Source organism: Nesoenas mayeri, assembly GCF_963082525.1.
Source record: "Nesoenas mayeri genome assembly, chromosome: 8".
Lineage (NCBI taxonomy): Eukaryota > Metazoa > Chordata > Aves > Columbiformes > Columbidae > Nesoenas > Nesoenas mayeri.
Genome location: NC_137554.1, coordinates 16,701,613 through 16,845,791, shown reverse-complemented (window position 1 = coordinate 16,845,791; position 144,179 = coordinate 16,701,613). Strand labels below are relative to the sequence as shown.

Genomic DNA, 144,179 nt, shown 5'->3' with positions numbered 1-144,179 from the left:
AATATCCAGAGTCCTCTGAAATCTTATAAGAGCCTTTTCACTGGTTTAACTGTCTTTCTCATGGTTAATAGCCTTTGTATCGGGGAAATACTTACTATCCACTAATACTTATCCTCTCTGTTCTTTTGTGTTTCAAACCCCCAGGCTACCATATGTCCAATAAAGAGGATATTAAAAAAAATATAGAATAAATTCATCCCTTAAAAATGTGTGCCTGTTATTTACTTGGCAAATATTTTAGGTTTTTCCAAAGACATTTTAGAGCCAGAGATGGTTTGTCTCATGTGTCATTTAAAAGAAAAAAAAAGCAACAAACAAACAAACAAACAACCCCACAAAACAACAAACAACAGCAAAACAAAAAAACTCAACAACAAAAACAAAAAACACCTTTTTTTTTCCCCCTTGCAAACTGTACATTTTGCCTACAACCAATTCTTTAGACAGGAAATAGTTGGAATTTTAGGTAGTTAAGGCATGAAAAATCCTCACACGGGTTTGTGTTATATCTATCTTCTGATCTGTATCTATCTAGAAGACAGATACAATATTCTGATTCAGAACCAGCTCCCTGATATCTTATGTGAGCAGCAAGTACACTTAAAAAGAGACAGAGTAACCCCCCTCTTTAAAGCATGACTATGCTGCCTATAAAAATATTATTGTGATGTTCCTACACCAAATTGTGTTAGGAGACAGATGAACATTAAGCCTTCCTTTATAAAGTAGATAATACAGCAGTTTTATCTGAAATTTCTTAAAAAAAAATAAAATAAAAGGACATTGCAGTTCTTTTTTGTGAACTTCAAAATGGTACAGGGAGTAAGGAGCTACATAATGCTGGGAAGCTGAGGGACAGAAGGGCTCAGCATGTTCTCCACTGAACTTCCCCATGAACTTACAGCACACTTGATAACAAAAAACATGTCGTCTGCGTCTTTCTAACCAGTAGATGCTGCTATCTCTACTTCTCCAAACATTGGATTTATGTTTTCAGTTATATGTAGAATAACTAACGTACTGGTGCCAGACAGACACTTTATATCACCAAACTCCCACAAGCAAATTTGTTTTACACAGCAGCTGAATGAAAAACATCCTGTAGAGAGTGCAAACGCAAGGGAATGAAAAGAGAAAACAGCACTAGCAATATGATTTAAATTAATTAAGTGAACATTAATACCTCTAAGACACTTCATTATTGCTTCATACGTTTAGTGGGAAAAGTTGTAATTCACATGTACAATATTTTTAACATCATCTGTTAATTGGATATCTATGGTTACTCCATTTAATTAATACTGTAAACAAAAGACTCATTTGAAAACGTATGCTGCAATAATTAAAATGCTGTTATGCTGACAATGCCTTTCTTTGAGGAACTTGTAACATCTGTATTAACTGTGATAAGCATTGATTATCTGGAGTGATATAAATATTTGGGGAGCTAATAACAATCAGGTAGGATTTCAGTGCATGCTATAGACAGCAGAGATAAATCACAGGAAACCTAGATCAAAGTTGGTTTGTGAATAAGTTTGTTTTTGTACTTAATGACTCAATATAAAACACACACAGAGAAAACCCTTCAGAGATTTAAAGCACACGGAAATGCCATAAAGAAACATCCCATCCTGTGCAGCATTTCTGTACATCTGTAGAATCTCCCTATGCATTGAGTAGGATGTCAGCACACAAAGAGGGGAATGAATTCAATCCATCAAGTTCTTACCATGCACATTTAGCAACATTAGACATTTCTCTGAATTACTAAAACTTTTTTTAAAGTAGAAAAAAGTATGTAATTCTCATCCTTTCCCTTTGAGGAGGTTAATTTAGTGATGCAACAGGTCAACTGCTATTTAGTTCCCATTCAGACTATATCAACTGCATCTTGGTTCTGAGTCAGATATTTATTTATTCTTTCATTAAATTACCATAAACTGCTGTAAGAGTTTACATCACCTGTTGTGGTCCTTTCTAGGTTCATTTTATCTTCACACTCTGATGGCCCACTACATAAATCTCCATTTTCTTGGTCCTGCATTTAGCCTCCCAAAGGCTCTCTGGATTCCTGGAGGTGATGCAGGCTCAAGAGGGTCCTGGTTAAAAAAGCAAAGTGACCTTGAGTTCAGTGGAGCTGAAAGAGCATGACTCAAAGCAGGTTCTGCCCTGTATGTTCATTAATGATGATTTTATTGCTACTGTTTCTTCCTCTGTGCATAAGAAAAAAATACATTCCTATGAGTAAGTGAAAGCACCAAAACAGTTTTTTAGGCAAGGAGCGATGGATCCTGATTGCCACTCCTGTTGAAGCCAAGTGTTGGCAACAGAGCTGGAGCCTGCTGCATTGGTGGGATTCTGGCCTCAGTGATAAAATGGGAGCTTTTTGCTGACAATTATGGGACCAAATTTTTACCCTGAATGACTGAATCCAAACATGTGCCTGATTTCAAGTGGCTGAGAAGCCCTTTTGAGTACCCATCCCCATAGGACTTCCCACATACTTGTGACCAAGAAAGAAGCCCAGTTCATGTAAACCTTTCCCCATGAGTCGGGGTTGAGTAAACGAAGATTTTCCGTATTTTCTGCAATCATTCCATTGTTAATACACAACATGCAACATTTGTTTCTTATTAAGTTGTATTTTCATTTCTTTGCTCTTGTAATTCAGGTCTTTCTGACGCTTTTTTTTTTAAGCATTGCATTAACATGCCATCCTATAACCTCTGTACAGCTTTCTCTGTGATTGTTGTAACAATTTGTACTACTCCAAAGCACAAGGATTAATTGCGTCTCTAGTTATTATCTTGTCCTTGTTTCTTTCAGACTAGTGGCCTCTGATTTTTTTTTTCAAAACAGCTAGAAGGCTAAAAAGACATCATCTTCACAGTAGCATAAAGTAATGTTCTGTAGACATAACAATGGCTCTTTATTGCACCTAGCAGAAACTACTTTAATTACCTTCATATTACTGGTGTTATTCAAAAACATTCATTTACAGTTGAGAGTGTCCATGGACATTTACTGAAAGTCTTGACAACACACAGCATTTTGTCCTAGTTTGCAGTAAAGTGTATAATAGCCTTTGTCTATTCAAAAATAGATTGATTTACACAAAGGAAGCTTCAGATATTCATATAGTTTTGATTATCTTAATGTTATGATTACTTTTATTAGTTTAAATTGAATAAAAATTTACCAGTGTAACTCAGTAGTGCAATAGCAGTGTCACCATGAACATAATGCTACATCTAAATCTACGGTATGGGGACGGGGGTAGTGCATTTTTGCTCAAAATACTTGAAAAAGCACACAGTTATATATTATACCATGACGGCCACATAGTGTATTTTGCTTGAAAGCCAAAAGGATTTTTTTTATTTTCTGCAGGTCTGCTAGCTACAGTGGGGCTACAGCAGCATGGGAATACACATCAGATGGGAGGACAGGAAGCCCAGGAATATGTTTCAAATGACTGGTTTCTTTTTTCTTTTCTCCCCTCTGTCTCTCTCAAGTGCTTCTGAAACAATAATATTAATAGACTTGCACAGGGTACAAGACAAACTGAAAAGATGATCAATTATTTGTTGCAGAATGCTACACAGAGATAGAGCTGAGCTGGGACCTTACTGGAGGTGATGCTGGGAGGAAAGAAAGCATCCTGGTTAGTACAGTCTCTGGTCAATTAAAAGACATCAGCTGAGAAGACAGAAAGCAGTAGTAAAATGTGGAAAGCTGATACATTCTGATTTTTTGTGTAATTCACAGTAGAAATACAAAATTAATTTCTGTAATGATATTAGTGCAGTTAATTACTATATCCTCTACTAAGTTAGTTCTTTGGCATATTGTATTTTGTAGGAGGCTTGTATTTGTTGTTCTATTACCATAAATAGTGCAGGATTGGCTAATTCTACATTTTAATTATGATAAACATATTTTAAATATATCTTTGTTTCCACATATCATTTAGCTTCCCACTACAAAACAAGGTTGTTCTCACTTTTAAGATTTCACATCTATATAATGAATCTTCACAACAATGTGGAAAGTAATTCCCCATACATTATAGGGAGATGGAAATTCATATGTAAGTAGATATTAGCCTTTCATTTCTGTCTCATGCAGTTAAAGGGTGCATTGAAAGCTTCACAGGTTTTTCAATATGTTGGATAACTCTTATGTGCTACTGTTATGGTAATAACTGCTGTAATCTGAGACTATGCTTTTGTAAGTACTGAAGACATGTGAATGCATTTGTTTCTAAACGAGAGAGTCTGTTACAAACACACACTGAATAGGAAGAGGAGGTAGAGGGACTAGGGGACTGGAAGAAAACATGCATAACAGCTTACCTGAATGACCTTGATATATAATCTTCTCTTTAACTGTATATAGAGCTTTGGCCATTCATTCTGTTTTAGTTCTTGCTGATAATGCTACCTAAAAGAAAAAAGTTTGGGCAGAAATAACTAAATTTTGTCTGAAATAAAAAACAATTAAAAAGTGACTTAACAGTTACATTATAAAATCTCATGTGTCTCCTCAGCAAAGGAAAGAATTTGTACACAACTATGAATTTTTTATGTTTCTATCAAACATTGATAATAAAGGTTTTAATATTTATTATTACCCTTGGCCAAACTCAGAGAGTTCCCCCTCCAGTAGGATACACTCACAGAGGTACACATTGCCTTTGGGTACCGCTGATTGGGACAGTAAGCACATTATGGATTTCCCTTTGGAATATAGCACTGATATTCAGCTCTTCTTAATCTTCTTAATATTCAGTTTTACACATTCCTCTGTAACCAGCTTTATCCTGAATTCTAATGATTTCTGGCTTTACACTGGGAGCTGTGTCTTTTAACAATCAATGTTATTAAAATGACCCTTGATAGCAAATGATGCCACAATGGGGATTTTCAAAGCTATGTACAAAAATGCAGTTCATTACCACTTTAATGTGGAAGTTTAATATCAGAACTTCTCTCTGCCTTGTTCAAAGCAATTTCTCTAGCTTTGAACAGCTACTTGGCAGACCACAGTGAGTACTGCAAGATTTCAGGTCTCTCTCCATGCTAGCCCAACAACTTAGAGCAAAAGAGGACATATGGCACTGGGGAATGGAGAGCTGGTAGACTTGTGGTCACCAGTCTGAACACAGCCCAGGAGAAGACTGATTAAAGGGCTCCATGATGCAAGGTGCTCTGTATTGGTTAGATTTTTTTTATTTTTTTTTTTTAAGGCATTGTTATAACTACATGGGAGTTATTTAATGATCTTTTAACTAGTTTTATTGCCTACTGCATAAAAGAACCAGCTAACTGCTGGCAAAGATAAAATATGTTAGGAAATCAGTTTCACCTCACTTGCCCTTCTTTTGAACAAGTGAATCTCTCCCAAGTTTCTATCATACAGCAAATATGCCCAATACTATAGCCAGTAGACGATACATCACCTTGTCACCAGCATTTGAAGAGAGCACTGGTTTCTAGAAGAAGCCTGGCTGGGACTCGGAGAAGGCACCAGGCTGCAGTGCCAGCACTGCATGCATCCCACTGACCAAAAGTGTGAGAGGCAGGTCTATGGTTCACCTGCTTCTCACTAAGGAAGGGAAAACATGTTGGTTTGAGGGTTTTCTTTAATTTATTTTTAAAGCTGAAATCAAATTGCAGAAAGAAAAAGGTGTTTTGAGATAGGAAGAGGAAATAAACAAAATGAAAGTGCACAAGGGAAGTTTTCATATGTCTGTCTGTGTTGGTTTTGGCAGGCATAAAGTTAATTTTCTTCACCATAGCTGGTACAGGACTGTGTTTCAGACTTGTGCTGGAAACAGGATTGATAGCACAGGGATGTTTTAGTTACTGCTGAGCAGCACTTACACAGAGTCAAGGCCTTTTCTGCTCCTCACACCACCGCACCAGTGAGCAGGCTGGGGGTGCACAAGAAGCTGGGAGGGAACACAGCTGGGACAGCTGACCCCAACTGACCAAAGGGATGTTCCAGACCTTATGATGTCCTGCTCAGTATGTAAAGCTGGGGAAGAAGGAAGGGAGGACATTTGGAGGGATGGTGTTTGTATCCTGAAGTAACCATGACATGTGATGGAGCCCTTCTGCCCTGGAGACAGCTGAAGATCTGCCTGCCCATGGGAAATGGTGCATTAATCCCTCAGTTTGCTTTGTTTGTGCTTTTGCTTTACCTATTAAACTACCTTTATCTCAACCCTATGAGTTTTCTCACTCTTATTCTTCTGATTCTCTCCCCTATCCTGCCGTGGGGAGAATAAGTGAGTGGCTGTTTGAGGCTTAATTGCCAGCTGGAGTTAAACCATGACACTGTCAAACTACTTTTTTTTTTGGTGGATTTTTTTAAAAGAGAAAAAAGTTGTAATGGGAAAGATTAGCAGCTGCTGTGCAGGTAACTATTATTTAGAAGCCTGATACCAATCAAAACACTGTTCAGAATGAGCAGGAGCAGAAAGGGTACTTCACAATATAAAATGGAGTAGCGTAAATATAAACCTCTGAAAATCAAATAAGGAAACCCTGAAACTCCTTACCCTCCCTTCAGTTTCAGCTCTAATTTGTTCCATCCTGAAGCAGAGTTCAAATATTTGAAAAGTATAATATAAAACAGAAATCTCAGGCATCCCGTATTCAACAGCAGTTTCCTTTTCTCCTAAATGTCATGAAAGGAAAGCCTAAGAAATCAAAAGATTGTTTCAAAAACAAAGGAAAAGAATTCTCATACCAGAAGAACATGGTGCCTGCTCAGTGTGAAAAACATTTCCCCTTTGACTTGTTTCCATTATTGAGAGTAAATAACCAAATTAATCCTGGTGGTAGATTTAAAGCAAGGCAATGCTTCAACTGAGGCAAAAAAAAAAAGGCAACACTTCACTCAAAAAGAGGACAAATATCACAATACTTAACAGGACTAAACAATCCCCAAGTAGAATTTGTGAGCTTGCAGTAGCATTTAGGTAGAAACACATGTAACTGGGTGACGGCGGGAATATCCTTAACATGGAATTGTATCACAAAGGCATGCTTTGAAAGAAACGTGTGCTCTACAAATAAATCTTCCAGCATGAAGCAGTAAGAAAGGTTTTCCTATGCAATTTAATTATACTTCTCCTTTTGTGCTTATGCATCTGGATGCTGCTAGCAATGTTGTGACCTTCTGCAGGTTTTTTGTCTCTTTGTCTCAATGACCAGGCAGGACACTGCTCTGGAGATGGACAAGGTTTCTGTGGCAGAGGAGAGGACTTATCACCATCTCATTATGTCAGAAAGACAGGGCACAACAGGAGGCAAAATGATGATGTCGTATTTAAAGTAACTTGATGGTGTTGCACTGTCCTAAAGTAAAATAATTACATCATAGATCAATGTCATTATATTCTACCCCACCTCTCAAGCAGGTTTCCACTCTGCAAACAGCCAGCTCATTTAAGCAAACGCACAGGTTTGATCATCATGTGTTCCCACCTTTGCCTGTGCCCATGTTTCTGAATGCTCAGCCTCAGGGGCCCAGAGTCTGCTTTGAAGAAAAGCAGCATGTGCACTCCCAGGAGGGGGCTAGAAGTTCTCTGGACATGAACTAGAAGATGAGGGGCTAACCTGCCTAGGGCAGCAGCACCCTGAGCTTCTCAGCTTCTCCCAGCCCCTGTGGTGATGACTGAAGTTGGACGAGTTTTTAGGACATTTGTCTTTTAGCAGATGTTCAACACATCACAAAATGGAAGTCTTGGTCTCATCAGTTAAAGGGCTACATCCCAAAAGATGGATTTGAGGTCATGTCCTGAAGAATGAGAAGGGCCTGTAAGCCATTTTAAAATTAAATTCACTGTAGTGGCTTAGCGATCTGTAAAGCAAGTCTGGAGAACATTAATAATTTCCCATAACACTCAAAACAGCATAACATCATGGATGTAGAACTCATTTATACCAGTGTGACATTTCTCAGTCACTCAGCTCTTCACCTAAGAATATCTGCAGTTTAAGAACTCCCTACCAACTTTTTCTCTAATTATAGTTTTACTTAAACAGGGATGAGTTTTCCTTCAGATACACATTCTGGAAAAATATGTGACAATTAAGCTAAAATGTCATTGTTGAATAAAACCTGATATTCCTGATCATTTGGAGCTCTCTGTAGAGAGTGAGCATTGCTCAGTATAAAAGACAGTATTCTCACATTTCTTTAGGCTCACCTGGAATTATCCCTCATCATTCCTTTTGCAATCCCTCCCTGAAAAGGAAAAAATGACTGGCAAGTGTCTTAAATATTAGGATGCTTACCAATCCAGGGCTTCATTAATCAAATTCAAGCTTCAGTATATCCTCTAGACATTAGCTCCCTGGTTGAAGAAATTGATATCATTTTTAATGTTCAGAAAATTATAAAGAGGGGTGTGTTTACTGCCACTTCATATGACTGCAGTGTGGTTGATTTACAGCCATTATCAAAATTGAAAAATATCTGTCATTGCCTCATTGATCAGTATTGAAATCCATGGAAATAAGACAGAATGTGGACATCAGCATTTATTATCCTATAAAAACAGGTTTGTTCATCTGTTCATTCTTAGGGAAAATGTCAGGGCACATAAGATTGTGCTCTAGTAGGGACTACTAATGAAAAATATTCAGTAATCAGCAATGACTTATGGAGCGGAAAAAACTGAGTGAACTTCACATCTCTAAACCGGTAAGGAAGAGCTCGTCATATATATTGATTGTCCTTTTCAAAAAAAAAAAAAAAAAAAAAAAAATCTAACCTCATTTATGCAGTTTAATCTAGAAAGTATGTGGAATCTAGAAAGTGTGTGTAAAATACAAAAAGATATGAAAAAGTTATCTTCTTGGAAATCTGGATGCAAACCCACAATTCAGCAGTTAATAACATTGATGAAATAATTTTGTGTAAAGAATAACATAAAGATCATGAAAAAAAAAAAAAAAAATCTACATTTCATCTAAGATTACTTAAAGGTTTACTTGAGGCCATATTGCATTTCTTGTTGTCCTGATTAACAAATCATCACTGCACAAGGCAACACAGGTGGTCAGTCCCCTTAGGCTCACATCAAAGGGGCCACCATGAAGCTTTAGATGTTATACAAAAGCAATCTGAAACTTGTCTCTCACTGTTTGTCCCAGCTATTGTATTGCACAGGGTCATCTTTAAAGGACTGTCTAGTTTACAAAAACACCTCTTGCAAAAGATGGTTTTTAAAAACTGTTTCATAACTTTTGACTATTTCCTGAATGGTCTATTTTCACATATATACTCACATCATGAATTATGCCATTCTAAAACTCTACTTTTACCTGAAGCAATGTTTGCTGACCCTAGACACAAGGAGAAATGGGGCTTTGCTAAGTGATAGCTGTATGTCTGTAACCATCTCTGTAACAGACATCAGCCACTGTGTTTATAGAAAATTTTTAAAAATAGCAACAATGAGAAAAGTTTAAAAAAATGGATTTCAGAACAGGCCACATAGCTCTTACAAGAAATTCCAGAATATATTACTGTAAGCAGAAAAAGAAAGAAAAAAAAAAAAAATCAGTTGCATTCTTTGGATAAGGGAAGTTTTATTTAACTTATTTTTGAGTTTTATTCTGGAATTTAAAAATATGTCAGTGTTTTTTACAAGAGGTGTTCTCAGGAACACTACACATGAAATAATGTTTCAGTGTACATCCTACACTCATGAAGGTTTTTTCTGTGTGTGTGTTTTTGGTTTTTTTTCTGTTAGCACTTTGAAGACTCTACAACATTGCTCCTTAGTATATGTGAGTTGCTTGAAAAGATCAAAGTCTTATGAAGTCTCCAGTTATTCCGTCAGTACCAACAGGATGTTTATAAACCATGATTCATTTTGGGTATACCAAGAAGAGAACACAGACTCACAGTTCTCAGTAATAAACAAAGCCAACAACACTTTTTAGCTATGGAAAACTGATTAAAGAGTTATGGCCAAGCTGTCATAGGAAGGAAAACCCAACAGGGCTTCCCACTTTCAACAGACAGGCAGGAAGCTGACAGCAGAACACTTTCTGAGTTTCTAACTTTATTCTATGCGTGATAAAATGGTCTGATAAACTCTCTAGAGAGAATTTACTAAAACCCATAGCTATTCATACAGCACTGAGGAATTTTTTCAGCAAATAAGCGTTCATGAAATGTGGGTTTCAGCAAAAACTTATTCAATATTTCCAAAGTTACAAAAAGTTTAATCTTAAAATAACTGAGGGGTAAAACACTAAAACTGAAAAGGCAGCAGTTCCTGTCTGGACAGTAGAAGCCCAAAGGTGAGGACATATCTCCGCAGCAAGCAGTGGGTTTGAACTCCTCTGCTGCTCAAGGTGCCCTCGATCCACATCTCCCGTCTACTCAGAATGTATTTAAGACAGGAAGCTAAAGGAAAGCCTCACCGTCTCTTGAAACGTGCAAAACATTGAAATGTTTAGTGGTCCTACAGTTCACATTATCTCTTGGGAAGTAAACTCCAACTGAGCTGAGACATTTTAGATAAGGGGAGAATCTGACCACTGGTTTTAATTTCCTGATGACATGCTAACGTTACAAATTGTAGACTTTAAGATCGATGGTTAAACATCAGTGCAATGCAGCCCAACACACATCCTTTCATTTTCAGGTCACTTAAACTTACTAGGGTTCTGTATGTGTGTGTATATTTATTTATTTCTTTATAGGAAAATGTTTGGTGAGGGAATATTGACAATGAAATAAACAAACAAAATCTTTCCTTATGAAATATCAAAATGAAATTTCCCAGTTTCCAAGTTTGTTTCTCAGGGACTGGGTATGGGAGAAGGTTTGCACCTCTGGGAGAAGGGCACTGTAACGCTAGTACAAAGCCTACTAATAAAGTCATTGATTTCTGACAAAATTCTGCCCTGTGTAAGCATGAACAGCTTACAAATATGCTTTCCCTGTAGCTTTAAGAATGGACATCTATAAGTTACACAACAGATGTGGCACATTCCTGCAGAAATACCCCATGTATAAATGTGAACTGCAGCTTCTCACTCCCTAACTAATATTACATCACCCCTACACTGCAAAATACAGTAAATATATAAGTAGGGTTGTGGAAAATATATGTAATTTATATTATTGAGCTTGTGTTTTGTAGTAAAAAAATAATTTCATACTGCACATTGCAAGATTTTATAATTTCAGTACTCTGAAATCTCTTATTTGATCACAGAGCTGCTTCTTTATGAAAAGTCCATCTACTTCCATTCAAATCAATAGACTTTTTAAATATATTGCTGCTAGGGAAGTGACCACCTCTAGACAGAAAATGACTAATTTAAGAATCATGTTAGAATCAAGGGTAAATCAAGGTAGAGCAGTAAAACAGCCTGAAAGGATTTTACTCAAGCAAATGTCTGTGTGTGGTCAATGCTTACAAATGAAACAGCAGAAAAGTTCTTACATTTACTGTATTTCCTGGAGCACTTAAATTGACCTCTTAGGAGGGTAAACATTGTGTCTATCCAGTTGACTATGTAGTCAATAACAACTGGAGCAAAGGGGTTTTTTCCAACCTAGGAAAGTAACCCCTCAGTGAGACTAATTAATTTACCTGAAAACATCCAGGATATTGATCTGAGATTTGAAAACACTGTTGATGTACAGTAGTCAGCTACATATGAATGGGAACCATCTTTAAGGAAACTTTAAAGAAGTGGGGCAAATAGCACTTTACAGTCTTTCACTGTTATGCAGAGGTAGTTCAACTAAAAGTGAAGAATCTAAGAATTTTTTCAAACAATTTCAGCTTTACGATTCCTCAGAAAAAAACAGGTTTTTCTACAAAGCTTAATTAAATTGATTTTAAAGACACTTACTGAAGATTTTATTATATAGTTAGGAAACATAAAAGCTTCTGAACTATCTTGTTTCTCACTCTGATCAGCACAGTGTGTCAGTGTTAAGTGCAGAAGTTCAGTGTGTTATATCCTAGAGGTACAATGGCCCTATACTGAATGAAAATGCTTAAAGCATCAGTGTGTGACAGTTCCAACAGCCAAAGTCGTCTTTGCTAATTAAGTCTTTCCAAACACTCGAGTTATGTTCTGCCCTTAGACACATAAGCAACAAGCATCTGTTTAAATCACTAGTGATAAAACATTTCTTGCCACATCAAAAAGTATTGATGTCATTAAGACACAGAATTCAGCTTTTTGCAGAGGATATGATTAATCCTGGGAGCAAACTCCTTAAGGAAGAGACTGTGAAGCATCTGCAAACACACTGATGTCTCTCCACATTAGTGTAGTTGCTGAGTTTAGTGTAGGATTTGGGATGAGGTTCAGCCCCAGGGCCTGTGCAACAGGGACATCAGGCTGGGGCAGCCCAGCACCCCTTTGGGCATAAGCTCAGTGGATTTGTGCATCACCCTCAGCTCCCTGGCCTGGGACAGAACTAGGTCCTCATCCAACATTGCAGCTGCTCTAGAATTCTTCATTGGAAGCTGCAGGGCTTCCGGCCAACATGGGATCTTTGCATGTAAAATCTGCCCCATGACATAGACAGTCCCAAATCTCCATGAAAGATTTTTCAAGGCAAAAATCACAACAGCCACACGAAGGTAAATAATGGAGAGAATTCAAAGATGACATGGCAACTGGAAGCCAGACAGACATGGACTTTGTCCTTGTGATGGTGGCTGGGCAGAGGGAGTCAGCCAGGAAAGAGAGAGATAAAGAGCACTGGGTTTGCACTTGCTGACACTGGTAGTACTTTGCAGTGGATGTGAAATCATATGCACTTCTAAGGACATGACAGTTCACTTTTTTCAAGCAATAAAACATCCAAACAGAATTAATTTCGAGAATATGGTTAAGGAAGCCCTTTTGTCAAATGCAGCCTGAATGCGTTTGTATGTGTGTTGGAATTTCTTGTTAAATTATAGGGATTTTTAATGGAAATGCTGACAAAACCTAAACCATTGCAGTGTGGAGAAATGAATAACAATATACATATTCTTCTTGCTAATAAAGTTTTATAGCCCTGAAATTCAGTGTAGAAATAGTGTATCGATCCTAGAGAGAATTTTTGAAAGAAAGGCTTCATGGTGCTTTCCTCATTCCATGATGCGAAAAACAAATTGTTCCAGGATTTGAATTTATTAGCAGGCTTTTAAAGATACCTTTATATTTTTTTTTCCCTAAGATTTTTTTTTTGTTCTTTCTGCTTATGACAGTATTAAATACATAAGCACAATTTCAAAAGGATTTAATATCTTTTTCTGACTTGAGAAGGAACAAAATATCCAATTTTTTATTCATTTAACTAGAATCATCGCTTACATCTCAAGTTCATCTTTTTCTTTGATTTTACACCACATTTCCCAAAAGGTTTCCCCATTAATATTAACAGATTTATGAATCTCATTACTCTGATTTATGTCTTTTCAATATATTTAAGGCTATGTCAATATTAAGTTATTTGTCCCTTGTGAGCACCTTCTACAGAGTTTGGATTAGAAATATTTTTAAACATACACTGAGAAGAAGCACTTCAGGCCCAGAGGTAACTGGCTTATATAACTAAACTGCTTCTCCAATTGTTTTCTTGAATTAATCTGCTTAAACAACAACAACAAAATATTCTCCAGTAATGGGACAAAAACTTTTAAGATAATCAAACCATTGTGAGAGAATATCATAACCATTTATTTTAAGGATATGCATGATGCTGTAAAGACACCACACTAAAGGACATATTGTGTTCATCACACCCACAGAGTTTGAAGTCGCTCTCCAGCTTTCAGAAGGCCATGATGGCCTCGCCTGAACCCTGACACTGGGCTGGTCAGCTCGACCCCACATGGCCCCACAGCTATCCTGCTACCAGTTTAATTCCCAGTCTTGAAGAAATACAAGTAACCTGCACAGGCTGGAGGAGACAGCTAAACCTGCAGCGCAATGCTTCCCCCTCTATGTATTCAGGCATGAGAACGCAATTTTGTAAATTTGATTTATTTATTTTTTTTAAATAGGCCTCGTTCTCATAATAAATTTCAGATACACATTCCAGTAGAGCAAGTTAGAACTTGGCCTGTCTTTATGAATATTGGTCAGAACTTGTTTACATAAAACAAGTGCTGTACATTGATACATTATTGATTTTCATATAGTCATATTGCAAAGTTAGCGTGAATTCCCAGATAAACTTTCTTAAATGGGTCCTAATGACTAGGCTACACAAGGAAACAAAAAAGCTTATTTCTCAGGCAAAGGGTCCATGGTATATGAACGGAACAGTTTATTTTTCTTTGCAGAAGATCTGCATAACACTGGAATTGATTGCTTTGCTAATTACTGTGCTTGCCTCTTCTCTGTCACTGTGTCAATAATAAAGACAGAGTTGGTGTTGAAGCACTTCGATATATTTGACATTTTTAACAAAATCTGGATCTACAATTTTATTCTTGTAAACCTTTCTATGTATGTACTGAAAATGATCAGAAAATATGTTCAAAGTAACTCCTATGTACAGTGCCAATCAATGCTTGGGAAAGAAAATCCCTCCATGGACACATGCTAGTGAGTCTAACAGTAAGTGATTAATGCAAATTGTTTATTAGAGCAATGCATGGACATCATTTCATCTCTTGTTAGGTGAGTTGCAGCTTTGTACTTCTGCTTTCCACTCTGAACTCCCCCTGACTGGCCTCTCCAATTCCCGGGGATTAGCAAAGAGAATGTCTTCCAGAAGTACCTGTTTATTCTTGGATGTTGAAATAAAGACAGTACAAAAATTTGTCCCAGTACTGATTTTTTCTTAACGGTTTTTTTTTAGCTTTTTGTGATAGAAAATACGAATTCATCTGTTCCTCTGGCTCCATCATCATACACCAGACTTGCAGATTTTAATCACAGAGGAGATCTGTTTTCTACTGTCTGGACTCCAAACATGTCAAGAGAAAATAGTTCCTTTGCCTGCACTTGACATTTATTCTGATAAACTTAGAGACATTTCCAAAATTAATTATAAAACAAAATTATGAGAATCCATGAATTATAAATTCCGTATTGCTATTAGGCAGAGCTAGAAAAGACCTTACCCATTCCTTGAATGAAAAATTTATTTTTTAAATAGAGTATAAAGATATCTTATTAGAATATTTAAAGAAAAAAAAAAAAAAAACACAGAACAACAAACAAACATCAGTCAGGAAAAGTACCTGCTAATTTTTGAAAGTTCAAATAGAAACCAATTGCACCAGGAAGTTTCTAGGGAAGATCACAAGTAGACTTTTTAACTCCATGAAAGCTGGATTTCCATTGCTTTAAGAGATGTGAGATGGACTGGTCTGTGTGGGTTTTTCCCTCTCTTTCTAGGTTGTGTATCTCTAAGACAAATATCAACAGGCCACAGAGCTCCCTTTTTAAAATAAATTTACCAAGTTCTAATCTAAAATATATATATTTTCTGTACCTTCTAATTATCGATAAAGGCTTGAGAATATATTTTTCATATACATTCTTCTAAATACACCTTTTCTATATTTGGAAGCAATAAGCATTGAGCTCCTTTAAGAGGAAGTATCTTTTTCACAATAAAAATTTTATTGTGAAAAAATTTGGCCACAACTAGCATTTCCTATCATTCTGTGGTAATGGTGACACATTTGCTTTATTTAAAGGAAATACATTGGGCAATACAGCAAGATCTACAAAAAGACGCAAACAGCAGTACACCTTACAATGCACACACATATAATAAGCAATACCAATCATAACACATCTGCCACTGTTCTGTTTGACAGTTGTTGGCTGTGGAGCCTAAGCTTTCAAATGACCCCACATGCACAGATCCTGGGACAGAGATATTTAGTTGTCAGGGGACTAACTGGAATGAAGGAATAAAGTATAGGTTAGCACTGCCTTCCCCCACCCCCTCATCCCCCTCCTTAAATCATGTGGGCTACAATCCAGCTTCCAGTTTGCATCCTGTATTTTCAAAAGACATCATCTGTCTAGAGAGATCCTTCAATCACTTCTCAGGGTAAAACCAATCTTACCCTTTGCTGTGAACACTTCTACTGGGTAGAACTCACCTCTCCTGAATTTAACTCCTCTCCTTTCTCATGATATTAGAAAATGACTCAAGTTACTTAATAGGATGATCCCTGCCAGTCTCTTTAGAACCACTCTCTTCTTCACTGCTTATATTTTTAATGCACAGTTTCTGAAACATAAAAGCTAGAAGAAAGCATGATGAACATCTAGTCTGCCTTTCCCCACACACAGCCCATAACATAACATAACATAACATCCAGCAACTCCCACACCTTGTTGAACTACAGTAACGGCTCTCTTTCTGTGTTAATGTATAGTTTTTCTAAAGATCCAATGGGGAAAAATTCCTCTCTGCATCAATTGTATTATTAATGTCAGTTTGAAAGTGGCACTTTATAGAGATACTGTAGCAAGCTGAAATAAATTTAGTTCACTAAATTGTGGAGATTTCTCTCAGAATGAGCAGAACTATAACCTGGTGCCCAGATTTAGCTGAAGTGTTGCTCCTGAGGGCCAGGTGGGAGTCTCTGCTACCAAGACCTTGGTGCAGACTGAAGGAAGCAGTGCGTGTGACTCCTCACCTCTGCAGCACCCCAGGGAGGTGGAGGAAAAGGACAAGTCCCAAGACTGGGCTGTGGCAGCACCAAGCCCGTGCATGGGCTACCACCACACAGAGAAAAGAAGTGGCAGTGGTGGTTTGAGCTTCCTGAGACAAAGCTGCTCCTTAAGACATTCTCTGGCAGTGCCCAGGTTTTAGCACAGTTTGTGGTGCAAGGAAGGGGGACCAAGCAGAGGAACCTCAGCCCCATAAATGCTATACTGCAAACTGCTGCATTTCTTCAGCCTTGCACCCCCAGCTCTAGCGCTGCTGCAGCAAGGGAGAGGACAGTCCTGCCAGTGAGCCCAAACCAGCATGCTGATGGCTGCAGGAAAAATAAATAAAATTAAAAGGCAGTAACCATGAAGGAAGCACAGACTTCCAAAGTCTACCTGATCTGTGGAAAACTAATTACATCTACTGAAAGAACTTGTAAGATTCCTTCATAAAGGTTATGGTGATTGAAATTCTGCTTTCAGGCAATGTAGAAAATTGTTCAGCATGGTTTAAAACAGTGCTCTGGATAAGCATCAAACTCTGCCTTGAATAATCTCTCATCAAAAGCTTTAGTCCAACAGCAAGATGGAAACATTCAGTCACTGAAACTCAGTCTTAACTCAGTCTATTATCTGAACATGAGCATTTCCATTGGAAAAAGGGGCACTGCTCTGCTGCTCCAGAAACCGAAGACTGAATTTTATGTTACATAGGCTGAACCCAGGCTACAAAAAGAGATCTATTAAGTCATATACATGATCCATGAAGAATCATTATAAAAAGCCAGACTGACTGAGTGGTCACTCTCATATCTGTAGCTTTATTACTCATTTTTCATTTCCTCTCCAAAACATTTATTAGATTATTTGTACATGGAAATGGTGGCATGGAATACCAACAAATGGAAATTAGTTTGGAGAACTAGAGAAAAATTTGGAATTATATGAAAACAGACTGCTAAAATCTGAATTCACTTCAGCAATCTAAGATATCAGGCATTTCACCCAATCTATCAGCCAAACTATTTCAGTAGTCACTAGAGAGACAGAAATCCTGTGTCTCAGTGATTCAGACCACCTATCTTAGTGAATAACTGAGTTATCACAGCTAATTTACTAAAGGTGCCTCGCTTTCTCCCTTGACAATAAAGAGGGAGTGCAGCTGCCAACAACAGACCACATGCCCAACTTGAGACTGCTCAAGTTAGGCAAAAACTAACCTGTCTTTTAACCTACTAAATTATCTGTAGGGTAAGCAATAAGAGGTTCACCAGAGCTGAAGTTCCCTGCTACAGGGAAAGCCAACACCATTTTTTAGATTTGTTGCCATTTTGATCTTAACAAGGGTGTGAAGTAGTTGTACTTAGCCTGACAAGCATTAAATAGCAGCACAGACAGTTTAGAACATGCAAAATTTGTCATTAACAGCAGCGAACACATCTTAACAAGTAACTCATAACGGTTGCAGTTTCAACCATAGTAGCAAATATCTAGTAAAACAAAATGAATCCCACCAAAAAGTTTGCCTCACAGTCAGCCAGAGTAACTCATGCTACTGTTTCTATCTCATCTTCTCCCTTGCTGTGCTGGAGAGTAATATTTACATTTTCATAAGTCCAGTGGCAAAAAAAAAAAAAAAGGAAAAAAAAAGGAAAAAGTTTGTTTTCAACTTTCTGGTATCAGCAGGGAAACAAAGCCACGATAAAAAGGACAAACAGGAACCCCACACCTGACAACAATAAAGAATCTTGCTTTCAAACATCACACAATTGGCTGACACTATTTTTTTTTTTTATGGGCTAGCAGCTGCGTGACTCATTTATGTATGTTTTGCCTGCCCTAGCACTAAGTGGACTGATGTAAATAGGAAGTGATGAGGAAAATCAATTCAGGGCAAACACATTTTTTTCAAGGCTGTAACAGGAAGAGATAGGAAGCCCAGGAAGATACTTGATAGATATTCAACTCTGTAGAAAAGAGGAAGCAGCATGTTGAAGCACTAAGCTGGTTATTTTGAGTTGTTGAACGGAAACGGGATACAGTGCAGAAAGGATGCAGATAGGATGCATTTTGTTGCATAGCAACCCAGGGAATAGAAGCTCCTGCATATAACTGGAGACCATCTGCTAGTACGAGAGGGAGAGAAAAAACACATGTTTAAAAGGGAAAAGGAAAAAAAAGAGTGCAACACTGAAGAAGGAAGTTTAACTACACTATATGAGTCCTGGCCAAGTCACCCCTGGTAAAAGTTTAAGGGATAGAAGAACGTAAGTAGAAGTCATTGTGTGCACCAAATTTTAATGTCAGCATTTTCCACAATGTTGTAGTATACTACCTATCTTCAGAGCACCACCCGGTCATCAGCTCGCATGGGAATATTATTCAGTATAACAACTTTGACTCTCCGCACGCCACAGATATTTTGCTCACGTGAATAAATGTGATGTATAAATATTTATATATTCAAATAAAAAAACTCTAGATTGATTTCTTTGGTTTGCTGAGTCAAATTTGATTTAGGATTTCCTCTGATGCATTAAATTGGATAAAAATTTTATAACAAATGATTTATTAAGAAAAGGAATTAAAAACCAGAAACACATTCTGAAGAAGAGATCTCTGTTACTAGATGAGGTTACAAAGGAACATGGAGCAGGACAGAAAAGTGAGGTTCCATTGCAGGTGCATGCTAGTCACCAAAATGCCTTGGTGCACATGCTTAAGAAAGTAACAGTCTCCATGTACTTGGGTAGTCTGGAACACCTCAGTGTCCAGACTTTGCTGCTATATTATGCTCCTCTTTGCACAGACCACAGGCAGAAGGGCTGGTCTCTGCCTTTGTGTGCAGCTGTGGCCATGGGCAATACAACTCTCACTTCTCCCATCATTGTCTCTCATATGAGTTCATGGTACACCCTCACATGCAGCTCTCTGATATGCCAGGAGAAGGTGAAATACAAGTAGCTCTCCTTGTTTCTCTCATTCCAATTTCCATTTTTCTAATATTTTATTATAAAGACATCTCAGATGAGCTCACTGTCATTTTCAGAGTCATACAGTGTGTAATTGTTGAAGAGAAAACTGTTCTAACCTTCATATTAAATTTATGGCCATGTACTGTGCTGCACTGAATAGCTTCTAGTAACATTATAGCATTCCTTGGATCGTGTTTTTACTTATCTAGTAATCATTCATACTGGACTAGCAGTGGTCATTCATGAAACATGGGCTCTCTCCTGCCTCTCACACACCACCCCGACCTACTAGAGACTTCCTCCTGTTCTTCAGCTGAGGCAGATTTCCCTGTCCTAAAGGAAAATACCCCCCCTTCTTGCTGCCAGGCAACTGTAAAGCACAAGAGGTCTAGGCAGGAACCTAACCCCACAGAGAAGAGATGGCAGAGGACCTTATGTGGCACTAGGCTGGTGTCAGGCATTACAGATGGGGAGCATTGCCTCTATTTCCCACCTCACCCTTGGCCTGACTTTCTAACCCATGAGCTCTCTCAAGCAGGGGTGATTTCCCCCTACGGTTTTGTCGAGCAGCCCATACTTTGTATGTTCCTTAATACCTGTATGTCAGATCTACTTATATCAAGGCATATGAGATTATGCTTCAGCATATGTCCTGGTTTAAATACTGCTGCTCATGCCACCAGCGGAGTTCATCCCTGAGGCTGCACAAGCTGATTATTGTATGCAGGTGGCAGCATAAGCATCTACTTTTAACAGACATCAGCACATATAAAAATTGTAAAACAAAATGATCAAGTAACAGCAACTATGAGAAGTCAGAACAAAAGCAAGTCCTCATTAAACTTGGCATAAAAACTCACACTGATTTAACTTAAAAAATTCTCTATCCATTGCATAAGCATCAGAAAACATAAAACATTTTTAAATGGGTTTATCAGTTTATTTTAGGTAAGAAAATCCTGAAAGAGTCCCAGAGCTGCTTGACATGAAGGACATACAAGCTCTCATCAGATTATTAGATTCCCCTCGAGCCTGTAACTTGAATTGCTTTACTTCACAAAGAGTTTCTCCAATACAGATAAAACAGCAGAAATCTTCCGATGCTTGCAGAGGCAGGAAGATTTTGCATCTCTCACCATCTCTGAAATGCCATGTGACTCCCAGGTAAGCCAAACCAAACCTACAGTAAAGCTGGACACAGATGTACAGCCTAGCTGTGTGCAAGCTGATCCCCAGACATACAGCTGCTAGCAAAGAAAGGTAGAAAAGCTGTGACGTGTTTCTATACCATTGGCACATTTGAGCTCCTATTTCCATGAAAAAGTTCACCCCTGAGCTCATTCTTTCACTTATTTTTATTATTGCTTTTGCATTGCTGATCAGTTTGCAAAATACTTTTGTCCTGCCCCGTGCTGTCAAACACAGACACACAGTTGTGAAGCTGAGCTAGCAAGGAAGAAAGTTATACCAAAACACTTGCAGTGAAAAAAAACAAGAGTAATAAATAGATTTATAAACTTGTCCGAAGAAGCATAAGAAAGAGCTGGCAAAAGTTCAATGTTTAAAATATCTGGGACTTGTTCACCTACAAATGTTTTTGTCAGGCAGCATTACATGAGAGCACTCACAGAAACCAGCTGGCAGGGCCACAAGCAAGAGACACCTACACACAGTAAGCCTGGGCACTGTTCTACCAAGTGCTTTCCTCCCTCTTTTCCCTGCTTCACCACACCTCCACTGTCCCCCCCCGCCCCCCCTCCTGCAAAAAAAAAAAAAGAATTGCATAGCTAGAGGAAATTGTTATAATCCTGATGGTGCCCCCAGGGTTCATATTCAGTTGAGAATACCTTTTGGTAGAGCTCAGTAATGACTCTGTAATGCTCAACTGCCCTTGGGCAGTAAAATACTTCCTAAGTAACTTCTCCTGCTGTATGCTAGTTATGTAACACCAGTATATCTTTTTCTTCTCTAGCACACCATTAGACTGCAGATTATTCTAGCATGATAGATGGTAGGAGTCACCCTCCTAGCCAACAGCATATGCAAATCCCAAATGGCCCTCAGGAAAAACCTTTACTTTAAGGAACAGAAACCCATAACCGGCCAGCATAGATTTTCCTGCACTCTTTGGGAAGCAGCAGGTGTTGGCCACAGACTGATAGAGGGGTATTGGTCCAAACTGAAGACTGGCCCAATGAAGTACAACAGCTCCTGGATCAGCTACTCGTTCTTAAAAAACAAAACAAAACAACAACAACAGAACAACAGCAAAACAAAACAAAAAAACACCAAACCACATACACACACACACACAAAAAAAACCACACCAACACCAGAAACCACCAGCAACAGTGAAGAAAAGACACTGGTCTGTCATCTGGCATTGAAAACACACAGGAGGTAGAACATACGCCCGATCAGGCAATGACACAGTCTATCCACGCACACACTCCTGACGCTGGGCAGATTACAGAGGTATGGAAGCCGATCTGGAACAGAAGAAGTTCATCAGTCCTGGGGCATCATACCGATCCTACAGAAAAATAGCTAGCTTGGCTTGTAAAGAAAATGGTTTTTTCCTCCTTCAGAGCTCACGTAAGAACACACAGCATGTTTAGAGAAGCCTTTTTTCATCATATGCCACTGTGAGGTAGTCCCTATACTACCAGTACCTATGGCTATATTATTACTCAACAGTGGAGGCATTCAGCTCTTCCACAGACAATTATGAGAACCCTTGCTGTTTAATGTATCAGAATTAATTTTTTACCTGAATAAAGACAATAATGCAAGAAAACACTTACTGAAGCTGAAGTCATGTCAAAACAAGAGTGCTAGGCCATTACCATGGCATGTTTTGATCAGTTTTAATGGCTTTTAATTTAAAGTGTAGGCTCCTTGTACATATGATATCTTGTGATTTTTAATGTTCAGCACAGACTTTGGTATTTTGCTGTATCAGCCATTAAGGAGAATAAAGATAACCTTTCCTATTGGAAACCATATCACAACATGAGGTAGCCATGGAAAAAAGAGTGCCCTAAAGCTATACATTCTTGTTAAGTATTACCCCAAACCAGTGCCAGGACGGTTCAAGTAGAACACATTTCTAAATGGAAGAGGAGGTTTAAGTGATGAAAAGCTATGGGATTAAGTGAAGTTGAAGAGAGAAAAAAAATTCTACCTGAATAGATACAAAGTCTTTTAGCTGATGTGAAAAGGACTGCATTAAAATGACAGAAACATAGCGCGCTAGTGTAGACAGTATGTAAAACACATTTTGAAGAGCTGGCAGAGTTTAAATAAGGTTGAATTCTCATCTCAAATGATCTCAAAGCAAGTCAGTGTAACAAGAACATGCAATTGTTTTCATAATATAAACATACTAAACTTTGCATGTTTCCAAAATCAGAATCACTTGAAAGTTTTGTGATCATTAGCAAACCCTTTTGTAATACCAGCAAAACAAAGCCTTAGCAGAACCTAAGTTATGCCATCAGCTCTGGTCTATCTTGTATCAGGTCTAATTAATCCTTAATAATGTCATAGACTAATGTAGACAGGATAAATTTTTAAGAGCATACATACTTCCTTTTGTCCCTCATGGGCAATGATTTGACATTTAACCAGATTTGGGCAAGCTTCCTAGTCCTCTGAAGTATTTATCTACTAAAAGAATATGCCTCTTTATGTCACAGATGTTCATTACATTTTTCAAAATGTGGCAGAATACCCCATACATTAAGGGAATGCAACTGCAAAATTATTCCTACATTTGGCTTAATGAGAAAATGCATTAAATACTATGATCTGCTCAAAGTGCAGTTGCATGGAAAATCTAAAGTAGCATTCACAGAAGAAATGGGGCCTATTGGATGATTGATGTTCCACAGATTATATTACTTTTCCGTGTGTGTAGAATAAATAGGAAAAAACGTAACCAGCAATAGGGTGGTTTGAAATATTTTCTTGCTAGTATAAATCAATCTTAACTACACTCAAGGTATTTGAATTTCTGGTTGTTTTTTGCTAACGGTTCTCTTGTAAAGAATGTCTGTGAAAAGTTGCATCAGTTGCTCCATGAAGGAGCACTGAGTCACATAACAAAGAGAGTAAACTACACATTGCAGGTTTTGGTTGTTTTTAACTAAAAACTGAAGCTCTGCTAATAAAATAGGATTTATTACATCACAGAATAGAAACTTTGGCATCCTGCTCCATGCTTCCAAGACAAAGCCTGAGCTAATTGTCATATACATCCATTTGATATCTGAGAACTACATTGTATGGATGCCAGTGAGAATGTTCCAGGATTATTTTCGTTAGCTTGATATTTTTCCATAGTATTATACTTCATCTGACCGGAAAAATCTACATTGTATATTTCTCCAACAAAATTAGAAACATAACGGGATAGAACACTTCAAACATGTGAATATTAATTAAAACACACACACAAAAAAAATCGGCCACGTTTTTCTATGCATCTTGATTCATTACAACAAATTGGTTTTCTGTGTTCCACATAAAACTGCAATTTTCAGACACTGCTTTCTGTAGTCAAGCATATCTTTTCTCCTATGCTATTTCTTGTCCACCCAACTTAAAAAAGAAAGTCAGTTTTACTGGATGGATAAAAATGTGTTTTCTCCCAAAAGACCACTAACAAGAATAAGTGGCTTGACTGTTTGTACACTTTATATACATATAAGTATATAAAAACATACCCATGCTTGTATATATACGTGTTTGCACACATCAATATTGAACTTCATATGTATTAAATGCATTTTAATAAATACACACACACAGAGTGAATGTTTTTAGACATTTGGATTTAGTGTCTGTATTTAGCAAAAAATCTTATTAACAAGTTATCTTTACTGAGTTTCACAGCTACAGAGACTAGGAAAATGAAACAAATAAATTGTTTAATAACAAACAAAAAATCCTGAAAGTTAAAAGTCTACTTAAAGCACATTTCAAAGATTCACCCAATGGGCTAAAAAGAAACTAGGAGCAGGCCCTAAGCTTCTTTAGAGACTGGTTTTTTTACAACCAAAAATATTGCGTATTTATCAACTACACTAAGGCTTACCAAGTGATAGCAAGATGAGAACTACTGTTTTTTTCTGTTATCCTGGGGAGATAAATCACATACCTTCATCTTATGAAAACTTCTCAAATATCTAAGAACAAATTCAGCTCCTTTATTGAAACTGCCAACACTGGCCATATCCCCTTTAAAATAACATGTGGCAGTTTGTTAGCTGAAATAATTTCTCTTGTATAAGTTTACTTGCATGTTTGGTTTTTTCGTTTGGTCTTGAAAATGAGTATTTTGTGTGAATGGTTCTCTTTGGAATTGCCCAGCTTCCTTCCACCTTCTTAATGGCCCCTCCTGCAGCAGGACATCCTGCATTTTAAGAATTTCAGTTTGTTATCTCAGTAGCTTTAAAAGCATTGTCTGAGTCAGGAGTTTTCTTTTTTGTCTTAAGTGTCTGGTATGCAGCTGGCATCCAAGCTCACACCAGTGCGTACTCTCAGATCTGCCTCTTTCAAGCTGACGTTCAACATAGACATAGTGTGCACGGAAGAGCCAAACAGGGCACTGCTCCATGACAAGCGGAACTTCTAGGATGCTTTGTGCATTACTTGTTTTTTTCCTAGCAGTACCATTACAGAGACTTTTCTCTGCCTTCTTAAAGTCCTCTAATGTAGACCCTCATAACGCTAAAAAAGAAAGCAAACTTGTTTCAAGTATTCTGTTCATTAATAAACACGTGTAATAAAAATGTTTATACACAAGAACTTAATTTCACACTTTTCCTCATACTTAGCAGCTTCTGTTACCCACAGTTAGTTTTGTTAATCAACAGTAACACTATCGGCTTGATTGCCTCTAAAAAGATCTGTTATCTTAAAAACTGGAGCAGCTCTCCAAATCTGTGACAGAGCTCAGAGATCGTACACAGGGGTTAGTCAACCAAGCGCTATTATTTGCATTTTGCCTCAAAGGTATGCGTCACAGATTGCCTGCTGGGGATGTCATGTAATACATCACTTTCATCCCAGTCAGCATTCCCTCTCTGCAGTAAATTGTTTTGGATATAGAAGAGTGTCCCTATCTGAAAAATTCTTCCACAAATATCTAAAGTGGGCTAACTGCTGTCACAAGTCATGAAAACAGACATGTGTCAAGACAGACTTAAAGTTGAGACTGAAAAGGGAAATGGGAGACACTCTGCCCAGCAATGCCACTTATTTATCTTTAAATATATTGTCAAAAGTTTGTACATATTCCATGTTTCATAAATGTGTGCTTATTGAGACCACAGCAGCAGTATTCCAGGAATAGGTCACTGGATCAGGAACAGGTCACTGGATCACGAACCAGTACTTGAGTTTTATTTTTGGCTCTGTCATACGGTCACTGTACTATCTTAGGCAAGTCACTGAAACCCTTTACACCCTATTACACCAGTATGTGACATGACCTAGAAACCACAGTAACTTGGGGACTCAGTATGATAACTGATCCTATTTTACTTGACCGAGAATAAACATCAAAGTTGTTTTTCTATGTCTTGATTCAGCCATAATAAATAATTTCACCCGATTTGGAATAAATGGTGATTCTTAAAAGCAGTGTAGGTTTACAAGTTGAAAATTTCAGCTCTTCATTAATGAGTCTTGACCCTACCTATGTAATATATTTACATTTTTTGACATGATGACTTAAACTTCTAAGGCTGAAAAAAAAAATTTATTAACAGAGTCCATTTTACCTGTTACAGCTACACTTAGAGTAGCAACCAAGCATTCAAGAGCAGTTTCACCTTCACAGGTACTAGAAGAGTTGCACATATTTTCTTTTAAAAATAATATAGCAAATGCTTTAAAATTAACCCCCTTTCACATTACTGCTTACTACTGTCTGTGATTAATATATTGTCCATATCACCACTTTCTTTTACAACAGTCAGAGAGTGACATCTTCCTTGCCCATTGAAAGACACTACGCCGAGGTCACTCTCTGTTTAGATTTCATTCCGCATTTCTTGCTGTACAAATTCATGTTTTTGCATTTGCTTTATGCATGTATTTTGGTTGTAATGCTATAGCTCATATCAAAGCCTAGTAATTCTATGAATTAAGTATTCTGTGTAACAAACTATGGCACCTAAAGATATTCAAATCCTTGTCACTCCAGTAATGAGGTGCTCAGCACCCACAGGACTGTAAAAAAGTATAATGGAACATTCAGCAGCAGTTGTACTGCACTTCTCTTCAGAGAATGTAAGAGACAAAGACAATGTCATCCGGCCAACACCAGTAGCACTCTGCCAGCAACAATGGCATTGGAAGTTTTGCAGTAGTCATGTTTAGTGTTCTTTCCAGAGCCTCAAAATAAGACTCCTCTAGCTATTTTCTGTATAAACTCCATTCCATGTAGCATAGCAAACAAGTGAGAGGGAAAGAAAAAATTAAAGCAAGCATTTTGACAACATAAGACTATTTTATTTAGAAAGCTCTATCCCAACCCATATTCAACTTTAGAGTCCTGAGCACAGGGATATGCAGTCTGAGACAGCAAGAGGAAATACTAATTCATGTGTTAAAATGCAAAAGTTTTGAAAAGGAGGCATGCAGCATTACTGATAGACTCTTCTTTGAAGAATCAGGATGCTGCTACCCTGACCAACCATATTCTACTGCAAATGTTATGTAATCAAAGCCACTTAAAACCAGGGACTGTAAGGCTGCATTCTTTTTGGTTGAACATTATCAGTTTTTCTTAACAAAACACCAGAATTATGACAGCTGTTAATAAAGATGCCTTGGTTCAGAAGGATGCTTTGGAGTTGAATCAAGCACTAGTGCATGAGGACCAGAGTGACCCAAGGAAATAACAGAAGGGCATCAGAATAGTTTGTCCACTGGTAGATTCAAGACAAAACACTAGTTTACAAATAGTTAGATAAAACTTTTCATTGCAATGCCTCCCCTGCATAGCATTGAGGAACATGCGGTTCTCTTCACTTTACACTGTAGTTTTCCTCAAGGATACAGTTAAAATGGCATTTAATTTTGACTGTAAGCTACAGGCTATGAAGCCTTCATTACTTCAGTTGTAATGCCTTGGGATTATCTTATCAGTGTAGTTAAGCCTCATCAGTCTAAAGTGTAGTTAAAGGTATTTCAATAATATTTTCGTCATGCCCACATTCTGCCCTGATTGCTTACCCAGAAGTGTGATTTTTCTACAGATTTTGACGGCTTTCACTGCAATTGCCTCACTGGTGACTTTATGTTCTACACTGCCATCAAATGGCAGAGTACCTTGCTCTGGGTATATTTTAATGTGCTTACTAGAATCACTAAAGCCCTTCAGATAAATGAGGCTAGAGGTAAGAACAGATTTCCAAGGGCATAACCCCTGGTACCCATTTGCCTCTGAAAGACAGCCCAGTTAGGCTCCAAACCCTTTTCTATGTATCTGAAAAGTCCTCTGGAGGATCTGGATCCCACTGGACAGTTAAAAAAAAAAAAAAAAAAAAATTCTTAGCATCTAATCCTGTCAGTAAAAAGTAAAGTCACAGAAACATTCCAGTTGGCATAGAACTCAGACCATCTCTGTCCAGGCTTCCACTCCAAGCAGCTTCAGCACTGAACCACTGAACCCAGACCAGGTTTCTCAGGGCTTTTCCAATTCCAGAAAACCTCCAAGACTGATTGCACAGGTTCCTCCAAAAATCTGTTCTGCCCCTTCATTATGCTCATAGTGACTTTTTTCTTTTTATCCACACCAAACTTCCTGATTCAATTTATGACCAGTCTTTAGTTTTCCTGCCATGCACTCCAGTGAGAACCTGACCCCATCTCCTGCTGGTAGGTCTCTCCAGCATCCTCCCTTCCCTGCAGGCTGAGCAAGCCCTGGATCCTCAGCCTCTCTTCACTGGGCCTCTGCTCCAACCCCAAGGGGCTTGATGGCCTCTGCTGAACTCACTCCAATTTAATCCATTCTTTCCTGTACTGGGGGACCCAAAACTAGATGAAGTAATCAGTTGCTCATCAGCATAGAAATATCTGCTATTATACTCAAACATAGCATGCACTGTAATTGCTTACAAGCAAAAATACCGTACAAAGATAGCCATGTACCAATACACCATCTGTGGGTGGGCATTTCTTTTATTTGATTCTCACAACAGTTTTTAAACCTTTTAATCTCATTGCAACTGAGTTATAGTAAAGATTTAAAACACTTCAGAACAAATGAAGCAGGTTAAAATTTAAAGTATCTTAGTTGAATATTTCTTGATGCCTAATGGACAATGGCTTAAGTCTCCATTGCACTCAAGTTTATGTGGACTTTTAGATCAGCAGAAAGGGAGTGCAGGGTGCCTTTTAAATATTGTCAGTTAGACTTAGTTGTATTTTTACATCCCCCTATTGCAAATGAATCTACAAGGCAACAGTCAATAGCAATATAGGCTCAGAACCACTATTGTTTTAGAAGCATCTTCAGTTCATTACATCTGTTCATGTCATCCAATCTGAATGTTTTCAAAATACACACAGATTTAATCAAACTGCTGATCAACAGGGTTTTGGGTTTTTTTTTTGTTTGGTTCGGTTTGGTTTGGTTTTTGTTTTTAAAAAAAAAAAACAACAACAACAACAACAAAAAAACACAAAAAACCACAACTTTGTGGTTTGGCCATAAAAACATTATTCAGTGACAAATATTCTAAAAGTCCCATTAAAAAAAATCCCTTGGTATAAACCTTGCAAAGCAATATCACTGATATCTATTATCCAGATTTGATTGATTAGCTGCTTACCCCAGCCTCATCTAAGTGCCAATCTATGATGCACAATAGAAGTACATTTATTTCTAAAAACAGCAAGAAAATAAGTTGGCCAGAAAAAACCTGTCACCTTCGTCCTAATAATACTTGACAGCTGAAGCAAGAGGTTCTTAAAAAAATAATATGGTAAAAAGCAACTGATTAGTAACATCTATGGCTCCTACCAGCACGAAAAGATGCAAGGAAAACACATTGCAATTTAGAATTTGATTAAGTATGAACAAAACAACAATGGTGTTGTTGCAGACATCATTACATGGTTTCTTTACTAATGAGACATTGAGAAATCAGAACTCTTGTCTTTTTATCTAGTGTCTGATTAGTAGTTGTATAGATCTTTAATAGTATTAACTTGCATAAATATTGGGAAGGAAGGATTATCCACACATTTGATAATACGTTAAGGTCCAAATAGTGCTAAGCCTGGATTATACAAAGTTACGCATGCACTCTCCTTTCATAAATCCTGTATTTTATACCTTCTCAATTTCAGCTATAATTCTCAGGGATGAATAAACCAAAATGTGCATTATACTCTGTTAACTGAAAAGAGACTTCCACCTCAAGTTCTATACTCATAAAAAGTAGAAACGTTGTAAGTTTCGATGTGTAAAGACATATCTCTTTCAGTTGCTGCCTACAACTCGCTATAATCTCATGGCGAATTCAATATCTTGCCACTTTCTAAAATGTAAACTTCATTCTTAAGGGAATACTTGAAGCAAACAAAAGTACAATAGATCTTCAACTAAATGAATACAAACTGCACCTCACAGACAGAACAATATTAGCATTGCTCAGAGGGTCCCAAGTGACATTTCCAGACAAACCTCCTTCAAATCCATTCCCAAAGTTTCAGAAAACAGCCATATTTATGGTGAAATACCTTATAAACACAGAAGGATTTTCACGGGTTTCCTTTCAATTCATACATTATTTCACTGCTGTAGTTTGGAATTTTGCCGCATATAATTTTGTGATTAAAATCAAATATTAAGGTATTAGGAAGATAAACCATTGTTTCAGGACAGGAATAGCTATATGTCATAGTTTTAGATCTGCTGCCTTGGGGTATTTTTTTCTGTCTTTTAGTTGATCTTCCTACAATAAGTTTTTATTTTGAAATACAAGCTAGCTTCAATCAAATTTGAAAGTGTGATGAAAATCTGAAAGATAATGAAGTCCATATCAAAGGAGCAAAGAAAACAGGCACTATTAGTCAACCTGAGGGGCAAGGAAAGAATCAAATTATTGTTGCCAAGGAGAGTAAAACAACAAAAGAAACACTTTTACAGGACTCCATGCTTCAGTACTTTCACCAAACAGTTTAATTTTTGTTCTAGAGCAAATTTTTTACTTTTGGCTTCTTGCTTCCATGGTCTCACAAGTAGCAATTTTCATTGCTAAGTTACTGCGCTGTGTGGTTTCTGTGTGGTTAAAGCAAAGTGTGAGCTGTGAGAGGTGAGAGTCTCCCCTTGGTTTTGCTGGGGGGTGGACCAGACCCTTCACTCCCAGGAACCTGGTCCCAAACCTCAAGGGAAAACTTAGCAACCTAGTTCAAACACATGCAAAAGCTATACTCACACTTTTTGCGGTGATATTATGTCTGAAGATAACAAAAAACCACCAGAATAAGTCCATATTTTTATGCTCTTATCTTTACACAAGAAACCTAACCTACACATTCAGCTCTTTACTGATCTGTAGCCACATGCTGAATCAGATACAGAGGGAAGGACCAGATTTAGATAAGGGCTTTCATGTATCTCCTGCCTATTAAATTTCAGCCAGGATTTTCCATAATTTATTTGGACAAGTTTTTGTGCATTCAAAATTCAGAATTTGCAACAAAAATGTTGGAAGACACCTTAAAACACTTATGTATTTGATATTGATTTGAATGAAAGTAAAACAAACAGAACGCATAATACAGCAATTGAAAATAATAGATCATAGAATCAGAATAGTTTGGGTTGGAAGGGACCTTCAAAACTCATCCAGTCCAACCCTCTGCAATGAGCAGAGACATGTTCAACTAGATCAGGTTGCTAGAAGAGCAAGTATTGGGTGGTACCTTTAGGTAGGATGGTTCATCCCACCGGGGAGTTGGTGATGAAAGCTTTTCTTCAAATCTGACCTCAGTTAATAACTTATGACTAGGCATATACTCTTTTTCTGAGGCTGAGAGAGATGGAACAGAGTTAGTTCAATTTTTCACTGAATGTAAAACTGACATGGAGTAAAACTGACATCTAGTTTATTTTATAGGTATGTATCAAATATGATAAAAGACCAGTCGTGAGCACAAGGGCCAAAGCACACACTCACAAAATTGGTATTAAATCTTAAAGCCAGAATTAAACAAAATGTTTGAGACATTGGTGACAGAACTTTTTCATTTATTTTTAAATTAGGAGTAGAAAAAAAACCCACAACATTCTGTTAGTATCACTTTCAACATTCTAAGGAAGGCGTGAAATTGAAATTTTGCTAACTAATGACAAGTTTAGGATATTTTTTTCCAGGCTAACTTTGTAGAACACCTCAAATTGGAGAAATTGCTGAAAAAAAGCCTAATCTTTCTAAAGCATGAGTCATGAAACACCAGTTAAGTGTTTTCAGTCCAGTCTGGTCTTCTGCAGTGGTTAAGATTTGACAATGTGCTTTGGTACAGAATTACAGGAGGTTTTGGCACTGCCATATACTCTGAATAAATCGATGCAATTTATAATTATGCTTAAAATTATGCTAAAGTGATTTCCTTAATAAAGCCACAATGAACAGAATATCATCTATGTGCATTTAAAAGACAGTTCATATTATAAAGTAGTATTTTACCTTCTACATAATTTTAATGTTAATATCTTTATGATGTATTGGAAGCGTACAATACTTTACCGGCCTTGATATATCAAAATGCTTTATAAATTGTAGTAAAATAGCCTTGTTAAGCATTCCTAATATAGTACAATACTGGTAATGCCTAACGATAGTTGATAGCCTGAATCATAAATGCTTTTCTAAACATGTTAGAAATGGTTTTTAGCATTGGATGTTCTGGTCTGATAAGACACTCCTGCACTAGGGCAATCAGAGGAAATTAGCAATTGGCATGAAAATTACTGCACAAGAAAGTCGCTTAGGTTTCCTCCCATCTCCTTATCCCCATTCTCATTATGCCTTTGCAAACTCTATAAAAACAGATTAAAGTGAAAATTCACAAATATGAGAGAGTGAACAGCAGGAAAATATTTTCCAGAGTTAAAGAGAAGTACTTTTAATTCTGAGAGAGATTTGACACTTCAGAATAATGACATAAAAAACCTCATCTTTTCAATCTTATTTCCAAACATGTTCAGTTGATATTCCATGCAAGTCACACTTGAACTCACTGAACATACCCTTTGCAACAGATGCAATCTCCGCCAACATCACTTGTGGCACTGAACTTGTTCTGCTATTCCCTTTTTTACAAGATACATGTAAAACTATTTACATATAGGAAAATATGGAATAAACAATGGTGGGATAAGAAAGAAACTTGGGGGGAGGGAGGGTGTTTCTTTTTTTAATGAAAACCAGTTTGGGACTGTTATTTTCAAACAAAGAAACCACATATCCCAAGTAAGTTCTGAGACATTCTGCATGTGTGACATGCAGTACCAGAAAGTAATGTTAACACCACCTTGAAGAGATTTATGTTGTTGCTTATTTATTGTTTTCAGCATTTTGAGGAGTTTGGTTTGATACCCATTTTCTGTTCCACTGTACAAGGTATACAGTCATCTGTACTAAGATACAGTTTTGAATTAAACTATTTATGCCAAATCTAAAATTTATTTCATTTCTAATTGCCCAATTAAACCCATTGTCCTTTGTTTTTTTTTCTTAGAACAGATGCACAGTGCACTTACTCTACATGCTGAGAGTTTTTTGGTTGCTTGTAAATTGTGAAAATATTGATCAGTTAAAAATATTCGGATGCTTGCATCCCTCAATTCTGCTTAGCACAGCCTTTCTTCCTGGTCAACTAGGATAGCACCAGCAATTTTGTTATAATGATAAATGACCCTCAAAGACAGGTCACTCTTTTTTACCTAAAGCCACAATTTGCTCCTTCCTTTAGGGTCACAACCTGATTTTTCAGGATGACAGATTTATTACTTTCTTTGTGTGTTAAAAAACAAATCACCAACAATTGCTCAAAATACAGTCCTGTCACAATAACTCTGAGCACTTTCTGGCCAGAATGATGCAATACAAGAAGGTTTTTTTCCTGTTTTCAAAGCAGCAAAACCATTTGTACATTTACCACAGCTGTTGTGAAGAGCCATTTGGCTCACTTCATTATATACAACATGTCCAGGTTACTCCCCAAAGAATAAAATATTTTTAGTATTATTTAAAACACCACTAAGTTTTTCTTAATAAGGGATGTCACTTTTTTTGAGTGTCATGAAAGTGTAACTTCAGTCTGGCCTGACTGTGGTCATGAAGAGCATACTTTCAGGTGGAAGTAGTAAAAATAATGTTTGCCAGAAAACAAGTGAGCTTTGTGAGCACTTCTATCACACCCCCAATATATGGATCACTAGTGAAACTCAGTATTATTCTCCAGTATTTTTAGCTTCCTCTCATATCTCCAGGAAGACTTTTTTCTGAAGGCTCTAGATAACACAATGGTCTCAGGATGCTGGTCCCATGTGATGCTACAGAAACTAAGACCTGTTTTGGACTTCAGTAAAACCCAAATCCTCAGTCCTCAAGACCCTGGGCTGCAGTTCCCCAAATGGGAAACTCATTATGACTAGAACAGGGCAGAAGTACTCAAGCAGAGGAGTTACCCGAAGCTTGGTACCTACCTCCCACATCACAGGCTGAGGGATACTGCACTGACCTTCCATGAGCATGGCTGGAAGGTGGGTACCACAGCTGGGAACTCAAGGAACAAAGTCACAAGTGACCGGACCCAGAGCCTCACCAGGGCCTGCCAATATAATCAGCCCATACATAAGATCAAGACATTCAGGATCTCCACTACTCTAGTGCAGAATTGACCAGTGTTCCCACTGTCCACAATGTATACATCACACTAACAGCATTTAATTTCTTCTCTTCACCCTCAAAATATTAACTCTTGGAACGTTACATATTATGTCAGGGGGGAGGAAGGCGTGGTGCAGCACAGAGGCAGGAGGGTATTTTATGTATTTTGTGGAAATTCAGGAATGGCCAGTAAGTAAGCCAGTGGGTGGCCAAGACCAGAAGCTTGGCACCAAATACCCCAAGTAGACCAGCTGTGACAAAAAATAATGCTTGTGACAAAAATTGCACCTTTTGTGAGAATCTTGTTGAAAAGGCAAAGAAAGAGCTGCGCTACAAAGCAGTGTGCCACTTATTATGAAAATAGTCATTTTCTGAAGAAAAAGTTCTCTTGGAGTTTCACATTTGTAATGGTCTTCCAGATAAAGACATTAGAGTGTAATCAAAATAACTAAGCTTCCTATCTCATTCTCACTTGAGCTTGGTAAAGTACTTAACCACTCTGCACTTAGCCCCATCCAAAAACTAAAGCAATATAACACTTGCTTTTACCTTCACATGCTCAAATCATAAAAACTTCCAAGCAAATACTAATATTCACCATACATACTAATAGCTCACAGAACAGGGACACAGGTTGGTTTGGATGCCTGGATACTAGTTCTGCACAACCAAAACCAAACAGTAGGACAACAGAGGAAGACATATCTCTATTTCCTGATACAGTTTGCAAATAAATTGGTTCTTCTCTTATTAACCTCTTCATGAATCTGCTACCAATAACAGTTTAATCATATTTCTCAGTGGTTTGCAACCTTTGGTCATAGAAGATTCATCATATGCTTTCAGCACTCCTTTAATGTGATGCTAATAAAGGTGATTGCTTTGTGAAGAGAAGTGCTAAAACATTCTTCACATATCAGCAGTTATAAAAATGCTCAAATCATTCCAAAATACATAATTTTGAACACCTGAAGTTCTATAGTGCTGCAACTGAGCTCCAGCCCTGTAGCCCTCACATAGGCAGAACTCCCACTGAGTCCAAGGTGTTTTCCCATGTAAAGACTGGAAAGGTAGTCTGCACAGGGTACATATATATATATATTCATATATGTAGCCTGTAAACTCCCAAGGCTCGTCTATCCAAACTTCTCATTTTACATGGAGTTCCAAATCCTGATTATTTCCTGGTTTTTTAGTTCATAACAATATACTTTTTACTGAGCTACTGTCCTTATACTATGTGATGTTTGTAATATTATGCCATTAAACACACACACTGCCGGTTAATGCGTAATTTAATAGAATTGCTTTTAATAACCTGTGAATAGTACTGTAGAATTCATAAGGTGGAAGATACAAGCACAAGGAAACAAATGAAGCAGAACTATTTCATTTAGAAACTGGTGTGCATCCTTTGGAATGACTGCCACATAGGATCACTGGAGTGAATAGCACAGCTGAAACTTACATAAAAAGAGATTCTGCAGGGGCAAGTGATAAGAGTGGGAACATAAGCTTTGAGAAGTGCAGAGACAATTCAACTGAGGCTGAGCTTTACCTTGCACATAGTTGGTAATAAATACAAGCAACACCTAGTTGCTTTTAAGGAATTTAAATTGCCCACCCAGCTGTAATCTTGTACATACTAATACATACGGCTGCCTCCAGCTGGCAATCCTCCATTTCAGAAGAGACACATAATGAACACAAGTTTTTCCATTTCTCCATGATGGTTCTAATGAGTTTGTCTTCTCTGAGATGCGTTCAATAAAAAAATAAAATCACACCATCCTAAGACATGCAAGACTTGCACTAACTTCCATAGGTCTGCATAAGAAGAGCATGGGATTGAGATATAAATGCTCAGAAACAGATCTCTCTGTCAAGCTAGCTACACACACCATACACATGCTCTCTATGAGAATACTAGTGATAAACAGCCTAAAAAAAATGCTTCTTATCTTTACTGATATGTAATGAAGAGTATTTTCTCTAAGATGCTTTCTGTATTGTTGAAAGAAATTACTACCTTCTTAAACCTATCCCCTGAAAGAAAAGAATATAAAGTTGGTGATCATTAGCCAGCTTTATTCTATTTACTGAGATAAGGTTTATAGCTCTGATATGAGACAAAATTCTCTCAAGAAGCCCACACTAAGCTTTTAGCACAGAAATTATTGAGATACTAAAATATGCTGCCCTATCACAGCTGCTGCAGGATAGACTGACTAAACCAGCAAAGAGTAACTGGATTGTGCTCTGTTGTGTCAGTTTATTGTCGCCAGGCCACAGAATACTTGTCTTGGCAGACAACTGTTTTGCAAGCTGTGAAGTTAAGTATGCTGCTTTTAAATTGTATTGCCTATATGTGTACAGGTCACATTCTGTGACTAAATTTCTTTGATTTCTCACATATTTTAAAAATGCTAAATAAAAAGGAAAAAAAAAAAAAGTTAGTTTATTAAACTTCAGAATTTTTCCTTTCCTTCTTACCAGGCTAACATGTGAACACCTAAGCAAGGTGCTTTAAACTAGTAAGTAAACAAGCCTTCCCATCTAGAGTCACCAGAAAGAGAAAAATCTAAGGATTTGCAAGCTAGTTTGAAGAAAAAACTGTAGGGAGCTGCTCACCAGAGGTGTGAACAAGCATCTCAAAAGCTCATTTGCCAGGCCATCTCATTATTACAAGCCAGAACATGCCCATTAGGCACAGAGCAAACTAAAAATCATACCTTTGTACCAATACAGAGTGAAATGCTGAATATTTTGCACGGGTGCCAGGCAGCACAGCTGCTAGAACAAAAGTTAATGTTCAGAACAAAATCACCATGCTGTCACCTCATTCTGAACATAGCTGTTTCCAAGTTGAAGGGATAGACAGAAAAGAGGAGAAGAACAGCCGTGGAGGCCTGCCCTGCTCCCACCTTTGCTCCTGGGAAGCAAAACTGTGCCTGCTAATCCAGATTAAAGAAATTAATGCTTCTACATGTATGGACTAACTTTGAAACAGATTTCCCTCAGCTAAACTTGCTTCTGTAGAATTTCAGGAATAACAAATTAATGTAAGCAGAAATAAGCCTTAGGAATCACCTATCCACAGGCTTTTCCCACTTTAACTTGCTTAAATGGAAACCTTAGGAATCACTGGCATCAGAAGAGAGAAAAGGGCAACTACAGAAACCCAAAGGCAAGAACAATTCTGTTGGCACAGTTGCGTTTTTGTTTGCTCCCAAATAAGCCTTCCCCGGTGTTTGTGTTTTTTTCCTGTTGACTCTAATTGCGATCACTTCCTCCTAAGGGTGACTTTGTGCCTCTTTATGAATCCAAGACAGACAAGGAAGTCACTGGTTAGAGAAGTCTGACAGCCAGGATCATGGACTTCCCTCCCTGACTTGGCTTACACATCACTAAATTGTCAATAGTCTTGCTCACTGCTTCCCTTCCTATTACAAAGCTCAGTGTAGTTTAATTAAATGTTTAAACTGTTTGCAATCTTCAAATCAAGGCCTAAAGAGCATTTCTTAGTTAACAACTCTTGAGATTGGAGATGACAAGGATTTGTCTCAGTTTACCCATTTCAACCAAAAATCTATATTAGTGAGAAGACAGATAAAATTCTACTCACTTCAGTTTAACTACATCAGAATAAGGACCAACACACAAATACCACACATTTCAACAGCATGTTTTCTAACTGCATGTTTTGCTGCACTTAAGTAAAATAGGAAAGTCTGTGTTTGTGCAACAGCCTCTCCAACAAATGTGAGGGATTTTCACCCAGATTCATTATATGCACAGGGCTACCTAATGCTTAATTCACAGTTGTAACAATGTCTTCAGACAGCTCAGCTGCAGAGAATGAGCCAGAGACATTGGTACCTATGAATATCAGCTGCTACTTGTAGCTAAATCACACATTTCTGGCACTGTCAATCACCAGGAACCAGCAGGACACACTATTTGATTGCACAAGACGCCCACATACATGGAGCCAGAATGACGAAATCCTAGGAGGGATATAACCACCAAATGAAAGCAGTAGCAGATTTAAACGTTTTCATGCATAAGATGAAGCAGCTTTATCAGAGAAGACAGAGGTTTTAGCAGGACATCCAAGAGCATACCACTCCCCCTCACTCTCATTTAACTTTTGCATGCCCACCCTTTAAGGGTCTCAGTCAAAAATCAGTGATGTCAATAAACTTAGAGACACAGAATCACTTTGCATGAAGAATCAAATCATACCACATTTTGAACCATCACACATTCGCTGTTGGCTTTGTGCACACATGGGGCAGTTACTACAGATCAGCAGTCACAGTAGCTTATTCCTGAGATTATATAGTCACATATATCAGAAATGAGAGGCTTGGCTTTTATTAAATGGCCTAAAATTTGAGTTCTGTGCACAAAACTTAAGTTTCTGTGATGTAGCACAACTACATCAAGCTAAATCAGACTGTTCTTTCTATACCTAAGGCACTAGCCTGACATGGGCTCCTTTCACTTGCACTCTTACTAGCTTTCACTGTCTCCCTATGGGTTACTGAAGACGAGCATCCCTTTTCCCAGGCAGCAGTAGTAGGAAATATTTACCCACCATTAGTGTCACCCTCTCAGCCTGTTCTTGCTACAGAGTATGTGTGGGTACAGATAATACAGCCAGCTAGCCTCACTGGAATTACCAAACAGATAAAATGCACATTATTTGACAAAAAAAAACCATCTAGGATAGCACTTTTCCATACCTTGAATGGCACTAGTTGTTCAGACCATAGTAATGTGATGTTAGGCTTTATTCTTGGGTCTTTGAACTCCTTCCCACTCTCCACATTGGACCAGTAAGCGCTGGAAAACTTCACACTGGGTAGCCCTCTTTTTAATTTTTACCTCCTTAAATCTTCAGTTCTCATCTCTTGGCAAAATCCATTTAAACAGAGCTCACAAGTTAATGGTTAAACTTGTTGTTTGTAGTACCATTAATATAGGTCAGGCAGCACAATAGTTACAACTGCTGAGAGGGAAGGTACATAAAGACACAGTAAGCAGTTCAGGACCTTATTACAACATGTCTATCAAACGCAGGGGTACAAACAATGTGCCTGATTCATCAAAAAGATAACTTCTGCTGACAGTACACACTGTTCCCTAGAGCCTCTTACACATGGCTCAAAATCTAGAATTGGAAATGTAAACTACACAGACACATTCTTGCAAATGTGACTATGTTTCAGCACAGTGAGCATTTCTATGCAAAATACCAGATATAGACAGTGGGATGAATTCAGCTCTCGTTTGCATCACTGAGCACTGAAGAAATCAGCAACAGCTATGACTTTACTCTGCATTTTCTCCCCTGTAACCAAGGAAAGGATTTGTCTCACCCAGCCCAAGGACACGCATTTTTCATTGTGGGATGCTCACACATAACACCTACAAGAGGGATTACCTTATGCTTTATTTAAGAATATTCAAAAGGACAGACCTCTACATGTCAAAACGTTAGCATTTGGGGCATACTGACTTTAAGCATTTTTTCAAAACTAATAGCACCTTAAAGCTTCACAACATGGATTACTTATGCTCAGTTGCAGTCATTCACTGTCTGCTATTTCAAATAGACATTATTCCTGGTTTGACTCCCAAGCTCCCTGGCCAAGGTTCCCAAACTAAAGTAAATTCCCAGGTACTCTGCTGGAGTGAAAACAAAAAGAATAGCTGTGCCCCAAGACTGACAGAGCCTACCGCATGTGTCACCAACACACCTCCCTCCTCACACTTAATTATATCATGATAGCATGTAGAAGCATCAACCAAGTTTAAAATGTGAAGGGCATTTCCCACCCCCACCAAACACAATAAAGTTGGCTTTTTTGATCAAGCATTTTGAAAGTACAAATAGCATTTCAAGCATTTCAAAACCTGTTTTAAACTGAAACACATTTAAAATCCTTTTGCCTCAACCTACTCATTAGACAGCTCTATTCATGCCCAAGATCTAACAACTGTAATTCCAAAATGACCACTGTGACTATTGTTAATCTGGAGCAGAGGGATGAAGTTGAACTGAGCACAATGTTTTACTCTGTATAACAAAATACAGAACTGATGCCAGAAAAACAGAAGTCATTGCAGATTAAAGTTACACTGTGCCTAAGACTGTCTTTCAGATATTTGTGTTTTTCATTTGTAAAAACTGAAGACAGATTTCTTCCTTTTATCTCAGTGATGTAATATTTTGTATTTCTTATTTCGATGTGTTTTATGAAGCTCAGACTAGATCTTCAGCAGCTGTGAATCAGCATAGCTGATTCACCATACCCACTTCAACAAAACTCTTTTGAATCACATTACCTGAAGAGTGATTAACTGACATTGCAGGCATAAGAAACATGTAACAATAACATGACATTAAACTACAACAGATTTCAGGTGTAATGCTACTAATATTTTATGAGATGTAGAAACATGATTTTGAACACTGCTTAAGATCACCAAAAGCATTCTAAGCCCTCTGTGCATGTTGTACAACGTTACACATGTCTCACATGGAGTGTTTTCCAGGAAAACAAATCATGTCACACAATTAAAAATGTGCTTTTGACACTTTTCAAATTAACTCCAGTGCATGTTGTATATACTACATAATAAAGACAGATTGACAGTCTAGTCTGCCTTCTCATTGTACTCATCCTGGTAGAGCAGCCCTTCATGACAGCTTGGGTTATAAAATAGTTTGCTTCAGCGCAAATACCAGAATGATGAAGGGGGTTTTTTTATGCATTCATCTGGACATTTTTTCTTCTCCATATTATATGTCCTCTCTAACAGCTTCATGTATTGCTCTTCCCTCACTAGAATGAGATGTGCTCCACTTCAGCACAGGTGTACAGGAAAACCCACTACAGAATAGTTCCTCCCCATTAACAGAGCTGAAGCCTTTTTGTACAGAAGCAGCTTATATTAATGAAAACAGCATTGCCTCACACTATTGTTTTTCCTGAATATCAATAAATATTTAAGTAATTTGATAACTACAAAGAAGGAGAAACAACGTAACACAAAGCCAAAAAAAAAAAATAAAATAAAAGAAAGGCCATAGAAAATTCTGAATAAGAAATACAACAGTCTAGAGAACATGATGTAGTTACCTGTAAACACGTGACATGGTGGGATAAAGGCTGACCCTCAGGTACTAAGGGATCTCTCTGCCCAGCCATCCAGGAAACATGAGGTGGAGGTGTGCCCTGCTGATGTTCACGTTTCTAAGGGAAGAAGGAAAGGGCTTTGTCTTCTCCCACCCATTATCACTGTTTCACCCTAGGAAGATAGCTACTGAATTTCAGCTAACAACACTTCATCCCAACTAAAAATAAGGAAATAACAAGACCAGTTCTCTTAGCTTCTAAAAATGTTGTTCTGATTCCAAAGATATGTGTTATTTTTCATTTAATTCCTCCCTCCTGATACTATGACTGTCGTGTACAAACACAGTTTTAGGATGGATACAACTAAATCTGTGATGTTGCTAAAGCACTTGTTAAACACTGATCAATCAGTACAATTCTGCATCCAGATGTACTTCCTTTGAGTTAGCCAGAGTGACAACAATTCACTATGTTTCTCCTAAACAGGAGAAACACATCTACCAATAGTGTAGCCCTAATTTAATATCACACCTTTGTAAAACTGGTGGAAATTTCTGTGAAGACCATTAGGCTATAATAAAACCATTAATATATCTAACAAAACCTAGTTCCTTACTCTTGAATCTGTATAGCCACTTAGGAAGCAAGTGGATGGTCCTAGAAATACGACACTTGCTGTGATGAAATGTAGACTGTATTAGTGGTGCCTTACCTAAAGGGTACCAAGTAGGCTTTGTGTCTCAATTATGTACTTTATTAAGTATTGTCCTCTTGTGGCATACTTGAAACATGACAAATCATTAAAATTACAAGTAGCAAACTCTGCTTTACAACACTTCAGTAACCTGGTAGGACAATAGGGCCTTTGTGCTTTAGAGTGACTCTAGGACTGGATCATATCATCACAGTGATTCAAAATTCTCTAAATGGCTTCTCAGAACAATGGTATAAAAACAATAGAGGCTTAAGGAGAAGTACAAAGTACCATACATTGCAGACAGCTTTCACCATTGTGGGTAATGAAATCAAATAAGATAAAGGGGGATCACCTCATTCACTATCCGGTCTATCTGCTTTGAAGATGGCTCTCTTTATCCTCCATAAGCAGAAAGCTGCAGGCTTACGAGTCCAACCTGTGAAACTCTGCCAGGTCTCAGAGTTCCCCTGTGCACACAGAGCTCTTACATGGAAGGCTCAGGTTTCTTGCTGGTTTCATTTTAAAATGTTTAACTGTATGTTCTAGTCAGCTCATCTCAAAGACAGTTTGGCAGAATCAAAAATATAGCTGTGGAAATTCTTGAATGCTTAGATTTTGGGTAGGTTAGTCAAACTGTAATATACTGAAGTGGGATCATAGTTGTTTTCATAGCAAAACACAGAAGCTGCTTCACAGATAAGATACGTTAATTTCTCATGAAGATTGTCTAGAACTCAGCTCAACAGGCCACTTCCAGATATGATAAATGTGTATTCACTTTTGATGTTATAAGCACAGTTACCTTCCATGTGTGAGGTCGTTAGACATATTGACATGGCTGTCTAAGCTGAAGCTTCTCTCAACAAACAGCCTTTTGCAATAGGATCTGGATTAGCTTGAAATCTCATAATATAAAGTACCAGATCTAAAGCTTTTCAGCATTTGCTGTGGTGGGTTTGTTGTTTTGGTTTGTTTTTTGGTGTTGTGTTGTTTGTTGGCTTTTTTGTTTGTTTTTTGTTTTGTTTCTTTTGTGTTTGGTTGTTTGGTTTGTTTTTTTTTTTTTTTGGGGGGGGGTGGATGGGTGGTTTTGTTTGTGGTGGTTTGGTGGTGTTGTTTTTTTTTTCCCCCTGATTTTTGTTTGTTTTAACAGAATAGGGCATTTTCTTATTGCAGAACCACTGAGGCTGTAGCTTCACAAAGTGTTCTGCTCCAAGGAAGTTCTCTGCAAGACACATTTTCTCTGTTCAGCTGCTTTGAGAGGGACCAGATCAGGAATGGGGTCCCAACAGCTCCCAGTACCCAATGTAGTCAGAGGGAACTGACACAGCACTGTGGATTGCAGTTTCCCAGCAGAACAAAACCATGGGGATTCAGATGTCATGCTACGATTGAGGCAAACACTATCAAAGGATGTGAAGAAATACAATACAAGTTCTAAGGTTAAAATCAATCCTTATCCCTCCAAAAACTGTAGTGCAAGAGCACAGCCTTAGGCTATTAGCGTTGCCTGCTAGTTTAGTGTTTTATATATCCAATATTTACTGTACCTCTTTTTTATATAAAGGAATGATTTCTAGTAACAGCAGCAGTGCCATTATTGCAAACAGTATAAAAGCCTAACTTGGGATCATCCTCAAGATCTGCATTTTGGAAGGTAGATTCTCAGTGCGAGTGCTAAGATTTCAGACATATATGGAAGCAGCAGCCAGCGAAAAGCAATCCACAACAGAAGACAGTGAAGGGCCAGGCAAAGAAAGCAAAATGAGATCTAAAGTCAAAATGGAGGAGGAATAAGATCAGGCAGTAACAGAATGAAGCAGTAAGAGATAAAAATATTTGTGTTTGAAGTAACAAAATGTGCTTTTATTCATGTTGTGGAAACATTTTAAGCTACAACAATTTCACTTGAATTCTACTAGTTTCTTAAGTCCACTGATACTATAGCAGAAATGATACAGAATTGCTTGACTTCCTGCCAAAATCCTAGAGTCTGTTGCAAAATTACAGAATATCTTCCAAACTTTTGAAACTTCAAAACAATAAAATCTCAGCTCTTATCCCTTCCCAACATTTTATACAACTACAGTATCAGTGATTTTACTAAAGCAGCTCTCACCAGGGTAAGTTAGGAAACTATTCTAGTTCATTATTTCTTTTACTAAAGAAAATTATAGAGCTGTTGGGATCTCTACCAGCTGAAGTGTCTCTCTACATTTGCTCAAGTGCTGATCTTGAATCAGAAAGAACTTTTACCCCCATTCCACCCCCCTTCTGTCATTTATCTCAGTATGCTTTGCGTAAATAATTTATTCAGCATGTTTAATTATTTTAAGCTAAATGGATATTTGCTCTAAGACTGAAAATCATCACAAAATTATGTATATTTTATAGTTAGTAAAACTTTAATACCTTAATGACAGAATTCCATACAACTTTCTGAGATACAAAGGAAGAATGTAGGGAAGGCAAGAAGAAACTTCTTTTACAGGCAAATAGGAATATCTACACTTGCATCCTACCCTCACTACTGAATTCAGAACTTGCCATCCATTAACATGAAATAGAAAAAATCAATAGCTATCATTCAGTCTTTACCTCCCATCAACTGACGCATGACCGTCAAACACAGCAGTAAGTTAATGGTAACATGAGGCACAGAGGTTATTTTTCAGAAAAAGGCTTGAGCTGCACATGGTACGTGTCCTGGCCTTAACTTCTCACCTGCTCCTAATTTCTCACCTGGACAAGCACCCTGTCCATTCTCAAGGCAATAGTGAACAGATGGAAAGGTCTACGTGCCCACGCAGCAACCACGTGGTTTGGAGCTGGTGCGAGATTTTCACAAGCAAGACCTTGTGCAGGTCAGTGGTGCCCTGCCCAAACAATGCCAAAGGGAAAGAGCATGTTCTTCTCAGCTTCCCTTTGTTGTAAACTGTATGAGCAAAATTGCTTCCCCTTACATAAACTAAAAAAAAAAAAAAAAAAAAAAATATAAATAAATAAATAAATAAATAAATAAAAAAATCTAAAGTTTTATATCTACAGGGAGAATCCCAAGACAATCAGACTATTTGAAAAACCTCCGCATTCTGACTGAAAAGCACACACAAGTACCCAGTAAGTTCTTGTGCTTCCTTACAGAAGTAACTACTGCCCATTCTTAGGAAAAGGTGAGTAAAGTGCCTACAAAAGCTGTTAGGGAGCAGCGAGTACCAGCTGCACCCTAAGAGGAGGCAAACAAGGAGCTAAGGGCAGCAACAACATAGTCTGGGTAGGGAACTCACCAACAGTGCAGTCCCACTGCGCTGGAGCTGGTCAAACAGAGCAATAGCACATCCTACAGATCTCCAGTAGTCATTGGTTCAAAAACAATAAAATTAGCCAGGTCTGAGGTCAAGCTGGAAAATCCAAAGAATAATCCAGAAACAAGCTCCCATCCAGCACAGCTCAAGAAAGGAGCTAAGTCTCCAGCTGGAGCTCAAATGAGCCCCTGGCCCTGTGGGCAGGCAGCTCAGGAGTGGAATGGGGGCCCAGGTGAAGCTGATCAGGATCGTTAAGGCCTATGAGTGACCTTGGGGCCCTGACAAAGCTGCCTTTCTTATCATCTTTCTACTATTGCTCTATTAAATATCTCTTACTGTGTGTGTAGATATATATATATATATACACACATATATATATATTTGTGATATAGTATTCTCCAGAGGTCATGACCAAGTCTCCATCTTGATTGTACACACTTGTCCGGGTGGCTGAAAAGCATTTCAGTCTAATAGGAGGGTAGGTAGTGTTGGCCAGAGGGAAGAAAGAGCAACAGTTTTAGGATGAGAATAATGTGAGATTACAGTATCTGAACATCTGTTCATACTTCCTGATGTGGCAAAAGTACCCAGAAGCCCTAGTCTGAGCTGAAGAACTTGGTCTAGGCATTATACAAACAGAATGGCTGAAGAGGAGCTAAAGATTTGCATGCCACTGCAGATGCATTAACAGTCTGATTTAAAGCAGCTTGCTGAAAGTCAGGGCTCCTCAGAAAGCCCAGGTGCCCCTGCTTTTCCCAGAAATATAGGCACCCAAATTCCAGGGTCATCTGCATTTTTTTACTCTGGTCTAAGCATATAAACTAAAATGAGTTTGCTGTCTAACAAACTGTGGACACATTGTATAAAAAGATATAAAAACCTTAATTAACATGTTATACTAATCTATTATTCATGTAACTGCACTAGGGAGACTATGTTCTTGAAGGAACGAAGCATTTCTCAGATCTTGAGTCTACTTGTTCTGTTTTTTAAGAACTGCAGTATTTACCAAGAGAGGTGCCTAGATGACTTGGAAGACAATGAAATAAAAAAGTTTCTTCAATGCTATATAGGCTTATGGAATATATCCATTGGACAGAATATATATAGTATTTTATTATGAAGCTTACATCTAAAGTAGTTACTGTTGTCAGATTTCAGCATATGCCTCCAGAAAACAACCACCTTAAATTTTAAATTGCCAAGAGAAAGACTAGGGTTCTGTTTAATTATTAGTGCCATAAACCAGAGCAATATTTACCTGCCTATAACAGAGCTTAGGAAAATCCACTTATCTCTCCTACCAGGTGCCACATTTCTCACAGTTATTAATAAAATAACCAGGAATCTCTATTTCTGAATGGCCTTTACCCTACTTTTCTCTCCTGTCCCATGTCCTTCCCAATGAAAGTCAGCTTTGAAATTGGAACAAATTCTGCGCTTGCTCATTAGGAAGACAGAAAGAAGTGGAAGCACTTCTCTGCACCAGATCTGCCCCACTGCTTGAGCACTAGGCCTTGATTCCTCCTCCCTCCAGCTGGAATGTGGTCCATCGAGTGTGTTACATGCTGTTCCACAGTTCATCCGTCTCCAGACACCCTTTTATTCCCAGTTCAATAAATAAGTTTCAGTAAGAGGACCCCTCTCTGCTTAGACATGAAATGCCACTCTGAACCACTTTCTTTTGCCAGTCTTTCACCTTCCAGAAGCATTCGGCTCACATTTACCCCATGGTCTCAATCAAAGCCATGTGTGTGCAGCATAGCACAGGGGGCAGCTTCCTTCAGCTGCAGAAATTAGTCAGAAACTCATCAAGCCACTCAGAGTCTTTCAGGATTTATTTTCCTGAAGTAAGAGTTGGTATTTCCATCCTGCCTCAAGCTAAGGTGTTGGGTTTTTTGGGGGCTGGAGAGACAGGGATGGTAACTGCGTCATCCCTGCACGTATGTATGTATCTTGAAAAAAAAACCAAAGAATTTGCTACCACATTCAAAAGATTTTAAGTTCCACTTAAGATCCAGTTTAAGATTCTTTGTCCTATCTTTCTCCTCTCCTCCTTCCAAAGTAATATATTCGTGACATTTTATTAATAGTGCTCTAAGAAGAAACTGTTTTCTGCTCCTGAGCGCTGTGTGAGATGATAGATGAGTTCACAACACCTGTTACTGCTATGTACATGGAAGTAGTTTCCCTCTGCCTGTTTCACAGAAATCTGTTCTTTTCTCACAAAACCAAACACTCTGCTCCTATTTCTAGGAAATACCTCCTAGATAAGCTTTGAAAAGATTCCATGAGTAACTAATTAATACAATTTCTCTTTGTACGCCAATAAGTTAGATCATTGAAGAACAGGAGGTGTGCAAGAAATTAAAATTTAAGATGCTTACATAGATAGACAGACAGATGAAACTTGCCTATAGATCTGTTCACAGACCAAGAAAAGGTTTTATTTCTGCAGTGCAGAGAGCTAGTGCTAAAGCTGTGTCCCACCAAAACCCATGCTACTCCTTCAGCCGAGGCCAAAGAGGACTGCTGTGACCCACACTGTGTGCTTCCTCCCATGCAGAACTGAGTTTTCCTCCTAAGCAGTCTTAAAGGCTTCCTGATTGCTCATTTAACCTAAGAAAGTATTTACAAATGTCTGCATTTACCTCCTGTCCTAGATATTAATGTATTAGCAGAAATATTCGCTGAAATAACTTTTAGGGAAACGTCACAGAAGCAATTTGATAATTCCTACAGTTCATTATTCATGTCCAATATGGTTTCTATTAAATTGTGTTCATCCAAATAGAGAATAGAAACATATAAGAGACTAAAATATTCTAATTAATCTAATCAGGAAAAAAAAAGTTCGTATTTTGAACACGCACAAAGAACTTACCATGCTTCTGCTCATCAAAGTTGCATTTGAATATGCTGAAAATCACCAGTAAGGAGTAGCATATGCAGAAATGTATTTTAATGCCATTACATTCTATTGTTGAGGTGATAAACACAGTGTAATATACATGTATATGTAAGAAAACAAAACTAACATGACACATAATAGTGCAGTCATACTGTAAGACCAAACAGGATCTGAGACTCAACTGATGGAAATAACTTAATAAATTAGAAATTTACATTTCAGTACTGTAATTACTTCACTGAAAAACCCAAAAGTTGAAGATCACCAGATACATCAGATTCTCGTAATTTCTTTTACAGAACTACTAGGGAAAAGGCATAAAACTGTATTTTTAATGCCTTGGTTTTGCACATATAAAATAATATAAAATTCATGAAGGTGGAGAAAACTGAAGCTTCCAAAAGAATTTTAAATGTCTGTGATAGATCAGGAGGAATATTGAAATGGCTGAAATGAAGTTTTAAAAGAGGGATTTCCAGATCAAAGAACAGAGTTTGTAAATCTCTTTCCACCTAAGCAAACCTCCAGCTGAAACCAACTGGAATACTCTCAGGAGCAGACAACTCATGCCCCATAGGCACCATGCCAGGGTCAACGCCACATGTGCTCTGGACTTCCAGTAGAAGGGGGCTGATGTTCCTCACTTGATGTGTGCTGTGCTGAACACTTACCTTTTCTGAGATGCACTGATAATAAAGGCGACAATACCTTGAGATGGCATAGAAAGACAATGAGGAACTTACTGGATTCAGAAGTGCAACATTCAAAATATTACAGGAAAACTGCATACTCCTGAGATCTCTAAATTTACACCAACCTATGCAAGTCAGGGATTAAAACTCTGTGAAAAGGTCACTCTTCATTCATCAATCCATTTCCAGAGCTTTTTTCTTAACATCCTTACATGATCAAATGAAATGCCACTGTGAAAACGCCCACAAAAGGAGAAACTCCTTATGACTCCATTTTTGTAGTAAATGGTTGCAAAATAATTTGATGTGCAAGAGTCAGAGGAGGGATTGTTGCCAAGCTTTTGAAATCAGGTACACTTTCTTTGAGGGACATTTGTCTGAGGGACAAACAGGGGACAATTTCGTCATACAAGAACTGGAAAGAAAAAGAAAAGAAAACACAGACACGCTAAACGTTTTTCAATTAATTATCTTCCTGAAAGACCTAAGACAGAAAAGCACGTGTGAAAAAAAAACAAAATTACCTTTCAAAAGTCTCGTCTCACCATCTCAGGATGAAAATAGGGGAAAAAAAGAAAAAAAAATAAATAAAGCAGGGGTGCAGGGGCAGTCCTGGGAAACACTGAGATACAAAATGAGGTCATGATGCTTCAATCATGGTTAGAAAAAGCTGTTTCCAGAACGGTCAGTGGCTGCTAAAGCATATGAAAATGTACAGCTCAAAATTCCTGATCAAGCAAATTATTCAGCCATAAACTCAGGTACTTAGCTTCACTGGTGTGACTTGTATGCCTCATTATGCACAGCTTTATGTACTTCTAACATATCACTGCTAAACATATAGAGCTGCTGGATCATATGCTGATAGAGATTGTCCTGGAGTTTCCCTATGAGTTTCTTTTCCCCCACTGGACTAGGTATAAAGAAAGGCAAAGAAAGTCCGTCTAGTGGTGCACCTGGCATACATTCCTCTATCCATGGAGACAGAGTATCAGAAAGGAAAAAAATAACATTTTTCAGTGACCCTGACATTTGATACTGATGCAAAAAAGGAAAGGAATGGCAGCGTTTGAAGCCGAAAGCATGAAGTTTCTTTATATTTCCTATGATTTAGTATCTCTCCCCCCACATGCAGCAGATTCCTTTATAGAGACTCTTGTATATGGGCCAACAGTGCCCCAGCAATGCCTCTGATGACACAGTGGAAAGTTTCTAACCGCAGTATCATTTCCAGCATTTCTCGTTTATTTTATCCCCAGTCCCCAAAGACATACTTTTTCTGGTGGAATAAGTAAGGTTTTCATTTTTCATGAATAGAATTGAAAATCTATTTGATGACCAAATGAATTAGAGTAGACAGAGAATCTAATTCTTTGGGTTTGTATGAAATCTGTTATAAAAGCTGGCTTCCAGCTTTCACTCAATCTAAACACAAAAAGTAGCAGTGACCCTGAGAAAAAACACTCATGGTATCTGTTTAACCAGACTTGTAAATTATTTTTTCTCCTGTAATAAATAGGAAGATACAGTCACATAGCATGTTTTGCTTTCAAAGCATTTCATACGCCTTGCAAGCCAGTAATATTCATAGCATTGCTGTGAGATAGCTTGGTACAGTTTGCTCACTTTACAACTATAATTACAAGTAGGAAAAAAAAAAAAAAAGAGGAAGAGAAACCTGATTTCTGAAAGTTTTTGGTGCACAATTGTATATGATTTTCCTTGCTACATGTACCATCGACAAAATGAGTATTTATGACTGTGACTTCTTAATTGGGTGAACAAACGTCTGATTTATACAGTCCAGCATGGTAAATAAAGCATACAAAATACACATGCAATTTTCTAATAAGAATTTGGAAAATCAAGCCTCCCCTCTACAGCCTGCCATCCTTGCTACAAGGGACTGTAGAGGGGAGCAGTACTGCACAGACCAAGTGATCACTCAGGGTTCCTGGCTGTAAGGCCTGAGTCACTGCACAGTTTGCCACATCCACCCCATTTTCATACCTGCTCTTTAGCTCTCATCTTGGCTGGGAGAAGCCTGAAAAGCAGCTCAGCTTGAGCACGAACTAACCTGTCTGCCACTTTATCATTGAAGTCTAACCACCATGACAAAGTATATAAAAAAGGATATGCTGCTTTACAGCCCTCTGCAAATTTAAAGAGAAAAAACTCCCGCTGACTTCAAGAAGCTTCAGATCTAGCCCACAGTGGAATAACTTCTCTCTCTTTTTCAAGAGACTTGAAATATCAAATATCATCTGATTATTCAGGCTTGAGTCTGATTTCACAAAGTGTATGCAGACTTAATCTATTGGGCTACGGCTGCTGAGGCTGCCGGTGGCACTGCAGTGTGAGGAGGATCCACACTGCGCTCAGGCTGCTGTGAAGGCAGCACAGTGACAGCATGGTGTCACCTGGGAACCAGCAGCTCCCTGTGTTTCCCCTGGCGGGTCTGAAAGCAGAACCTGACCCGTTCATGGCTGAACTGAAAAATCACCCAGTCATCTGCATAGCTGCCTGCCTTTATCACAATTGTTTACAGCAAAAAACTTGACAGCCATTTGACATGCTGTGAATAGGTATTGTACCCCGCTGCCTTAGAGGTGAGTGCAATACTATCTATGTATCATAATCCTGGGATATCAATGTTTAACCATGCTGTAAAGATCTTTACTGAGAAAATAGTGTATGCTTTCAACGAAACAGCTACAACCTGAGGCTAGTCTCCCGCCTGAGGACTGAGGTAATAAAACGGTTTTGTCTGTCAAACCATCGGCAGAGATTTGCTGGTGCTGTGACTCAGAGCTTAGAATCCCAAGCGTGTTCAGAAGCCTCCTTTAAGGAATTAATGCTTGCTTGTTTTGCCAGCCAAAGAGCGTTTACAGAAGCCAAAACAACCATGCTTGCTGTCCACTGTGCAAAGAGGTGATGACACCAAGAAGACAGGTCACAAGTCTGAGTTTATAGTCATTACACTTAGGTTGGTATGGCTTTTCATCCACTCAGTATGATCTTATGACCCCACCACTTTACAACCTTCCACTCTCTGGGCTTCACAGCACTTCTCCACTCTAGGTTAATCATTTCTCTGCCATTATCTGCCAAGAGTTCTTATCTCTTTTGCTGTCACTTTATAACAGGGTCCTCTTATCAAGCTGTACAAAATCACGTGACAGTGCCAAACCTATCACAAGTTCCAATTCTTCTGATTAGAGACTATCATGAAATGGGATACATGGTTTACAGCAGGTCACTAGTGCTAGAAAAGGTACAGAGTCCACTCAAAGACATGCCTGTTACTTTCTGAATTCTTGGATAATTTTTTTGTTGTTGTTCGTCACACCGACTTTCACTGAAGGTTATTATAGTCTGGGTCTCAAGGCCAGAAAAGTTTACAGGCTACAACTCTTCTATACTCAATGCTGCACACCTTGCACCCAAGGGTACCGTATATTTACACCTAATAATGTCTTCTGGTTCCCACACAGCCATCATACAGGATTCGATAAAACATGGACCTACATCAGTCGGTAAGTAACAGTTTTCTAACTGTTCTGAACACTCTGCATAAATATGTTAGACTTAGGGCTCTTCAAACTGAAAAAATTGTGACAACTGGGCGAGCCAAAAAACTTATTAATTTGTACATGCATTTAGGCCAAAATAGAATTTTATTATACAATATAAAAATGTAAGAAAACAGCTGATGATTCAGTGAATAACACTTTTCTTCAGAGATAATGTGATTATCAAATATATAATCAGATAAGTAATGGTATCTTTATCTATTACAATCGCTAACAACTGTGAAATTTTGTGTGTGTACATATATAAATATTTGCAAAAAATAGATTTAAATTGCTTCTGGCCTGACTATTCTTGTTGAAGAAAACCTCAGGAATGTTTTCAGGTCTTTTCTGTATTGTCATTCCATGGGGTGGGCTGGATAAAAAAGTCAGTTAAGACTTCAGAGCAGTGAAGAAGTGAACGTTTTCGGTAGCATATGGAAATAGCACTCTCTCCCCACCAGAAAGCCGGCATGCATGGGTGTCTCTGGCTTGCAGGCATAAGGGACATTGCACAGCCAGCTGCCCCAGCTGCCAGGGCTGCAGTGGCTGTGGACGAGCCCCAGTGGGTGCCTGTCCCTGCCCTTCTCCTTGCACATTCTATCTTGGGTCATTCTGCCTCTCACCAGACACTGGGAGTGAGGTGCCTTTCCCTTGGCAGGGTGATAGTATCCCCCACCCCATCAGCCTGTGCCAGGGACGAGAGGGACTGGAGAAGGCTTGCCAAGGGAAACCTTTTCTTCATGGAGAAGAAAGCTCTTCTCAAGCTGGCCCAGAAGTGCTGCAGGTTCCATAGCCCAGGGCTTTGCAAGGCTGCATCTCAGCATAGCAGTTTATGGCAAAGATCAAAGAAGGGAGCTTTGGCCCACGTGTGGGAAGCAAGGCTCATTCTCCTCCTCTTGCCCCCAAAGTGCGTCATCACATGGCAGGTGAGGTGCTTGCCGTGATGCTGGGTGTGATATGGGCACCTTGCCATCAAGGGAGTCTCTGGGACTGTGTAGATGGAGGGTGCAGCAACAGCTGCAGGAAATAGACTCAAACCTAGCTGAAACCTGATCTTGATCTCCTGGGTGGAGATGCTGCTTCTGCCAGGGATGTGTGCCCACCGGAAGGGCTCCCACCTCGGACCTAGCAGTCTCACAGGCAACTGACCCCCAGGGCCTCCCTTCTCAACCTTTTAACCTGCCCTACACCTTCTACACAAGAACCATGCCCAACACCACAGTGAGGTTTACGGGGCTGCAAACGGGTGGCTGGAGGAATAATGCCCTGTGGATCACACCACCAGGCCTGCAACTGCCCGCCTCCTGGCTGGCTGTGCCTGGTGCCAGCCCCACTCCAGGATGGGCTCCTGGTGCCTCTCCTCGGAGGGAGCCATGTGGACCCTCCAGCAATGCCATCAGGGTATCCTATCCTCAACAGCCGGAGGACAAAGTGTGGTCTCAGGCTGCTGGACATGGCTCTGGTGAGGGTAAGTTCACACCAGGCCAGGAGGGCTCATCCCAGCAAAACCACAAAGAAGTCAAAGCCAGGGAGCCTCTGGCACTTCTCTGCAGGTCTGAGGAGCTCGTTCACACAGCTGTGCCCCCAGGAACACGGGGAAAAGAAGAGTGAGTCCAGACTCCCAGCTGGGACTCACTTTCTTGGGCCTTGCTCTGAATTCTTCTCTTTTTGCCTGCCAGGGAGGGAAAGGTGCTAGGGAAGCCTCGGGTCCTTTCTCTTCAGCCTTCATCATGCAGTAGCAAAATAATAGTATATCTCATGTATCTGTAGAGTGGTCACTTAGATAAGATTTCTCAAGGTGAAATGACACAACCCAAGGAGAAGGGAAAATAAGGCACTCCTATCTGTCATGTTTGGACCAACTAAGTGCCATTTTCATGGCTTTCAAAAAACTGCCAGGTCTGGGATCCCTAAATCATGTGGATATGAGGAACAGATTGGTGAGAGACATAAGTTAGCAGAGTTCTGTTGTCATCATACCTTCAAACTGTACCCATATATGTATTGTATCACAGACACACCAGGACAGATTTGCAAAGCATGTCCCAGAAAAAGTAGCCCTAAATCCTGCAAAACTTTCTGAAGTTCTGTGTACTCTGGGTCAGGAGAGTATTCTGCCCTTGCATGGCACCGCACAGTCAGAGCCCACAGTGGCATCCGTGAAAAGCACCTCTAACTCAGCATTGTTAGCTGATCGCTGCATACCTGTAAGGTTTAAATGTAACTGGCACCACCCTGTGGGCCTCTGCTTGGAGGTGGGGGAACCAAATAGAAAAGAGCTAGATTCTGTTCTAATTTTCTCTTGGAGAGTAGTTCTTCGGAAGAGAAAGCTGCCCTCCCAGGGTATAAGTACAACCAACAGCAGGGCCAAGTCCTCTTAAGAGTAAATCCCATGCCTAGACTTTCACTTCTGTGCAGTCCATCCCAGCGCCTCCTTCACTTTTTCCTGGCTAGCCCATGGCAGAGCAGTGGGTGGGTTTGTGAGGGTGTTCCTGCCACGGCCTCCACAGCCCCCTCGCTGCCAGCGTCTAGGCCGTGGGCACTTGCTGCTTCCTGCTGCAGAGGTTGAAAGATGCCCTTATCAGGGAGCTTTGCACCCAATACATTCCTTCAGCCAGGAAGAAGTTAGTTTTTGGTATAAATCAGTGACGTGCCACAGCAAGAATGACCTAGCTCTCTCCCATCCAGCTCCCAGGAATGCAAATCAGACTCCACTGATTTAAATGGGACTGGATCTGCCCCTCAGAGAGCAAACACAACCAGCCTGGAGCTGCAGTATGAGTTGTTGATACCTGCTTTTAGCTTCACAGTCATATAGTCAAAGAGGCAGCTGGAACTCACAAAATCTTAACAGTACATCCTATCTTCCAGATGAAGAACATCACACATGTCAAACGGATTTATGAAAAATGTTATGGAAATGCTTTTCTTTTTCCTCAGATCCAGGGCAATACCAAGCTACTCAACTAGTTTTATTTGTCCTCTAATCAGACTCTTGCCTAAGTATCCTCAGGGACACTATGCAATTTTTATAAGCATTAGCTATGATTATTTAACAGAAATAACTGTTTCATTAACTTGAAAAAATGGTTATGTAAGAGGAAAAATTAATCGACTTGTAGTTTCTTACTGTGATTTTTTTCAGCTTGTATAATACCTTCTTAATTTTAATGTATGTCCTCGGGTAGTTTGCAGTATTACAATTAGTGCTCCTGAGTTTGGCAGGGTTTATTTTTCTGTATTATTTTTATTATTAGAATGCATATATAATGACATTCCTTATGATTAAGAAAGGCAGAAAATATCTTTAAAAGCTTGGATTAGGATTTTGGCCAGCAACGATGCAGGCACAGCTTCCACAGGAGTGAGCAGTTCGGGCTGTGTGAGGACTGCAAGACATGAGTAGTAGGTGATTTTTTTATAACAGTGAACTTTTGCTGTTATTCTTTACTGTTATAAATTTTTCTTCCCATTAAATACTTTTCATGTCGTTATACTGCAAATGAGCTTCCTATGAAAGGGGCAGTATTTACATTCACACTAAATTTTTTCCAGTTAATCTGATTTTAAATACCCAAATACATGAGGCAAAGTAACCCAAATTATGCCTGTGGTCTCCAGGGGGAAACCCTCAATACTGACAAAACGCCTGCAGCCACTCGTCCATGCGGGTAATTTAAAGGTCAGCTCTCAAACTTGTCTTTATATAGAGTAAAAGGGAAGAATTATCTGCAGCAGGAGTTGTGTTTTGCTGCACTGTGGAGAAAATGTTTGTATCTTCTCATGCCAGATTATTATTAATGTATAGAATTTACTCACATATTACGCGAGTACATCTGATATTTTATATAGATACGCAACCTTATATACTAATACCTTGTTATATACAATGAAAAGACATGCATCTGTACACAATCCTTATCAAGATTTCTCAGTATGAGCTATGCCTAGCTTATTTTCTCATGGTTTGTTTTATGGTTTTATGCTTATGTGTGGAGAAATCTTATATGAGATATAGATATAGATATAGATATAGATATAGATATAGATATAGATATAGATATAGATATAGATATAGATATAGATATAGATATAGATATAGATAGATGATAGATATAGATAGATGATAGATATAGATATAGACAGATGAGCTTGAACTTTTTTCATTATAGAGACCAGCTATTAAATTATTTTTAAATAGAGTTTTCCAAGCTTCAAAACATAATTACTGGAGGGGGAAGAAGCAGACCTAAAATATCTTTTTTTTTCCACCAGCAGATCAAGGTCAGTTACCTCAGCGAAAGAAATTTCATTTTTAAGCCTGTCTGTGCAGGATAGAAATCAATTATCTCTTATGATACAGAGACCGGAGCTCAGCCCTGACAGCAGCCTTGCTCTATACACAAATGTATTTGGAGTTTTATTTCCAGACCAAGCTCTAGCTTTTTAAACTAGATGTTCCACTCTCGGCTCCAAAAGGTACAGCGCAGGCAGAAAACAAAAGAGCCTCATGAGAAAAGTAAATAACTGTCAGTGTTGAGAAAGGGGCGGTGGGTTTGCGGCGGACGGGGGCAGTGCCGGGACCGTCCGCATGTCCCTTCGGCCTGGCCCCGCGGCAGCTCCCGCCGGCAGCGCTGCCGGGCGCGCAGCACCGCACAGCACGGCGCCGGCCAGCGGCTCCGCTTCTGGGGGGGCCGGCGCGAAGAGGGGCGCTGCTTCTGGATTCACCTCCTCGCCTCCCGTTCGGGAGGTAGAGCCGCCACCCCCGCAGCACGCAGAAGCGATCAGGGCGCGCACGCTTTCCCGTCGCACCGTTAGCGGCAACAGGTCCATGCAGTGCGGGACTACAACACGTATTCCCTACGAAAGGCATGTCATTTATCGAATTAAAAAAGAACAAACCGAGCAGAGTTCCTGCTTGCAAAACAGGATCTGTAAGCGTCCTAATGATAAAGGCTGCCGTGTGGACAAGGCTGCTCCTGCTGGTGTTGATGCAGGGAACCCCTCCTGCGAGCTCTGCGGCTCGCTGCCTCCCGAAAGGCCCCCAGGGGTGCCTCAGCTTTGCACAGACCCCCCAGGGCCTCAGCCCTTCCACGCCTTCCAGTTTGTTCGGCAAAATCTCCGTCGGAAAGCTGCCCTGCAAGTAGCAGTGACCAACCGTCACCGTGCGCGCCCCGAGGCGGGTGATGCGCACCGGGGACAGCGGGCGGGCGGGAGCAGCCAGCGGCAGGACGAGGTGCAGCCTTACGACACTTCACTGATGACTCACTTGGCAATAAAAGAAAGGCAATCACAGCCATGCTTTACCACCCGCCTGGCCCAGCTCACTCCTTGCTCCGGAGTCTCCTGTAGTTTTGTATCCCGCCGCTGCCAGGTGTTTGTAAGGCAACAGTGCGTTCCAGCGTGCAGCAGTGAGCTCGGCCGGGCTTTAAAAATAGCTTCTCGGTCAATAATTGACTGTTTGGAAATGGTGCTCCATGTCGGATCAGAGAGGATCGACATCTCCGTAAGGCAAGAGTGAATGATTCACAGCAGAGAAAAGGCAGTAGGCTTTGGAAAGCGCTACAGCATGCTGTTTTAGTACAGAAAGTATTTCAGCCTGAAGCACACACTCTGTTTCGCTGACAGTGGATCAAAAAAAAAAAAAAGTATATAAGTGTGTTTGGGTTTCTTTTTCAGTTCTCTAGAGGGGGCAGTTTACTACCTAAAGCCTGAGTTGAAGCTACTAGCAGCCTCCGCTCAAATGAATCCTTAGGAATTAAAAGCAATATTTCCTCAAGAAAGTGAAGAGAGGAGCCCGTTGTCTACGGGATTTGGAAGGTGCCTCTCATACTGAAAGGGTGATATGGTTAAGGGAAATTTAAAAAAAAAAAAAAAGAGAGAGAAATTAAAATAATAGAGGAGAGAGAGGGGGAAGGGCAAGAGGAAGAGAGAGAAAGAAAGGGAGAGGAGAGGAGAGGAGAGGAGAGGAGAGGAGAGGAGAGGAGAGGAGAGGAGAGGAGAGGAGAGGAGAGGAGAGGAGAGGAGAGGAGAGGAGAGGAGAGGAGAGGAGGAGAAGAAGAGAAAGAAGAAGAAGAGAAGAGAAGAGAAGAGAAGAGAAGAGAAGAGAAGAGAAGAGAAGAGAAGAGAAGAGAAGAGAAGAGAAGAGAAGAGAAGAGAAGAGAAGAGAAGAGGAAGTAGACCAGAGCCTTTATTGGATACACTTTCCTGGTGCAAACAGTCTCGTAAAACTGGGCGTGAGAGGTGTGTGAGGTGAAGCAGCGAACTCGCTTTATAAGCTTTCCCAGGTGCGGAGGGGTCCTGCGCCTGCCGCACTGCCATACGCTGCGTTCTCCGGGGCTTTTCCCGTGGTCGCACCCCTGTGAGCCCGGGGCTGTGCCAGCCTGTGCCCGGGGCTCTGCCGTTGTCGCTGCGCCGTAGGGCGGCTGCGTGGCGGTGATTAGCCCCGCGCCTGTCTGAAGGCACCGGTTTCCGTGAGGGATTGCTCGGAGAGGATCTGGGCCGGCGGCAAACAGGAATGCTCAGCGGGAAAGGAAGGGGGACAGGATGCGGATTTATCTCCTGAAATACTTCCCTCTAAGGCTTTTTGTTCGGCTTTGGATTCAGATTTCCCAGCAGAAAAGTTTCAGTCCTCCATTTATTTATTTCTTATATTACTTCTGCGAAGTTTGTCTTGAACATTCCCCCAGAAAAGAACTCTTTCGCTAGTCTGCTGGGAAAATAAATTCAGCTTTCTCGGGGACACTTTCCGACACAAAGCTAGAAGGGAGCGTGCTATTTGATGCCCATCGAGCAAACCCCCAATGTGGGAAATGTCCCTGCTTAGAGAAAAAGGCTTTCAAACTTGCCCAGGTTCCGTGGCCTCTTTGAAGCTCCAAGAAACTGGAGCTTTCCTTTAAATATCATCACACAGAACCTTCTACCTTGAAAACAAAGAAGTGTAAGAAGCTCCAGATTATTTAAAACTAGACCGTGTTTTTTTAATGTATATGTACATACATTTAAACAGGGAAGTATAAAATATTCCAGGTCTTGCTTCTCGTACTAATCAAGGCTGCTGGAGTCTCCCCAAGCCATCATCTTTTGTAATTATAATTACACGCGTCAATCAAGACCTTCAGGCAAAGTCAGAACAAGGCAGGTAAACTCAGGAGAGAAATCACATTTTTAAAAGTTTGGAGAACTTAGTAAGGAATGTAGAAGAGATTAGAAGAAAGGGTAATTAAGGTTGCTCAAGGCAATCGTGAGAGCTAGAACTCCATGTTAAATTAAATGTAGGCACAAGGGACTAGGTATCATTTATAATATGCACCTCCCTAAACTGTTACTTCGGAGAAATGTGGATGTGTAATAACCACTCCAAAGTATTTTCACCCAAAGCGATAGTTCGCGGAGTGGCTTTGCGAGGTACAGTGTGAACTCGCTCCAAACGCTTCCCCGGCGTAATAACATTAAGCCCACAAGCAGCAACAAAGACCACAGGGACTGGTGCTAGGGCCGTGCCCGAGGGAGAGTGTTGGCCAGGGAGAGCCGGCCCAGGCCAGCTCAGCTGCCAGAGGGGACAGGCGGCCGTCCCGGCCGGGCTGCCCGCAGGGGCCGCAGCCCACCTGCCTCGTCTGAGTTCGGACCGGTTTCGCCTGCCCGATCCGGACGCGGGGTATCTTTCCCTGGCTTACACCTAAAACGCGAGCGCCTTTCCCGAAGCAGCAATAACGAGAGCAGCGGCACGGGGCGGGAGGGAAGGGATCGGCTCTTTCCCCGACGGAGCCGCGCGGGCTGCGGGACCCAGATCCGGCCGTGTCCTGCCGTTGTGCTAAACTTCCCACGGTTGCTCTAACTGCAGCCGGACCTGTGCTCTGACAACCTTTCTTCTGCGGGGAATGGCTGCGAGGAGGCCGAACTCCTCTGCGAGCCGCCCCCGGAGTCCTTTGGCCACCCGTCGGGCCAGCAGCAGGCTGAAGAGGCCCGGCTGCAGGCTTACGAGGCAAGAGGACCGAGGCCCCACGGAGACGCCCGGCTCGCAGCCCCGAGCATCTCCCGGCGGGCGCCTGGAGGAGAGGAGCGGAGCCGCCGCTGCGCTGCGGACGCCAGCGGTGCGGAGCCGCCCGGGCTCAGCGAAGGACGATGGTACAAGGCGACGCATGCGAGAGGGGTTCCTTGTAATTCACGTATCTGGGAACAACATCCAAAGGGACAAGACGGGGTGTCAGCCCGAGTGACTTCTGCCTAGAAACAAGAATGCTCCTCCGGGATGGTTTTCAGCCATCCCGCCTTGGCCATCTAGCCGCTCCCGCAGGTCGTCGTTTTGCTGTGCTAAAACTTAGTCGCAGGCGAGCTGCTAAACTGTGAAATTATAACTTGAGAAATAACGTGTTGATATAGCTCAAGAGTTGGCCTGCTTCGCCCTCCCGCCCGAAAGGGAAAGGGGAAAAGTTGAGAATGGAAGGAGCTCGAAAGGTCCGAGCTTCTCTGCGCGTCGGGTTTATCCCCCAAAAGTTAAACCCTGCATAGAGAAGGAAAAATACATTTTCTGCTCCAGTGGTGCTGGTGTTTGGCTTGAGATCTTCGCTGAATTTAGCAAAGGTCTCATCTTCCAGTTAATGGATGCAAAAAGTTTAAACTGTCTAGAAAAGAGTACATTTGAGTCCTTTGTCAGCAAGTGAAGGGCTTGCCCCATCGCTACTCACCTTGTGATCATCACGAATATTTAGTAAGTTACAAGAAGGGCCAGTTTTCATAAACTTTCTCCCAACCAATGGGAAACGCTACACTCTGCGCTGGAGACAGCTCCGCGCCTCACTTTCAATCGGAAGCAATTTTCACGGCAAATATTTTCAGCTCTGAATATACACAACGGAGATGAAAGTGCGAGGGTAGTACCGGCAGCCGAGCGCTCGGGCGGCGGGCTCGGATGCTTTCGAAGGTGCAAATACCGCTCGTCTCACTTCGCTAAACCTTCGCGCCGCAGTGCGAGCGGCGCGGAGCCCCCCGAACGCTCCCGGCGTGGAAGGGGTGGGGAAGGCAGCGGGGGCGGGCAGACCCCAGGCCCAGGTCGCCGAGGGGGTCGGCACCCCGCCGCCCCCGGGCCCCTCGCCACGCCGCGGGGCCGCCAGGCTGGGGCATCCACTTGGGCCAAACGAGTTCTTTGGGACAACCTGGAACTAAGTGCACTCGTTGCACCGTCAGACGGAGAAGGGAAGCTCTTGCTCAAGCGGTGGCTCTGCCAGGGTATTAGCTTTTGTGCAAACGACGCAACTGGCACCGATAGATTTCGCAAGAACTTTAAGGGAAGAAGTCCCAAAAAAAGCAGAATAGGTACAGCGAGCTCTAGCGCAGCTCCCTCCCGCTTTTCTCAGGTTCCAGGGCTGTGCGGCGGCAACGTGACCACAAGGGCTGGGGTTCTCCAAACGCAGGGGTTACCGCTACCTACCCCCGCCCGGCCGGAGGGAAGGCGAGGGCCGAGCGTCCCGCAGCCCCCGCCGGCCCCAAGGGAGCTGGAGCGGGGCTGCCCACCTGCAAGGAGGCACACCACGGGAGAGAGAGTAGGCGCAGCCCTCCTTGGGGGTGCTGGCAGCCCCTCGGGCTCCGCTGGGGCCAGGAGGGTGGCTGCAGCCCAGGCACCCGCAGCCCAGGCACCCGCCCTACAGCCCGGTTTAGCAACCGGGCAGGGGGTGAGCACGCTGGACAAGTGTGTGCTCTCCTGTTCGTCTATGTGTGCGCGGTGGGTGTTGCTCATCCCGCCTCTGCCTTATTGGTTGCAAGGGTGGTGTTTGGACCCCCTTTGCCGGAGCCCCCTGCGCCCTGCAGCCCCCGGGCTCCGGGAGCGCCTCCCCGCGGGCCCGGGGTTAGAGGTCCCGACTCGGCACCTCCGCACTTGTGGCGGGGGAAAGAGAGGGAGGAGAAGGAGGAGGAGGGAGGAAGGGAGGAGGGGGACGGGGGTGGGAACCCTGTCCAGCAGCACCAGCAGCGGCAGAGCGCTCCTCGGCACTGTGCCGCTCCGCATGGATCGGGGCGCCGGGCTGCCGCCGCGCTGAGCCTCAGGCGGAGCTGCGGGCTCCGGGGTTCCTCCTTCCTCCCCGGCACCCCCGGTCTTCCTCCTCCTCCTCCTCCTCTCCTCTCCGCCCCCGCCGCTTGCAGCCCGACTACCGCTCCGCGGCTCAGCCAGCCGCGGGCACCCGGCGGTGCTTGCCGGCGGCTGGGGCCACTCGTTGCTCCCGCTGAAGCAGAGTAAGGGCTGGCGTGGAGCAGAGGGAGGGAGGAGGAGGAGGAAGAGGCAGCGGCCGCCAAACGCCCCTTGCTCCAGCTAAATCTGTGCTGCCGTGTCCAGGTGCCGGTGTCGCGGACGGACACGGAACTCCCAGCCCGGCCCGCAGCCGTCTTGTCATGCTACCCAAAGTGGAGACGGAAGCCCTGGGACTCGCCCGGTCGAATGGGGAACAGGGACAGATGCCGGAAAACATGCAAGGTAAGGGGGGAAAGGTACGGCACTCCCCCTCCGCGCACGCCCGTGTCCCCTCGGCAAACCGCCCCTTCGCCTTGCCAAAAAAAAAGTTTATGACTGCTGCCTGCGAGCTCCCCCGCCGTCGCTCTCTCCGCGCCCCGCCGAGCCCCTGCTACCGTGGGCCAACATCTAGTGTGGCTCGGGGACCGGGGCCACGGCACGGCCCCCGGCAGGAGGTGCAACCGCTGCCGTGGAACTGTCAAGCATCTGGCCGGCCGAAGCCTTTCCCGGGGTGTAGACGCCCCACCGGTCACTGCCAGAAGACACTGGCCCCGCTGCAGATCCGGGGGCTTTCAGTCTCGTCCCCGGTTCGCGCAAAACCGACTCGAAGTCTATGGCGGGGGAGTTACCCGGGGAAGACCGGCCGAGCACCCCCTGTGCCACAAACCGTCCTGAAACGGGGCCCTGAGGGCTCTGCCCCGTGAGCACGGCTCCCGCAGACACAGCGCAGGTGGCAGCGGCGCGAAACTTTACAGCGGAGAGCCCCGACGCCGCGGCAGATTTGCGCCCTTGTGGGGTACCCGGGAAGGCAGCGGGATTCCCGAGCGGGAGTGGCGCTGAAAATGCCTCTCAGGGGCGGGACGAAGCCGTTCTCGGTGTCCTGCTCCGGGCTGCAGCGCTGCGGGGAGGGAGGCGGCGGAGATCCCGTTTTAGGGCCGCCGCGGGATGTCGGCTCCCTGCCTCGCCCCACCCTGCCCTCCGCTCTTCTCCCAAGACAGAAATTCCCTTCCCGGCTGCTCTTTCGAAATTATCGCCTCTCCTCCCAGGAGCCTGCAGGGAAGCAGGGGCGAGGTGGGCCAGGGGCCTCGGAGGTGCTGAGGGCGGCTCATCCGCCCCTTTTCTTGCCCGCGAAGGAGGCTCCGTGCCAGGACACGGCGCTCGGAAAGCCCCTGCTTTCTCACTTGGCTTTTCCTGCGAGGAGAAGAAACTTCTTCTCAGAGCCGGGCAGTAGAGCCGCGGTCGCGGGAGCAGAGGGGAGGGCCTGGCCCTCCTCCTCCCCTGTCTGCGGCCGCCCCGTGTCTGCCCCAGGTCGTGCCGAGGTCGCTCTGGAAACGTTTTCCCGGCTGTGTGCTGGCGGGTTCATGCTGCCCGCGCTCTCCGGCAGCTCTCCCGAGCGCCGGGGCGCAGCCTCCTTGCCGTGGCGCAGGGAGCGCAGCTCCCGCACTCCCAGCAGGGCGTCCGGTCCGCCGGCTTCAGGCGGACTCTGACCACGCTGGTGCCCCAAACTGTCGCAGCGCGGAGTCACCGGCCAAGACGCGACATCCCAAGCGGTGCCGCTGCGATGCCCGGCGTCCCTTGCCTTGCTCAGAAGCCGTCTGCCGCCACTGTGCATGCCGAACTGATCGGAGTTTTAGCAGCAGGGAAGGAGAAAGAAACCGGCCTCGCGGTGAGCGGCAGGATTTCTTTTTGGGAATAAGCAGTGAGGCTGACTGGGCTTTTTGTGGGGGGAGCCCGGCTCGAGCGCCCGCACTCTGTGCCTTCCTTCAGCTTGTTGTAACCCGCCTCGCCCCCTCCCGACGGCCGGCTCCTCCCCGGCTTTTCCCCGAGTGACAGAAACTTCGGGTGGCCCCGGCGCGCAGGTTTCCCGCCCCAGTACCGGGGATGCTGGCTGGGCAGACCCCGACTGCATCCCCTGCGAAAAGCGGTCCCGGCCGGCTGTCCCTCTGCCGACCTGCGCCGCCGGGGGCTACGAGCGGCTTCCACGTCGCCGAGGGACCTGGCTGCGACCCCCCGGGCCCTGGATACGGCGCTCACCCTATCGGCGGGAGCAGGGGGAGACGAGCTGGCTCGAAGGGGTGGCGGTCACCCCGAGACAACTCGGTTGGGAGGGCGCGGAGGGCGTTGTTCTAAGCTAGTTTTGCTATAATAGTAAGTTACTTTTCTTTAACGCGGCGCAAAAGTGCTGTGTCTGTAAGAGACAAGTTTAGGCTAAGTAAATATTTGCAGGCTGATGTTGAAAGAAAACTTTAAAGAAAACGAACTGAGTTTTAAATACACAAGTGACACAATCTTTTCACTCTGGTTTTTAAAGCTTGCCCCTTATCATTTTCGGATTTAAATGAATTAATTTAGTTTGATTCCACATAAGGACTAGGTTAAGGGCACACTGTAAATAAAAATATTTACGACATGAAACTAAGGAGCTGATGGCTTGTGTTCCAGTTGCTAAGTATGCAGATTTGCTATTGATGAAAAGTTGCATTTCTCAATGCAAGCTGCGTTTTGATTTTTTTTTTTCCCCAGTTTGCAGTGGTGTGTGTGAGCTTTCTCTCTAGATGAGAACAGCTGCAGAAAAACTGAGTTATTAATGTAAATTCTAATTTAATGTGTTATTTGTCCTTTCCACAGTGTCTCAGTTTAAAATGGTGAATTACTCTTACGATGAAGACCTTGAGGAACTGTGTCCAGTCTGTGGAGATAAAGTGTCTGGGTACCATTATGGACTTCTCACCTGTGAAAGCTGCAAGGTTCTGTACTAATTACTTCGTACAAACACAAGAACAGCAAAAAAGTTTCAAATATTATTAGAAAAAAAAGATAGTTAAAGAAAAGTTGTGTAATAATTTGACTCTGTTCTGATACGTTTCTTGTTACATTCACATGAAAAATTAACCACCAAAAAGCTTTAGAATTTAGAAGTCTCTTGGAGAGATCTCATCTGCACAAATTGAAACAATTTGGACTGTTTTGAATTGTAGTTTTAACATTGTTTTTAAGTATTTTGCTGTTGTTAAGTGATGTAATTCTAAAATAATTTTCATTCCTAACTGTCCTAAATATTGATTTTAGTTGATTTGTATACATTCAGGGTATTTCTGTTGCTGGAGGATAAAGTAGGAAAAGATCAGCTTTGCAAAATCTAATGCAGCTTCCGTAAGATTTATTTCATCCTTCAGTATTACGATGTAAACTTCTGTGACTATAATGGCCTTTTTCATACAATCTATAACTGTCAGAGCCCACTTGACACACAAAATCAAGTAACTAATGTATGATTTGTTTTAGATTATTAATTTTGAGGATAAAATATTTGTAAATTCAACTTATCATATTGGAAGATAAATATATCTGCATGTTTCTATTATACCAAAAGGTTTAAATACTATAAGAATTTATGACATATAAAATTGGTCTTGTAATTTTTTAAGTTCTTTACAGTTATTTAAGTAATGCACATGTGATGTTTAAGTAATGCACATGTGATGTTTAAGTTTCCTTTACCAGAACAATGCAATTTAAAATATTTAGCTGTATGGAAAAATTAACTTAGCACATTATATTTTCATTAAAAAATAATCAATGAGAAGTGAACAACAAGCACTTATTATGCCTCTAACATGCACCAGTGGGATGTACAGTAGCCAGAGGTACTCTGTATTTCTGCTATCTCTGCAACAGAGTCCCTACTTATTTCGTGTAAAACTACTTTAAAAGGGAGACTTTAATAATCTTGCTTTCATTAAAGAATACAAAATAAACTAGTCAGCCTCACTATTCCTGTTACCACTGTTTGGGGCACAGGAGGCTATAGCCAGTCTTACCAAGCTTTGACATAAATCTATAAAAATAGCTCTAACACAAGAAAAGCTCCTCTGGAGTCTGGTGGTTTTCTCCTGAGTACATCTCACTGCAATTTAAAACAAACTGTGTAACTTCATAAATGCTCAAGTGGTGTCTGAAATATATGGTACAAGAATTTCCATAAAATAAAATGCTAAAACACACTATTCAAGTAAAACAGGCTAACTTTTGTATCTGTCATGCAGGGATTCTTTAAGCGAACAGTCCAGAATAACAAAAGGTACACATGTATAGAAAATCAGAATTGCCAGATTGACAAAACACAGAGAAAACGATGCCCTTACTGTCGATTTCAAAAATGTCTAAGTGTTGGAATGAAATTGGAAGGTAAGAGCTATAGTCTTGATGATATTGTCAACTATGTTATAGATTGATTTTGAAAATGATAGGATTACATATGTTATTATGGGCTATTTTATTTTTAAAATGCTCTGATTTATCATGTTTTTGAAATTATAGTGAAAGGTGACTTTGTGTGCTAATTGAAATTGTTGCTTTATAGAAAAATCTAATGAGTAAATGGTAAATCACTAACAACTAGTCAAAATCATAATCTATTTTTTCATATATATATGTGTGTGTAATTTGATATTTCAGTATGTTAGAGTTTGTGAATGAGTGGATCTAGACAGAATAGTTTTGCAGCTTTGAAAAAAGACTTAATTTATATTAAACATAAAATATGTAAGAAGTGTCCAGATTAGAAAAAATAGCTATGGGGAGTGATCTGATTTTATTTATATTTTATCTAGTGCATTTGCTGTTGTTGTGTGTGTTGTTTTGGTTTGGTTTTTAATATATATTCTTCTGACAATAAGGCAGAAAACATAGAAACAGATAAAATAAGGGGTTTTAGGACACCAACTTGCCTTTGAGATTAAGGAACCAAATAATCTCTAAAGTTGTGTCCTATATTTTTGTGATGCTAAACCTGAGACACTATTGCAAATGAAAGAGAATAAGGCATTTTGAAGTATACTTTTTGACTGCATTTCACTTTCTCATGTATAGAGAACAATACCCTTTGAGATAACTGAATGCAAAATCACCAGACTTGAATTTGAGAATCATACACAGTTCATTCTAACTTTGATATATAAAACACTAAAATCCAGATCTCACTGCAAATTACATTTCTGCATGACCAAGGACAAGTTCTTAAATTCCTTATTCTTAAAATTGTACTGAAATGGCATTCACCCTAAAAACTTAACCAGGAAAAATCAGGCCAAGGTGAGCAACCATAAAGGATAAGACCCAGTCACCTGAATCTGGCAAAGGAAAGCTGTTGGTATAACTGAAGATAAACAGAAAAATCAGTTTCATGGATTCAGTACTATTGTGTTTGTCCACAAGACTAGGAGTGACACACTGCACTAAACATCTCGAATCACTACATGATCTTCCAAATTCCAGTGGTACAATAAAAGAACATTTGGAATCCTTTTCTCATTGTTGATCTTAAGAATAAGGATAAAATACATTTATCTATTGCTTTTAACTCCTCTCAGTTGCTGACAATGACACAGGACCAAATTTTCTTTTCTGTGATTACATGTAGTTCACCTTATAGGAGTTATTCAAAAGTATTTGCTAATCAAATTTGGCTCACAGTTTTTAATTGCAGAATACCTGGGAGGATACTATGTATACAGATTTCAAGTGAATTACATTTATCTTTGTAGTGATTTAATTATTTCAATTTTCTGCATTTTGCTCAAAATCAATATTCAACAGCAATATTAGTAGCAGCATTTTTACTACAAAATTAAGCAAAGTGCCTGTAGTTTTAAAGGTACTCTAGAAAATATACTTTAGCTTCCTTATCCACACATCCATACAACCTCTTTTCCTTTGTTTAAAAAGCTGGAAGAACAGGCGCTTCCATAATTCTAAATACTTGTGACATTTATATGTGTATTTCCCTGATAGCAATATATATATAGCCTTAAAGTCGAGTTCATAAACGACCATGGACAAAAAAAAATCATTAAACGTTAAAGTCCTTATGATAATGTACAGTATTGTGCGTATCTAGCATTCATAATAAATTTTTAATGTTCTACTAATCCCTAAGATAAAAAGCTCAAGAACTTAACCTCCAGCAATCTCAGCAGTCTCAACATGTCACCAGGCTGTCAAAGGTTCCTCTTTCAATCTAATTGCCGTTGGGCAAGGTGGGCTTGGTGAGAGCTCCTCGCTAGTCCATTACATATATACCATGGTGACAGACACTGCTGTGACAGAGACCACCAGCACGACTCCCAAGGCAGCTGTTGAGGTGGATTTGTTTTAATTATTTCTAATTCCAGAGATATTATAAGACAGAACAGTGTCAATAGTTTCTGTTTCACTTCTACCTTCTGTGTGGAAGGCAGCAAGCTGACAGCTTTCTCTCTGCACATTCCAACTGCAGCTAAACATTTCTGTAAAGCTGTTAGCTAACTAGAAATCACTTAAAGTTTTACCCCAACCTGAACAGAATCATCAAAAGGAAATATTTACCTTTTGCCAAGAAAAACATATTCCCCTTTGTGACTACTGAACATTTCACAATTTACATTTCAGATGTTTTGCTGCGGTGGAAGGCAGTAATGGAATGATTATAATGAGACAATGTGGTCTGCTGGATCCGTCTCAGACAAATTCTGGACATCAGCCCTTGTTTCTTAGTGACATAGTAGCTTGACATAAAACCAAATATACATTGAGATCTCCACATGATCCCATAGCAGGTGTGAAATTCCTGTGGCCAACCATTGTGTTTGTCCCTGTGTCCTAATCAATGTAAAGAGAAGTCCTTCTATGTTAGTAATATATGCATGTGATATTTAAGTTACCAGAAAAAAAGTGACATTTGTTAAGTCAAAATTAACCGTTTCCTTTAGGGCTAAAAGTGCTACTTTGAATTTTTACATTTCTGCTCTGTGCTAATGTACGTTTCATTAAAGAACACTGATTCCAAGTTTTAATTATTATTTACTTCCTCCTCTCCCCCAACAGCTGTGCGAGCGGACCGAATGCGTGGCGGTCGAAACAAGTTTGGACCAATGTACAAGAGAGACAGGGCATTGAAGCAGCAGAAGAAAGCTCTTATCCGAGCAAACGGACTTAAACTGGAAGCCATGACTCAGGTGATTCAAGCAATGCCAACTGACCTGACAATATCCTCTGCAATCCAGAACATTCATTCTGCCTCCAAAGGCCTACCTCTGAACCACACTGCCTTGCCTCCTACAGACTATGATAGAAGTCCCTTTGTAACCTCTCCAATTAGTATGACAATGCCACCCCATGGCAGTTTGCAAGGCTACCAAACCTATGGCCATTTTCCAAGCCGTGCTATCAAGTCCGAGTACCCTGACCCTTACACTAGCTCACCAGAGTCAATAATGGGCTACTCATACATGGATAGTTATCAAACAAGCTCACCAGCAAGTATTCCACATCTGATATTGGAACTCCTGAAATGTGAGCCAGATGAGCCGCAAGTTCAAGCCAAGATCATGGCATATCTGCAGCAAGAGCAAGCCAACAGAAGCAAACACGAGAAGCTCAACACATTTGGGCTTATGTGTAAAATGGCTGACCAAACCCTCTTCTCCATTGTTGAGTGGGCCAGGAGTAGCATCTTTTTTAGAGAGCTTAAGGTAGGTAATAATCTTACATTACATTATCATGCAATCAAGAAAAACAAAACAAAACAAAACAAAACAAAACTTTTGTTACAATGTTGTACTTCAAACAAGAAAGTATGGGTTTTCTTTTTTTTTTTGCCCCCTCCAAGCATCTCATTCTTAATTTATTCGTCTTGAAGTAGGCAGACTATTATGACGAGAAACTTGCAGTTGTATTCCACCCGAGCCTGTAATTAGCTGTAGCAAAGAGATTCAAGTTTCAGTTCTGGTCTTCTGTACCTCGCTATTTATCACAATGGTTATTAACCTGTATAGGGCCTCACATAAGTTTCATTCCTTCCCTGTCAGTATTGCTCACTGTCTGGCTTGAATTCAGAGTTGTAAGTGTGCCTGTTACACCATTCTACATTCATTTCTGTAATTATTTTATTACTCCATTTAACATATGGGGGAATGCCATTTTGTCCATCTCTGTACCCTTCTTATATAAGCCCATTTTTTGAATATTCACTTTCTCATTGGGATATTATTTTGTGCATTCTTATGTGTGTAGTTAAGCATGAAGGCTGAATCCTAAGTAGGGTATACACAGAACAGAAAGCAAGGAGGAAGAAAATACTTTCAGGACTCCTTTTGGTTCTCACCACCACTGATACATGGGGGTTTTCCTTTAATCTAGGCTGGCTACAATAACTTTCGGGCTCTTAATTTTGTTGGCGCACCCAATAAATCCCTATGCACAGCTCTGGTTGCTAGAAATTCTCCCACTGACATTCCTAGGACTTTTTGCTAAGGCACTCTTGTAGTTTGTTGTGGTCAGGTCTGAAGTTGTAAGGCAGAAATTTGAGATCAGACAATAGAGATAAACTGCAGTTTTTAACACTCTCTTGATACAGAAATTAGCTCTAGAAATAATAAAATATCTTCTGTATCAGGAAAACCTCCAGATTATGAACTCAAATCACATCTGAATTTCTCTATTATATTGCTAGTTACTGAATCTCTGTCTGATACACAGAGATGTTTTTGCCACAACTATTTACTTCTCAAATCTGTTCTGCAACCACCCATAATTTCTTGCTGACTACTGTCAAGCTGGAGGAAAATAATATGAAATCCAAATACAACAATTACAGTAGAAGTTCACTGAGAATTGAATCTACATGAACCAAGAGCACAGAAGGAAGATCCCCTCAAAAAGCAGCAGGCAGGATACTTGCCACAACAGTATTTCTGTCATAGCCATCATGATGCAGACAAATTAAAAAGCTGATTACAAGAAAAGCAAGGTGTGTATGTTGCATACGCAACTCCAGCTTCTCTCTAGTTTTTCAAGAGAATGGTTGCAGGAACCATTAGAAACTCTGTCTATATAAAGTGAAAGAAGGGGGAAAGTTTACTCAGAGGGGAAAAAGAAAATGGATTAAAGAAAGGAAAAGACTGCCACATCTTTGTTTGCCAAGTTGTTTACAATTTTATACTAGAAAATATATAAGCCACGCTGCCCATTCTAAATAATTTAAAAATTAAAATTGCAAACACATTACAATAGAATATGTCCTAAATATCAGGGACCAGATCCTTCTCCCCATACACTGGGGAGTACTTTAGTCTGCAGTAGCCATGTTAAAGACCACTGAGACTTGGGGAACTAGATACTCCTCAGTGTAAGAATTTTTAAGTTATGATCTGCCTTAAAATTCCAGTTATTATTAAAATGAGAATATTAAAAGATATTCAAGCAACGTTTACTTTTTATGGTTCGGTGGCTTAATCTATAGGTAGATTTTATAAGCATTCAACACGCTATACTGGGAATAGTTTTAGAAATGTCCTTCATCTCCAACCTCAGCCTGGATGATATTCTTCAACCAACATATGTTTACTAGCATGGACCCAAAAGATGCATACATTTGTTTCACAAAAATGCTGACCAACTTCTCCTGGCTCTGGATGTATATAGACACTACAATGTACATACAGACTTCTGGAAAGATATATATTCTAGAAATTCACTACATAGAGCCTTGGGCTAGTGAACTGACTTTGCACATTTTTAGAAGGCATTGGTTTCATCTTAGTACTTGTACCCTTTACATCTTAGAAACTGAGAGTTCAGACAGTTTCATACCATCTGCTATATCCAGATTTTTTTTTTATTTTTTTTTTTTTTTTAATCAGACAAGATCAACTAAACTGCACAGCATTCCAGAACAGTAACAACACACTTGGAAATCCATCCATCTATCCTTCCACACCCAATATTTAGGGACCAGATTACATAAAATGCTAAGAACTTTAAACTTCTCAACTTCAAAAAAGTGAGGTGCTCAAAACATGTTTAGATCAGACTCTGTTAACAGCACCAGGTTAACACCATCTCTCTTTGTAGCTGAGATGAGAGGATCAGAATTAAACAAAGGGTTTCCAAACCTGAATGCAGCTCTCTTCTATCCATCCACGGTTTCAGTTTCTTCTAACCAAGGTAGCAAAAGCAGCTATTTCACATTGCTCCACAGAACATGAATCCCTGTAGGAGAGGGAAAAACTCCTAAGGATATGACAGATTCTAAGTGCAGAGGGAAGGGTAAGGCAATTGTTATAAAGACGCAACTAAATTTTCAGGAAATTTTTGTTCCCTACCTATACACAGCTGAGAAGTACATATTTGCTTGAGAAGATATTTTTGTGTTATTCCTACATGTTTGAACGTAACAACTGAGATGTCTTTCAGATAAGACAGGTGCATTAGTAGAACTCTGGGACTAAAATTTGTAAAGACTCAAATAATTAAACAGTAAAAAAGTACAGATGTGTTTTTTATGAAATTCATCTTTTGAAGTCAGAATATTTTGTAATTAGTAATTACATCATAGATTCTGGGGTTTGACATCACATGTTACTTGCTTATTCATAATGAGAAGTGTTTCTGTATAATTATTTATACACAGATGAAATAAGAATACTGAGACAACCTCCCAGTACACTCATGATGATACTAATAGTAATAGTAAAGAAGGCTTTTGTTTGCTATTCTGGAGTTGCTGAAAGCTCAGTAAATATCAAAGTAAGATATATCCATCTTATCCTCAGCTAAGAAAACTCAGGAATGCCCTGGGGATGCTAGATTTGTAGCCAGCTGTCTTAGTCAGGTGAAAGGTCTTTGTACAAAGCTAAAAAGAAAATATTGCAGGAGTTTCTAGAGTCCAAAGGTTACCTGGCCCCAAGGAAGGATGCAGACAGTTGCACTGGACCGGTCTTTCCTCATCAGCACACACCAGGGAAAATTCAACAACTACTTCCAGAGCTCCAGAACCCATTAAAAAAAAAGCAGTCTTTGCTTGGGGCAGGAAAAAAACAGGACCTGCACTGTAGGACAGTCCTCAGGATACTTTCTCCTGGCTGAGGATCAGAAAATTATGTTGATAGTTACAAAAAAGGCACTAAAGCACTTGTGACTCACAAAAAAATATTACCTTGACTTATTTTGCTATTTTAGCGAGGATGTCATAGGTCAAAGTACTATGTGAGCACAAACCCATTTAGTGAATGATTGCAGGAAGGGCCAGTGCACTTCATGTTAAAGAAGCTCATCCTAGAGCTATTCACTGACTTTGCAAATTTAGACATTCATTGATGTCAGACTGCATCAGTTCTGTGACAGGTTTCTTGCTGTTAGGACAAATTTTTCCATGTTTACACTAGCCACAAATGTGGCCTTCAAAGAAACAATGGTTTAACCATGTATCTCAAAAGGACCCTATCTATAGAACTTCTCCTGTACATGGTAACACAGATGTTTTGACAGCTAATAAGTGAACAGAGGCCTCATTTGGTATTACATATTCCTCATAAGCACAGCTACTATAATAGCAGAGTTCCAAATTATTTCTTAAAGCAGTGCAAACTTAGTGTGAATTGGATTAACAGAAGCCCTGGAGTCACTTAAATTTTTTCTGTAAAATATATTTACATAGATATAGTAATATAATACTGAATACATCAGCTTTTATCTCAAATTTCAGTCTTTATGTAATTATCAAGAAATGCGTAGAAAATAAGGATTTACAGCACAGAGATCAAATTATTAAACTGAATTAACAAAAAATAGAAAAAATAGGCTAGGTTTGTTTGTTTGGTTTGGTTGTTTGTTTTGTTGGGTTTTTGGTTTAATGTTGGGTTTGTTGTTGTTCTTGTTGTTTTGGTTGGGGTTTGTTTGTTTGTTTTGTTGTTGTTGTTAGTTGTGGTGGTTTTGTTTTTTAGAAGAAATATCAGCAGTGTAATACCTTAAAAGTTCTTCTTCAGGGTGATGAAAGTTTGATATATTATTTAGACTTAAGTGATCAAAGGCAATTTGATAACTCAGAGTGCTTCTGCACTTTGTAGTATGTGTTTATCAGGACAGCAAATGTAACTAACAAAGATGATGAAATAAAACTTCTGCAGTGTTCTTTTAATCAGGGAAGCTGCCAGAAACTGAGATCCAGGATTTCCCTTAATATCAGTAATCAGATGAGTTAATATGTTGTCACGAGTAGCTGTTGATTTTTAGTCTGGTTTACATGTATCTGAATCTGAAAAGATATTTCTCAAATATTTTTAAAAATTGGGGAAAGGGAAAAGTATTTCTCTTACACAGCCAAATAATTCTTTGCTTTAGAATCATTAATTTAATTTCACAAATAGTAGAAGCATTGCTATAGAAAGAAACCTCAGCAGGGAAGCTGGTCTTCAAGGAAGCATGGTATTATACCTGCCACCCAGATGAACCTTGTAGGGGAACACTCTGTTAGAAGATAACTTCATGATATTCTGGCTCTCTTCTGAACAAAGGATGTGACTAAGTTCTATATTTCAGTGTGTGGGCATATAGTTTTACAGCCTTTCTAAACAGTTTGTTCAGCACTAAGCTTCTGGACTTTTTCTAGGGGTAAAAAGAAAGATGACATTCTCCTATGCCCATTCAGTCAGAGCTGGGTACTTCAGTTTCACACTGTCATGTGGTCTTATCACCTCTGGTAGCAGGAGACTGAGTTCAGTCACTCTGGATTTAATAAATTTTCCACCTAATACCCAACATTGAGCAGCCTGCTGAGCCTAAGAGCCACGCTCCGGGCAGGGTTTTTTTGAAAGGCTGCCACTTGGCCACTAGACTGGATCTGAAGTCACCAGTTCACAGGAACAAACTTACCACGTTCCCTTGAACAGCCATGTTGCAATAACAATGTTTTGTCACTTATTATTGGAGAAAACTTGGGCAAGTAGCAATTCCAAAAGCTGTCCAGCCCATCCTAATGCAGGTGACAAGCAGAGATATAATAGGCTGCAGTATGGACACACAGAATTACAGCCATGTTAATAACTTATTTTATTTCCAGACCACTATTTTAAACTATTGTTTTCTGCTGTGAGGATTTGATCTTTTTGCCAAATGATGGGAAGAGCTTTGCACATTAAAATTACATAATTCCAGTCTCTTGGAAAATCACATATATATTTCCTGATTTTGCTTAGGAAAGTCAGAGTTTTATGGGTAGAATGACAGATCTTCACTTGCTAAAAAGTCCTTTTTTTTTGCAAGTTTCTACCATTAAAAAAAAAAAAAAAAAAAAAAAAAAAGGCAAGTCATTTTTCCCCTTAAATTATGACATTTCTTACAACTAGGCAGTAAATCTTACTACAGGAAGAGAACTTGTTTCATTCAGATCCAGAGTTTTTGTACAATAACTGTATCATTCAGATCCAGCACTTGTGTACAATACTTGTATGATGTTTCTGTTGTATGGAATGGTTCCCCGTTACAGTGAAAGTTCGTCTCTATAAATCTATCAAGGCTGTTGAGAATTAAAGATCTTCTGTTAACTTGTAGCCATTAAGATCACCTACAGTAAGGGTGAAATCCTAGCCATACTGAAGTCACATACTTCCTATTAGCCCTGCTGAAGCCCTTAATGTAAATGGATATTATTCTTTACTTTCATATGTAGAGGTAAACTGCTCCAGATCAAGGGATGATCATCTTTGTATATACAGCACTGTGTAGTCAATAACTCACATAATCCACTCAGCTCTAGAGCTGAAAAATGCTAACAAATGACATGAAAAGCAGAGGAAAGTGTGATTTATGAATAAAGATTAAGAGATCTGAATATTCATAGTTTGATGAAGCAACAAATACAACCATATGGCATCCATGTAGAAGCAAAACATCTGAACAAAACAAAGCCATTGGAAAGTGAGGAACTGTGTTCTTCCTGTAGTAGCATCAATAAGAGTTTCCAGAACATTGGGTCATCAAACTTATTATTGGAGAAAAGGCCTAAAGTGGAGAGCTTTCAAATTGTGCAATAAATTGTTAAATCACTCAAAACAGGTTGGATGCACTATACAGCTATCGAGGCGCACGAACATACCACAGGACTTAGATCTTTTCCATTTCCAATTTTAAAATTACTATACAACAGAGTTTCAAATAGAAGCAATAAAGTTGAGAGGCAGACTGCACTTAAATACCTATCTGGTATCTTTCTACTTCCAAACTTTGGCCAGTGTGAATTAACAAGTAGATTTTCAGACTTGTAAAACAGAGTAAGCCAACTATTGCCAGGGAAGCATGTCATTTTATGCTAGCCAGAAGCTTAGCCATAAATTGTTTGTTTGGGGTTTTTTGTTTGTTTGGGTTTTTTGGTCATGCATCAAAGCTACCATGGTTTGCTCTATTTCATAGCCTTAAGTTACAAGACTACTTATAAAAGGAACCAAAGCACAATTGCATTTGCTGGAAACAAAATTCAGTTGCTTATTACCCTATCCCCCAAGGTACAAAAATAGCAACCTCAAGAAACGTGAGTTTTAGTACAAGAGGAAATAATATTTCAGAAAATGAGTGCAATTCAAGAACTATCCAAATTAATGGTAAACATTCAGTTTCAACTCCATTACAGCCAACGTAAAGACAGCAGTGATGTCCAAAATATGGTACTTTGTTAAATGAGCGCAGTACAGGTATTTTAGTAAACTGACATATGAAGTAGCTATTTAATCCCTCCCACTTTTACCACACCTGGCTAGAAAGAGCAGTCAAAAGCAAGCTGAAAAGTAACCACTATCTTTAGGACAGCCTTTAACTGTTTTCTGAATTTTTTTCCCCCCATAAGAAACCTCTTAATTATCAAGTTTGCAACCGTTTCAACTCTGAATAAAAAAAACAGTTTTATTCAAAGTTAATGTTAGCTGTGTCACAGCATGCTGCCTTAGCACATGACAAAATTGATTTGAAACATTGCTCTCCACACAACACAGAAACCAACAAGGTGCCACAGCCCCCACCGCAGCCTTGCTGAGGGGCCCAGCTCTGTCACCCTGTGCCCAGGGATGCCGGCTGAGATGGCCCACCCCAGCACCCTCAGACAGGGCCTCACAAGCCTAGGGACAAGGTATGATTTGAAGGGACAAAGCATGATCTGAAAGGACAAAGCAAGATCACGTACAGGTAATAAGGGATCCTTACCTATGAGGCAGTCCCAGGTTGTGGCTGGAGCTCAAAATGGCGCTGCCGGTGGGGGCAGGTGAGGCCGTTAGAGCTGTGAGGGGCCACAGGTGTGTCAGGGAGAGCAGCTGCGTGCTTTGAAGGACATAGGCAAATAACTCCAGGAGTAAACCATAAAAAAGCAGCTAACTCAAGGGCTAGGTCTTTGCCTCTCTCACACATGCCTTTTCTCTGACCTGAGGCTGACTCTTTGCTGTGTAAAAGAGGCAGTGGCGGGCAGCCTGAGGTGGCGGTGCGGCTGGATGCCATCCCCCGGCCAGGCTCTCCGCTGCCCACGTTTCTGCACCCTGTGGTGCTCAGACCCCGTTGTGGGGCAGGGTGAGGTGTGTGTTGGGATTGGTGCCCAACACTGGGCTCCAGACGTGTGTAACCCAGGCCACAGTGGCGCTGAGGGGCTCCCACAGCCCACCGGGAAGGAGCTGCTCCCTTCCCCATGTCACCATTAGGAGTGGGCTGCAACAGGCCCCTTTGCCCTTCCCCAGTGCTGCCAGGCAGCATGGCTTATTTGTAAAATGGAGACGTGCCCCAGCACTGGCCATGGCTGCCTGGGTTTGCCCTCAACAGAGGTGCAGCACCCCTGCTTCAGCCTGCGTGGGTTCGGGTGGGGGGCAGCTACCAGGGAAGGAGAAAGGGTTAGTCTCACGCTTTGCTTTAATGGTTCCCCAGATCCACTGCTTCCAGTAGAGCTGAGAGACGTGACAAACTTTTCCCCAAAATGTTCTTTATTTGCTATTTTGAAATAGTGACTGAAAGTTATTGCTATTGTTGTCACCACAGGCATATTCATAGTGTAACTACAGAAGAAATAAAAGGGCAGATTCAAGTAGGTATTAAGGAAAACTGAGATAGAATATGGTGCAAGTGGGAAAGTGAAGTTATAATTTTAGGTGGACGTGCTCAGTGTTTTTTTCCACTTCTATAACTGGTAGAAGTTCATTTATAGGTGGTTAGGTCAATATCAGGGCAGTCTGGGCAAACAAATGTTTAACACTGTGTCTTGGAAACATCCCAGTTATTAAGGCAACTACCACAGACAAAAAAAAAAAACCCAACCAACTAACCAACCAACCAACACCCCGATAAATAATCATATTGTGGTGAAAAAAGAAATCTCATCTTGTCTAATTCTGGAATCATCTGTCATACCCATCACTTGGGAAAGAAACTAAAATCTGTTTTCAGAAATTCAGAAATAGAAAAATGCTTTTTACATCTAAATACAGCTCTTGCATTTGTTGAAAGAAAAGTTACTTTGATGTTTGTTGCTAAATAAAATCTTGGATCGAGTAAATTTAATTTCAAAAATTAGTTAAGGCAACAATAAAGACAGGAAATATACATGAATAAAGTGTTCTAAAAGTCATGCAACTCTTTTAAGACTATAAATATCACCTAAGCAAGGCCACTATAATTAGCAAAGGGTGAACAAAAGAAGACATCCAGAAATAGATGGGGAGGGGGGAGGTTGGGAGGGTGAAATGTCTTGGTTAACCTTATTCAAGTGTTCTTTCCATAGCATAGGAAATGGTTCCAGCTAGCTCATGAGTTCTGCTGGTATTAACTGATTTTTAAAAGGACATTTCCATGTTGTCTGTATGCCAAGAAAATTCTTTTACTGGCATGTTTGCTGAATACAGGAAACATCACTCTGACTAAGTGACACTGGATGTGACAAAGAATTGCATATTTATTCTGGTGTTACAGTTGGCACCGTCTGTTTGTTTCATCTGGATACCTTTTGGTATTTATTGGGGGATACTCACTGCAGTCTTGCAGTTTGTCCTGAGTAATGAGCAAACGTAGTGACTGCCGGTGCTGAGTCATGATCCCTCATGGTCCCTCACCACTCCAGAAGCAGTTTGTGGCAGCCCTTGTGAGGGCTGAGGAGTCTGAGGGCTGATCCAATGCTTTAGGGGAGGTAGGGACAGGCCCTAATCTATTTCATCCCTCTTAGAGATATGCAGAGGAAAGACTAACAGAGTGCTGGAAACCATCCTCATCCGCATGTTATGGCCAGAATTCCCTGTACAAGGAAATAAACCTGTACTTACCACTGCTTACTCGCCTAAATAGAGAGCTGAACTAGTCAGTCTTGCATATAGCAATTTTCAGTCTAAGTCAGGTTGTACTTATGGGCCTAGTCTTTCACTGCTTATCAGAAGAAAACTTTACTGAAACCAATGAGAGTTTTGTCCAAATAAGAAGTGCAAGTTAAGATCTTGAATACTGTATTTCCAGTTTCACTCACAGCATCTGCCAGTTTCCTGTTTTCTTCTGTAAAGCTGCTTGTGTCGAGTGTTTAAGTTTCATTTGCTACATGTTATTTTTAAATGTCCTTTTGTTACTTTTTTCTTCTTTTCCTTTCTCTTTCTTGGGAATTGTGTTAGTACCACAGCCACTACATAGGAGGCAGTAACTACACTTACTTGTGGCTCTGGGCTCCAGACCTATTCCACAGAGATCTTCAACAACAGTGTGTGTTTCAGTGACAACCCCTTAAACTCATAATGCTCCCTATTGGGAAAAGGTGGAAATCTTTGAGAAGAAGGTTCAGAGTGGGTGGGTTAGACAGGCCAGCAGTCTCCTTTCTATCTTCCTACTTCTGGAGCTCAATAAAAATCGCAATAAAACCAAAAATATAGTTAGTCCAAGCTCTTAACTTTCCTTCAGGTAACAGCAAAACCATGTAGGGAGAATAACAGGTGAAAATTGCCCAGAGTCTCTGTTTCTGCTCCCATTTGCCTGTGCAGTAGTTTTAGAGCATAACAATCCCAGTGTTGGAAAGAATTGCAGGAGACAGAAAGGATATAGTGGACAGGCTGCTGGGAGGCATGAGACTAAATTAAGTGGTGGTGCAAATCATCTAGTGTGCAAATAGAAGCTAAGACTAATGTGTAGCTCATACCCAAGTCACTACAGTATAAAATGGTTTCAGCTTCTTTTATAACCACTCCACAGTCACTGATGTTCCTTTTATCTACGTGTGGAGAGAAGAGAGGGAGATAGAAATCAAGCTACTCACAAGCAAGTACTATTGGAGTATTGTTTGAGTTAGTACATATGTAAGTACATATTACACTCATGAAAAGCGAGATCAGGCAATTTGCTGCACTTGAGGCTGAGACCTGGAATCTCATAACAGCATTTGGAATATTGGCCATATTGCTAAGATTCTACCCAGACTTTCTCGCCTTTGAGAAATCCAAACTTGCTATAAGAAATAGCATAAAAAACCAGTATTTCTGATGCAGGACTTGGAAAACAATAGTCCTTGTTTATAGTACAGTGAATAAACAACAAGAATATTAACAACAACAACAATAATAACAGCTTTAAGTAGAAATAAATACATGGCAATTACTTTGTTTTGGATCTGTCATTCACAAGATAGGTTCTCATTCTGCAAGAGTGGTCAAAGACAATGCTCTCTCCTGACTTTGAATGAACTTGTAGGGAGTGTTCCCAGCAGGAAGGGTTAGACCTCCAAGTCAGTGTTTGCATGACTAGCTCATTTGGTAACACTGCACGGCATTTATTTTTAATTTGCATGCCTCTCCTTTAAGGCATGCTCTTCTCCTCTGGACTTCAGTGGGAGCTGCACGTTTTACCTTTGATTCCCCTGCATGCTGGCAACTCTAATTAGTGTTAAGAGGAGTTTCAGTGGAGTTTCTCTTTCTCCCTCTTTCTCTGTAGAAGAGGGTAGTTTTCAGTGGTTTATTCCAGCACCGGCTGGTGCATTTACAAATCAGAGGTTGGAGCTTTATCAAATTGGCACACGGTGCTTATCAGGAATGTATCTTAATTTCTTCTCTGTCCCTGCCAAAGCAGAACTTTACCTTTTTCTCTAGGCTGAATAACAAATGGTGGCATTACTAAGACAAAAGTTACATCGACCATTGTAACAAGCTCACCATAATTATAAAAAGATTGCTTAGTATTTTCTTTGTGTTTTGTTTTTGTTTTTTTAAGTAATAATTTTAGCTAGTTAAGACAGCCTTTCTCTACAAGTTGCTATCATAGTAACTTGATGCAATAAATATGAGTTAGAAAAGATCTGTTCTTTCTTTTGAGACTGCATTCTCCAGGGCTAGATCCTGCAACCCACACTAAACCTCAGCCTGCTCTGCCCTGTAGAAACTGTTTGGGATTTCGGAGATATTTTGTATAGGGACACAATACTGCATATTGAGCAAAACTGGGAGAATCTGATCCTTTTTTGCAGTGCCACTGGTTTTATTAAAAAGAAACACACACATCCCCCACAGCCTCTCCTAAACCCTCACCATCAAACCTCGCATCTTGAAAGCAGAAATACTGTTCTGTTTTGACATTTTCGTGTCAGACTTGCATACCCGCATGTACTGACAGACACAATGAACAGGAGCCGCTTTTCCCCTTCTTCATAAGAAAGATCCCATGTGGCTCTCTGTGCTAACGTAACCCTCTTTCCAATATTTCAAAAGACACAGAACTTCCCAGCATGAGGATAAAGTTTTCCTGTGTTCCAATAATAAAAGTTGAACGTACCAGTAATTTCCAGTTCCTCTGTGGCCGGGCAGCCTGTGAAGACTAAATCAGAAGTGCCCAACCTGCAATGTCAGTGTGGGAGTCGGAAACAGATGTTCGCCGGACAATACAATTTTTTGTCACTGTCGATACTATATGGCACTTTTCCCAACACAAATTGTCTGTAGCTGGAGAAGAATGTAAGGAATGATTCATGTCCCCAATTATTATTTTTACTTTTAAATGTTAAATACTTGTTTTCTTGTGTTTTAAATGACTAAATCAGGGAAGCATAAGCACTCAAAAATATGATTAACTGGACATGTAGTGTCTGTGTAGAATGTCAACCAACTCATTTTAAGGCTTTTTCCTCAAGACAAGACACTACGTTATATTAAAACCAACAAGAGTCAAATTCTCTTCTTTAGAATCAAGGTGCTGTAACCTTTAATCTTGTGAAATATTTGATGCTTAGTAACTATTTATACGAAAAAAAGACATGGTGCAGGATAAACAGCACAAATAATTTCATGTGTATCTGACTGTGTATTTGTAAAGATTTAAATTTATTATATTAATATAATAGTATTTTTATACATATAATAACATTTAAAAGTAGTTTCTTTATGTCTTGGAAATTCTAATAGGTCATTTGGGTATTCAAAACTTATCAAATGCTCAGACGAGAAAAATTCTCTAGCAGAGTAGTATACGATACCTAGCCTTGATTTCCAAATTTCATGAATATTACAAAAGCAGATGCACTAGATCATACTTATTCTACAAGGCAACGAATTGGGCTAGGTGCTCTTTAAATTAAATATTAACTTTTTCAGGGATACACATCAAATGTATTTTTTAAAAAAAAAGGGCAGGGGGATACAGAAAGCCTAAGTGAAATCAGACCTAAATACAAATTAATATATTCAGTAGAAGTGTCAAAGAAAGCTAAAGATCTGACTACCAGAACTCTGGGATATGTCACCTATATTTTACATCAAAAACTACCACTCTAAGTATTTTCAAAATGAAGACATCCAGGATCTGAATTGGAGTTCACTGAAACCAGCGACAAAACTCTCATGTAGTTGCTGACTGTTGTGTCTCTGGCAGGCTTTCTTTAGAGATATTAGAAAGAGGAAAATGTGTGTGTAATCACAAAGCCCAAACAAGAACAAAAGATTTTAGCACAGTAAAATCAAAGAACAGTCCTATTTTTACAAATGCTTGTGGTAACACTTCACAGAAATATCTTCATAATGTTAATTTTGCATTTACTGTCTTTCCTGTTACAGTGTTCTGCAACAGAGTAGTTTAATGCTCTATGTCAGGCTTTATTCAATAGGAAATATGAAATGACTTTCAGCCGTGCATTTCTTTGTAACTACTGCATGATTTAACCTCAAGTCCTATCCATAGTTCAACTTTTTTTATCCATTTAGATTTAGTGAATTTAGATCTATTTCCACAGTGGAACACTACCCCTTTAGATTATTTTGGGTAAGAGCTTGAACTCTGTGCAAAATTTTCCAAGTCAGCATGTGATAAGACAATTAAATATCTGATGAGATAATGTTTAGCACACTTGTAAGCAATGTGCTGAGTTTTGTGTGTGTCTGTATGTATGTATTTTTATATACATTTGTGGGTTAAACTGAGTTTTTCATCAGCTAGGTGTTGGCAAGTGCCAAAGTGATTTAGGATTAGAATGGGATTTAGGCTGATCTAGCTACAGTTGTATTTCTCATTTCATCATCATGCCAGGGATACTGTGACAGTTGTGGGGTTTTTTAATTTATGAAATAGACAAAATTAAATGTCCATACCAGACATACCATTAGGTTACAGGGAGCAAAAGAGAAACATTGCATTAGGCCTTATTCTTTTGTCTGCACCCAGCAGAGAAGTCCTGAATGTACAAAACAGCTGGGAAACTTCCTCTGTAGCACGCAGCTTGACAAATGAATTCAAGATCTTTTTTTTAAAATTTGATCTGATTAGGCTTTATTTCAAATGACTATTTTTCTGGTTCTGTAGTATATATCTTTGCAAAATACTAATCATTACAGATGTGTGTTATTTGGGTGCATTACATCATTTTTTAATACTAACTCTACTCTCATTTTAAGTGTCATGACACCTGAATCCCAAGAAATGTTTTAGATTTCTAAGACTTCTCATTGTGATAGCGGACACAGCATGTGCTCTTGCAAAGTTTTAGTATTACTTAGCACTTCAAAAATTACTGGATTAAAATAGACCCATTTGCAGAAGTGACTCTTCCACCATTTTCAATAATACTGCTTTTTACGTGTTAATTTTTATCTGCTGAATGACATTTTGCTGTATCTCCTTGTCAATTTAATTACCTTTTTTGAAAAAGAGAGGCTTCAGGAGGAGGAAGCAAATTTTGATGTTCAGATTACCGGAAAGATTTCCGAAGAGACAAGAGAAAAGGCGCTCACTGAAATGAGCAGGAGCGTGGCCCGCGAGCAAGCGGTGTTCAGAAGGGAGGAAGCCCTCGGCTGGCACCTCGCACAGCGATGCACACCAGAGTTAGTTAGAGTGCTCTGAATCTCATCTTTTGATCTCGGGCAATATTTTTCTCTGTTATGTCACAGAGGTCACCTGGCTCATGTGTGACAAACTGCCTGCATAAGTCACAGTGCCAGTGGCAGAGATTTGTAACCATGTCCCTGGTCCATTGCCTTTGAATTATTTCGCAGGCCCTCTGCTTTACATTTACACTCTGTCGGAAGATGAACAGGGGAAGGGAGTAAAATCAAGGGCAGGGTCTCATCCTGAAGGACAAGGGGAAACAGGTGGAAGGTTAATGGCCCTGGAGCGTATCCACAAGCCTCTCAGGCTTGATATATGGGCCTCAGGCCTAAAACGGGCATTGGCTTTCAAAGATATATTATTTCATTTGAGGAGAGACATTCTGGAGTTCCTGCATTTGTCTGCTGATAGATGATCCTCTGTCCACAATTGGTTATGGCGTGTGAGTTTTCCTTGGGCCTGCTCCCGTACATAAAAATTTTGCTGAGCTCTCCAACCTTTCGCATGCCTGTGAGAATGGGACGTGTGCGGGGCCTTTTGGCAGGCGGCTGGATTTTTGTTGCTGCTATTTTCGTAGTTCCTTTTGAAGCGCCAGGCAAGTGGGGGATGAAAGACGCTTCTGTTCATTCATACGTGGCTGGGCAGGGGTGGCCTCGCAGGGACAAAAATGGGGGAGAAGAAGATGTCAGGGATCCATTATGCATACACGTGTCCGCAGCTCGGGCAGAAGTCGCTCTGGCTAATCCTGTATTTTATACCTGCACAAACCTGCAGCAGAATAAAAACGGGGAAATAAATCATTTACATAATTTTTATGACCCCTCTTATTGTATTTCAGCTTTGTTAGGGTTTGCACAAGTGCTCCAGCTCATGGGAAAAAAAAAAAAAAAAAAAAAAGTGACTCCATATCTTCAGATCATGTTTATTGGGGCCCTATCCAGAACAGTTAACTCAGGCACCTCGTAAAAACGTGACATTACTGCCCACGTCTTAGCAAAGCGCCAGAGGACTCAGAGCAAACCATGATTTTGCATGCATTAAAAATCCCTACCGGGCTTAAATGAGTCGGGTTAGACACAGAGGACTAATTCTGCTAGGTGCAGTAGGACTGCGCAGCAGACAGGACCAGGCGCTGGCAGCATCGGTGCTGCCTGGCTGGAGGAGGCACCCGGGCCGGCACGAGGAGCCTGCTGGCAAAGCAGTCCTGGATTCACTGCCACGCTGGCATTCCCACAGCATCTCCTGTCATCACACAACTGTTGTAAATCGTGGGAAAATGTGTTTAAAAGCCAAAGAGATTAAAAACCAATTAAAACCCCTTACCATATATTATGGTTTAGTGTAGCCTATGTAACAACTTGTTAATTTGTTCTCTTGATTTTAAAATACACTTGTAGTAACTGTTATAGGGTTGTGTTTTTAAGACCCATTACTCTTGATTTAAGGAAAGTGGGATGTATATTTTTACTATATAAAGCATATTCACTTAGATTTGTTTTAATAACAAATAACTGTTCAGTTTTGGTGAATAGACTTCGCTTGAAAAAATTCACATTACTTATTATTAAATATCTCCCAGTTCTACCTTTTTAAAATTTTTCCTATACTAAAAAAGCAGAGTAAGCACTGTATTTATGTCATAAGTTTCAGTGTAGTTTATTTATTTTGCCTTTCTTACAGTAAAATTTATACTTATAAAAATAAATAGATTAGTAGGTTAGATTATATTTAAGCCTAACTCATGTCTCAGTCAAATGTGTTAAATCAGTACTGTGTTGTTTGAGTAATTAGGATCTGATTTTGCTGTCACGGAACTTAATTGCTTAACTATCAGCACTCTAGTGTGAGCAAGACCAGGCTCATTCTGCATTTCAGTCAGTTCCTGTAGAAAATGTCTTCTTGTAATGCAATTATTCTCTCTTCTTTTAGTGTCCTGCAGAGTTTAAGTTAGACAAGTGAGCTAAAGACTTGAGAGACATATTTAGCATCTTCTGCAGCAGTAGGAAGGAAATCTGAGGACTTGTTAAAAGGAAAGATTTAGAGGCAGAAATTCTACAGAGAGAGCTGAACAGAGTTTAGCAGGCAGGAGGATCTGCTTTTCCACTTGTTGCTTTGATAGCAGATAAAAGGCTGTCATGAACTGCAGGCTACCAGCTGGGAGCAGAGAGAGTAATCCTGGCAGAGGGCTGGCCCCAAACTACACAGGCATTCTTTTAAATCTTCGAGACCATAGGAAAGTTGTTTTTCCCCTACCATCATCATCATTATCCATAATGATGTTTTCCACCCCAGTTTAACATGTTAGTCTACTAAATCTACTTTACAATTCTTTTCTGTTTGAAATGTAAGCAAATATAACAAAGATATTTCAGCTATTTTGTTCAACTGTCTAAATTAGATTCCCAAAGTAAATTCCAGATAACTGGATCAGGCATAAAATACCACCGCCGTAAGAAATCTCTTTTGTTTGACTGTAAAGGTATATTGTGCCCAACGTGCAGATAAACACAGGAACAATTTGTAACGTATGTCTCTCTTGTAATCAACACACTTGATACATGAAATCTAGAGGATGTGTTACTTGTAAGAGAATAGCAACAGAATGTCATTTGTTAGCAAACCAGCCAGAGGGACCCCTGCATGGTACAGCCACATGCAAACAGTGACAGAGTCCAGCAAACCCGTGCACGCCCAGCCTGACCTGTGCGCGTTGTGCCACCAAGGTCATGTTGCCAAGACACTTAGACACACGCAGGATTGGGTCAATGGCATTTGTCAGTGTTTGTACAGACGTTTGACGAGCTGTGTTGTTTCAACCTGCGTTATTGCAGAGGAAGAAAAAAAAAAAGTACTTAAAGCCCTGACTGTCATCCTATACTTTTCATTTTAATGATATATTTAGGGGCCTAGCTTACTTTGTATTCTTATGTGTAATTACCCATATAAAAAACCACTGCTCATTAGTGTTCTGTTCCACTGACTTAATTATACCCCTTAATTAAATCTTGACTAACTGGGGGTCACTGCAGTGTCAGTGGGATTTGTCACCGTTTGTCAGCAGGTGTCTGGTCACATCTATTTCTGGTTTCCCTGTTGCTGTATTCTGTTTAAGAGCACGGTCTTTTCTAAATGCAGAGGACAATTATGCATTACCTTACTGTGTTTTGTGCCTCGCAAATTAAATGAAACACCAGTGAATCCATTCTGTCGTACCAGCACTCTCCCAGTCTTTACACACAGGAGGTGGGGGATGATAACACAGTCCGTTACCTCACTTGTGCTCCTTTTCAAAGGTTTATTCTTCCTGCATTCAAAAGCTGTAGTCTTATTAATTTATCAGATAATCTTGTGTTCAACAGGCGTAAAAATATATTGCAATTATCAATCCAGGGATAATTCTCTTTTCCCATACCTCCTAAACATAACATGAATTTGAAACATGACCAGCAAGAACAAGCTAAATCAATATTATATGCATAACAAATACAACACAGCATGTGCTGCTATTGCTATGTTGCTCAGAGTCAGAAGACCGAGGTTCCCGATTCAGTGTTCCCTGAATAATTCAGTGGGAGTTCTGCATGTGCAATAAGTGCATAATAGTGCCATTTCTTTCTACTTCAAATTTGTGTGTTTTGGGTTTGTTATTTTAGAAAGTTACTTAGGGGAAATATAATTCCCATGTTTACGCATATAATAGGCACCTAATGTTCATCTGAATAATTGATTAGTCAAGTCAGGCTTTCATAATTAGCTGTTGGCTTTCCAGTATAAGCCCACAAAACACTTGTCAACCTACGGACACTTTTAATTTATTAATATATATGTTATCAAAAGGGCTGCAGTAGTTACCTAGAAAGCATTTATTATTTATTCTGTCGAGGCTGAGGAAGCATTTCAATTCTAGACATGTATTTTCAATCTATTGTAACTTTCCCAGAAGATTATCTTTTTATTCTTAAAGTTTTAATGAACATTCTCTGCCTGCAAGCGCTTGCTTAGAGCAGAAATTGGAAAGTTGTTGGGTTTTTTTAAATCCATTCAGCCATTCCTGTGTTACACAGAAGCTAGTGACATGTTTCATTGATTATAAAATAATGTGTATCACTTATTTGTACTCAAATACCTAACAAGCATCTAAATAGATGCCACAAGCCGATATCCCTAATGCAGACATAGATTCTGTGACTACACAGATGCATCTATTGATAGCACATGTGACAGTGACATTGCAGTTATGAGTTGTGGAGCTATGTAGTAAACTGCAGAATAATTGTATTTATCATGAACTTCATGACCTCATTTGAACTCTACCACTAAGCCCTTTATGCTCCCTGACCAATTTTCAAGTAGTTGTTGTTAATGGGAAAAACATCCTCCTTACTGCAGAAACTGTGCACTTTGAGCCCATGATATGAGGTTTGTAAAACAAAACATTTGATTGTGAAATCCAGAATGAAAAATGTTCAGTTCTTACTAGGAAGTTAAAGGCCAAACTTCTGATAAAACAACAGGACTGGAAATGTTGTGGTTTATTTTATTGGGAAACAAACTTCACATTTCCATTGGGAGGCAGCATTTACTTGTAGCACTTGTTGAGTATGAAGCACTGAATTTAGAAAATATATTATTATTCTTAATGGAAAAGGTATTTTAGTTCTGTATACACTGTAAGTTCACTTTTCCTTGCCGCTGTTCAGAAGAATCACCTTCATTTTAGTGAAAACATATAAGCGTCTGCTTCCCATCAGTGAGATCAGGACGAAAGCTTCAATAAATGTGTAAAGTGCTTTCCTGAATCAAAGTCCTTCTGAGGCCAGTACTACTGAAGTGGACTACGTTTCTTGCTTTATAAGTGGAAAGATACTAATATAATATCAGAATTCTAAAACCTTTTTAAATCTAAACCCCTTCTATTATAGAATAGTTTTTTAGTTTGTTTGGAAAGAACATGATGTAAAAACTACATCATAGTGGTAGAAAAAATGTATGTCCATTTTGGTGGTATGATTTGAATAAATTGTGGTTCACCACTAAGAATTATGTGGTCTCATAAAACTCACTCAAGTCCTTGAGCAACACTACAGCATCTTGTGTACCATACACATGTATATATTATGTATACACTCTCAGTTTCGACTTAAAGACAGAAGAAATATTAGAATCTTTCTCTTTAAAAGAATGTTGATAACATACCTCCCTTTGAAAAATGCAAATACATTTCTAAGGGTGTCAATATAAAGTCCCTCCTCAAAAATACATATTTCTTGTGTTAATATAAAACTTCATTATCTATTTTTATATCCATTGCAAAATAACAGAAAAATGTTACGTTGCAAAGAACAAAATATCTGTGTGGGATTCAGAGCTAAGTTTTCAACCGCTATTTTAATTTTCTATATAACATTTTATGCAGTGCTAAAACTTCAATCAGTGTTATACTAATATAAGGATTTTATATTGGGATACTTTTAAGCACAGCAGTTTCTTCCTGTAAAGTCTTTATCATTTAGGCTGGTGGACTAATTACTGATTCGAGCTGTGCAAGCATTGAAATATCTGCATTCTCACTATTAACATTAAAAGTTTTCACCAGTTCTCCTGTCTATTAGCCTAGGAGTTCAGAAACATTTCCCAGTGGCATTGCAAGGCTCTTTCAGTTCTTCCATTTAGACTTTTAAAGCGCATTGTTTTCAAAAAGTGTTTTACAACTGGAAATAGACGTATCTGCTAAACAGATTAATAGTTTCATGATTAGATAGGTGATCTGATCACAAGGCGGAAGAGAGATCATACACATAAGCAACGAATTAAAACCCTGAATAGGATTGCTAAGTCTGGTTTTCTAGGTTAGAGCTAAATGAGAGCCATTATGTGGGCTTTCAGATAAACTCACAAAGCTCTTATCTGTATAAACCTGATAGACTTACCATTACTCTCAGTGACTAACAGAAGTTATATCATTCAGTTTCATTAAAAATTCATTAATCCTTTTTAGTAACCTTCTTCTAATTCATTGATTCAATTATACAATGAACAATAAAAATGTTTGGTATAATAAAAATACAGTATTAAAATGAGCTATATACATAAATATTTCATTGAAATGAGATTATTCAGGGTTTTAAAAATATTAACAATATTAGTATCATGCTCTGAAACAACGTGTATGTTTTTTCAGCATCTCTGAAACTATATATCACAAAGATTAGTCTTTAAAATGAGAGGCCTGAAACTGTTGCTTTTGGTATTACTTGCAGTTCCTTCATGTACAGACTTCCTGTAAAGTTCATGACACTCATCACCACAGGCTGATTAAGGAACAGGAAAGTGTTGTAGGATGTTCCTAAATATTGTGAAGCTTCTCTGATCAGATCAATTCCCCTGAAGTCACAGGCTTTGGGCCTCAACAAGAACACAGCAAGGCTGGCCCTTGAGCTGACGCAGGCACCGGGAGGAGGCTGCCCAGGGCAGCGCAGCATCATGAGCAACTTCCACAACAGTGGCAGTGACTCCCATCCCACTTACACCAGCTAAATAATTCAGACCAGCAGGACTCCAGTATAGCTCTCACTCTGGCAGTTCATGTAAACCAATTGGAATAATTCACCTAAGACTTTAATGGATTTTGACACAGCTAGTCCTTTTATTGTTTTGTATTTTGTTTATTTAATTATTTTTTGTGCCAGGAGAGCAAAATATAACTGATTGTATTACACGTGTTATCTCAAATGCCAACAGCCAGGCACGGCTGAGCAGGTGTTTTTGCGAGACAGCCGATTGTTGTTGGTTGCGGTGAAAAGCTGGCACGATTTCTGCAAGCGTTCCAAGACTAGAGGAGAAGAAAGCACTTCATATTTTCATTATTCATCCCTTTACAGATTTACTTTTAATTCTTTCAGCAAAGCAGATTATTAAAAGCAATGACCTGAGGTCTTCATTCAGATATCAGACTTGCAATCCTGTATAATGTGCGCTGCAGGGCAGAGGTCACACTGACGAGTCTGTTAATGCAGTCGCTCTGGGATAAGATCAATCTCCATACTTCACCATATTGATCTAATAGCTCATTGGCACTTCCCTCTTTGAATTGATTAGCTCATGTGTGAAAAGAGATTGATGGGTTTCTGATCCTGAGGAGTCTGTCAGGGCACACCCATGGCAGGGGAAGTGGATGTTTTCGCTGCTTCATTTGGGTGGCTCATTATGTGGATTCCTCACAGGGAATAAGGGTCATAACATTGCTTTATGAATTATTTACAACAAAATATCAGGGTTTTGCTTCATTTGATGTTCTTCCCGTACTGAATCTACTCTAAGCAGAGCATGAATAAATACACATGAACAGGCAATGTACCAAATATTTGTGTAAAGGAAACCACCACATAAGTGACCTTAAAAAGCAATTTTACTAATATAAGGTAATTGTAATAGATAGGAGGGTAGAAATAGACTTCATGGGTCATCTAGTCCATTCCCCTTATGCAATGACAGAATATTGATGATATCTAGAAATGAATTACATTTTAATTGCATATTCTGGATAAGTACTCATGGTGAATCTAGTTCAGACTTCTCAGGGAACTTCATAGCACACTGCACTGTGGAAAGAGGCAATTTGCAAGCAACATGTGAGCTAAAAAATAAACTATACACATTTCTCAGTTGTTAAAAGTAATCTAAAAAACCCAGATTTGACTCCATTTATCACATAGTCATATATTTGCAAAATGCATATATTTGACACAGTAGATTGCATTTTGGTGCTGTGTGTGCTCATGCAAGAGAAAATATAAAAGGAGCTGTCGCCAGAAGCTGAATTCAGAAGTTGGCTTATGTTAGGTTGTACTTAAAAAACGTGTGCATTATCAGAGCCTTCACAGATACAAAGCAATAAAGCTAAGGACTGGCTCCTTCAAGTCTTCTGTTGAAGCCCAAGCACTTTTGTATTTCTGTCTGCATATGTACTGTAGAATCAGTCTCAAAAACACTTTAAATAATAATTAAATAATTTCTAGCATCCAAGCTCAGGATACTGTACTACAACATACCTAGGATGCTGTTACATAAGTTGTCAGGTTATACAGTTATGCCACAGTACAAAAAATATTGAGCAAAATATTCTCATGGTGTTGGTAAGCTGATGCCTATATTTATGTAAGGAGACAGTGTGCTTCACATATAACATCTTGTTGGATTATTTAATTGGACATTCTCAGTTTCTTTTGGGGGCTGGCAGTTTAAATTGAAAGACAATTTTATTTACAGAGAAGCGTCCATGTATGCTACATGCAGTCAGGCAACCACTTTCTACTATTAGATTTTTGGTAACATAAACAGGTACTGCACAAACACATAGTAATAGGCAGTCCCTTCCCTAAAGACCTTATATTCTAAAAGAAACAGACCCTCAGGCAGATTAGTTAAAAAAAAAGAAGACAGCCAAAGAGAGAATTCAATCCATTACCTTTCAGTGAAATTACGCTGGAGATTTGTATAATCTTGCATTCATTTATACTTCCAAATCATTCAGGCTATTTTTTGTACCAGGAAAATTGCCCTGGTATAGACTACTGTAGCCATATTTAAAAAAAAATTCTAATACATATCAGAAAAACTTAAAGGCACAGCCGCAATACACTTTACTCTGATAAATCTGGGATAAATTTTGGATTAATCAATACATCTTCTTACATTTGGGTATAAAATTAGTATTTTAGTCACAGTAAATCTTAAAAAATAAAACTCACATTAAACCAAAGTAATGGTTCTCAGACCTAGATGAGTAGTAGATTGCCAGACACTTGAACACAAACTATGCAAAAAATAATCTTTTGAAGAAAATGTGGCCACTTTATTACAAGCTCTTGCCCATTGGCTGAGTTTGTGCCATTCTGGTTTAAACGTGGCTCGCACAGTTGTGGGGTGTGTGGTGCACTCGTGGGCAAACAGGAGGTAACCAGAGAAACCTCATTCTGTTGTTCATCAGCCCTGCTGTCATTCAGAAATGAGCTAAGAAAGACCTAATAAATTAGATGCACAGACTGTCTCCCTTTTTTTCCAAACACACAACTAATCTTCTCTTGCATACAGGAACTCAATTTAGAGACTCAGAATTCTGATACCTGTGTCCAGCTATGCCAGCAGAAAGAGCCAGAGCCTGGTTGATCTGTGTCACGATCGAATCATTTTTACCTGTAAGGTTCCTGCTCATTCTGTGTTTTGTACTACAAAAGTTCCTCTCACCAATATAACAAGCAGTCTAAATAAAAAGTGTTTCTTCAAGGATATTTTTAAACATTAACATTAATCCTAACTGCAGTACTAATGTCTGCACGGGACGTGGGTGGCATTGTGACAACCTTATTTTAATGATACTTCAGAGATTTCCAAATTAAAATATAGGAAACAGGAAGTGAGAATAAATGAAACAAAGCCAAATTAAAGGATAAATGGAAAAAACATTTTAGTACACACTTGCCTATTCCTTAAACATTCACTCAATCAGCACTTCCTGTGGTTTTTAATAGCATGGCACTCTCTGCTCTTTTACACTTGACTTTGTTGGGAAAGGAGCTATTTTTTTGAAGATGATGTTCATAGTTGTAAGGATTTAGCTAGATGGTAGTACCTGCATGCCGAGAGCCTCCTGCAGTGCTTTTAAGATGTAAAGAGAAGTACTAAGCCTCTTGGATCATTCCCATGTACAGGAACTCATTGGATCGTGCATGACTTGTTCTTGCTGCTTCTTCACAACCTTCTTGTATGACTTCAGCTTCCTTTGGCGGTGATTTTAAGCAACTTTTTCTATCAAGTCAGATGGATACTGGTTTAATACATGACAAGCCCCCTTCACAACGCTGAATTTTCTTTCACTTTCTTCTTTATCATTAAGTCATCTTCTTCTTTATTTCTTACTGCTTTGCTGTGGCTTTTTGTGGCTGTTCTGTTACAAAATAGAAGAAAACATAGTAGAGTCCATATGCATGGCACGTGCAGTATTTTACTATAACACCAGCCTCTATTGTCAAAGGTGTATTACAGGTGACTTTCTGTCCTGTTTAGCACACTATAGCTCCCAGTCTTGAGACCTCAGATCCACATGTTTCCATGATTCAGTTATGGGCAGAAGGAAATATCTGCCCTTACACAGTTACATATTTGTCAAACGTATTAAGGGGACTACGAAAAGTAAAACATAAACCAGCATATTTTAATTCCTGAAAAAGACTGAAATGCTGTGCCATCCAAAGATAAAGAACATTTAAAATATAAAATTGCTGATTTGATGATAACTAGAAATGGTATGGAACATCCAATGCATTATAAGCTTTGTGGGGTTTATCAGTGGCCAACCCTGGATATCACTAACACTTACCTGGAAAATTGATTTTCTCTCATTTACACTGCTGTTATGTTAAAATAACTCCTTTTTAGTCATGACATCAGAAGATTATTTGCTTATTCCCATTGCTATAACTGTGAATACAGTCCGACGCTGCGTACACAAACCAACCTTTATAGGTGTCACCCGTTAAAAGAGTAAGGTTATACTACTCCTATGGCTTGCCCTTTTCCCATACTCCACAGCCCTTTGAACAGCTGTACTGGAAATAAACATTAAGCTTGTTAAAAGTATAACTTAAACAAGAGCCAATTTAAGTAACTCTTGTGTTAATGCATGCAAAAACCAGTGTTTAGGGCACACAGCACTTGAAAGAACGAGACCCTAAGTGTGTTGAGAGATTGCCTGCGTGTTACCACATGAAAGAGTCTGTCTGAAATTAGCATGTCTCTTGTGTCACAAGTTAAAAATATTTTCCATATTATACTTAGTTGATTTGGTTTTAATAGAATATTTATTTTGCGGAAAATAAATTTAGTTCTTACTAGGGCTTTGTCTTTAATATGGACAATCCATCCCTCTATGTTGTACTGATCTCTGTCAAAATTTGATGTTGCTGTTTTCTAAGAAATTTTACAAATGACAGCTAATGTAGGAGGTGAATTTTGCCTATAGACTCTTATTCTAAGTGTCAGCTGGAAAAATGGGATAGCTGTAAGGAAAATGAAATCATAATTTATCCAATAAATCACCAAACAGGAAAGGAGCATTACATATTAGAAATCCTTTCAGATAACACTAAAATATGTGTGACTTGGAGAAGACCACAAAGACTTTAATCAAAGGCCACTGTACAATAGAGTGAAGCTGCTGATTCAATATATTAGGAATAAATTCACCAGCAGTACCATAAAATTTAGTAGAGTCAGTCTTCTGATTCCCCAGAAGACATAATTGTGCATCCTAAAAAGCAGATCAGACCCGCAAGGCTAATGATGAATCAAGTGGGCCTCAGTCTGTTTTTGTTTATGTGGAAGTCGAAGGACTTACGTTCATGCAAGTGGAGAATATGGCCCAGCACATTTTTGCAGTTAGTTTGTTGACATCAGAAGAAAACAGGTATATTTCTAGAGTAATTCAGGGGAACAAAACAGCGTTAGTACCAAATTTGCTACCTAAGCTACACAGTATTATCTGATTTTTTAAAAAAAATTCTAGACCCAACTATGCATAAACTTAGGCTGTACTAACATCAGTAGAGATACCCACAGGAGTAGGATTTTGAAAGTCAGTTCTATGGGTCTGGTGTTGAGGAAGGCACCTCCTTCTTCACCCTGTGAAACAGATACTGATAAGAAGAATTTATTTTCCTCTTTCCTTATCTTTGCATTTGCTTTGACAGGGAAGAAACACTGCATTGTAAGCAAAATATTCAGTTAGGACTAAAAAGAAATCCATTTCTTATTTTCAGTTAAAAAAAAAAAACAAAACCCACACCAAACACAACACACCCAAAAAAGAATCCAAGAAAAACACATTTATAATTCATCAGAAATAATGCTGACTGTGAAATACTAAGTCATTTTCATACAGTTTTTGCAGAGATAATTATCAGGAAAAGAAGGGGAAAAATAGGAGTGTTATATGTTGCATCTGATGCACTCTATAATACATATACGCACACACAAAGTTTATTGTAACAGCCCTTTCATCTAATATTTGAAGAACTGAAATTTGTTGTTTACCTTCTCCTTAATAGAGGGGAATACTCTCTAAATGAAGTCCAAAGATCCGTAAGAGAATGTCTGACGCTTGCCCATACTCCCTTCAGCAATCTGAGGCCCCTAGACTCACACACCTCCAGTTATATTCCTGTAAGAGAACGGGAGGAGTTTGAGCTGATGGTCAAGGCTGCTTTTTATTTAGGTATTTTGACTCAATGGAAGGTTAGCACAGAAACTGGGAAAGGGCTGGTCACTGCTGCTTTGATCCCCTCTCACGGTGATCTCGCACGCAGAAGTGCTTACAAAGCTATCGCTTTCCACATTTGCATTGGCTAAGCAGGAGACACCATGTGCCATTCAGAGCATGGGCACCACATACCACTTCACATTTTGCAATGATAAAAACATGGGGATTTTCAAAGGTGTAATGTTGCTTTGTGCTATAAATTCCTTGTCTGTTTTCCCTAAAAGAACTGAAAAGTGGCTCGATATTCCAAATACTAATGGCTTTGTGAGCAGGGAATTAATGAAACATTTTAGTCCTTCTCTCTTGCCTGCTGTTGAATAAAGGGTGAGCATATTGGCCTGTCTTTCAGTCTGCACACACACCCCACACTGCACACGCCAAGTTTATTTGCACCTTTATGGTGGTCTCTTTACATGCTGTAAAGGAGCAGGAAAAGGCACACACTGAAGTGTTTCTATATTGTATTTCATCTTTAAATAATGAAAAAATGTAAAATGTTACCAGACTTGGACTGATTTTATACTCACTTCACTCTAGAGCTAGATGGCAACAGGACAGTCTTCTAACCCTAGATGGGCTTGTAAAGATCACTCCCTGCTTTTACTTCGAAATTTTATATAACACGCAGGTTTCTAGTAGAGAGCTGGAACAATCATAGTTAATATTAAATCATTCTTTCTTGAACTTTGTAGCATTTTATTACTGAGGTTATAAGCAGTAATCAGATTTTATTAGGGCATTCACGGATTCTGAAAGTTATGTGCATTTCCTTTTAAAACCACACTGGCTGTTACCTGCTGCCTTGTGACAGCAACCTTGCACAGGAGGTTTCCCACTGTTAGCAGCAACCCATCTGGAGAGTCCAAATCCTATTCTACATATGTAACGATTTGGAAACCATGCATGCATTCAGGAGTGAAAATTAGCCTCTGGAGTGCACTTGTCTTATAAAACTTTGATTTGGGGCGATTTGCTTCACTACAGCATAAGAAAATGGAGTAACAACTCGAGCTATATGTCTGCAATGACTTGTGAGTGATCTCCTAACTACAGCTGAAAGAAAGTTCAACCATCCCTTGAACCAGCGTGCTTCAGGCTGAATAATTCAGACAGATGTTTAATCACTTCATATTCACAAAGAAATGGTTATTCAATGGCCGTAGAATTTAAAAGTGGCACTATGAGATGAATACTTCATGTTATTTCTATATCAGCCTTCCCTTTTAAAAACATAAGTAAAAACAATTCAGTTGAATCCAACACAGTTTTATCACATAAATTTGAATCATCGTGGGGTTTTTTTTAGTCATTAGACACCCTTTCAGATTTTTAGTAGCGGAAAAGCCTAAAGCTATAGTGCAAGTTGATGCAAATGAAAAGAGATGAAAAAAGATTCTCCAACTTGTCAGAAAGGGAGGTGTAGACTGGGTAAAATGTGAGTGCACTCTTTAACTGAATCTGCAGCAATAATTATAAGGAAAATATTTAACTCAGAGCAACACAAAAAACACATGACCCCAAAACTTTTAACAAGTAATTCATCAAGTGCTGGCTGAAAACACCTCTTCAGAAGAAATTTCTTAATAAATCCGCAGTTGTTGGTTACAGTATGCGAAATATTGTGAAACACTTTCCTAAGAGAAAGACACAGTGTGGTTTTGATAAGATTAAGGTGCATTTCAGCAAAGCATACACATTATTCTTCATTTTACTGTTTGGCAATTTCTATGTTCTTCTTCAGAGAAAACAAAAGTTTATAATGATTAACATTCTGTGCTGTGGGAAGCATACACTCTACAACAATACTACTCTTGTGTCGCACTAGCCTTCCTCATCTAAAACATCAGCACAAATAGTTTGTCAGATGAGTAACCAACATTTCTGAGATAAGTCCTTCCTTTAACTACAATTGATAACAGCGATTGTGTATTGCAGTGTCAACAGAGGTTTCGATGAGCCTGACAAACTTACACCAAGTCCCACACCAAAAGCTCAGGGCCCAGCTGAGTGGGAGTCCAGGGTTTAGCAGACAAATGTGATGCCCCCAGCCCCAGCCCAGCTTTTTCTCCCACCAAGAGCCTGTGTATTCACCACAGTGCTCAGGATTAGAACTTCACACTTCAACCTCAGAGCCTGTTTCTTCCACTCTTGGAAATATCTTATGTGGCTTGCATTATATTGTATTAGATGAACCATGTGAACTAATAGTTATGTCTAAATGTATGTTCATGCATGCTTGTTTTCTAATCCTTGTCAGCGGAGAACTCAGAAAAGTGATTTAAAGTTACCTTATGATTCCAGCTGGCAGTGGAGGAACTCAGGCATGCCACCAGTGAATTCTGTGTTCAAACCTGTATTCAGATATTTAACAGAATGAAGTTCACTGTGCAGATGAGCAATATGCAGATGTGAATATTTCACAGCGGACACAAAGAAGTGTCACAGCTCCATCAGGCTCCATGGTCACCCTCAGGAAAAGGGCTGAATGGACTTGAGATGGGGAGACAAGTCTCTGTATCTCTCTTTTCACAAACCTGATTTTTTAATTTTTCTAAACGAGAAACACTATTTTCTAGTGAAACTGCAGAGTAAACTAATGTAGGGAGCACAGGGACACTTCCATGCTTGGGGCATAGACTCTCCTACTGCACTGTGAGTCACCTTCATCCATTCCTATCCTGAGACACATGAATTCCTCCTAACCCAGCCATACATCAGTTCAGCTCTGGTGCTTTGCTGAGAAGAACTAGGGTGGCCAATGGCTGGGACAGCAAGGGGAGTGCAGAGGCTGCAGCCAGCCCTTCCCTACTGCTGTGGCAAATAGGCTCTGCAAGTAGTGATTCCCTCCTGGGGTGGGGGACAGGGAGACGGCACACTAAAGGTTTCCTTCAGAGAGATCACACTACTGAAATATTGTCAATTAATACTGATACTGTGCACATTTCTACCATGAGGTCACTGAAGATATGTTTCCATATATGAGAAAGGCAAAATCTTAAAACCTTATCAGAATACAGTGTATTGCATTCTGGCCATCTGACTGCACACAAAATATGCCAGTGAATATTACATGGGCAAACCCACTGCACAGTGTCTCATTCACCATGTCTGCCTCTTCACCTATCAGCCCTCCAGATACTGGGAAACCCTTTTTGCATAGCAAGTTATGCTCTTACATTAGTTTATTGTGGCTAACACAGTACTTAGTACACAGCACAGTGGGACGGCGCTGGGTGGTTGTGGCAGCAAACATTTGTTTTCCAGCTTATGATTTGGGGAATATGCTACAAGTAGTCCAACCAGCATGAGATACAAAGTTATGGATGACGGCAAATTTTGATGTGCTTCCTTGTCCTCACTGTAAGCACAGTTAAATTGGATTTTGGTACAGGAAATAGAATTTACCTGTTTCCATGTATTAATGCTATCAGAAAACTATCCCTGTATCCCAGCTGTTCGAAAGCAGACAATGCACATGCCCAGTTCCACCTCCTGTCTGTGCTGGCAACAATCACCATCTCTGACGTAAAGTACTTGCTCCTTCTCTGCCCCAGCAGCGACACTTACTTTGACACAAACCCTTTAATCCAATCTCATAATCCTCACCTTCAAGGTTTTCTCTGAAATCCAGCTTCCTTATGTCTTCTCTCCTCGCACTGCCTCCCCGTTCCTCTCCTTCAAAGCCTCCTCATAAGCTCTCTCTTTGCTCCTCTTGTCACTTAGCAGCAGTTTTACCAGTATGATGTTTTACTCCTTTCATACTCATAATGTTATTACTCTTTCGTGCCACCCTGTGTGCTGGAAATGATCTATTTCTTTTGCATCAAATGCCTCCCTTAGCTTCCTCCACATCTTTTCTTAAAAGCCATTTCTTCAGCAACAATTCCCAGTTATGCTCTCCCTGCTGCCCTGTCTTCACCTGGATGCCACTGGCCAGAGAGGACCTAAATTTAACCATTTGGGCACAGGATTCACTCATACTTTTTCTCAAGGCTAGATAGCTGTCAAATGGGTATCTCACTTCACAACTTGCTTAGGTAAGACATGGGTTATGTTATCCTTGTCTCAATGTTCTGTTATGGCAGGAAGCAGCAGCCAGGCTGTACGATGTTCAATTTTTATTTATAAGCATTCCCAGTAGCTGGGACAAAGTACACTTTTTTCTTGCTGTTGTTAAAACATTGATTTTACTCTTAAAGATCTCAACAAACCGAAAAACCTCAAAGTTTAGCCAGTAGTAAAAGTTTATTAGCTTGTTTCTAGTTCAACGTATACCATGATTGAAAATGATGTTGATTATAGGAAAGTCCCAGTCTGAAGCTAAGTTATCTTGGTGGAAGAACCTTATCTTTTCTCCTGCTCACCCTGTTAGTGGTGGACTAGCATGCTTTGGCTTTAGACTCATAAGACTGAAGTCCACAAGGTACTTTTTCTGCAGAGGACCTTCTTCAGAACTCACTCTCACCTTCAGCCACTAAAACTTAAGCCTCTCTGCCTTCAGGATCAGGTTAAGGCACATACTTGTTTTGGCGAACGGTTGATTTTTTTATTTTGCTAGATAATATGCTTCTGCAACTCATTTACTGATGTGCCACGGAAACACGAAGGTGTTTGTGTTCTGGCTGAAGCTACACACATCATAAAATTCACCAGCTCATTCTAACATAAGAAGTGATGTGTTACTGTTTTTGTTCAATGAAATCTATATTGTTTTCTATTTTTCATTTCATATGCATTAACAGAGACAAAGTATGCGGTTTTCCTCATCTAGGTGCCTTTCAGAAGTAGACTGGGATTGATCACTTGCCCTGCATTTCAGTAATCCATGACCCTCCTTAAAGTCATCTCTGTTTCTTCCTAGTGCAAACTGGGAGACATTCTGCTGCCCTGCCACCTTCCTTTTGTAAAATTCCAAAACCAGCTGGATCTAACAGTCTTCTGAAGCCAATACTCTGTTTTGGATGTGTGTTGTGCTTTTTATGCTATCCATTTTATAGGCTTTCACTAGTTAAATTATGGGGAATAAGGAGGAGCAGATTTTGTGAACCACTAGCAGATGTTCATTGTTGCTAGTTTTATGAGTCTCGCTGAACAGCAGGAACAGACTATGTGCAAAACATTTTTGTGTGTGTGATTTTGCCATCTCATACTGTTCTCACAGCACTGGCTGGGTAATGATATGATACAGCTTGGGAGGTAAGCTTTGATTGCAGGCTAGCTGCTGTTGGGACCTTCAGAAAGCCAGACCTGTAAATTGTAGTTTGTTTTCAAAAGCCTGTGGCTGAGACAGATGGGTTAGCTGGAAATATGTCATTTATAATGTAATCAAATGCTTGACCTCTTATTCAGCTATTAGTTGTTATGACATGGATGCTGAATTTTAAACTGTCTCACAGTTTAATTCAGATGTAAGCTGTGATAGCTCTGTGTGAAATGCTAATGTTGGATGAAATTATCATGTTAGCATGATTTATTTGATTTTTGTAACACCTTGTTGTACAGAGGAGAAAACGATCACAAAATAGTTTCACATAAAAAGCAAGAGTACTAGAACCCGTAAATTTCAAACATTTTCTTCAAATAATGCCTTTATTCTAAACCTGGCCCAAGTTTTGGTAGGCAGTGTATCAATGTGGTAATTTACTGTCCTCTCTTGAGCTAACAAGTCACTTGGCTGAAATAGTTTTGTTGTCAAATACGTGTTGCGGGCAGAGGAAGAGAACTTTAATACAGAGTCAGCCTTGCTCTGTGATCTGAACAAAAATGAATTATCCTGGGCACAGACAGCATAGGGACAGAGCAAGGCTGAGTTTGTGATAGCACTAACTTTACTTTGGCTCAGCAATATATCCATCTACAGAGTCCACACCTCTTTCTTTCCTCTACATTGCCAATGGATATGCAGCTCACAGGGGTTACCTGAGCATACACGTCTTAACTGTGACTGTAGGCAGAACAGCAACTGTGATAAAAGATTATTCTTGATACTGGAAAGCTAAAGCATACAAAACATCAGAAATATCAGAACCGAGAGTGTTTGCAAAATACTAATTCAGCCCGTTGTGTCTATGCATTAGTATCTGTTACAACACAAATGAGATTGAAGATAAAGTAAGAATAGGAAAGACAATCTTAATACAAGCATTAACTAATTCTGTAGTGGTTGATTTTGCAACCTTGAGATATTATTTTGGTGCAAATATTTGGATATAGTTTTCCTTGTTTTGTTTTTTTGTGTGGTTTTTTTTTTTTTAAGAGCAAAGAGAAGGGGATAAAAATAAAAATAATAACACCCCCTGCCCCCCCCCTCAAAAAAAAAAAAAAATATATATATATATATAAAAATATATATATAATCGTCTAGGAAAAGCAGTAGTGGAGGGAACAAGCTGTGCAGTATGCCAGCACAGATGCCTGCTGCAGCCACGGAGCAGGCAACAGCAAGAACCAAGGGTCCAAGTGCAGGCTGTGTGAAAGAACAGGATTTGCTGCACACAGGTTCTTCGGCCCTTTTCTCCCCAGTGGCTTTGTGCTAATCTGCTCCCTTTCTCTCTCCTGATTTCATTTGGCTGCACAATCAAGCAAGAGGGGATAATTTGAGACAGCTACCTGAGGGGAAGGAACTGGGACAAGCACAGCTGTCCCAGAAGACTGTGACTGGGGAGAAGGGAAGGAAGCAAACAGAGACTTCAATGTTTAAGATGTTGAAGTCTGAGCTATATGGCAAGTGACTGGAAAGAGGGAGACAATACTAGGTAACTCTCACAAGTGACACTATAAAAAATCTATTAGTAACAAACATTATTTCCTTCTCTACCACACAACCAAAAACAAGCTTGAAAGAATAAAGTTCAAAAATTCATCAGGTCATAGCTGATAAAACTTGAGAACATCTATTGCATTACCCAATTCAGCTCATGCAAGATCGCTCCTTATAATGCAGTTTCCTGTGCATTATGGAATCTAGTTCTAAAGTAATTGAAATTAGAACCCCTGAAAAACAATTTTATAGTTCCACGCCTCAGAAATTCTAGGCATTTATCCACTTTAAAGATTCTCTTTGCTAATTTCTTTTTTACTTCTCCTAATTTATAGCATTTTTAATTTGTTCAGCAATTGCTATCTGTGCAGGTTCTTAGATATTTTCTAACTATTTACAGGCTATTACCACATCTGCACCAGACAATTGTAGCAAAGCTAATATATGCATCTCTTAACTCTTTCAGGACACATCTGAAGTCAAAGACTTTGTTTGATTTTAAGAATAAATCAGAAAGTTCAGCAGAGCACAAGTCCAGAGGATACTGATGCTGAACTCTTTTCCATTTCCATGGAAGTCTTAATTATTTGACAGTCTTTAAATTAAATAAAACTGAATGCAATTCAGTTGCCACAGGAGTCTCTTTAGTGATATACTTTGTTGTCCTATAATATGTACATCCCAAATAACATGGCACAAAAACTTAACGTAGTTTGCTTGTGCTGAGTGCTTCCTATGTTCCTTTTATTACCAAATGCAGCAGTGACGTGTCTCACTGCTCACTCCTGCCTTGTGCCCAGCCCTTGCTTACCCTACTAGTAACAGATGAAGCTGCTCAGCTTTTGTTTATGAAGAAGTTTTCTTCTTTTTTCATAGTACCACAACCATTCTTAGAGGGCGTGGTTATTTCTTTCTTCACTTTTTCCTTTGCAAAGACCTATCTCGGACTTGAACTTGTTGTAGCAATACCACTCTTGAATTTGCAGATTACTTACTAGTTCCCAAAGCTGAGGTTCAAGGATGGGGAGTATGAGAAAGTTCACATTAGCACTATTTGTGCTATTCTTTTTTCAGGTAAAAATAATGTTCTATTTCCCTGAGCATTTTCTAAATATACTATTCATTACTTTGCATAACAATGGCATAGTTCTGCTTTCCTAGAATGTAATCAGTAGTAAATATTTTACACATTTTACAGATAAAGGTTTCAGCAGTGCCCTATTTTTTTAGCTGAGAATAGCAATTTCTTTGAGGAATAATTTTTTACAGCATTTCTGTTCTCATGACTTTAACCAGATGCTTGAAGAAGGACTGACTCCATAGTGTGATGTAAGACTCCCAGAGTGATGCCACCAACACTTGTGTTTGCTTTACAGGTTGATGACCAAATGAAGCTGCTTCAGAACTGCTGGAGTGAACTCCTAATTCTAGATCACATTTACCGGCAAGTGGTACACGGTAAAGAAGGCTCCATCCTTCTGGTTACCGGGCAACAAGTGAGTATGTGGGCTCAGAGAAGTATTGATGGCTTTTTAATAATTGTTTTCAAAATTGCAGGAGTTTAGCTAGGTCAGAAGCACTCCTGTGTTCTCAGAGATTCTCCACAAGTAATGTAGATAAAATGACTTGAGCACTCTGTTCCTACCCTGCTGATTACAGTTAAACTTATAAAAGCAGATATAATCATAAGCATTTTGCTTCTCAAATATACTTGTATACTTCAGTGATTGAAAAATATCAAATGAGAAGTGTTTCTCAAGAAATTGTGTTTCCTTGGAGCTAAAATAGTTCCTGACAGCAACACCACTCCCAAACCTGATGCTTTATGTCTAAGCAATTATAGCTTATTCTCCCCTCAGAATCATGGTTTACTCAAAAGAATCACTAGCTGGGTCAGAAACCTAGAGAACCTGCAGCTACTACCTCAGAAATGCCTTGCTTTTAGAGAAGTATGCACATGTGTGCCAAACTGGGCAGCTGAGACATCTAACCCTGGGAAAACTATTCAGCCCATAGGCTATAAATGCAGGTATTATCTCAGGAGTCGTCTCAGGGTGTGAACCCCGCAGTTTCTGCACAGCTTTTCAAGGGTTAATTTTCTTCAGGTTTCAGATGCACAGATCTCTCAAAACATAAGAGCAATAATGTGGTAAATATTAGCAAAACTGTAATAAAATCCAAAGGAAATATAAATTTTTGTCTCCCTCATACTTCCCAAGGCATGAAGAACTTGACAGTAAAACAAGAACCTTATTCCTAAGATTCTGTCTTGGTTTCAGCTGGGATAGAGCTAATTTTCCTTCTAGTAGCTGGCAGAGTGCTGTGGTTTGGATTTAGAATGAGAATAATGTTGATAATACACTGATGTTTCAGTTGTTGCTAAGTACTCAAGGACTTTTCAGCTTCTCATACTGTGCCAGGTGCACAAGAAGCTGGGAGGAGGCACAGCCAGGACAGCTGAGCCAGGCTGCCCAAAGGGATATTCCGTACCATATGGCATCATACTCAGTATATATTTTGGGGGAAGGTGGCTGGGGAAACTGCTGCTCGGGGACAGGCTGAGCATTGACCACTGGGTGGTAAGCAACTGCATTGTGCATCACTTGTTCTATATATTCTTTTATCATTATTATTAAATTCCCTTTCTGTCCTATTAAGCTCTCTTTATCTTAACCTACAAGGTTTCCTAATTTTTCCCCCAATTCTCTCACCCATCCCACTGGGGAGGGGAATAAGCAAATGGGTGTATGTGGCGTTTAGCTGCTTGCCGGGTTAAACCACAACAGATTCTTATTCTGGTTTTAAACAGGGGGAAAAAAAAAATAATCACAGTATCAAAGAGAAGAGAGGTGTGCCTGTACATATGTTCCTAGTTTAAAATGAAAACAAACAACTGCCCATAGGTATTTAAGTATCTGCAAACTGAACTGTCTCAGTATATACACACATGCAGAAGAGCTTCTTTTTCTGAGACACATCATTTGTGCCTGCACGTTGTGGAATCTGCTTACAGCTTTAGTCATATTTTTAAAACTGTACCATTTCTTAACACTAAGAGCAAACATTTATGAGAATCTGAAGGAGAAATAACTCTTTGCATTTATGAGTAAAAGGTGTACAGTAAAAGGGACAAGTGATCCACTTGTCCAAGAAAAGAAGTGGGAAAATTCAAATTCTCGCTGTGGAACTGACTCCCGTACCTTTGTGGAAAGTCACCAACCTATCTGAGATAAAGTTGTACTCCCTAATTACATAAGCAAAAATCAGTTGCGTGGCTCTTGATTTATATCGGTACTATTGAGAAAATGACTGATCCCCGTTCCATTTAATCATCTGCAAAACATGGACAATTGGACTAGCAATTATTTTATTTACCACACAGGGTGCTTGTGTATTCTTTTGTTTATAAAGCTATAAGTATATTGACATCTTCTGTTCCTGAGAGAACTGCTAAATTAGTGTCTCATTTGTTATGTGATTAGCTAGTTTTTAAAGGTACAGAGTGCCTAAGTTCCACTGAAATCATTAGAGACATCTAAATAGCCTTAAATTCTAGCTATTGTCTCCATTTTCCACAGGAATAATTCTTACCTCATTAGCCACTATATCTTTTCTTGCAAAAATACTCTAGCTGTACATGATCTCAAGGCAAAGCTGAGCATTTCATCACTGTTGGACAACAGGTAGCAGGATGCTTATTAAATGTACTGCTTTGCAAATCATCAGCTGGTTTTGGAAATTGTATATTTTCAGGCAGAACTATAGTCTCCAACTAAATTAAAACCTGGCTAAATTAGACTGATTGCATCCATTTTTGCCCCAGGTTTGTCAAAGAGGTTGAATACATCCTCCTTTCAATTCAATTTCACTTTTGTCTGCCAAAGTTTGTCACTTTGAAGTTGGTGCAAGCACCCCCAGAGTTTCCCATAATCTTCTGTACATTCCTCTTTGCACCTAATTAGGCTGCTTGGAGAGCAAGGAGCCATATTACGAGAATACCAAACAAGAACACTACAGTCAGCCCCTTTCCATTTCACATTGCCAACAGCTGGAGAAACATCTATGTATGCACCACAGATTCTCCTTGAGAAATGAGGAGACACCAGACCTGAAGTAAATACACAGTCTCTGGCTGCTGTTTTTGAAACTAGAAAGAGTCTGAAATCTACATGTAATGCCACTGGATTGTGCTGTTTTCATTCAGCACTGGTCACCGTCATCCTAGATTAAAAGCCAGATTGTTTACAAGAGTGGGCACAGCTGCAAGGGCTGCACTGCTCTCGCTGGGCTGTGTGTGGCATGTGTGCTCATGGAAAGACCACTGGTAGTTGAGGTATTGCAGAAATGCCACTACTGTGCCAGTATGCAAGTTGTATGCAATTTGTCATTCAAAAGCATTTACTTTAAAACATCATCTATTTAAATGACTTAATGATTAAACCTCCCTGCACATCCAGCACCATTACCTGACCATCTTCATGGACAGAAAGCTTTTCCTTAGTTCTGGTCCAAATCTCTTTATTTTTTTTCAACTTATACCTGATGCTGGTTACCTTCCTTCTCCTCGAGCGCTGCTGCAAAGCACAGAGCCTGGGAGACTGTGTTAGTAAAGACTGAGGCAAAGGTGGCACCGAGTACCTCAGCCTGGTCTGCGTTTGCTGCCAACAAATCACCAGCTAAATCCGGCCACAGTCCCTCATTTCCCTGTTCATCCACTATCAATCTGACATCCCTTGCAAGTCTTAACTCTGGCTGAACACTGGCTTTTCTAACTTCATCCCCACATGCCTGGACAGTGCTTCTAAATAACCTGTTCAGAGCCATTCCTGGCTTCAGCTGTTGTATACTGCCTTTTTGCATTGTAGCTCAGTCGCTAATCACTTTTTTAGACAACCTATTCCAACACAAGCACTTTTCTTCCTAAGTGCCAAGATTGACCATCTTGGCAGCATCAACTCAGTCAGAAAGCTAGTTCAAATGTATTTATGAAAGGACAATTATAACTGTGTCTGTCTCCTGTGTACTAACTGTAAAATAATTCTGGAAAGCCATACTACTAGATCCAGGCATTATAAGCCTTTGCTATTGCATTAAATGCTACATACTTTCTGGTTGCTGCTCTGATCCTTTCAGTTCCTCCAGCAGAGAAAGGGAAATAACCATGCCACCATCTCATAAACATTAATTGATTAAGGTGTGGAAAGCACTCTGACACTTCTGATGAAAAGTGCTGTAGATGTTTTTATTTACTGCTACTAGCAAAGCACTATGAGCAAATTACAGTCAATCATCCAGCTTTCAAAGATATTAACTTTAAACTGAAGACCTGAGCTAGATAGCATACTTTATTACCAGAGACATCATGATTATTGTCACAAGTTAGCAAATTTAAGACCTCAGAAGCCTCACTCCTTGCTTTCCTTAATATATCCCACCATAAAAGCTATTCATAAACACAGTCCTTTTTGCAATCACAATCAAGGGGAAAGCTGCAAGGGGGGAACTTATCACCACTTAATTAGAACATACCTGCTTTCTCCACTTAAGCTGCACAGCCTCTGTTCCTCAGACACAAAAGCCAAACTTCATCCAGCTCCCCAGGGCTGTACCACTGTCAGTTCTACACTAGGTATCTAAAATGGGCTAGCAAAGCAGTTAGAAGCATACTCGATAATTTTCAAATGCATTGGCCTGTTACCTTAGGGCATTCCTATCACATTTCCATACATCTGCATTTCCCTGAAGCCATTGGCTTATGAGTTTTACCCAGTGTCAATCCACTGTTCCCACTTTGACAGGGAAAAAGTGCAGTCAGCAACAAAGCAGTAAGAACTGGCCCTTGCACAAAAAAAGAAAAAAGAAGCTGTGTTTTATTTTATTTTGTTATTTATTTGGCTGGAATTTCATAAATGAAGCTCTTTTGTGTGTGCATGTTTCAAGAAGGCACTGTTTTCAGATCATTACAATTCCTCAGCAGTTCCTCAGAAACAAGTTCCTCCCTATGCTGCACACTTCATCTTCTGCACTAAGTACTGCCCCTCAGCAGTAGCAATTACCATTTCAAAAGGAAATAAAGTAGCACAAATGCACTTTACAGCTCTCCAAATTTCATAATAGAAAACAGCTAAGGAGTGATTTGCAATGTGGTGGTTAATTGTAAATCATTGCCAATATGCTCTCCACAAACCAAGTTTCATAGGCTTGCCATGTGGCATGTAATTTTAAGAGACTATTTCTAATTATAGAACTTAAATTCCTCCAACTTGAGCACTTTCCTTTTGTATCTTCTACACTAAATACACTACCAGCTTCCAAGATCTAGCACATATGGAGTAGATAATAAAGCTCTGTATAGAATATAATTTTTCATGCATTCTCATGCAGCAGTCAACGCACAACACATTAATTGTAGCCTCAGCCGTCCAGACACGAGTTGCTCATTTTGTTCATACGTATACACTACTCACTGTTGCAAAATCTTGCCTCTGCTGAGTTGGGTCAAAGCCTTTTGGACCAAAAAGCCCATCCCAAAACCTGCCTAAATCTCAGATTTTTTTGAGATAGTTGAAGCTACTGATTCAGTTAAACTGGTAAAATAAATACATCCTTCCACCTGGATTTGTGTTCTAAAGCATAACACCAGAGAAGAGTGTGAGAGAGAACCACAATCTTCACAGTGTTGTGCTTTAAAGCAAATCAAAATTTAACTTCAATTTAGGTCAGAATTTTGTGGCTTGCACCTCTTCCTGGATGGGATACTTTGTAGATCTTTCAGCTGTACCTTATGGAAAGGTGGTGATGCATACGCCCTGGGGATTTCTCCACGGAAATGTAACCTCTGCTAGACTTACCACTTGCAAAGAAGGCTTCTGCTATCCCAAATGTAGCTGTATTTGCTTAGGCCTTTGGAGAATGTGTTTGTCTAGGGAACAGACTTGCAAGTTCAAGGATGGATCACCTTGCCACTGAAAAGGTTCTCAAGAGGCAGCTGAACTTTCAAACTTTGGGCTGCAGATGACTGTACCACAAAGAAAGATCACTCTTGCAGAAGTATCTCTGTTGCACAAAAAGTTACAAGAGTGCTGGAGGAAGGAGTGTCTCTGAACAACAAGACAAAGTAGCTGGCAAAAACAGTAGATAAGGAAACAGGCTTTTTTATTCATTCTAAGAAATGACTAAAAATACATATACTAGTCATAGGTTTAGAAAACTAATGGATATCTAATAGAAAGTTACTACTTCTTACATTCTTGGAAATCAGTAATTTTTATATTTATATATCTATCTGTATCTTTTTCCCCCAGTTAGATTTGTGATTGCAGTCAGTCAGACTTCATAGTCATAGCTGGCAGAAAAGAGGCATATTGGCATTTGGGGGCAAATCTAGAAGACCTGACATAGGCAAACAAACATAGGATTTGATTCAAGGTGGATACAAATGAGGTCAAGCAATGATTACCTCGCTGTTCAGTGTAGTACTTGTTCTCTTGTATCCAGGCTTGTACAGTTCCTCACTCTAGTGGTTTCTGCCTAAAGGAAAAGAAAACAAGGTTGTGCTAGTTGTTAAAAGTGCCTCATGCCTTATGAAGATATTATGCTAGCTGCTTTTTGGGGCTGAACTAGATGTTCTCAGTAAAACTCTTCAAAATTCAGCTATAATCATGAAGTGCCCAATTCAGGTTTGTCCAAATAGTGATGAAATATTTTTAGCCTTCCAAGTAGCTATGGCCACACCTGTGAGCAAACTGATCCTATCGCAGCACTATGGTTTTAAGTCTAAAATTCCGGTTCCAGTAAAAAGTCATGAAGAGAGCATTCAACACGAATCCTCGCACACCAGAATGGTTCCATTTCCCTCATGTTAACCCTGTTGTGTTCACAGGAAACATGTTTCTTTTGTGTTTTGTACACGTTGCTCCCATAAAGATAACAAAAACTATTTGCCTGGAGTCTGGCAGCATTTTTTCAAGGCTGCTAGTCCTCCATACAAGTTCCATACTAGTGAACTATTTTCTCCATATAAATCATGTGAAGTCCCATATTTGATTTTAAGTTTGCCCAACATGAGACACAAGTTGTTCAGAGACCCAACTCAAGGAAAAACTGATGAGATTCGAAGCAAGCGTATCAAGTCTTCCACTGATAGGAAAGGGTTTAAAATAGAGCAGAAATTTGTTTAAGATGAGAGTAATAAGGGGAAGTGAGTCACATGGTTAAAAGCTCCTGAAGAAACAGCGCGAATTGGCACAGCCCTTGTGAGGTTACCTAAACAGTTACAAAAATTTCCAGTGACGGTCTGTCTTCTAGTGAGGTTTATGGATATTCTAACTCAGCAGTGATTCCATATAATTTCATCTCTATGTAATAAACACAAAGTGCCTTGCAACGCTTTGGTAAAGAAATGGATTCTACTGTGGTCTAGGTTAGCTGTGTTCTGTACATTACTTTAATATCATCATACTAATAATTTGAAGAACCCAATAGCCACAATTACTAGAGGGGAAAATTTAATGATACTGATTAAAATAGCCACCTGCATGAAACAATAATATTTTAATTATTATGTGTTTTCTAACATAAATATATCTACTATAAATGAATCTATATATGATCATCTAGAGGGTATAGGATTTTTCCAGTCTTGATGTAATATTTTTACTGAAACTAAGTTAGACAAAGTAAATGCAGTACTTTGGAGTGTTACTATTTGCATATGTTAGCTAATTAGCAAGCACAATAACATCATCCTAGGGGAAAGGTCCACTGGCAACTTAATGAATTATCTTTTATTATTGTTTATCATGTTAAAATGACATGTATCTTATGCTGTATAAGTCATCAAAATTTTAATTAATACATCCAAACCTGATATAAGCATATCTGCTGGTTTTGTCCATGCTGACTCCTCCTCAATTTTGTTCTTAGGTGCCTCTTCAAAGTGTTTTTCCATGTTCACTTGCTTAGAAACATAACACCAATACTTCTTTAAATGTTTTTAATGAAAGTATTAATTATATTAAAAGCTCAAAATGAGTTTAATAACCACTGTAGTTCCCACTGACATATATATTTCAGGAAGCAGTGGAAGAGTAATTATGGTTGTGACAGTAAATTAACTTGCTTGCTATATGCTATGCTGAATGCACCCTTCTGAGAGAGGCTCATCCACCCACACAGCCACACACCAGAGCCAGCTCACAGGCTCAGGACTTCAGAACCCAGGGCAGACTGTCATGGGCCACTCTCTGGCCTTTTGGTGCAGTTTGGAAGGGAGGAGGGAGCGGTGGGGGAGCAGTGTTCCCTCAGTAGCAGGCAGGGTGCTACCAGGGCTGCACAGAGCAGGGCAGGAGCAGCGGGATAGACCCTTTGCTGCACACAGGCACCCACTGCCTCCTTCACCCTTGTGCCCCAAACACATAGTGATCAAATTTACTAGAATATTTGCTCATTATACAGATACTGTATACAGCCACAACAGGGGCTTCATTCCTAATTTGCACAGCTCCTGTCCTGGCTGAAAGGAATGTCATTCAGTGGTGGTTGGTACTTGGTAAGAGTCATCAACAAGTAAAATGGCTCTAATCCAGTGTTCTGGAGACGGTTGCAAGCTTGCTGAAGCACTGAAGGTGGATGGTACAGTTTCATACAGCATTTCCACACATCAGGTGACTCCATTGTCATATCCTAGAAATCAAATTCAATTTAATTTTAGAAGAAGGAAGGAACCTGATTCCACCATCAAATGCTAGACTCTGTTTTGTGGGAAAAGAGGGTCAATACCAGAGGCCACCATCTGACTCCACCCGAAGTTTCCATTTGAGCTCAGTGAAACCAGAGATTTGGACTCAAGAATCATTCATTACCATGCTAAAACATTTGCCAAACAAAAAAGTACAAGTGCTCCCTGCATTTCTGGCCTACAGCCTCAGCATTTATTTAGCCCAGGGTGTAGTTTAACGTTGTAAAAAAGGTTTGTCTGCTGTTCTGTCTTGAACAATATCTCACTGTTAAATGAAACCTTTGAAAAAACCTGCAGAATTAGTCACTTCTCTTACCTCTCCATCAGATAAGAGATTATTTGATAGCTGAATATCTAAATGCTGCTGAACTCCAAGTAGTTTACTATTATGTATTGTTTTAAGGTAGAATTTTCATAAACATTCAGCATTGGCCTAACCTGCTTTCACTGATACTGAATGAAGGGATTTTGACTTTTAAGTAACTTTCAGCCATATCAAGAGAAGGATTTAGAAAAACTACTCAGTATTGCCATGTCTTTCTGCAGTCCCATTTAAGTTATGACTCTCTTACAAATACTATCAAGTTTTTGATCTCTTTTCCTTTGCTGGTAGTGCCCCTGTACTGCCCTGCCCTCTCGCAGAGCCTGCAGCTGCAGCCGCCCAGCCCTTGCCCCTGCAACACAGGGAGCAGAGGCGGCCAGCAGCCAGCTGGGTGCTGCTCTAAGAAGCAGCCTTGAGAAACACTGAGGAGAGAGGTATGACACAAATGCTCCCTGTCCAAGGGACTTACGTCATTTTTTTCTAGTTGGGATTCCCAGCTGGAAGTTCGTTCGTAGAGTTAAGCACTAAGCAAATCTGTTCTCTCCAAACCAAGCTAAGGTCCACCCTCCTTCTGCCCAGTACTCATGATCAGAAGATATCCACAAGATGTGCCAGATTTACCCAAAGAAACTTGATATTTCTCACTTCAGGATGACGCCTCAATTGCCAGGCCATAGCCTTATTTATTTCGTGCACTCTTTGGACCGAAGATTTTACCCCAGATTTCCCATTTGTTAGTTGCTCCAGCCACTGGCCTGCTACCAAATCCCACCTTTGGTATTTTTGCTGTATTAGGTAGATGAAAGCCACATAGTCCCTATATCTGAGAAGAGCTGTAGCATGAGCTGGACACAGTTACTTAGCACTGTTATGACTTGGGTAGTCCCAGCCATGCCCAGAGGCAGTTTGGCACCCAAAGGGCTGGTGGAAGATGGAGCTGTGAGGACTCTAAGCACAAAGTTAGGTGGCAGCAGAGATTTCAAGTATCTAACTTTATATTTAGGCACTGCCTGCAGTGTAACATACATAGCGATGTCCGTACTAACCTTAAACAAGCCAGGTTAAGAATGGCAAGAACAGGCAGTAGTGTAAACTATTCAATGTTGTTCTATCTGCATTACTTTGGCACCAAGCTAACCCAGCTCAGCTTCTACCATTACTTCTTCATTGTTACCGTATTCATTATGCAAGATAACACTGTGTACCAGTACATGAGGAATTCACATATCTATTCGTCTGTGCAGCTGTAACATTATACCAACCATTTTACTTCTGAATTAGGTAACATTGAAGCATCACCAAAGCTGCTGTTTTTGAAAATGCCAGTCAACCTTCCACCTTCGACATCAAAATCAATTGTGAAATGTAATATTATTAATCTGGAAGCAAGAATAATTTATTTCAGTTGTGGGTTTTATTTTACCAAATGAAATTAACAGTACAATATAGAGTAAATGCTAAGGCTTCCATATGCAATCAGGCATTTTGCTTAAGGTTCCGGCTGTTCCAATCTTTGTCTTTCAAAAGCATTTTTAATAACGAATTAGAAGGTAAAAGAATTAATACACCTTTCAGTATCAATTTCTGCACACGGAACCAAGCAAGCAGGACAGCATACTCTTTAACGTGGCCACTTTTTCAGGACAGACATTAACAGAGGCTTTTTCATGCACAGTTGATTTTGTATAAACTGATTGACACCTTTGGGGGTCGTCTTTCCACTGACTCATAATTTTGCTCACTCTTGAAAAAAGCCTTCTGCACACCCAGTATTCTCTAGTTAAAGCTGAAAATTCAACTCATCATATTTACACAATAAAAAAAAGATCCATTCTGCGTTGTTTTTAATTGCAAATCCTACTCAAGGGACCAATTCTCCTGCTTAGAAGGCAGCCCTGTGCCTTCTACTAGAGAACCAACTGCAGTCAATTATGGTAATGAAATGTCAATAAATATAAAAATTTAATACAGCCTGCTTTTGGTGAGTGGCAGATGAGGACTTGCCTCCCAGACAAATTTGCTGGTGCTGCAAATATTAAATGCACCTGAAAGCGTAGCAGGTTGCCCAAGAGCTCTCCAGTAGAGGGATGGTGGGAGATCCAGGCACCTACTGGGTTTTTCCATTATGGCATAATCGCTGCACTAAGGCCACTGATATTCTTGACATCCAGATATCTTAACTTCTTATTATGAAACGAATAACATTTTCCTCACAAACTGGAACCTCAGGAAGGGATTTTGAGCTTTTTTCCTCCCCTTAACAATTAGAAAAGGGAAATTAAGTTGTGAAAGTTGGTGGTTTTATGTGACCAGTTTCTCAATATGAAGTAGTGGAATCATGTCACTATATTAAACTGCTCTTCAAGCAAAATGTATTTGAGGTATATTACCATTTTTTCTCATTGTTTATGTAAGTATCTATACTTACACATAAAGAAATACGTATATATATTGAGAGAAATAAACCGATGAACTAGAAACTAGTTTGTGAAAAGTGGTTTAGATGGGATTTCCAAAGACTGGATCCTGGTTTGTCAGAGATTTATTTGGCCCTGAGTAAGCAATTTAATATCACTACTTCAGTATTCACAGATGTAAGAGAGAGCAATAAAACCTACTTCAAAGGACACTTAAGCATAATCCATTAACTTAATTGAAACATAAGCACAACTTTAAATGCTTTATGGAGTTGGAGCAGTGTTATTCTTAACATCCATACAAAAAGTGTAACTTCATTTTTCTTGTACAGTTGCTTTAAATCAACGTCTCAAGAGCACTCAGAGTACATGTGAATAAAATGCTTTATTAAAAGTCAGTAACCTATTGTTTATATTAAGGTCATCATGAGGAGAAGTTATTTTTAGTTCCTTTCAATTGTCTGTCTATCTTTCCCAGCTGAAATTTTGTCAGGTATAAAATCTTTCCTATTTTTTTTTTCTTTACTGCTGTTTACACTTGAGCAAAACCAATTCAATAGTTTTAAAATCAAAAAACATATTTCAAAATACATGTTCCTTAACAGTTACTAAAAAAAACCAGATTTTAAAGGATCAGTACTGGAAAAACAAAATTTTGCAGTATTGGTCTGTTTCCGCTGATGATACGTGGCCGTTCTTTATTAACTACTTCATTATGGGAGACCTTAAGGATGGGTTCAGAGCACCAACAGCTTTAAACACATCATTAACCCAAAGTGTGCACTTACTCTTGTGCTTAGTTTAGTTCTGAGCCAGACTTCACTTCATCATGCTTACACAAAGTGTGGTCGCTAATTTCCCTGTTGTTACGGAGGGTCCTAGAAGAGAAAGGTGTTCGTAATATTAGAGCAGCCAGGCAAGAAAAGGCATTTTGAAAATGTGTCAATAAGCCATTGAGGTCCCAGCCAGCTGCCCAGGAGCGGTTCATCACAGGGGCAAGCAACGTGTCTGGCCATTTCCATGGGATGGTGGTGCTTGTAGGGGATATCTAACAGGAGGAAAACACGGCTGAGCTGAAGGCATTTCAGCTGAAGCAGTTGCTCAGATCACCCCAGTTCCACCTCACTCCACAATGCTGTTGCTGCGCTGCAGCTGCCCGGGCTCACACCCCCAGCCTGGTTTGGAGCCAGCTCACCCCAATGCCAGCCCCTGTGCCTCACCTTCCATCATGGTGTTCCCACAGGATGCAGGGTCACCATCCCATGACAAAGCATGCAAAAGTCACTAGTGCACATATCCAGAGGGGCAGAAGTTGGTACAACCACCTGCATGGAAACATCCCCATAGTGGCACTGGCATTAGTCAGAAGAGTTTCAGCCTGCAAGCAGTGGGAAGGCTGCCTGACATTCAAGGACCTCTCAGGGTTGCATATAACATTAGGTATACTTTGCTTGTGAATATTGCCTTTTTTTAACAAGGTGTATTCATCCCAGCTTTCTGTTGGATCTCTATATACAAGTTTCGCCTTGGAAAGACGGGACAGCCTCCCCCGAGAACAAGCAGGCAGCACGACTAGGGCAGCAGACCCCCAAAGCACTCCTGATTTTTTCTGTGCCTGACAGAAAGTGCGGCTGCTGCTGGGGACACCGCATGTGCAGCTGGCCGGTGTCACACACCTGCCTGCTCCTCCTTCCCTCGCAGGGGAGGACTCGCCAGAACAAGCCAACTGGAACCAGCTCCAACAAATACCAGGATTTTGTGTAGCTAAGGAGAACAGAAACCACCCACACAATACCTCTGTTTCCTGTGGGAATACACCGACATTGCCGGGCTTGAATAGAGGTTTCTGGCCAAGTTATGGACACCGGACTGTTTTCCATGAATACAGTTATGTCCCTCTGGAATAATACAGCCAGTGTAGGCGCATAGCTCACTTCATCAGTTTTTCTTCACAGGATCAGACAATTACAAGAACAAGAGACATCAAGTGAATAAAACAAACTGATATGGGACACAGCTACCAGTGTCATAAGCGTCATAAGCAGTTCTCATATATAAAGCTTATAAAAAAGGTAATACAGACAAACCAGCACTCACACTGATGTGACAGACCATTGAGATATACGGTTTAATCATATTTTCAATATATACTGTTGTGCTAAAATAGGTTTATATATAAAATCATTTTTACTTCATAACATCATTAAATTGAGAGTGATTCTTTTATCTAGGAGTATCCCGGTTGTATGTGATTGCTTGAAACATCCTGAAGTGGTTGTGCAGGCGTGACAACCAGACAGAAATACAATTCTCTTTTACAGGTGGATTATTCCATAATAGCATCCCAAGCTGGAGCCACCCTCAACAACCTTATGAGCCATGCACAAGAACTAGTAGCAAAGCTTCGTTCCCTGCAGTTTGATCTACGAGAATTCGTATGTCTCAAATTCCTAGTGCTGTTTAGTTTAGGTATGTACACTCTATTCTTCATATCTTTCTTAATGGTGTTGTTGGTTTGTTTTTTTTTTCCTAAAAACAATGAAAGTATTTTGCTTTTTTTTCCTGAAAAACATAGTTTTGAAATATATTTAATGAGGTTCACAGTAATCTGAGAATTATTTTTTAAATATCACTTCCAGGAAAATTATATATAATGGATTTCTATGGAAATTACTCCTAAAATCTCTGGAATTTAACAGAGTATTACAAGCTTGGTCTGTTTCTGTATGTGATTTCTGAATATTTCAAAACAAGGGTAAAATTCTATTAGAAATCCTAAAGAGCAGTGGAAAATACAGATTGCCATGTTTTCGATGATATGGAATAAATTTATGTGAAGCAGAGGGAGTGGGGATATGGTTGAAATATCTCTGTTTTTCAAAGGCATTTGTGGTAAGTATAAACAATCTATTTTGCATATGATGGCTGTTACATTGTAACCCATGAATCAGGAATATATCTCATAGTTTTTAAAAACTGAAAGGAACTCTTAAAGTGCAAATTAATGACAATAGCTTTATGACAGATCTGGCTAGGAAATAACCTTTAAAGGCAAGATTGTTTTGTGCTTCTGAATAGGACACAGAATGGGAAAGACACTTACACAAGACAAATAAGTTAAACCTGTGCCCTCCAATGAATCAGTCAAGAAAAATCACTGGTGCCAGGAATAAAAAAAAAGGCTTAGGGAGATGGATTCCTATTGACTTCATAGGTACAGATTTTTCAGATTTGCACTTTGTTGACTTAATAAATCCAGTCTAAATAAACTTCAGTCAAGTGAATTTTTATTTATTGGCAGACAGTTGAAAGGAGAGACTTAAAAACACAAATAAAGGTCAGATCCAGCCATACCTCCATAGCCAAAACTCCTGTTTTACTCAAACGGTATTTTGTCTACAAAAAGAGTGAACAGTTGTGCCAAGCACAACAATGAAAGAAATTTCAGCACTGGTGACATTTAGTAATGTTTTTCTTTAATTTTCAAGTTAAAAAAAATCTTCTGTAAAGGAATAAAATTCTACAAGTAAATTATTCTAACACAATTGCAATTGGACTGAAAGGAACAGTTTTGGTTACACTGTAAAGCATCAATTACTGTCTTAAATATGTCCTTCCATGTGATGTTTATAGAATTTAAACCTGCTTTGGAAAATTTTAGGTGAAGCTCTCTTTAAATACAGGGAGCACGCAAGATCAATACTTCAGAGGCATAGAACACATAATATGTAGAAAAAAAAAAGTGTCAATGATGCTAACAGAATCTACTCTTATGAAGTACGTACATCCTGAATCCTAGGAAGAGATGATGATGATTTCCCTAGTAACACTATACAACATTTTGTATTCAGGGCTTTGTTGCTTTCCATGTCTTAGATTCAGAGAAGGAAGAGCAAGCCATCTGCTGCAGGAATTATCTTTTATGAATTAACCTGATGAATAACAAGAATTCAGCTTTCTAATTCCTAATAAGTAGGTTTTTCAGTCATTAGACAGTGGCACAGAAATGTTTAAAGAGCCTGTGGCTTTCCTCTGATAAAATATTTGGAGAATTCCTCTCAGTTCAATGATATTTTAAATTGGCTGAAAAAGTGAAGTGCATTTGTAAAATTCTCACGTTGAGGTAGCCTTTTTGTCTGATTGCTTTCACTGACTTCTTGTACTTGGCATTGATTTAGGAATCATTAGGAACCTTTAGCTTTTTAATTCTGCCAGGCAGTGTGCTCAGCCTCTGAAGCGGTTGGGCAGGAATTCCTTGCAAGCTCATACTGAGCCAAGTTACCCACTTTTTCTCTCATTTATGTTCCTATAAAAAGAGCTTGTTCTGTTGCTAATAGGAGCCTTGCAGTCATACCAGTTGCATATAAAAATGATGTAGCTAAGAAAGGTTCCACACCTTTGAAACCAATTAGTTCATTATTTAGCAGACTGCATAATTCAATTTACTAATCATCAAATCTAGATATTATTCTACAAAGTATAAAATGTAAAGACACTACCACCTGACCCACAGGACTGAAGCAAATATTTAATGAGAATGATGACAAAACTAAAGTGAAAAACATATCCTTTCCAGTTAAATACTCAAGTTTGTGCCCAAAAGTATAAATGAATTGTCTAGCTGAAGTTAGACACCTCAGCATATCGTAAAAGTGAGTCAGGTTTTTGAAGACACTGAAGTGCCTAACAACACTGGTAGGCATTTCGCAGGGCTGTCATAACCATCTAAGCATCAAATTCTACCTAAATAAGTGGGAGAAATTATTGTACCTAAGTATCTAGGTGCACTTGATACATACCTACATCCCTGAGGCATCTCGACAGAAAACTGGTCTTTTATGCCAAAATCATATAACTTAATCAAAAAAATATTTCAAAAAACTCAGCTGGCTCTTGTTGAAAATCTGGCTCTGTAATGTTTAATGGAATATAAAGTGCTTCAAGACACACCAGCCTTTTTATATTTCTAAGGATGTTCACACCATGGTGTTAACCAAGCCAATAAAACCTAATGCTAGTGTTCTTTAGCATAGTGCTTGGTTGAAAAACAAATGTCTAATATAAAGCCTCTCAATGGCAACACAAAGTCAATAATCCACAGAATTAATTTATTCAGAAGAAGCTGTTTGTTTTTTATAACCATACAGATATGAGGCCGCCTTGTAAAGCTGTTTGTTATTCATGGCTGTACTGTATTGTCTGGCTCTTCACAAGACAACAATGTCCTTCAGGGCAAAGAACTTAGTCTCTGCCTGTTTTCCTAACATTTCAGAAGTTATCTTGGTAAACTTACAGTAAAATAGTGTTTAAAAACAAAAGCACTTAAAATAATTTTTCAAAACACAATTAAATCACATCAGTTTTGTTTGCTAGATTTTAAATGAGAGAGGTAATTGTTCGTTACCTACTTGTCAAAGGTTCCAAAGGGTTTATACTGGAAAATGCTTTTGATCAATGGTAGCATTAAAGAAGATGCTGCTGAAGCTTAGACAGATGCATATTTATTGTACCTTTGTGGCTAGCAGCACACAGCTCTTCCTGCACTCGTACTGCCAGTCGCCCCACAGTGAGCGACAGCCCGGGGCCCAGGAGCGCAGCTCAGCTCTCCAGTGTGGGATCTGCTCCATCTGGCCAGCACTGCCAAGTACGGAATGCTACAGCTGACTCAGCAGTTATTCAATAAGCCAGAGTAGTTTGGTAACTAAGTTCTTAAATCTGACATCTCTTTAATTTAGTTCTGTATAGTATTAATATATGTAGAGTTACATAACTTCCAAATTCCCTCCATCAGTTATAAAAAGCAAATGTCTCTACAATCAGATAGTTCTTACCTCTCTGCACAGAAAGGTCTCTTTTCATGTCCATGGATCTTTATACTTCAGTGTCTGTCTGTCTGCCCTCAGTGGTTCCTCATGACCATCCATCAGTCCAGTCACTGCCAGTCTCTGGAGAGGAATGAGCCCATTATACCTGGCAGATTTAAAAAAAAAAAAATCATCAGTAGCTCAACAGATACACAAACCTGGATTTTTTTGACTACTTACTTGCATTCGATAGGTTTCTTTCAAGCAAAAAGAACCAAGACAGAGCGATGACAATTCAGCAACTGTAATCCCACAGTTGACAGAAAGTTAGTGGCCAGGCATGTGTTGCAAAACTAGGAAAGACAAAAGAAATCTTTGACAGACTTGAGTGTTAAACCTACTTTTAACACTATTTCTGCAGGTCTTACCTTTATGAACTCATGTCTGAAACATGGAAAGAGCACATGAGAGAAAGATGCTGATCACATAGTTGTGTAACTATTTACCACTAAATGAGAATAAACATATCTGGCTTTCTCCAAGTTGGCCAAAATGAGGACAATGCAATTTCTTTACCATAATCCCAGTAACAATATACCTAATTCTTGTATAGCATATAAATAGTATAGTCCACAGTACACATTATCAAAAAATAGGTCCAAAAATAAATATAAATCATTTCTTTGTCTTTAATAATTACTGGCTTGAATCAAGACACACTACAGACAGAAAATGCAAATGCATCAAACCTCTTTGAATTTTCTTTACTAAATTTGACATTAGTTTGGGAACTCCTCTCTTTCTTTGTCATAAATCAGAAATTTAAAAAAAAAAAAAACCTGCCCCCACATATGCTGTTTAATTCTAGGGCTGAAATAGATCGGCATGCTCCACTGGGATGCAATCTTGGCCTCACTAAAGCCAAGGAAAATTTCACTCTTTTTACTGGACCCAAAATTTGCCTCGGTGTTTCTTTGCTTCCTATCACAGAATAAATTTCAGATAAATTTTTCAGTAATTAAATTTTCTAACTGACTAAATATAAATGATATTTGAAGAACCAAATGAATACCTTACAAGGAATACTTTATATCATCTCTGACACAACAGATCTCTTCATTTTACCATCCGGAAGCTTTGCACACTGGTCACTTAACCTAAAATCAGCCATTGTTTTTTCTTTACCAAAATTTCCCATTTGTCCTGCTAGTTTTTATTATCCGAACTCAGCAAGAATGATTTGTCAAACCTCCCATCAGAGCAGTTTGTAAAGTGAAATGCCAATAGGAAGAAAGTTAGACATCATTTGACCCGTGGCCAGGCACTTGTCTGCCTGAGGAGCTAAACGCTAGACTAGGCAGCCGCTGACTAGTACTGCTGCCTTATCATTGTCAGGACACAGAGAAATGTACTTCATTTAAGAAATGAAGGCTTTATCAATGAACAAATAATTGCCGAGCCACTATTGATCTCATATCTCACTTCACATGAGACAAGAGGGTCCTATAGAAACTATAAACATTTGATCTGCATTTTACACTCTCTGTTTAGTAAGGCTGTGTTAGTTCTCCAAAGCACAGTCCATGAAACGTGAGAACTTAGAAAAAAATTAGCCAAAAAGTTTCTTTCTCTCATCATTCCAGTATTTTAATATCAGAACTAAATTAACTAACCTAACAGGTGACTGGCTAAAAATGCAAGAGTTCATTCTTCAACGCAGCTTATTATCCAGTTCAGGCACTCCTTGCTCCAAGATGTAGAGGATACTGAAAGTTTTTATGGTTACCAAAGTCACCTGGAGAACTTAACTGAAGAAAAATCCATTGAAAGCTATAAAACACAAACCCCACCCCACTTCTTCTGGCTGTTGCAAACCTCCAGCTGCGGGGCCTCAATAACTGCTCCTGGGAGCTATCCCTCTGTGCTTTTCTTGTTCTTACATTGTTCCCTAGGGCACCTGCTCCTGGTCACTGTCAAAGATGGGACAGTGGCCTAGATGATCCAGAGTGCTAGCACGGCCATTCTCACACTCTCAGCAGGGAGCTGTGAGCCATTTGCAGTTCTCCTTCTTGCAAAATGAGCCTGGTTGTTCTTTGGCAGGATACAAAGCAGCTTACAGATAACACTACTTTGTTTTCACAAAGCACCTTCAGTCCTAGGATCTGAAGTAGGTGCTGTGAATTTGAAGCCAAAAGTATCAAAACGACAGTTTTCCTTGGCAAGCCAATAATGGAGCACTTATCCAGGGATGGACTTGTCATCACAAATGTGTTCAGTTCTTACTTGCAGTAACAAACGGTACTTAGGGTTTAACACAGTCATCTTACTCACAACTACTTTTACACCTGTTTTTTACAAATATGTTATTTATAATACACATGTATAACTGGGCTGTTATTATGAGGTGATTTTAATGAATATAATTTGCTGTTTTCTTATATTCATCCATTCCGTTACCCAAGTGTACTCATAAGATCGCACCTGGTGAACACCAGTAAGTGAGCAGGTGAGGGGTTCTGTACGATTAGTATTCAGCCAGGGCTTTCAGGCTTTTGAATTTAGAAAAATACTTACTGCCCACTTGTCAAATCCAGGCTCATATCTCAACCCTAATGTCTAATACAGTAAAGCACTGGAGGATAATACTGGCAAAGAAACATTTCCTAAACTTCAAGTAATCATTTGGAATTCAGGAAGGATCGATTAGTATTCAGGAGATGTGACTGCTCGATATTTATACCATAGAGATTTGGCAGAAGCAAATAACGGTACATAAAGCTGATGCTTGTCTTAATTAAATGCAGTGTAATAGGTGTTGGGGATTTTTTTTCTTAGAGAAAAGAGCAGTTTAGCAATGACTAGATATAACTCATTCTGAAGTTCGGAGTTTAAAACTAATCAATATGTATTTATAACAAGGGAGGGACTGAGTATAATTTATTATTAGTTGACAGTTGACTAATAGATAAAACCAAGATTTATTTAAGTATGTTTTCCCACATACTAATTTCTGATAAAATATTTGCCCTCTTTGATTCTTGATTATTTTTTGCTGTACTAACAGTATTTCAAATAGACTTTTTGTAATTAACGTCTCATCTGCAGATAGGCTGGAAATGAAACCAATGAATGTAGAAATGAGACATCTGGCTAGGACGATACCTTCACTATGTCAAACTTATTAATAGTAACAATTGTTAATTTTATGAGTAGGAATCATTAATGGCAGGTGATATTTTAAAGAGCTGCTTTACAGTATACAATCTACATACCAGCTGATGAACAGGTGTTGACTGGCAGACAATGCATTGGGTGACAGGCACAATTGCAGCACACCTACAAGCCCAGGTTTGTCTCAAATTTCACAGCAAAAAGTTTTGGAAGGGAATATGAAGAAGCTGGATAAAGAGCTCTGGCGTTTTAAGAGGAGAACTCTGGCATATTTCAGAGCAAAAAAGTATTTGGTCCGGAAAGGTGGCAAGTGGGAAATAGAGATGGCCTTGTGGGCAAGTCAGAAGCAGGAGATGACCTTGTGACACTGAATGACTGATGACAGGTAAGGAAGTAACAGCTACAAGACCTTGAAAGTGAACACCATTTCTGTCTGATGTAGCAGGGAAAAGGGAAGATGCAAAAAGACAGAGAAGCAATGAGCTCAGAAGGGTGTCTTGGCAGCACCATTTGCCAAGGCAGAAGGAAGAAATGCGGTGGTGATTGAGATGATGAAGCGACACGGTACTTGTTACAAGTTTAATCTAGTAAACAATGGCTCCTGTGCACATTCCATGAAGTCAATGAGAATAACTTTGCAGGATTAGCTATCTATTATTAGTTTGAGATTACATTAGAAATAGACAAATTTAAAGGCGAAGATCACTGTCTTTTAGAAGACCTCATCTCTGGGTATAACAGAGGCTCTGTTTCTTGAAATCTGAAATCAAGATGACCACTTCTTTAAATTATTGTTATAAAGTTAGAAGTTATAGACTTGATCAACTGCCGGACAGAGATCTATGGCATGCATTGGGCAGAAGGCAGAAGGAGGTAACAGTGGTGATTACATGGGTCATTTCTTTTCCTCAAATCAGTGAAAGTAAATTTAATAGGCAAGAAGTTTGAATTTAGTATGAGTCTCCTAATTTCACACTTTTTACGAACTTTCCTCCATTTCCCAAGTTTGAAATTGATAACTTGTAATGTGAGTGGTTGTCAGAAATCTTATACAGTCCTACATTGCCTTGTAAACTATGGCTAAATCTCATATTAGAGATGATGAGGGCCAGGAGAACAGTCAAATAGCCAGTCTGCTCCTGGAGCATGTAACTTCTCTGGGCCTCAAGCAAAGCAGCCAGATGACCCCACTCTGCCACTAGAAGAGCTTTTCCACTTTTCTACGTTAATCCTCTGGGAAAGTAAAGCAAACGAATACAGACAAAACCTCATTTCAGAATTGTCTCATGAGGGACATTCTCCTTTCATGGAGCCAGCATTGCCCAACAGAGAAATCAACCGTCTTGTCTCTAATTCTGCTTCTGACTCCATTACCTGACTATGGAGCTTTGAAGTCTCTTAAATGATATCTCAACTACCCTATCTGGTTAAAGAAAACAATAGCTATCTGTCTTTCTATGCAGTGGTGAAATCCAGACTATTAAAGATACTATGTAAGGTAAAACCAAATCATAACAACACTGTTTAAAACATCTTCAGATACCATATGAAAGGCCATTGTGAAAAGGAATCTGCTCAAAGTATCTTGAAGAGATTTTGCGAGAATTGGATCCTTTCCTTTATAAATGACTCAACATGAAAGTAGTTCCTTGCTGAATTTTCATATAAGGGTCTAAAACTTGGCAAAAAATTTGAAAAATCTTTTGAGAGACTATATTTAGAAGCTCATTTTAGCACATGCATGACAAAGTGAATTTTCTTTTGCCCTGTTCTTTCATTTCTCTGTTTTTTCTAATTTCTTTATAGAGAAACAAAAGCAAAGACATATTCCCTTCACTTGATCTGTCAAAGTCCATAGCAAAGCCAAACAATTAAAAATCAGTCATGACATTTCTTCTAGATGCTAAATGGTGATGTATTGAGTGACGACTGATAAACAACCATTGGCTCCTGAAAACACTTTTTCAGTGAGCTGACATGTTTTAGTCCAGCTTTCCATGCAGGTGCCACACATCAGGCAGGCAGTATCAAAGAATCTAGGACAGTGTCTATCTTACAAGTATCTCAATGAAATTTCCCATCAATTATTTTTGTGAAAAAAACACATAACATAAAAGGAATACAATACAAATGCTGGGGTTATAGGGTATAGTTAAGAATTAAACCAGTATTTTTAATAAATAAGTCTTTAATAATGCATCTCAGTCCTGCATGTAAGAGGTGTGAATTATGAACTTCCTGCAGGAGTTCCAGAGAGAGCCACCTGCTTCATGGCTGATTGAGTTTACTGAATAAACTAAACTATAGAGGAAATTTAATAATTACTATTGATTTGCCCTGATTTTATTTCATAAAATGCAATGAAAATTGCAAATTCATCTCTCACGTAACTGCTGAGTACAATGGCATTATTTAAGGCATTAATTTGATCCAACCTGATCATTACTGGTGTATGTTGTTTGCTTGTCTGGCAACTGCAAGCTGAATGAAGAACACACTAGAGGAATATAATAGTTAAATTCACTTTGCAGTTGTAACGGGCAACTTATTAAATACTCTCAATACCAGAATGCATAACTAAAATACATGAGGAACAGTTTTTAGTCTAAAAACAAAAATTGCAGAGGGTCTTACCTGAAAGTTTACATATAGGTGACTGTTGGCCATTTATTTGAGACACACTGTAGAGTTCGCCAAATTCCCCCCTTTCTCTTATCCCTTTGCTGTTTGTGCAAGATTGGGCACAAAAGGAATGAAGCAATGGCTGTCTCTGAGGGAGTAAAATAGAGAGGTGAAATCCCATAAAGAAACAATGAAAAGTAGCAGGAGAATTAAACAGGAGGCTAAGGGAAAGAAAGGATCTGCAACAGTGATGGGAGAAGAGTGGCAGGGAGGATACCTGGGCAGAACAAGAGCCTGGAGTGGTTGATGAAAACTAGGGACAGCAGTGACGTGGATCAGAGGAAGAGAGAGAAACCAGGGGCTTGAGATGGGAAAGGAGTCAAGAAAACAGAGGGAAAAGGCCAGGAAGGAAAGAGAAACCACGGAACTGTGATCAAAGCCAAGCCAGAGGTGGAGAGGGAGGAAATAGAAGCAAACAGGAAAGAAACAATAAAGGAAAATTCAGAAACAAACTTTATGGTCCAGCCTTGAATGCAGCTGTGATCATGAATTGGGAGGCAGAAGGGGACTGTGCAGAAACACTTTCCCAAGCTTGGAGTGTGTCCCGATGACTTCTGCTGGCAGGAAAGGGCACAGGGTGAAGGCTGCAACTCTTTAGGCTCTGGCAAAGCTGCTGCCAAGATTGGATGAACCTCTCAGCGCAGTAGCACTCCAGTCCTGTGCAGAGCCATCGAGCATGGGCCAAGCTAAAACAGTAAACCCCAAAACAGTCCGCTTGGCTTGCAGAAGTTTAATCTGCTACCCTCCTAAGGGTATTTTCAGAGTTGTTCTTTTTAAGACTGTTCAAAGATTAATATGGAAAATCCTACCTCCAGCACCATCTCCAGTACTGGGAGGGTTTGATGTGTATTATAAAATTATTGCACAACATCTCTGCTTTCCAGGTGAAGGAAAGTGTCAAGAAAGAGAAATATTTCAATATCAGAATGGGGAATGACATTATAACAGCATCTTTCCTCTCTCCCAACACTAAAAATTGTAATAGAGATCGGTAAACCACTCAGGACAAGACAGACGGTGCTATCCAGTCTCTCACTGGAAGAAAACCCATAGCCTGAGCAGGATAAATGATAAGATTGTTCTTCGAGGCCAGTCTGAGGCATGCTGGATGGGTGGCAGCTTAAAGAAGTCCTTACCTCTAAGTTCATCTCTTCTGGGAGACATTTGGCTTTAGAGAAGGAATCAGCAGCACGGTTGAAAAGGACAGGTATCAGACTCTCATTCCCTGAAGTAGTTCTGGAAAAACAACATTGCACATTGAAAGTATTCTTTCAGAGAGGACCATTGCTCAGAGTTCACTGTAGGAGCGGCATCACCTAGACTGCGTGCCATGCTCCAGCTAGCTAGCTCTGACCTGTGTTTCTTCCTCCCTTTCTGTTTTGAGACAGAGAAAAAAGACCCTCACAATTAATTAAAACCATAGATAAAACTAGCAGAGATTAACCAGTGAGTAAAGAGGGAACAAAGCAATTAAGAACATTCCTGCTAAAACTTCACTAGGTATGCTGTAAAAATCAGAGATCGGTGTGCCTCTCAAAAATGCGGTAAAGAGAAGCAGACACTTAAAAGAGCTTTCAATTACTTACGTGCCTTTGGCTTCCTTTCAGGATGCTGTGGAACTGGAAACAGCCATAGTAAACGTATTTTCTCTGCATTTGCCTTTCTTGACAAAAAGTTCCAATATTTTGATCTCAAGAATAATCAGCTCTTTTGTGTTTCCTTTTCAACTAACTGCAGACTTTTGCAAGTTAAAAATTAATGACAACCTTCTTATTTTAAAAAAAAAAAAAAAAGAAGGCACAAAATCTTCTGTGCTCTTTTAGTCTAAATGGCATTCAAACCATTCTTGCTCCCTCTTTCTGCAGTAGCACACAAAAATTCCACCACAACAGAACAGCCTGGCTTATGGAAACCATTATTTTGACGATGAAACATTGTGTTGTGTCCTTTACCACTATTACAGGCAGTCAGTCTGTTAGAACGTATTGGGCGATTATAGGCTAGTCTTTTCAGAGAAAGCCATGGGTTTCAAGTTAGCAGTAACCATCTATCAATTCTTGAGATTATGCCATGATTTACTGTCACAGCATCATGTATTCTCTGATTTTCTGCCTCCTGTGAAACATTGTGCTTTCCTTTTCTATTGATGTATCAAGTATAATAGTTACAAGCAGCTACAGAAAAATCAATAGCGAACTTTCATTACTGTGCACATAAAGAGTACCACGCTGTGAGAGCACCTAGCTGTTAAATAGTCACCAGCAGTAAGGTCCACTATAAATGTCTGTTATTTTGTTCTAAATGAAGAATGTTTGAATTTGAAACATCAAATATCTAGGATTTTTGACACCACTGGATTCTATGTCAAGTTTGCCAATATGTGATTTTTTTTCCAGGTGTCAGGCTTGATTTGTCTTTCCTGTCCCAGGATTTGTGTATTTCTTTAAACCTGAAGCTGACACAGGAAATTAATATCAAAATAGAGTATTTCTGGTCTGTGCTTAACTGTAAGCTAATTAGGTTTGGTTGGACAGAAGTGGTAAGAATTGTGTTAATCTTTGTTGAACTGGTCTGTATCTCACTAGGCAAAGTAAGATCACTTCGAGTAAGGTGAACAGATGTGTGAAACACACAGATAGAATAGAGGTGAAAGAGGTTCTACAGTGTTACCGCAGACTCAGAAATGCTCCTAGAACTGTGCACTAGGAAAAGCACCCAGTTGCTTTTCAATACACAGTTTGGAAAAAAACTGTGTAATTTTTTGTTTAAATGTATTTATTTGTCTCTGGGAACACATCAGCTTCCAATTAGTAAACATAAACAAGAATGGCAAGAACAACAGTGAGTGTGTATTGCCTTGAATACGTCCAAGGCAACTGGTACTTCAGCCCATTTCTCCAGCAATCAGGCAGGAGTTCCTGCAGGGCGGGTGGGCAATTCTGATGCAGGAGTTAGTGGTTGCTTTGGCATTTTGAGACTGTGGTGATTTACAGCTATAAATGCACAGTTTGTTGCTGAATACCCTAGATTTGAAAGCCTGCGCATTTCCATGAGATTAAAGCACAAGGATGAACATATGTACTTACATGAATTGTATGCTGCCAAATGCACTGTCTGCTGGGGCTGCAAGGTTACAGGAAAGAACTATTTCTTGAACTGGACATAACTTTCAGGAAAATAAACCTTTAAAGAAATCCAAATTGCTTTTACAATTTTCATAGTACTAACTCATATAACTTCTACTAGAAACTTCATTCCTAATGTCAATCCATAGTCCTCTTTGTAAAAAAAACACCTACAGGTGGGGAAAAATCCCTGCTTTCAAGACAACACTGAGATCTAGCTAGAACTGACCTTAATCCAACGAGTGTTGATTTAGGTGAAGGTGGATCTAGAATTAAAAATCCTTCCAGATCCTAAGCAATAAAGGCAAAATCCACAGTCTAATTCACTAAGGCATGTAGGGACCCAGCAGAGTGTCACCAGGGCCCTGAGGACATGTATGTCACTGATAGGGTGAACTTGGCCAGACCAGAAGTGCAAACCTCAGTTTTCAGGAGGCTGAGCTCCCTCACGTCCCCGAGCCCTGTGCAGACCATTGCAGCAGGCACTGTGCAGTGCCCAAGGTGCACTCGCGTCCTCCATCTGCCATCAGGGGACCAAAGAGTACCTCTGCCCTTGTGCAGGGCACATGAGCTTTTTGGTACCATGTTAGAGGTGGCTCCAAACAAAGACTAATGTGGATATGGGCTCCTCTGATTCATGCTCCTCATGTTAAACCTATGACTATGTTGTCCATGGAAAGATCTTATCCATATCTGACTAAACACTGAAGTCTGAGATGAGCAGCAAGCACAAATCTGGAGTTTACCCAATTTATTTCTGCTTTTTCTTGCTTAGCAAATGAAATATTAAAAATGTGCAGAGGCACTAACTTATCTGAGACCCTACAGTCCTTTCTGACCAGGGCTTTTTGTCAGGAAGTCAGGGCTAGTTGTAAGAGTATTTGAAATGCAGTTTAAGAGTATTTCCTCTGTTCCACACTTCTCTACCCTCTCTGTTTCACTGATGAGTAACCATGTTGCCAGAGGGACTTTCAGGTGGGCTTTTCTTTAGCTTTCATATTTATATGTTTAAAAGTGTAAGCAACAAGGACTAAGAACAGTGGTATGCGCACCAAAGTGTTTGGGGATAAGAGACCCCAGGCTGACACACATTTCCTGTGTGCCAGCACTGACACTTGTGGAGTGCCAGTGTAGTTGCAGATGTCCCCCTCTGGACTTCTGTCACTCTTGTTTGCCAAACCACTTCCACAACCCAGCACAGACATATGTCACAGTAAAAAATGAAATTTGCAACTTCCACTCAGACGAACAGGCAACATCAGAAACAATACACTTTGAAATACTGCAGCAGAAAACCTCTTCCCTTAGTTGTGCTTACTGTCCAGGAAAGCAAGGCTGGGAGCACAGGAGAACAACATGCCAGGAGGCCCGGCAGCCTGGGTCAGCCAGGGGGACAGGGCAGGAGCCACGTCCCAGGGCCACCGCTCTGCTGGCCCCCAGTATGCACCAGGGCATGGCCCATTGTGTTTAAGCGAATCCATAGGCTGCTGCCATCAGGTGTGGCGAGGATCTGATGACTGGTATGTGCATGTATATGATGGGACCAAATTCATTGGTTCTTTTCATCTAAGCACATTTTTTGTCAATGCTAATTTGACAGGGAGTTGAAAAAGCATCTCGGAGACAGTGGCTTCAATGGACCATCAATGGTCTCGTGAGTTTCTGCAGATATATTTACATAGAAAATAATTGTAACTGCCCAAAACAGAGTCTAGCTCTTCTAAATAATAAGAGTAAAATTCAAATGTTGGCTAATACAAGTCACATATATGTTTCCACTGTAGTTCTACTGTAGTGCTTTCAGCACTGAGCAATTAAATGAATGCTTTATATTATTTCAACACAATTATGTAAGAAAATAATTCTTTTACTGATTTCCACTTCCCATATCTTACACAGGCAGAGGTGATTATCTTTCTCATGTTCTTTCTAAACTAGAAATGGCTTCCACTGATACAACTTAATTCAGTGAAAAAAAGCCTGTTAGTGCAAATACTGTCACATAAAACTAGTAAAATCATGTCTTCAAAAGTCTCTAGAAAGAGGAAAAACATAGGTTTTGAAATCAGTATGTCTGAAAGATGACTGGTAGATTGTCTCACACTAAGCCTTATCTAAAAATACTGCAAAAGACTTGAAACTGAATTATTTGTCAATTACATTGACAGAGTCTCACAGTATTGTACCTCTTAGATCAGCATACCACTATAACACCTTTGCTTAACTACATTTCCTTCTTTTAAAGAGAATATATTGTAATCATTTTTGCTCCTGTGGGACTTTGGTTCTAAACAAGAGGATAAAGCCGAACAAAATTCATTGAGTAATAAAAGTGTTATGAAGTTCTCCCCTTATCTGGAAACCACTATAATGATATAACTGGCTGGTCTAATATTTTTAACCAAGTTCAAAAAAGTTTGAAATATAATAATTAAATGCAAATACAGTCCTGATCCCAAAGACCAGAAGAATGCCTTTAAGCTAGTATTTATAACAAGAGCTGTTCGACTGAGCTCTCTTGTAAATTTTATCATACCTGAGGCAGTTTTCCTCAGTCGATTAGCTGGAAAGCTGAATATATCCTGAGGCAAACCAGACATCTAGTACAGGCTAAATTCAACTACTGGAGCTTAAATTTGGCTTAATATATCCCCACTTGGATCTGCCTGTTTAATTCTCTTTCATATGATAACGTTGGTTTATTCATAGTCTGGACTTGCCACCTGAACAAACTGTACCTCATATCTTATTCTAATGGAATAAGAAAACTTTGCAAAAACCACAAAAGTTCCTGACTGAAAATCAAATACAAATTTGGGATTAAAAACTGTTTTGTAAAGTGACTACAAGATTAGTACAGAGAGATTTTTTTTCCCCTAAGGAGTACTGCTTTTTATGATCATGCATTTTTTATACTCTGCAGAGACAGATGGGCTTTATAAAAGGATACAGCCTGCTACTCAAAAGAGTTTCAGTGGCAGCTGCACTTCTGTGTTTTAACCTCTGTAGAAATTTATATTCGATATTTTTCCAGAAAATATTTATATTTCTTCTTCTAGGACTATTTCACTCCTTGGTATAATTCCAGTGGTGGCAGTAGAAATACCTCTGAGATTAATCTGGTCCATTATTCCTATTTTAAACAGCACTTGAGTAGTAGGAGAGGGATAGAAACAGAATGGATAAATAATTTGCAAGCTTCTCAGGAGTGCAATAAATCCAATCATTCAGAAAAGCTGTGAATGTCTAAGCAAAAGCAGAGCAAATATTTTCTAGATAAAAGCAAATCCTTCTAAAATTTTAATTCATTTTTTTTCTAAACATTCAGCTTCTTCTCAGCTAAATAATAGATCTCTTCTTGCTCCTCTCTACATTATACCATACTGTCTATTATTGCAAGTTGCTTCTAACACCCTTTCTGCCTCAGTTCATAACTTCAAGGATTTTGTATGATGTCCCTATCACCATTCCCAGGAACTTCATAAATATTCATGACATCTTAAACTATTCACACCTTACAAATTGTAGACTTTGACAGCCTGTTCCCTTAAAACACCAACAATCCTGTATTGTTTGTCTGCTGTTGAAGATTAAAATGATGTTTCAGAAATTAACTGGGAAAACCATTTTGTTCAATAAATTTAATATTTATTCTAATTTTTTTCTAAACTCTTATCAGAAGCCTAGTTTCTGCTTTTAACAAACATACTTTTTTCTCATAACTATAAAAGTGATATAAACAAGTGTTATGGCCATAGAATTGTCTGCATTTAAGCATATATATTTTTTTAAGCCTGCTGATAGCAGGATAATTAACATACCAGTTTGCTTATGTATGCTTATTCCAACTGAGTGTTCAGAAGATAAACTTTTATAGCTCTGACATATAATATGAACCTGTGATTAGGTGAGGAGTTAGGAAAAATTAGTTTTGACTCACGTTCTCTCTCAGTTTATTTGTGAGACCTTCACTGAATCCCTTCTGGCCCAGCTGATCAACGTGCGCCTGCATACAAATATGACCACGTCGCCACAGGATAGTGGTTACACAATTTTTCCCTGGAAAAGAGAGACTTGGATTGAGACTTTTTCTCCAGAATTGATCTGTCATTTACCTTAAGTGGTCACTGGGTCAAAAATACAAACAAACCTGGAAGGAGGAACCAGAAACCCACGTCAGTGCAGGCAGGTTCCCTCACCACCAGCCTACAAAGCCAAGCTATAAATTTGGGCTTAACCTACCTAGGGTTGTTTTTTTCAGTGCAGCAGCAGAGCTTCAACCCAAAGACTGGAGCACTGAGAACAGCTTGTAACTTGCAATAGACAAGACCACCCGCTGGCATGGCAGGAAACAGATACCACTTGTTTGGCGACGTTCCTTGAAGACACAATAGAGCAAGTGCTGTTCAAATTCCTGTTCCTCTGCCATGTCTTCAAAGAAAGCAGTGGCAGCTACTCTCTTATGTGGAACCTAATCCTATCGAGCGCTACGCATGGATTAAAATACCTACAGAATAAGCCTTCAGGCAATAGCCAGGCTGCCCTCGGTCCCAGATGAGTATGAGACAAGCAACACATTGCATTGCTCACCCAAAGCAGGAGCAAGTCTGGGACATCAGCAGAGGCAGAACTCCAGATATGGAGGAAGCTTGAGAAAGCGAGAAAAAGAGAGGTGGTACTGGGCTGTAGGCATGCTGAAGTGCTGGAGTGGAACCACTGCTTGGGACTTGGTGCCTGTGGTCTGTCCCAGCACCTTCTGGGCTGGGCTGTAGTTTCAATGAGCTATGCCAGCTGGCTGGCCACAGCCCTGGCTGCATGGCTGTACCTGGCCATGCCTTTCCCTCACGAGTCTCAATAAGAAGCACGGGACTTTATTTAAGGGTGCAGCTGGCTGTGGACTTTAGGCTAGGACTTGTGAGCAGCTCTTCCTCCAAAGAGGCCTGGCAGGATCTTGTTTTATTGTGTTTCAATGACACTATATCACGTATGTCTCATTTGCAAGTAATAAGGATGTTGGTTCCTGGGGTGCCAGGATGAGAGGCAGGTGGAGATTTTGATTGTTTGTTTAACTTTCAGGTCAGTAAATTGAGCCCGAGCTCTTGAAAGTCAAGCAGTTTTACTTTCCTGAGTGATGACTCAGTAATTACACCAGTCAAAGATTCGAGTGATCAAATCAGGCTTTGACTTTGTCTTTACTTGGACTGTGAGAAAAGAAACAACTGAAATTTAGGAAAATATATTTGAATTTGCACAAGGAGGAATCCAGATTGTTTCCCCATGTCTCCTTTTCCATTGCTTACAGTAGAAAAAGCAATAAGCAAATTATTTGCTAAAGTAAATAATCACGGTTCTTACTAGACATTAGGAGATTAAGTTCTCAGGAAGAATCTGTCATTTTACAATCTTTTTGGAATAGAAAAATATGCTTCAATATTTTAAATAACACTAGAAAGAAGCCTACCAATATAAAACACCATCAAATATGTTCTAGTTGACTCTGAGTTGTTCTGAAACAAAGGTCCATCAAGATTGAATACTGAGGGGATGAAATAGGATTCAGACTAAAAATTACAGCTTCTTCTCTCATAAGCATTTTATTCTTGCTTTAAAAATATGTATAAATTTGCCCAGTACTTAGGCGTGAATGAAATACATTGCTATAGAAGAATTTAATCAAGACTTTCAAAACTATGTGCCCATTATCTGATGTTATGTTCAACCGAAAATGAAAATTGCTTTATGACCCTAATAAAGAGCCAGAGATCGATTGTTGCACTGTTACTGGTAGCTTAACCACTACCAAAAAGAATCCTTATTAAGACAGAACAGTTTTCTCCACATTCAGCTTGGACTTGGGAGTCTTAAGAAAACAAAAGAGGTTTCTGTTGTTATAATAGAAAGGTTTTTCAAGGCTTGGAAAATGCTAAATATAGCACCTTATCACTGATTAACAAACACATCTATCAAAAATTGTATCCCAGGACTTCTAAGTAAATAATATTCATCACAACCCTACTGTAATAAAACTGAGGGGAATTTTGCAGTAAGGAGCTTAACTTTACCATAAATCGTCCTTCATTATAGCATTTTGTCTGTCAAGAAGGCTTAGCTATAGAATGGCGTACATCTGCCTTCGTGACAGATGTGTTAGATGGAACCGCTGTTGTTGCCATTAGTTTCAATGAAGGAGAATTGTGGGTAATTTTCAGAGATTGGCACTTTATCAACCATTACTACTCTTACTCTCAAAAAAGTTTTTATCACATGTCAAAAATCTACCTGTGTTTTAAGTCTCATAACCCAGAGGGTTTGCATGGCTAGTGGAAAGTGGGCAAAGAAACCAGGAAAAAGCTGTATTTGAACAGAGGAAGGTTTGGTAACGTCACCTCCATCCTGAGCAGTTTCCTTTCTTTGACCTATTCTTTGGGAAAGACCCTCATCAGAATTAATATATTCCATCTTCGAGGTCAAAGAGGCACTAACCTCTCACACCAAAGCCCCAGACGGGGTCCCTGAGTTCAGGCCGAGGAGGTTTGTTTTACCTTTCCCTGATAAAACCGCGTGTTTCTAAGCGGAGACAATGCTGCTCATTCAGCCGTGCAGTCTGGCTGGAAAGAACAGACAAACCTCACAGAGGATGAGCCTGAAGGCCGTCCTGGCCAGAAATGCCATCACTAGAGCTTGGAAACACCATATTTTACCAGCACATTTAATAGTCATTCCAAAGATCTAACATTGGCAATCAGTTGGGTTTTAATAAAATCCTTAAACGATGGGGCTTGTCAGCCTCTTTAGGGTGAGGAAGCTCAAGCCTAGGCTGATATTGAGTTCTGTTGCCTGGACTATCTGTAAGAGTGTTTCCAGCCTTATAAAAGTGAGAAATGTCTCCCATTGGGGAAGCCTAAACACAACCTTATTTCATGTTTGCAATAGTGCAAAAAGCAGAGGAGTAGATGTGCTGTGTGTGCACGCACCTCTTCATTGCTTCATGTAGGAAGAGTATCTCATAAAAGACGTGAGCAGCAAGATTCAACCAGCTTTCTTTGGGAAATATTTACGCTGCTCTTAAGGAGTTACTATTTTTCAAATTTTAAATCTCTCATTCTGTTTCATTTTTCTTTTCAAAATTCCCAGACCTAGGGAACATCTCTACAGATTAGTAGACCACTGAATCTTCAGTATTTCATGTTTTGAATATGAGAAGGAGGAAATCTCTCTGAAAGCTAAATATTTCCCCCCTCTAAAGACCAGACCCATTTTTGGGGAAAATATGCAAAAGTGTTCTCATCAGGCTGAATGTTGTATGCAGTTTCAGCTTAATGTACAGCTTTATAGAAGATGTAGAAAATAATCTAAACAGAGGGATTTCTGGGAATACTGGCAGATCTTTACTGTGCAGAGCAGATCCTGACACACTATAATACTGTTTTTGTCTTAATCGTCAAAAGTAAGCTATAGAGAACAAAAATTCTTTGTTTGACAGAAAAGCAATTGCTATTTCTTGTAAAACATATAATATATTCCAGAAGACCTAAGGGTTTACTTTCCAATAAGGCTAGAAAAAGATGTGCGCCCCACTGTGAGCTCACAGTAAGGCTGTTTCATGTAAAAAGTTGGTAATTAGTCCCTGAGTGAATAAAGTAGAAGAGATAAGAGACTGATACTTACTGTAGCAACACAAAACACACTTCCTAGCTGCTAAAGGGTGTGTGGGTTGGAGGGGGAGACCTACTCCTACTCATTTAATTTACAAGTGTCTAAACCTCGGAAAATTATTTCTTGCATTAAGCTTAAACATGTGTACTTTAAATTGTTACTAACTGATGTAAAGATTGATAAGAGACATTCCCATTCTAAAAAGCAGACAGGAATGAAAAATTATACGAAAGCGTAAAAGACCGTTGTGTTGTACACATCAGCAGCAGATTGTATGCCCATTGTACACCACTGCCTTCAGCTGACTGACCCCAGCACCACTTGATGTTTCACCAAGTTAACTCATTAGCATTCAAAGGATCTTTATCAAAAAGGAAATACTTGGAAAACTAAATCACATACGTTTAGTCAGAATTATACAATAAATACCAAGAAGACAAACCAACCCAAAGCACAGGAAAACCATCTACTTACAACCAAAGTTACTATTTAATACCATTTGTATTACTATCAGCTAAATACTAAGTACCAGAAGTGAAAACTGTGTAGCATTTTTTGTTCTACCTGCAGAACTTGGAGCTACTGGAAGTAATATTCACATGTTTTCCTCTGTTATTATTCATCTTAGACTTTGCGATTCTCTCTCAAAAAGAACTACATAATTTATATTTCAACTATGTGTTCAGTAAACCTCTTTTTTAACAATACATAAAATATCCTGTGAGCTGGAGACAGGGTAGGGAAGCTTTACCCAGCGGTCTCAGCACATATGCTTTGACTTGTCTGTCCAATTTGTCTCCTTTGCTTTACTGCAGCATTTCTTGTTAATCTACATGAGATGAGAGCACTTATCAAAAGTCATATCCAGAAATCCTAATTACTTCATGAAGACTCACTCCAAAACACATCATCAGGCCATCAGGTTGCTCTACATCCCCTCCTGGAGAGATCTACACAAATGAATTGTGTAGTGATGTCCTAAACTGTAATAATCTGGACTATGAGTATCTGGTTCAGTATAGAAACAGCCAGGAAAATTCTACTTATTTTCACAGGTGAACTAATAACATCTTGTTTACAAGCACTGAGCCTCACCACAAATACCAATAATTTGTACAGAGGAAATACATTAAAAGTATTTTCTCAGGCTGGATATGGTAGAGAAGCACCACAACTACTTTTTGGTTACTCTTAGTGTTAATTGGACTTGGTTTTCCATTTGACTTCAGTGCTTTGGTTGTCACATGAGTATTTAAAGTACTGCCCAGTGACATTAGGAGAAGAAAACAACAACGGCAACAACAACAATCCCCACAACAACAAAAAGATGAACACAGACCTTATTCCCCCATAGTTCTGCAACTTCCATACAACTCAGCTAAGCCACGTAGTGAGGAGCTTATAGGAAGATCCGTACAACACACAGGTGCACCTGTTGCCAGAAACCACTGGTTCTGTCTATGGAGGTGACAGAGAAAATATTATGCTTCTTTTTGGCTTGGAGTATGATATCAATACAGCTGAAGACAGAATGCATCTCTATAAAACATACACTGAATTCACCACTTTTGCGAGAAAACGTGAAAATCTGCAATTCTCAGGTTTTCTTACTGATCTTGTTAAAAATTGATTTTATGATGTTGCAAATATATTCCATGCAGTAACATTTAGACAGAGATCAAAAATGAGGATGAACCCCATTTTCCAAGAAGTCAACAGACTTTAATCTCACAGTATGATTCAAAACAGACAGCAACAGAAAGATGCCCTTTGAATTTAAAAAGGGTTGAACCAGCTAGCAGTTTTTAAAACTTCCTGAAAAAGTTCAAAATACTGACTCTGAAATCCTTATACATTTTATCTTGCTATTTAACAGCTTAATCTCCAGCACAGTCTCTATTTCTGTGGGAATTTCTTATGTTGTAACAATTCATTCATTATTGCATTTTGCATCTGAAAGCAATCTATTTAAAATAATCATGATAGCTGATACCGTTCCTTTCTTAACTTTACAAAAAATATGCTTAGAACACACAATTTTTAAGCCAGGTTAGACTCACTACAAAATACCTTGAGAGTTTTATGTAGGTACATAAACCAAAAACCAGCTGTATGTTGTGTGAGAAAATGTCCAGTATAATACACAAAAACATGATTATCCAAAGATCTCCAGAAATACAGCAAAAAGACTTTGGATAAATGAGTTTGAATAGTTAAGGGACCAGGGATAGCAGCTTTGAAGCTTCCAGTTCCCCTCCCTCTGGATAACGCAAAGTTCAGGCAATACTTGTTGTACAGCCATCACAATTTCAGTATTGCTAGCCAGTATTCACTAGCAAAATTCAGCTAGCCAGCTAGCAAAATTCTGGTGGAAGTTGTGTGCCCGGTTCCCACGCAAGCAGCACAAATGCGGAGCCCCTTGCGGGGGCCAGGATGGAGGCGGGAAGGACAGTGGCAGGGAACATGTCCCAGCTCCCGCCGCGGGCACACACAGGGCCTCCCGCTCCCCTCTGCAATGCCGGCCCCGGGCCTGTGCCTGCTGCCCTGGCCTCCATCAGCAGCCCTGGCACCTTCCTGTCCTCTTGTCCTGAGGAAAATGTTTGCCCCTCCAAACATTTCCCTCTCGTTCCAGCACACAGTTATGTGCAGGAACCAATATTTGCTCTATTTAAAGCACTTCTAGGAAAAGGTGCAGTGAGACTCAATGTACACAGCCTCCCAGGCTGGTGATGGATTGAGGGACCAACGGGTGTTCCTGTTTTGCAAAGGAAAACACTCATTTCCCCTTCAATCAAAGGCTGGCATTTACAATGAACCAAATTCCGCCAAATTCCCCATCTCCTATGCTCCAAGAACATTCATAGAAGAGCAAATTTGTCTTTATTCAAAGCGAATTAGCAGCATACTCAGTATCACTGTACTTGAGTATTACAAGAAACTGTGTTTCAGTACTCTACTGATAGTATAAATGATCGAACACCAGCCAAAACAAGTTCTCCCAGCAAAAGCACTTTGATCACTTCAGTCTTTCTGCATTATACCAGCATTCTAATTTGCAAGCTTTAGAGTAACTTCTGCATTCTCCAGACATGTCAAAAGACAATGTCATCAGAGTAAATTTTACATGTGGAAGCAAATAATGAGGAGATAATTTACTGGCATTTATCTCTGACCAGCATTTCCAGAGCTTGAACTTGCTGTATAGGAACAGAAGATAATCAAAGGCAGAGAGAACAAACTGTACCTGCCTTACTGATGTAAATGCCCCTGTTGTCCAATACAAAAAGAAAGAAAGAAAATTTGTATTGGATTTCAGAAACCATATTCAGGTTAGAGGGCACCATTCTTATCTGGTATTCCACCCAAAGGACAATGATTTCATTTTATAAAGATCATTAGTCAGTGAAATATATATTTTAGAGTGTTTCTAGTAGGGAAGATTATTTTGGCAGTCACTGGAGTGTACCAGATGGTTCATTAACATAGGCTAGACAAGTCAAAGGCTTTCAGAATCATTTAGAAAATGTCAAACAGAAACAAGAACCCTGTCACTTTTTATTAGAATTAACTACATCATACCCTGGACACAGATTTCACCTTGGGTCAGAAAAATTAATACAGAATTATATGAATTGTGTAACATACTAGGTTAAAGATAGGACTTCCTCTTGGGACTCATTTGCTAGCAATATATTATGGTCTTCTACTTTAGGAATCCTCAACCTTTCTTTTTGTAAGCTATGAAAAGAGCTGACCTTGCTCAGAATCCATTGGTGTCTAATTGATTTGAGGTATATGCAGAATTTCAACAAGACACTCCGCTAAAGTTCTTTTGTGATCATTTTCCCAGGAAAGCGAGCAAAAGGGTTCACTGAATATTCAGCAGCTTGTAAAGTATGCTTTTGTCAGGAGGAAAAAGAAAACAACATCCATTTAGTGAAACACTGCCTTCATAAACAGGAATTAACTGTTGGTTTTCTTTTTATTATCATTCAGATGTCAAAAATCTTGAGAACTTCCAGCTTGTGGAAGGTGTTCAGGAACAAGTGAATGCTGCTCTGCTGGACTACACAATGTGTAATTACCCACAGCAAACAGACAAATTTGGGCAGCTTCTCCTGCGGCTACCAGAAATCCGGGCCATCAGTATGCAGGCCGAAGAATACCTCTACTACAAACACCTGAACGGGGATGTGCCGTGTAATAACCTTCTCATTGAAATGCTGCATGCAAAGAGAGCATAAATTATACTCACCATTAGAGATTCTGCTTTCAAGGAAAAAAAAATATTCTGAACTGCTCCAAGCAACACTAATTAAAATGTGGTTTTAAGACTTTGCAAAATGGTATAATAATCAAATACTAATAGTAAATAAGTGATGTATCAGGGTATTTGTATTGCAAACTGTGAATCATATGCTACACATCCCCAAAGGAATCTATATAGGACTTTATACTGGAGTGAAGTGAACTTACCAAGTGGATACTATCACCAACGTCAACATGAAAAAGGACTGAATGATTCTTGTATATTTAACTCTGCTGATTGCCATTATGAAGAAACTTAAGAGGAAAAAAAAAAACAAACCTGATCTGTATTATCAAGCTAAGATAGTGGGGAATTTGAGTGCACTAAATTCCCTCACTGTACAGCGGGACTTCTAAACAGTTGTAATAGATGCAAAACTGCGTCTATAACATCTTCTGTCATCTTTCCAAGGACCCAACATTTCTGTGATAAATGATGTGGCATCCACGCAACAACCCGTGAGAGAGAGCCGGCGTGAGCCCCGTGCGATGCAGCGCGGCCACCGCACCCCCGGCGGCTGGTGCTGCCTGTCGGCCTCTCAGGCCTGCAAGTCGCTAATACGAAGAGTCTGTTAACCCGTTCGCTTGGCATCCTTACCGTGTTCTGAAGTTTGTTTTGTCACGTGTTCATGTTGCTCTATCAGGCA

General features: G+C 39.6%; 1 protein-coding gene across 2 annotated transcripts; it reads left to right on the top strand.

Annotated features, from left to right (window-relative positions):
* Nucleotides 1–52,794: 52,794 nt before the first annotated feature.
* On the top strand, nt 52,795–143,468 carry NR5A2 (nuclear receptor subfamily 5 group A member 2; the record flags this gene model as incomplete). 2 transcript variants are annotated; one of them, XM_080348893.1, is made up of 8 exons in its annotated part: nt 52,795–52,858; nt 63,225–63,362; nt 65,748–65,866; nt 67,166–67,307; nt 69,984–70,630; nt 105,685–105,804; nt 119,108–119,255; nt 143,221–143,468. In XM_080348893.1, 8 exons carry the CDS (start codon nt 52,795–52,797, stop codon nt 143,466–143,468), a joined length of 1,626 nt encoding a protein of 541 aa, XP_080205019.1. The 2 variants fall into 2 exon arrangements, with proteins under 2 accessions (XP_080205019.1, XP_080205020.1); XM_080348894.1 differs by lacking the exon at nt 63,225–63,362.
* Nucleotides 143,469–144,179: the final 711 nt, after the last annotated feature.